At 38.9% G+C, this 144,179-nt stretch overlaps 1 protein-coding gene and 1 long non-coding RNA gene across 2 annotated transcripts; both read right to left on the bottom strand.

Annotated features, from left to right (window-relative positions):
• Positions 1-43,001: 43,001 nt before the first annotated feature.
• Positions 43,002-54,788, bottom strand: LOC116965000. Its single transcript, XR_006164867.1, has 3 exons — positions 54,778-54,788; positions 53,919-53,920; positions 43,002-43,146 (listed from the first exon to the last, which is right to left on the bottom strand). It is a non-coding gene; the product is annotated as an uncharacterized LOC116965000 (long non-coding RNA).
• Positions 54,789-84,080: 29,292 nt separating this feature from the next.
• On the bottom strand, positions 84,081-143,841 carry ST8SIA4 (ST8 alpha-N-acetyl-neuraminide alpha-2,8-sialyltransferase 4). The gene is made up of 5 exons (XM_042787927.1): positions 143,338-143,841; positions 138,570-138,701; positions 128,755-129,012; positions 117,896-118,189; positions 84,081-87,945 (listed from the first exon to the last, which is right to left on the bottom strand). Exons 1-5 carry the CDS (start codon positions 143,448-143,450, stop codon positions 87,663-87,665), a joined length of 1,080 nt encoding a protein of 359 aa, XP_042643861.1. The 5' UTR covers positions 143,451-143,841; the 3' UTR covers positions 84,081-87,662.
• Positions 143,842-144,179: the final 338 nt, after the last annotated feature.

The raw sequence follows: 144,179 nt of genomic DNA, 5'->3' as shown, positions 1-144,179 counted from the left end.
GCTGCAACATGCACTAGATCCTTCAGTACTCTGGGATGAATCTCAGCAGGCCCAATGAACTTATGAACATTGCAGCTGATCCCTTACAATTTTGATGTCCACAAATTTAAAGTCATTGTTACCACAGTTGCGGTCATCCAACTCAGAGGACCAGGCAGCCCAGGGTCTATAAGAATTGTTCAAAACAGAGGCAAGAAGAGCACTGAACGCCTCTACTTTATCTCAATCCCTATTTTTCATGTGTCTATTTTCAACAACTACTAGTCCAATATTTTTGATAGACCTCCTTTTTCCATGAAAGTACTTTAAAAAGCCCTTCTTTTCTGACAAAGCACTGTCCAGTTTCAATTCTACTTCAGTTTTGGCAATTCATGTCTTTTCCCTGCATATGTAAACCAGGTCTTTGTGATCTTCCTGCAAAACCTGACCTGCCTTCCAGAGACTGTACAATTTCTTTTTCCTTCTGAGTTCCAAAAGGAGTTCCCTGTTCAGCCAAGCCTCACTTGCTTGACTTCTGACACAATGAAATTGCCTGCTCCTTAAAAACTGACCATCACTTGTGGACTCCTACACCCTCAAAAGCAGATTCCTGGGGAACTCTACTAAGTAGCTCCCTGAATAGCTTTCTTTTTTATTTGTTTTATTTATTTTTTTTCCTGAGATGCCAAAGTAGGAGGTAGAACATCAAACACAGAGAAGGGATTATCTTACTAAGTGATAGAGCTGTGATGGTACTATAGGAAATGGAGATCACTGAAATAAAAGGAATCAAGTCTCAGAGTGGCTGCCTTCAAATCCCAAGTTCAACGCCTGTTGTTAATTGCAGGAACAGTGAGTTTTAGTCTGACTAGTATTAGGATGGTAACATGTCCACAAACACCCACTTACTAAATATACAGGTAGTAGCTAAACATATATTTTATTACTGAATGTAGAGATAGTAGGATCGTATATTCAGTGAACAGGAAGATAAATTCAATAGCCAAAACTGCCTGTCTGCACATACTCACTGACTACAGACCACACCCAGCACCTAATGTTTCTTTTATGGTTGGACTAGTTTTTCTTCCCTTTTCCTTTCCAGATCTGCTTTTTTCTTACGGTTCTCATTTTTTATGTAGATATCTCATTTTTTTTCTGAAGCAGTAAGTGATGGAGGTTCTGTCACTTTCCTGATACATTTTTTTCAGTGCCAGCTGGCACTTCTAGGAAACGGCAGCTGATGTCATCATTCATTTTGCCTAATGTCACTTTCTAACCAGTTCAACTTACTATGACTGCCTCTGAAAGATTGAAAACTCCACAAAATCATTAGACTTTTCCATGTCTGACATACTTATCGCATTACTTCTAAACCCTTTTTTAGAGAAACTGAGTAGTCTTAACTTTAATATCCTACATATTTTTTTCCCAATTCTTGTATTATTTTTGCAGTTCTTTTTTTAAACTCTTTTTAGTATTTATACTTCATCCATAAATGTAGATGCCAGAAGGAGAAACAATATCCTAACAGGAGTCTGTTAACACAGTCAAAAACACTTTTCTCCATTTTCTTATGTCCTGGTTCAGGCTGGAATAGAGTTCCTGTTCGTTTTAGTAGCTGGAGGAGTGCTGCAGCACCCTGAGACCCCAGGGGCTCCCCAGGTCCCAGTGCCCTCACCTGTGTGCGGGGGCGGGGGGAGCACAGCTGGAGGGCTGGGCCCGGATTGGCCGATAGCCCATGTCATGTGACATGATGCTCACTATATAAAGGCAGGAGTGTGGCCATGGGGCCTTTGTGTTTGGGATCACTGGTGGGGAGTGGGTGGGTGTTGGTCGGTGTGTGGTGAGCAGCTGTATTGTACATTACCCATTGATACTGCCGTCAGCGTATTGTTCTGTTACTATTATTAAACTGTTTTTATCCCAACCCGCGAGTCTCCCTTTGCCCCTCCGATTCCCTCCCCATTCCCAAGTGGAGGGAGGGTGGGTGAGCGACTATGTGGCGTTTAGCTGCTGAGTAGGCTCAAATGATGCCAGTCCTTTTTTGGCGCCCAACATGGGGCAGGAAGGGTTGAGATAACAGATTTGATCTGTGTGTCCTATTAAGTTTGTTATAATGCTGACTGCCCATCCTGTTATAATGTCATTTGCTTGGCTCCTAAAATCATGTTTTTTGTTGCTGCGGTTGTGTTATACATCATATTACTTACTGTATGTAGTCCCCATGCTGCTGCTTATTACCAATGGGAATTGGATTAAGATTTTTGCCTTGTTATGTAATACTAATCTATGGCATGAATAAAATCTGCATCTGAGAGCAAAACAGCCGGCACTGCAACCACTCTGACACCCCCACCAGACATTGCCACCACTCCAACTCGGGCAACAGACACTGCAGCCAATCCGACGCCTACGATAAGTAGTGAGGGTGAACTGGAGAATCAATCCATGACAATGTCTGTTGCTCCCATACAGAAGAAGAAATACACTAAAAAATCCCCTCGCATTGTAAAAGATGATGGTGAACCAGGGCCCTCACAAGAACAGGAGGAGGAGGCAGAGCCAGTGGTAATCACCCGATCCCTATCCCTGAGTGAACTATGAGACATGAGAAAGGATTTCAGCCGCCATCCAGGTGAACACCTCCTTACCTGGCTGCTCCGATGCTGGGATAGCGGGGCCAACAGTGTGGAATTAGAAGGTAGAGAGGCCAGGCAACTGGGATCCCTGTCCAGGGACACAGGAATTGACAAGATTATTGGAAGAACGACACAAATGCTCAGCCTTTGGAGACGACTACTGTCAGGCGTGAGGGACAGATATCCCTTCAAGGAAGATCTTATGTGTCATCTAAGTAAGTGGACTGCCATGGAGAAAGGTATCCAATACCTGAGGGAACTGGCTGTGAAGGAGAAGGTTTATTATGATCCAGATGATGCGCGGCAACCCACAGACCCAGATGAAGTCCAATGCACCCAGCCCATGTGGCAGAAGTTTATACAGAGTGCTCCATCATCACATTCGAATGCACTAGCAGTATTTGACTGGAGAGACGAAGAGGGACTAACTATGGATGACTTGGCTCGCCGACTCTGGCACTACGAAGAAAGTCTCTTTTCTTCCATCATCAGAGCTCTGGAGAAACTATCACAAGAAGTCCGACAACTCAAAGAGGACATGTCCTACTCTCCACCTGCACAGACTAAGGTCTCAGCTATCAGGATCAAATGACTCCCTACTCAAGCGAGATGGTATACACCACGGGGGAACCTATGGTATTACCTGCGCAACCATGGAGAATATATGAGGAAATGGGATGGGAAACCCACCTACATTCTAAGAGACCGGGTTTGAGAGTTGGAAGGAAGAACGGCTACAAATCAATGTTCTTCCAGGAGAAGTCCTGCTCCAGTCTCTGCTAATCAGTTACCCAAACCAAGTAGAAGAATTGACTTTGCCCCTGATCCTATGAGGAGAACTTCCGAGTTGTACTTACAAGAAGTGAGTAACCAGGATGAGACTGAGATTTACACAGACCACACTTCATCGATAATGGATAATATGACCAGCATTAGAGGGGTCCTGCCTCCAGCCAGGTGGAGGAGAGGGACAACCGTGTTTAGTGGACTGTGTGGATTCGATGGCCTGGCACATCTGACCCCCAGCAGTATAAGGCTCTGGTGGACACTGGTGCCCAATGCACCCTGATGCCATCGAATTTCCAAGGAACAGAGCCTATTTGTATTTCAGGAGTGACAGGGGGTTCGCAACAGCTGACTGTATTGGAGGCTAAAGTGAGCCTAACTGGGAATGTGTGACAAAAGTGCCCTGTAGTGACTGGCCTGGAAGCTCCCTGTATTCTTGGAACAGATTATCTCTGGAGAGGCTATTTTAAGGACCCAAAAGGGTACTGGTGGGCTTTCGGTATAGCTGCCTTGGAGACAGAAGAAATCAAAGAGCTGTCCACTCTGCCAGGGCTCTCAGAGGATCCTTCTGCTGTGGGACTACTGAGGGTTGAAGAACAATGGGTGCCAATTGCTACTACAACTGTGCACTGACGGCAATATTGCATCAACAGAGACTCTGTAGTTCCCATCCACCAACTGATTTGTCAACTCGAGAGCCAGAAGGTGATCAGCATGACTCTCTCACCCTTTAACAGCCCTATATGGCCAGTGTGGAAGTCTAATGGAGAGTGGAGACTGACAGTGGGCTATCGGGGCCTGAATGAAGTCACACCACCGCTAAGTGCTGCGGTGCCAGACATGCTACAGCTTCAAAATGAATTGGAGTCAAAGGCAGCCAAGTGGTACGCCACAACTGATATCGCCAATGCCTTTTTCTCCATCCCTCTGGCAGCAGAATGCAGGCCACAGTTTGCTTTCACCTGGAGGGGTGTCCAATACACCTGGAACAGACTGCCCCAGGGGTGGAAACACAGTCCCACTATTTGCCATGGACCGATCCACACTGCACTGGAACAGGGTGAAGCTCCAGAACACTTACAATACATTGATGACATCGTTGTATGGGGGAATACAGAGGAAGAAGTTTTTGAGAAGGGAGAGAAAATAGTTAAAATTCTTTTGAGAGCTGTCTTCGCCATAAAACGGGGTAAAGTCAGGGGCCCTGAACAGGAGATTCAGTTTTTAGGAATCAAATGGCAAGATGGACGTTGTCAGATTCCAGTGGATGTGATTAATAAAATAACGGTGATGTCTCCACCAACCAGCAGAAAGGAAGCACAAGCTTTCTTAGGTGTGGTAGGCTTCTGGAGAATGCATATTCCAAATTACAGTCAGATCATAAGCCCTCTTTATCAAGTGACCCGAAAGAAAAATGACTTTTTATGGGGCCCTGAGCAAAAGCAAGCTTTAGAACAAATTAAACAAGAAATTGTTCATGCTGTAGCCCTTGGGCCAGTTCAGGCAGGACATGATGTTAAAAATGTGCTCTACACTGCAGCTGGGGAGAATGGCCCTACCTGGAGTCTTTGGCAGAGGGCACCAGGGGAGACCTGGGGTTGATCCCTGGGATTCTGGAGTCGAGGATATAGAGGATCTGAAGCCCGTTATACTCCAACTGAAAAAGAGATACTGGCAGCATATGAAGGGGTTCGAGCTGCTTCAGAAGTGATTGGTACAGAAGTACAGCTCTTCTTGGCACCCCGACTGCCGGTACTGAGCTGGATGTTCAAAGGGAAGGTCCCCTCAACACATCATGCAACTGATGCTACGTGGAGTACGTGGGTCATGCCCATCACACAGCGGGCTCGAATAGGAAACTCTAACCGCCCAGGAATCACAAGTAATCACGAATTGGCCAGAAAACAAAGACTTTGGAATATCACCAGAGGAAGAGGTGACCCGAGCTAAAGAGGCACTGCCATATAATGAACTACCAGATAATGAGAAGCAATATGCCTTATTTACCGATGGGTCCTGTAGCATTGTAGGGAAACATCGGAAGTGGAAGGCTGCTGTGTGGAGCCCCACACAACAGGTTGCAGAAGCTGCTGAAGGAGAAGGTGAATCCAGTCAATTTGCAGAGGTGAAAGCCATCCAGCTGGCCTTAAGTATTGCTGAGCGAAAAAAATGGCCAGTCCTTTACCTCTACACTGACTCATGGATGGTGGCAAATGCCCTGTGGGGGTGGTTGTGGCAGTGGAAACAGAGTGGCTGGCAGCGTAGAGGCAAACCCATCTGGGCTGCTGATTTGTGGCAAGATATTGCTGTTTGAATAGAGAACTTGGTTGTGAAAGTATGCCATGTAGATGCTCATATACCCAAAAATCGAGCAACGGAAGAACATCAAAACAACCACTAGGTGGACCAAACTGCAAAGATTAAGGTGGCCCAAGTAGATTTGGACTGGCAGCATAAGGGCGAAAAATTTATGGCTTGCTGAGCCCATGACTTCTTGGGCCATCAAGGATGAGATGCAACGCGTAGATGGGCTCGTGATCGAGGGGTGGACTTAACTATGGACATTATATCACAGGTTATCCACTTGGCCTGCCTGATTGCAGCACATGTCTCACATTCATGGATAACCTCCCTCTCAACCCGCGAGTCTCCCTTTGCCCCTCCGATTCCCTCCCCATTCCCAAGTGGGGGGAGGGTGGGTGAGCGACTGCGTGGCATTTAGCTGCTGACCAGGCTCAAATGACGACATCTTATTACTCTGAGAGTTCATGTTGGGTCTGTTACCTCTGATGTGCCACTGGTTTCCAAAGGAAATTTCTCATCCTACTTATACAGTTGTTTATTTGTGCTCTAGGTATACTACCTTTAGGTGTATTGAATCCATTTAGTCTGCCTGGGACCATTTACCAATATTTTGACCATTCAAAAATTTTAACAATATTATTATTAACAGAACTAATACAGCATCTCTACTGAAGTTGGTTATGACTTTCTTAAAATGCTTTAGCATTTGCTGTCTCATATTTTACCCTCTGGCTTTATGCTTATGTGAAAAAAATCAGTGTTGAAGGAATTGGTAGTAGAAGAAATTCTAGTTAAATATATTTTTAATAGATTACTGGAAAAGATAATGATTTTCATCTTCATTTTCATGGGGACCAGCTTAACATAAGGCAGAAAAGAAAAGGAAAGAAAAAGTAGTCAGATCTAGCAACTCCATTAAAAGACAGAAAGGGAAAAAAAGCTCTGATAAAGATATTTTTTTTACTTAGCTTTACTTCCTTTCCAATTTTTCAGATACAAGGTGGTGTTTCAGGAGACAAATTTTCCTTTGCAAACATGGCTAATGAATATAACCTGGGCTGCTTTCTAGCACTCTAGCACTGCGCAGTCAGAGTCCTTACACCTAAACATATTTAACCTCATAAACAGGATAGCAAGCTGTTTACTGGAACTGGTTTTGAGTCTTTTATAACTCCTAAACTGAGTCTGAGAATTTTGTAAGAGAGATCTTTTAGTCCCCTAAAATTTCCTGTGATCATTTTAACATTCTAACAGAATAACCTGTTGGGTTTTAGCCTGGCACTGCTTAATTTACTGCTGTTTTGCCAACTGACGGGGTTAACACAAAGGACACAGACACCAAGCTAAAGAAATAGGCTTATTTTACTTTAGTTTAAAGCAGCAGAAAGAATAAGCAAGATAATGCACCTAGGCATTACTGTTTAAAGCAGCAGAAAGAATAAGCAAGGTAATGCACCTAGTCATTACTACATAAGGCTAGCTATAGTGATTAAGAAAGATACATCACCAATTGCCCTCCTACTTTACCATCATCCAGCTCCGTGCATCAGCTGGGGAGCCCCGTCACAGCGAAGGGTCGGAGAGCCTTTCCCGGCAATTGGGAAGTCCTACGCAGGGCGTCTGCTCGTAGGTGGGGTCTCCATCTGTGCTGTGAGAGGGTCTGGCTTTTATACAGTTTAACAAACAGATCTAAACAAAATGCACAGGAGATATCTGGTAGATTGACATGCCTCACTCAGGTGTGTCTGGATCTGGCTGGGATCTGGGCATGTCTGAGGATTTTCTGTTTTTCTTTACATTTGGGATTTATAGTTCCTTCCTGTTGTTTACTTATAGTTCCCAGGGATTGTTCCCAGGGTTGCATTTTCACGCTGATAAGATACTGGTTGCTTCGTGCTGCTGATAAGATGCTGATTGCTGGTCGGGGGATTCACTCAGAAGTCAACTTTGGTTTGAGGCCAATTGTTTGGGCCCCTTATTTGTTTCAACTGCATAGACTAAGTACCTTTCAAAGTCCTAATACTATCCCAGTAAGGCAATGGGTATAGTGGGGGAGCTAGCACCTGGTACTCTTTAGATATTTCCTCCAAACATTGGCTATCAAAATCTTGCTGCTGTGAGCTAGAATCTTCACAGAGCACCAGCTTGAGAGGAATTGTCCCTGCTTGGAGGAAGCAAGTATTTGTCATTACTCCTCTGGTCCAGCACTGCCCTCAGAGCTGGCCCTGCTGTAGTCAGAGGCTGAGCTAAAGATGTCGTGAGGCCTCTTCCAGCCTAAATTACCTGTCCTGTGATGCTATGGCCCTCTGGTCCTAATGCTCAGTGTAGTTCATTTTCCAGAGACTCACACCATAAGACACCATGGCTGCATATGTGGAAGTATGATAAAGCCTCCACAGCAGTGCCTATCTCTAGAAACACATCTCTTCTTAACTACCCAGTTTGTTTTACAGCTATTCAATATGTTGGTTGTGTTTCTGCTAAATTAGACTATAGTTACACTAATTTGTTCATTGTGTTTGTCTGCTTTACTTTACTGATGTGTTATTAAAAAACCAAAACCAAACCCAAAAACTTAGGGTGGACTTCTAGGACATACACTGTTTCTACTGCCATCTAATAAATATGAATAAACAGAAAGCAACATGAACATTGTCTTCTGTAAGATGGTCTTCAAATGTTTTCCTTTAATGATTTTCTGGATAACTGCTAGATTTATAGTTGCATAAATCTAATTAGTCATGGACTTTTACCAGCCAATGATTTCCATTTCACTTGCTTTCAATACATATCTACCCCAACTGTTATGTTGTCTAATACAATGTGATTTTTATTGTCAACAATATCTAAATTTTACTGAAAGAAGTATAAATAAATGGTAACTTTAAAATACATGATTCAACTAATTTCTCTTAAGAGCAAGATTTTTTGTTTTATAACCCAATATTTATCTATGGATTGATGATATAAATCGTTAAATATTAATTTCCCATATTCATCCTCTGTACTTGGCTCTTTGCCTTAGTTCTGAAACCAAACAGAATCACTTCACATCTTTCATCACTCATAATTTTAATGGGAAAATACAAATTTTTCATAAAGGGTTTAGCTCAATTTAAGTTGTCAAGCAAAACCTACATCAAAGTTGTCCAGCTCTGTATGACAGAAACTCACTTCAAAAGTCAGTTTGCATGGTTAAATTGACATCTCCTGAACTGGAGTTTAAATAGCAAATTAAATTACATTACATTAAGTTACAACACATCCACTGTACAAGTGACCGAAGAAAAGGAACCTAATTTGTCTAGGCAGATATATGTTCAAGTGAAAATATGGTCAAAGCTTGTACTTCACAAATGTTATGAAAAAATGTGTGGTATGTTGTATCTATATTTTCTGTAGGAATTTGGTGGAAAGAGGATTTGTTTTGTCTTTCCTAGAAACAATAAAAGGAAGTAGTTAAAATCTGCCCATTGTTGACAGTTGTTCAAGCTCCAAAACACAGCAGAAAAATCAGCAGTCACAGAAACAGAATGGCAGGAGTTGATCGGAATTCTTTTGCATAAACACAAGTTCGCTAGTAAATACCAAATTCAAAAGCAAAATCACTTTGATAAATGAAAATCATAACACAGGTTGAGTTTCCTGTCTGCATAATAGGCTGCTCCTCTGTGGAAACAAGAAATATGAAGTTGACCAAAAAGCCAATAGGAAGCCAGCACAGGGAATTTAAAAGGAGAGTAGCATAATTAGATGGGGCTTAAAACCCTTTTTTCATTAAATGTTTAATGATCTTTGATAACAGTGACATTTTAGTTTATGAATGATTAACACTATTTTCTTACTTAGATTTCTGATTATAAAGCAAAAATGTCTAATTTTAATGGATGTAATAAGGTAACAAAGGACATATGCTGTTTGCTCATGCACAGTGTAATCTCTATAAATTGTTGACATGATATAATTAAGTAGTAAAATGACAGAAAAAGATAGTTTCCTAAGAGAATTAGAGGACAATTTGAATTATCCAATTTGCTCCTGCTAAGAGCAAGATTACACAGAGAAATGGAAGTTTCTAAATAAACTGTTGGAGTCTGTTGCCAAGCTCCCCTAGACATTTGGTGTACTCAAAGGCAGCCCCAAAACCTGTCTAAATCATCAGCTACTCCATATCTACATGATATTACTGAGATGTCACATGCTCTTTCCCAGTCACTCTCGATTGATTCTGTGTGTTTTGTTTAGTTTTATTGTTTATACTACTATATCAAGGAGTTCAAAATATTAAGCTGGTCATTTCATTTTAGTTCAAGTACTACTGGTTATTTTATAAATGTCTTAGGAAGCATCATTTATTCACATAAAAGGAACTCAATGAAAATAGGAAAACACACCACTGTATCATGTATTAACTTGCTATGATAACATTTTGGAATACAAATTTCATGGTGTCTATGAATATCAGTAACATTATGAGTTGCTAGTTGTTTAAAATGCTTTATAAAATATATTTTCAGGTTGAAACTAATTTAATAAGTATGTGTAATTTTTTTATACTCTTCCATACATGTACTAAATGTTTCAGCATAGAATGAACACTCAACTTTTTATGTCACTTAAAGATATGGGGATACTGAGAATATAGAGTACTTTAAGATACCAACCTTAGACAAAGGTTGTATTGAGGAAATGTGGGAAATATATTAAATGTATTCTCGGCTTGATTACAAATAATAAAATATAAATTCTAGATGTACACAGAAGTGATTCCAGTATATTCATTAAATAGCACACAGTAAGAATAACAGTAGTATAAGCATATAATTTTCCAAATATGTGGCTATCTGGTTCTGAGGTTTATCAAGCATTATACAGTTTGTCAAATGGAGTCCTCCAGTTGTATGAGACTAAACATGTCTATTCTTCTCCAAAGCCATCTTTTTTTATAAGTGTTTGGGCTATTAAAAAAAAGCAATTATTCAGAGAAATAAAGCTACTAACAGCAAAATATTAATGCTAGTAGGAAGGAAGTTCTGCCAAGTTAATCAAGAGGATTATTCTAGGTATCTGTCCCTGAATATTACATTGAACAGATACATTGTAAAGCAATTAATATTATTTTTATAAAAAGAAAACCAAGTTTAGATCAGGTACTTATTAAAATCCTAAAGTGCTGACTTCTTGAAGTATTTGACTGTGATGGTTTCCTAAAAAATTTTGATTTGAATAAAAAAATCCCTGTTTACCCCATTTAAATATCTCACATATGAAACCACTAGACAGAAACCCTTTTTTCTTTTTTTTTTTTTTCTGACCTATGAAAATACTGATACATGAAGAAACATATTTATTCGGTTTGATTTAGCTTCATTCCTTATGGACAGAAAAAATATGGTAGGGACTGGACCACATCAGCTTTTCAAGGAAGGAATTAGTTAAAGAATTGCCTGTCAAAACTGATCACAAGGAACTCATTGAGATTGCAATAAAGCCCTTCTCACAAGCTGCAGGCATGAGAAGCATAGATCAAGAGTTGGATTTCTCATCTGACCACTAAGAAATACTGCATATTTGAAACAAACAGGATTTAACACAGATAAGCACTTTATTAATCTCTCAAATTCCTCTAGAAGACCATAATGATATTAGAACAAGACTACAGCTGATACACTACTTTCAACTAATGCTACACTGAAGTGTGTACCTGTTTCAAGAAAGCTTTTATGAGCTGTCAAACACTAGGAAATTTCTAGGTGCAATTCTAGTCTAACTTGATGCCTGCATAGCTTTTAATATGTTTTTTCTTTTAAACAGGTTACAATTTCCACATTGTAAAAAATCTCAAAACTCTCAAAGATACATATGTTTTAGATGTCCACAAAGGCTTTCATGTGAATAAGGAGCTGGAAGTGCTGAAGCTGTTTATTTGAGAAAGTGAGAGATAAGGGTCATGTCTAAGTGATATATATATATATATTTAGGATATTTTTGCAGTTGTTGGACTCTGCTTAAGATAGCTCTAAACCTAAATGGCAACTCAGCTATGGTTCTATTTTTGGTTACTTTTTTTTTTAGATATAAATATCATCATCTCTTGATGAATCTGTAATGCCAGATTTCATAGCTTTATGGAAGAAATGAACCCAGTTCCTGTAGGAACACACCTAAAGAGAATAAGAGAGGAGGTTTTCCAAGGTGGTTCAACCTGCCTTCCTCTGACACTTTTTAAGTTTTATGCTCTCAGTTCAGTTTTGTTCATTTTTTTTTCATACAGTCAGTTCTTTGCAAGATCAGATGCTCTTTAACTTAGCTGCATGGTATTGGAGCCCATCATGGCTTGAGATTTTTTCCCCATGTGCATCTCTATCATTGGTTTATCCCGCAGCAAAAGCAAGTTGTTTTGAACAGTCTTTTATCTACTTTGCATGCAGAATATCCAGGTGTATATTGGGTACTTAAGTTTGTATAGCTACTCTTATAGGAATTTAGATTAATCCATTTTAGAATTTAATAGTTTCTGTGGGATTTGTGAAGGAGCTCAAGCTGTGACTGCGTCATCAGATAGATGGCATATGGTGGCAAAATTGAAGATGCACATTTGTCTGAAGTGGGAACTTAAAAATTCTCAACTCTCTGCCACATAGCCAGAAGATTCCATCTTCAGAAGATTCAATACCAGGCACAAATACAGGCTGGGCAATTAGTGGATTGAAAGCAGCCCTGAAGAGAAGGACTTGGGGGTGATGGTGGGTAAAAACCTGAATATTAGCTGGCAATTTGTGCTTGCAGCTCAGAAAAACAACCATATCCTGGCATGCAACTAAGTTATCATGACCAGCAGATCAAGGAATGTGATTCTTCACCTCCACTCTCATGAGACCCCACCTGGACTACTGTGTTCAGCTCTGGGGCCTCAACATAAGGACATTGTCACATTCTGCTCAGACAAAGAAATAAAGTGACTTAGATTCATAAATCCCTGACAGAGTGGACAATAGTGAGACTAATCTCAAAGTCCATGCACAGACATTTATTAATTTCCCACAATGTACTAACTGGATACATGATAATTGACTAAGTATATAATGAAATATGGCAAGCGATACAGTATGCCCTATGTTACCTAATGATAATAAGGAAAAGGGGGAAAAAGAAAAAGAGATAAAGAGAGAGAATAAAGAAATAGAGATCACCAGTCCAGGGTCCTGCGTTGGTCCTGTCTGAGTTCATCAGGGACATATCCATCTCTTTCAATTCTTCTGGTCTTCTTTTTGATTTCTACATCTTGTTTGCTCTCTCAATCCTCAGCCTCCTCAATTTATATACAATTTTCTTGGGTCCAACCCCTATGTTGACTCACATACCTATGTATCAAATATATGGGAAGGTGGAAGGTGCTTAATTGGATGATGTAATTAGCATGATTTTGTTAATCTCCATTAACAGATTCAGAGGTGTCAGCGTTAATATGCATTTTATGGGTAATGAAGCAAAGGTCATTCACCAGACTGATGCCCCCTGAAACTTTACAAGATACACCAGAGCAGAACCATCCTGCCTTCACGGGACTCCCTCCCCCACTGCATCCCGTGCTATTTGGGCAGCCTTATCAGCTCCAGACTCTATATTATTCATCCTGTGATTACAGTTTTGTTGAAATTATTTGAGGCATTCCTCATCTTGAAGGGCCTCTGCTCCTCCCACCCCTTATCTCTGTCCTGTTTGAGTGAGTGGTGGGTATTTTTGGTAACAGGGAAGGAGGATATAGGGGTTGCCCCTTGCGAGAAGCTTCTCAAATCTTCCCCAGCTCCAAGTCAGCTTAATCTGTGCACCAAAACTGAGCCAGTCAGCTGTGCTTCTGTGATAATGTATTTAAGAAGGGACGTGGTGAGGAGGAGTTGGCTTTGTGAGGAGGAGTTGTGACAGCTGCGTGAACACCAAGGTCAGTGGAGGAATGGAGGAAGAATGGAGGGGGGAGGTGTGCCGGAGCAGAGACCCCCCTGTATCCTGTGGTGAGATGGCAGGGCAGCCCCCCCCGCCACCCATGAAGATCTATGGTGGAGCAGACATTGATTTATGGTCTGTGTTTCGCATGGATACTCAAGGTGACTGTGCCCGAAGAAGGCCAGAGTCCTGTGGGAAAAGCTAGCCCCGCTGTTATAGTTCAGTGCTGGGAGCGTTGCAGCAGCCAGGGGTGTCTCATGCCAGAGCAGCTTGGGAAGGACTGTGGCTTGTGGGAGGGACTCACATCAAAGAAAGTTTTTGGAGGACTGTCTCCTGTGAGAGGGGGACCATGATGGAGCAGAGGAAGAAGTGCCAGAAGCTCCCCCTACCAAAGACGGAAGAAGTGGCAGCAGTGACTGCACCCCCCATTCCCTGCCCCTGTGCTGCTGGGGGAGGAGGTAGAGATATCGAGAGCAGAGCTGAGCCCGGGAAGAAGGGAGGGGTGGGGGGAAGGTGTTCTCAAGATGTGGCAATGCTTCTCATTGTCCTATCCTATTACATGTTGTTAGTATCTGTAATAAATGTATATTCTTTTTATTCTTCCCCTAAAGAGTCTGCCTTTTGCCTGTGACCATAGTGGGTGATTTGCTCCTCCCTGTCCTGTCTTGAATCCCAAGCCTGGCTCATTTGTCCCTTCTCTTCACTGGAAGAGAAGGGAGAGAGAGTGGGTGGCTGCTTGGTGTTTGGCTGCTGACCAGGCTCAAACCACGACAATCTCTTTCTCAGGCTGTTTTTCTCAGTCCCTGTTTTTCTCAGGCTTTTTTTCTCAGCCTCTGTTTCAAGGTGTTACAGGTTGGCTCTCACAGACATGGACCTGCTCAGGCAAGTCCAGAGGAGGGATAGAGCACCTCTCCTATGAAGACAGGCTGTGGGAGTTGGGCTTGTTTCTCCTGTAGAACAGAAAGCCCTGGGGAGAACTTATAGCAGCCTTCCAGCACTTAAAGGTACTATCAGAATTATCTTACATATATACAAATTTTAAATATTTTAAAATTAAAACTTAAAAGCCTGATAGTATTTTTTTGATGCTTTTATGACAGGACCAAAATTATTTTCCTTTAAGGTGCAAATACCTCTTTGTTTCAATTTCATTGTCTTCTAACTTGGACTAGGCAAGAGACTATATATATGTGACATCTCTCAGTCATGTCATGTGAATAAAGAATAACAGAGGATTTAGACAAGTTTTTGGAGCTGCCTTTGAGTAAATCAAGTAACTAGGAGAGGACAACAGCAAACTCCTAATGGTTTACTTTGTAAGCTTCAATTTCTCTGTGTAATCTTGTTCTTAGCAGAAGTGAACTTCTGAAACAAAACTCCCAACTGTCCCCATTTAGCACACTTTAGTTGACATCACTGAATGGCAAGATGAAAACAAGACAGAACATATATTCTGGGAATGCAACTATAAGACTCCAACCACTGATGATCATTCAGTCCCTGGAACCACAGTGGAGCTAGTCTGAAGTAAACCCCTGAAATGCATGTAGTATGGACAGTGGGATCTCAGTGTCAGCATATTTTTCTCTACAAATACACTCCTGTTTGATAACATGAGCATAACCTTAGAGAAATAAATTTAAAATCTTGTGATGGTAACATGCATTGCAAGCTGTGATTATGTATGACATAGTCTTATGGAAATGTTAGAAATTTTATATGTATTAGGCTTTCCTGATGTATAGAAACATAGCATCATCCTAAACTCATGGATTAAGTAGGTCATCCCCTTGAGGGAGAAATATTACAACACTAATAAAATAGCTACACTATCTCAATTAGATGCTGAATACTTTCTGAAGCAGAAGACAATATACAGGAGGGCTCTTTACTACCTTATAGGGGTTGGGAACAAAACCTTGGACAGCTCCAGAGAGTACAGTGTTTGAAAGCTCTGTTAATTAGTTAATATGACAGAAATGTAAACCATATAACAAGTCAATTAAGTGGAATCAATGTGCATAATCTTTAGTTATGCCAACCTTTGTTTTTATACAGAGTTCACAAAGTGCATCAAATATATTTTCCTCAGCCTGGACAGAGAAAAAGTGCCTTTTTTTTTTTTTTTTTTTGGCTGCGCTTTAAAAAGTTATTTGGTTCTTGTGCTTCCCCTGAGACTTTTCACAACAATGCTCATTCTTAGAGAGTGCCTGCTTCTCTGAAAGAGAACAGGCTTTGGAAATTGAAAGGAAATATGTATGACAGACAGTCAGCTGCCTGAATATCAGAACACAATTAGAGTAAGTGATACATTGCACACATGGTTGCAGATACAAGTAAGATGGTTTAAAACATTATCTACTAATAGCTTTTCAGAAATGTTGTTCACTGGAGGTGACAGCCCCCCCCCCCCAAATAAGGCATCACAAGAACACTAATGGGAGTACGCAGTCCCCCCCCACTGCTCAGACTCCTCTCATCTGATTTGTTCAATCAGATCAGCTGGGATATAGGAAAATGCAAGTAGGAGGCCCACAAGAAACAGCTGAAGGAACAGGACAGAGGGAGGTTCAGATATACTATTTTAGCTGTTTCCACTGTCAGTGTGTAACACCTGGAGGGAGGATTCTTGACACTGAAAGAGGACCTAGAAATGTTTTATTCTTCCTCAATTTCAAGAGTAATAGCGGTTTGTTTTCTTGCCCATTTGATACTCGATGACTTATATCAGGCAGTGAGACTCAGATATCTCTTTACTCATTCAAAAAATGCCTAAAAAAAGATCCAGGAGTATCTTCCTCCCTGGCCTGCTTTATGCCCCATGAAAAATGGGAGGTTGGCATGACTCTAGACTTCAGTGCATGTCACCAAGGTAGTTTTTATACACATCACACAGTAAGAACCTCTATCATACTCAGGTCCAGAAAGCAAAGAGAGAGTGGGAGTAGGGGACAGAGAGGAAGTTGTGGGATCAAATTTCACTATGCAGAAGAAAAAAAGGCAAAGGTGAAATGGTTCAGCTGTCAAGTATTGGTTAAAAAATTGTGACTGCTGCTGCCAGAATTGTTTTTGGAGAAGGGCCAGGCTTAAACATCTTTCTCCAGAAGGGAGTTCAGAACTTTAAATGCTAAACGCCCTCTGAGGTAAAAGCGGCACTATCTGGAGATATACAGGACTGCAGTCAAATCTTGCTCCCCAGGGTTTTTGTTCAGCCAAATTAATTCATTTCCTGCTGTTGGCTGTTGTGGACCACCTTCTGAGACATTTCTGTTGCCTGGCTAATAAAGTGGCCTTCTACAATTAAGTGACTGCATCAGTGGTCAAGGGAAGACCTATAGATGTCATCTACCAAAATTTCTGTCAGGCCTTTGATATGCTCCCCCACAATACTCCTACCTCTAAATTGGAAAAATATAGGTTTGATGGATGGACTCTTAAATGGATAAGGAAAGGTGTCTGAAATGGACCACATAAGGGATTGATCTACTAAGTAAATACAGAAAAAGTCTATGCAACAAAAAAATTTTTCTTATTTCAGCTTTCATCTGGGTTAAGTACCATGTCATGAGTCACTAACCCAGTAATGCTTCCAGTTATCCAAAGTCCATGCATTTTCATGTTTTGATGTCCCCACAACTTTCCAGACAAATGATCTAGTCCAATAAAGTGTCCTTTCCAGGGAGTCATATTTCTATCAATACTATTCAACACTCTATGTGCATCAGCTTGATCTGCAGCATTAAGAGTCTAATAGGACATAAAGGAAAAGCTATAATGAAATGCAAGACATCATTTTAGGTAAGAGTCTTTTTTGTTAGCTAATTATCTGCTGAGAATTTAGACTGTACAACATTTTAATAACTTAGATGTTATTATGATCAGAATGTATTTCTAAGGCAAAAAAACAGAGATTATTTAATAGGTACCTGTCCATCATTATTTTCAACATGAAGGTCTAAGTGATCACTTCCCACTGCTACTAGTCACATTTATGATACAAATACTGTACATTATTAATTTATAGGCTGGTGTAATAATTTTAATCCTTTGGAGTAGCTATAATTTAAATATCTGTTTATAATTTTGATAATGCCTCCTCAATTATTGAGTAACAACAGAATTACTAATTAAATTGTGTGACTATTATCATTTATAACATCATCTGGAAGATATACTGCATTTAAAATGAAATTATATCTCATCAGTTTTGCATGATCTTGGATAACTGTTCTGTTAGAACTTCTGAATGGTGTTTTATTACACTAGCTAAAACTGTAATTTTTAAAAGCTTCATTTAATAAATTGTCACAGATCAGCTTTATCCTATCAAACACAAGAATAAAACTCAAAAATCCCAGTATGTGGAATATTTCATATGACCATGTAGTCCGATGGCATGGGTGGTTTCACAGAAACATGTCATGTAAGTCTAATGTATTTCAGCATTAAAATGTCCTTATCACCCAGTAAAACAAGTGAATGGCTCTCTGGTATAACATGCTCCTTGTCAAGAGGTTTTAATTTCTTTGACCTTTACAGATCTGGTAACTCTTGCTGAAGATTTGGAGGCTGTTGTACTCTCTCTTCCTTTTCCATCACCACCAGAAAACTACACCTTTACGGGTACTAAAAGTACAGTGTCTGTTCAGGTGGCCAAGTCATCAATGGCTCTTTTAGGTAGATAACAAGATGCTGTTAATAGTTCCGCAGCTGCCTGCTAAAAAGGTTTGTGATATCTTTGATGAGTGAACTGAGGAGAAATGTGAAATGGAAACAAAAACACCTGTCAGGTTTCATCATGTGCCTTTCTCTAAAGCCTTATTTCCCAACAATGTGAATCCTAGACTAACTATTGCAATTTCTAAGAGAAATCTTTTGTCTGTGTCTTACTGTGGGTATCAAGAAAACTAATTTATTTAAGCAAATCTTATGACTGAATTTTTTTTTCAAATTAAGGTTTCAAAACATTTTCCCTGTAATTTGTGAAATCCTATATTGAGAGTGTTATTATAACCATCGTACATATGTGATGTTTTTGTACTGTTAAACCTTCACAAATTTTGTGAAAATTACAGCTATCCAAAATACACCTGTAAGATCTGGTTTAGACAGAGATGCTAAAGCAGTCAGAGAAAACAATAAAAAGAAACCTAAATGTCTTATGTTGGAGGGCTAAAAATATTATTGCTGATATTGGGTATTACTCATGGGTATTGGAAAGGATTGAAAACTCTTCCAACATACTGTGCAAATCAGCCCTGCAAAGTTGTTGTAAATAACACCCAGAGCCCTGGAACAGGTTGAGAGACTGGACCATTGGTGAACAGCATACTTACTGGGTCATTTTGTTGTGCAGTTTTAATACTGTCAGGAATAGTAAGCAGAAATGCGTGTACTCATATTCAGAATTAGGATTAGACTGCAGTTCACTCATACCATAGAGGGCAAAAATAAATAGTCTGTTCAGCTCTTTATTTGTCTAATAAGGTTTCAGTGGGTGACAAACAGGGGTCTGACTGAATAAGAAGATCACCTGTTTGTAGAGGATCAGCACAGGACCTATGTAACACTTGAGTTAATTTCAAAGCTTTAAATATGATTAATGCAAATTGGGAAATGACACTGAGAAATTTTGTTTACTTTTGCCACTTTCCTCGTATCTTCTTATTTGTGCTGCTGAAAAGCTCTGGTACAGTGTCTGTTTTGATATGCATGCTATTTTGGGTAATTGCAAAAGCCACGATTACCGGAAAGGCAACAACATTTAGATTGTTTTGAATCTTGCAGCACATTTTAGGCTGCAATCCATCATGTTTGTAAAGTCTATCCATGTACAACACTGTTTCATTTTACTTTCAATTTTAATTTAGGAATGATTTATGGTTGGATTAAGTTTGATTTTGCCCAATACATAATTTAACTAGGAAAATGGTTAATAGATGTAGGAAAAATAATTTCTAATCATTCATTAAATTTTAAGTAATTACTTTAGACACCTTTGTTTACAAAATAAAAGAAAAATCTATACACAATGATCTATGACAGATTAGTGATGCAGGGTGGCATGATTTTTTTTAAGTTCATCATAACTGTGGAATAGGCTCAGTGGGAGAACAGCGTTGTCTAAATAATGAAAGGTTGGATCTGAAATCTTGTTTTGGAGCCCACCATAAATTATTACATGAGATGCTTGTCTGATAAACATTTGCAGACAAATAACACTGGGACTTGCCAAGAAAATGTTTGAAAGCAGTTTCGAAGAAAGCTCGCTGAAAAAATTCCTGCAAACACTTTGCTAGTATGTAAGTGATCACACCGAGGTGATTACCTGGCAAAAAAGTTTCCTTAGTTTTAAGTTCAATGGCACTGTTCATGCATTTAAAATCTGCCAAAACAGTTGCAGGAGGATTTGAATAAGACAAGCTTTGCATGTATTTTCACTGAAACCTTTCATTGTAATTCTCCCAAGCTCCCCAAAGCTGGATGGTCGAACACTCACTGTGGAAGAAAAACAAGTAATGCGTTTCCACTCCTCAGCATAACAGGGGTGAATTCAATACTTAAAAATCTTTCTCTGTATTGAAAGATCAGTCATCTTTGAAGCACACAGACATTTCTTGTTTGTCTACATGTGGACTAAAGTCAAAAGAATATGCCCAGGTACAGTTTGCACCTTAAATTTCTGTTTGTGTAAACTGGTAGAAGCCCAGTATTTTACACAAAAAGTCAAGGTCTTAATTTGTTCATTCTGTTTCAAAACATGAGAGCCTTTTTTCTGAAATGGTCATCTTTCCTGGAAATAGCTGAAATGTGAATTATAAGCAGCCAGTACCAGTTTGAAATTAGGATGGGAAGACTCGGTGCTATAGTTTTGCTCCAGTTTTTATAGACAATAAAATATTCAAATAGTATTTTACTTTTCCAATTCTTTAGCATGCTAAATGAGAATAGATGTTTTTATTATAATGCATTATACAGTGTCCTAACTAGATTTATTTTTTCTTTTCACCCGGCTGTACTTTGTATTGTTGAAGTGTTGTGAAATAACTTTGCTTCTGTACCATACTTACCTTGATACCGACTTTGATAATAGCTTGATGATTCACTGGTTGATAGCTAAGTTACAAAAGAAGGACATCAAAGAAAAAAGGTAGATGCCTTCATTAAAGATATTTAATCTAGGGTATAAATTTAATCTGTAAATATGTGATAACATATTTACAACTTAAATGTTATGATAACATATTTGTGACTTAGAATTATATTCATAAAATTATATTCATATTTATATTATATTCATAGGACTATTCTCCTGCCAACCACTTCATAATCTACAACTAGAAACATATGCAGAAACCAAGTACATTTTCTGCCTATATGCATAGAAACATGCTTTTTGTGTGTAAGTGTTGCTAAAGGGACTAATTTACATTGCGAACAATAGAGATGAAGATTGATAATACGTGGTTATATGTTCTGTTAAAAAAGAATGATCACAAAGGCAAATGCACCCAGTGCTTAAGGTTTTTCTCAGATTTCTTAGCAGGGATTAAAGTTTATTCAGACCAAAAGAATGGTGAGCTGCAGTTACAAAGAGACCATGGGTATCTAAATGCCCCTCCAAACCCTATACACTGATTTGTGGTCTGTACATTAGTGTTCACCATGTTCTCCTTGTTGCCTGGAATAAGCAGGTCCTCAGGCTTCAAGAAGAGCTAGGTGTGACAGTTAATGTTGGCTGAAAGCTACAGCAGAGCTGCACTGTCTGTGCTGATCTACTGCCTCTTTTCCTGCATTCATTTCAGGGACCCCTGACCTCTAGCTTACAGCTGTACGTGCAGCCAAGTGTCAGACCACCAACACAGTAAGAGCCCTGACTCTCATTCTCTGCTTTTAGCTCTGGTGGAAGCATGACAAGTACTTTGTTCACCTCGTATCATTCCATCCAAATGTTCAAGACTGAACAGTTGCTGACAACCCCTGCTCTGCTGACATGGAACTTAAAGAACTTAAAGACATATTTGAACCTTTTCAAGTTTTTGGTCAGCCATTCCTCTTTCCTGAATAGGCATCACTGTAATCAGGTTTTGCAATCTTATTGTTTCACAGAAAATTGCCACCACTAAGCTGTAATAACTGTGTTATCAAAAACCCTTTCATGAGTTTTGCCAGGAAAAAAGAATATCTTTTTTCCTTCAACATTTAGATGTGGAAAAACAAAGCCAAGTGTTTATATCATAGAAATTCTGATTCATGTGTACACACACTTACAAAACTCTGAATGCAACCTCTAGATCCATGTTAACTATACATAAAGATAGAAATAGTGTTTTCTGCTGGGAACTTACATGAGGTTTTTAAAATATTTTAAATTTTCTATAAAGGAATATAAAGAATTCAGGGAAGGAAACGATTTGTATTATCAAGTAAAATTCTTCATTATTGAAACTCACAAACCTCAGAATTGCATAGGATGAGGCATTTCTTCTCATATACCCCAACAATTAACTTTATTAAAAATAGATCTGTAAGTGCTTGGTAGTGAAGATACTTTTTTACTGTGTTGTTTTTCTTTTCTATCGAATGCAGAAATGAAGCTGAGACACCAATTTTGGATAACAGTTTTTTGTATTTATTTTTTAGGGGCAGCATCTGGCATCTTGGCAGACAACTCAGGCAGTTTTGTTGACAGCTCCAGACTTGTTCCTTGGTGCAACTACTGTTAATGGCCTGAGTTATCTCACCCTCTTAACTAACACTGTTCAATGATGAATACTTTTATTTCAGGGAACTCACCATGTTTCCCTTTGTGCATCAACTTTCACAGAATGGTCTGCAATATGGAAAATGCAAGGAATTGCTAGAACCTTATAACAAGTTGACCTCATATAAAATGGTTTAATCCCTACCACTTTATTAGCATATGTTTGTGAACTTCTCTTTCCTTCTCACTGATTTCAAATCTTACATGAAAACAAATGTTTTTTGCCCTTCAGAGGATTTTAATTCTTTAGCTCTAATTTTGTTTATCAGTTGAAACAGGTTGTGAAGCATCTGATATAGAATTTGCCTGAGAGAATTACTGTGAAATGTTTCCATGTATTATCAAAAGTCCAGGCTAAATTTTTGCCCATTCCACCTCAGTAAATGCATTTTGCATCAGAGTTCATGTTATTGAAATCACATTACACCTGCTTGTTAATACATGAGATACTACTTGCTGTGCCATATTAATCGGGTAAGAGTTCTTGGGCCTTATAACTTCTTTTGCTCTGAGTAGATTGATTTTACCATAATTAATGAATAATTCATCTTGGAAAGTAAGTAATCTTTGGCCTTACTAACATTTGGAAGTGAAACCAGATAGAAATCCACCACAGGCCTGGGATCATGATGAATAGTGATCACTAGACAAAGGAATCAGATGAGTTGAAATAATCTGTTAGTCTCCATTGCCACTACTTTGTTACTGGAAGGCAAAGAAGGGGGAACTGCAGGGTACTTTTAAGCTCCCAATGACCCTGCAGAGGAAAATATCAAATACAGTTCTAAAACCCTGGATTTAATGACAAGCATTTGTTTATTTGTAGAGAGGTTAAGAAGTGAATAGTGAATTAAATACAGATTGACTCTTTCCTGCTGAGCAGATAAAAAGTTTTTAAAATAAGAAGTTGTTAGCTTTCTCTTTCAAGTGCCATGAGTGAAGCTGTCATAGGCATTTGAGACAGCTGCCAGCAACAGTTGGTGCTCTGGTGATGCAGGAAGAGAAAAATGTATCTGTACATGTGTGTGTGAAAAATTAAGGAGATGACAAGCCACCTATATCTAATAAATTTCAGAAATATAAAACCTGACAAGTATTTGAATGGTTACATTCTCAGAATCCAAAAAAATACATTTTCCACAAGAAAAAAAAACCCACACCATTTTCAGTGGAATCATTTCAGCAATTTTTTAGAAGAATGTATCCAGCTAGTATGACTAATATTGATCAGGTAGTCACAAGTAAGTACTGAACTACTATACAAAAAGTGGGATTTTCCTCTTACATCTTTGCTGGCTTCATAAAAGAGAAGTGAGCCATCAGTGTGCGTTTCAAGACATGACTCAGGTGCTTCTGCTTCACTCTGGAGGGAACTTTTAACTGTGAATCCCCATACTAAACAGTCATCTCTCACAGTGTTTTAATTCAGGAGGAGAGAAGTGGGAAGATCTCACGCAAGTGTTTAAGTGTTGTGGAAATTATGATGGCTGATCCCACAAATAGATTGAATGATTGTTCCTTAAAATATATTAAGTGAACTGTCCCCTTCTATATGCACCTTTCACTGTCCTCAAGACTTTTGAGAAATTATTCTTTCTGAGCAGACATCTATTTCCACTAGGTTTCTGCAAGCTAAAGAAAATTCCATACACGTTTCTATGAAAAGATTGTATATTTTTTATTCTTCAACTACAGCAGTATCATCAGAACAATAATTTAGGAGCACAGAGAGACTGAAACACCCTTCCAAGACTGTATTGCTGCATCTAACCATATATCACAGCATGCCATAGAAAAATGGATTCTGCAAGCCTTTTTCCTTTCTTGGCCTCATCTACATGGAAATGAGGCCCCTAATTTGCACTCACTGCTGGAACCTAGCTATTATTAGCAATGACCAGGCAAGGTTACATAAGACCTTGGCAGAAAACCCCGGGCCCAGTCTGCTGTTTTGTTTCCACCTCTGTCAAAGAACACTACTAACAAAAGTGTTGCTTTATTTTTGGCGTGGACGAGGACTTTGACATTGGCTTCGTCTCAGCAATATTCCCCAGCTGTCACAGGGAAAGAGCATCACCTAGTTGCTCAAGATACCTGAACAGTCTTCCAAGCAGAGGGGCAGGATTCAGTTGCCTAAAGACAGGTTTCTTGTGTCATTGGAGAGTCCATGGGGAGTGAAAGGCAGCTGCATGGCCTGGCAGACATGGCATGGACCTTGTAGGTCTTTAATGACAGGTCAGGTCTGCAGTGATGGCTGAAAGCCAGGCAAAATATCTTATCTTGGGTACATGTTTAGGTAATTGAATGCTGCCCAACATGCCTAGAAATCACAGTGCTGTATCAATCAGAACCTGAAAACAATACAGGTGTTTTGCCATGGTATTGCATCTCTCAAGCATTGTAGAGAAAGGAGATACTTTTTCCTGTGGCGATGGGGCTTTTTTGCTTATGGTACTGAAACTGAATATACTGGAAAATGTATTTCCAACTTCTCCCATAGGCAGGTGTTCCCTGCCTTCCAAACCTAGCCCAAAAGAGACTAGGACTTGTACACCAGCAGTTTAAGAGATGTGCTCATGATTCTGCCATACAGTACATGGCTGCAGGTACTGGCAGCTGCCTCAGCAGTAGCAGCTTGTCTCCTCCTGCTCTGAAGCCTGTTCTGCTTTACACACTGCCCTGGAACCAGCTTCAGACTGTGACACTGACTGCCTTAGTACCACCAGTGGTCTGAGAGCCATACTAGTCACAGGTGTGATTCTGTGACATTTTTCTAACCTGGTATTTCAGACTAATCAATGAGTTTATAATGAGCTTAACATCACTGTATTTTTATATCTACATTTTATTTCTTTCCTTGCCTTTTCCCAATGAAAGTAGTAATCATACAACATACTACTACAAGACATTAATGTTTTGCTTAAAACACCCCTGTCTTAATCTCTGATTCTTTTTTAGCTATAAATTCTATATATGATATTTAAATATAATATACATATGAAAGAAAGTATCCAAAATAGAGGATATATGTACAGAATAATTCTACATTGTATGTCTTATTTTTTAATTTGAGGTCTGGAATTTTTAACAGATTTTTCTAGACTTTTTTTCCCTAGTACTTTTTCATTGCTCCTAATTATACTTTCTGAGGCACATTTCATAAGTCCTCTCTTGTCTTTTATATTTCAGTTGTAATGGTGTACTAGTGGCTTATTTTTGAGTGTAACATATCCAGAGTTATACTAATTGTCAGAGTTAGTATAATGAAAAGTTGTAACTGTACCTTGAAATATCTTGTGCATTCCCTGTCCTAAAGCAAATGCCAGCTCTGAGATCCTTCAGTGCAGGTATCTTGTGCCTGTGTTGTACAAAACAAGGTTGTGCTAGAATAGAAAATCTGCACGCATGGTGTTTAGTGTATCCAAGACTATATCTTAAATGCATAGCTATCTCATAAGCCTGTCTTACTCAGGCCTCTGTCTCATACCCCAAATGTACTACTCGTCTACCTCACATACATTTAACTGAATTTATCACCTCGAGACACTCCCTAAGTCTTGGTGGTCTATGGGACTTGGCCACTTCATCTAGTCCTATTCTTCATGGGTCTTATTGATCAAGAGTTAAGTTATTGATCCCTTTGTAGAAAGGGGTCAGATCCACCATCTGAATATACACCTGGAAATGGCTATCCTGGAGGAGCTGCCACTGCTGTTGCTTTAGACCAGATTTAGCAGCATCATGTATCAATCACAGGCATGGATGACTTGTTAGCACATGAAAACACAAGCATTCTTGCCAGGATCACACAGGGATTTTAGCTGTCTGATGAACTGCTGACAAACATGGTGAGAATTACTATTATCATGGAGATCACATCAGCCTGTTGCAGTCTGGATAAGGATGTTGCAGAGCTAAACTAAAAAACTCTGTAAAATGTGCCATGCCATGCTTTTTCAGTTTTCACACTCTGTAAGCACCCACTTTTCACCACTGTCATCCTGAAGGTATGCCTGGAGGACATTGGACACAATGGATCCTACCTAGCTGTCTTTGTAACTATATTTATTAACCTTCCCTAGGACATAACAATGCAGCTAAGGAAAGAATGGCTCAGGACTAATCAGGTCCCAGGGTGGGGTTGGTGTGAGTGGCCGTGACCATTTATTTAATGTTAGACCTATACGTGGCATATTGCCACCAAAATCCTCAACAGAGAGAAAAGAAAACAAGTAAAGACCACCAGTGTGCTTTCCAGTGGCTTCAGCCCTTATTGCCCCATGGGGAGAGTGAGATAAGGCATCCCTGAAATGCAATTAAGACTGGCAGAGCCTGTTTTATACTAGTATCATGAATTTCAATAAAACTACAGGAAATGGAAGACAAAAATACATTTATTTCATTTGGAGACAGATCATGGACTTCAATACTGGAGCAACACCTAAGTCCTTTTATGGAGAATACAGCTTGTGATTATCTATTGCCCTGACATAAGACAGGCAGACTCATTGGAACATGACTATATTTTTGAAGCATGAGAATTTTACTGAAATGTCTCAGGTAGACACTTAGGGAGGGAGAAAAACAGCAGGGAAAATCAGCACATGTCAAAGTTAATGGCATTTAATTTCCCTTTATGAAGAATGCAGCTTTCACTGACAGTGTGTCCTGATGCTGTCAGGAAAAAAAAAAAAAAAAAGTTTTTATTTAGTTGAGTTCAATAAGTGAAGGAATTGTGCTTCTTCATTTCTACAAAGGACATTTGTAAGTTAATTGTGGTAGTGATACAGGGCCTAGATAGGAACAGGGGATGTAAGGGTTAATATGGGAATAGCAAGAAGGGGATGACGAGAGAAATAGTCGAGATAAGGGTTTGCCTAGCTTGTACGAGGTGTTTGTGTTGCTCGACCACTATCTCCTGTTTAAGTAAAAAACCTCCTCCACCCCTGAGTAAGTGAAGATGTTTGTGTTGATCGACCACTATCTCCTGTTTAAGTAAAAAGCCTCCTCCACCCCTGAGTAAGTGAAGATTACCCCACAACCGGCACAAACCTGCTCTGCGGGTCCAGGGGGTGACAGAGACTGCGCAGGAATTCGGGGTGAAAAGTTCAGCACTGAGGAAGAGGAGATACTTCCTCCCACGACCACCGCCCAGCCCTTCACGACCCCTGCCCAGGACCAAAGGAACTCACTGCGCAGACTCAACTGGGAGGAGACCATGGAAATGCTAATTTTAATACGAAGCGGGGATAGGTGATGCATATGTATAGGCGTATTGCGAAATATTATGAATATGTAATCATTTGCTCTATAAATCTAAGGCAATGGTGCCACATGGTAGCACACATTAGGAGGAGTGATCCCCTGTGTGCCCAGCGCTGAAGAAACATACCTACTTTACAATCTATCAGATTGTGGAGTCTGTTTTCCACACGTCAGTAGAATGATATGTATTAACAGAGAAATAAAAGAAGTTAGGAAATATAAGTAGCTGATGCTAAAAAGAGATGTAATGTGTAAAATTGGCAGTGTTCGGGTACAGATTACTTAAGCACTACAGGGTAATTTGAAGAGAGAGAAAACCATGTACAGAAAAATATACAGCATCTCAAAGAATATGTTTTCTCAGATCCAATACCTATCTCCTACCTCTTGATTTCAGTTGCTTTTTTTTCTCTTATCTACTTTGTATGCCAAACTCTTTCTGACATGAGGAAGTGTGCAAAACTTTCAGCATGTTACTCCTGTAAATCAAAAAGAACATCGTCTTTTGCTTTTAATAAAATACATCTATATTTAAAACTGGTAAAACAAGAATCTGCATTGTTTTTAACATTCATAATTCATCAGACTTCATACATATCATCAGGTAACTAATATAGGTGCAGGCTACAGCCCTAGTAGAAAAGACAAATAGCACAGTTATCGGATGCAATTTAGTAAATTTAAGACCAGTCTACTGGTTAACAGTAGTACACGGCAGGAATGCTAGAGAAACAACGTGCCTCTGTGACTACAAGTAGAAGCGCTTGGACATGGCTGAACATGTAAGAAAATCACTGACAAATGAAGCAATGCTGGAATGCATATAAATCAGGATGCAGCAAACACTCTGAATCTGACCCATGAATTCAAAGAAGATTTTTTTTATGAGCTTATTATTATTTTATTTTTACAAAGATAAAAATATAGAATGAACAACAAATACCTTTGTAGAAATATAACTTTAATGTTGTGTTGTATCAAGCATTATATTGTAGTTACATTTTTCACTAAAATATAATCAACTTGACCTTTATACAGCTTTGTTTTAACTGAGAACTTTCTAGAGCAGATTCATTTAAGTCTTGTACAGAAATTGACTTCCTTTTTTTATTGCTAATTATTCTTTCAATTTTTTGCAGGATTTACTATTTACAATATTTTTCCTTAGCAGCGTGTCATTGCTTATTATAACTATTTTCTTGGACTATTTAGTCAAATACAATTGATACTCATGCAAAAAAAAACAAACAAAAAAAGAAAAAAACCCCTGCACTGTAAGATAAATCAGACAAATAACATTTTCAAGAGCATCTTAATCCAAATTTTCAAAAGGGTTTCAAAACCCATTACTTCCAAAGGGATTAGGTGCATAAACCCTTACTTGCAGTAGTAATTTTCAGGCATATGTAAGAATCTAAATAGAGAAATACATAGAAAGGCTTTAAGGGTAAATGGAGCGTATGTTGGTGAGAAATTAGAAGCAGACCATGTATTCAGAATTACATTAGGAAAGGTGCTCACTATCTGAACTGAAATTATGTGTCTGAGGTCTGGTTTGTAGATCCTAAGTATTAGTCCTGGTTCTGAAAAAAATCTGAGTCAGGGAGAAGCTGACCTATTTCTTTATTTCATATGATTTGATAACAGTGAGTTACAAAAACATTGTAAGGGACCATCTTACAATGCTTCTTTATATTTTATACATTTTATTGGAACAGTAAAAAATATTTGACTTCTGTTCATCTAAACCATATTAGTCATCTTTATCAGTCTTCCTGTTAGCGGTTGCAATCGTGAATAGAACTTACCTACACACAGCAGATAAGCAGGCACTTCTTTATTCCAGTGCTGGGGAACATGGGGGATAACTCCGCCAAAGACGTTCACCGACAGGTACAAAGCACAACATATTTATACACTTTTTCAGCAGAGTCATAGTTACATAAGATCAATAAATTCATAATGTTTAAGTTGACCTTTATAATGATTGGCTTTTAGTTACCTCACCTTACCTATATTCCTATTTTACAGAAATCATTGGTCATCTTTACTGATTGATTTAAATAGAATGGGGGGAGGGCAATGATTAGCATATTCATGTTATTTCCTGGAAATTATTACCATATTCAAATGTCTCTAATGCATGCGTGGTTATACTGGACGGGGGTCCTCTGGTGGTCGTCGATAGTCTTCATCACTGTGTCTGCTGATTGAACTCCATCCTTGCGCATGCTCACTCCATCTTTGGTTAATGCTCACCTCTCCCTTGGCCGATCTTCCCAACCCAACCAGTTTTCCTCTGGTACCTATTGTTTCAAGTCAAGATCCATAACTAGTACCTATTGTGTTAATTCAGAGTCCATAACAATTGTTATAGTGTTCAAGGCACACAGCATACTAGTTGCTTAATCCTAAGAGCCTCAGTGTACTTTATATTCTCAGAGCTACTGTAGCTTCATGTTAAGTCAAAATCATACTTTTAAACTAAAATCAAAATAATATTCTAGGATCCAAACTGTTTTATTAAGGTAACTGCAACATTCCTGGACCTTAAAGTACTTACAGATATGAAGATATTACATAAAAATATTTCATAAATTGCTGTTCTGTTCTCATTTGTTTTCAGGTAAACATTCCCTACAAGCTCTTTATTGTGTTCATCTTTAGAAGGAAGCTAGATTCTTCCATTTGAATTATGCTGTATTTAATGCTAAAAGTACTGGCACTGTGAAAGATTAATATAAGGTTGCCTGAGTACAGAATTCTCCAAAGAGATTTTCAAACATTATCTTAATATCAAACACTGCCTTTTTTCCTTGCAAACAGACACATTTTGAGGTGGTTGGCTTTTTTTTTTTTTTTTTTCTTTTAATAACATCAGCTACAAATATCAATGCAAATTACTTATACTACAAATTTAGACAACCACATTATCCCCTTACAGATTCTTCCCTAAAAGTGCAATGACCTATAAAAAATGTTTTCAGTAGTAGCAAGGCATGTATTAAAGCAAATGTCACTATAAAACCCTCTATTCATGTTCCCTCAGAGGAGTTTTATATGGTGTCTTTCAACATAGAAAGTTATCAAACTCTTGACGTGCGGAAAACAGACTCCACAATCTGGTAGATTGTAAAGTAGGTATGTTTATTCAGCGCTGGGCACACAGGGGATCACTCCTCCTAATGTGTGTGCTACCATATGGCACCGTTGCCTTAGATTTATAGAGCGAATGATTACATATTCATAATATTTCGCAATACGCCTATACATATGCATCACCTATCCCGCTTCGTATTAAAATTAGCATTTCCATAATCTCCTCCCAGTTGAGTCTGCGCAGTGAGTTCCTTTGGTCCTGGGCAGGGGTCGTGAAGGGCTGGGCGGTGGTCGTGGGAGGAAGTATCTCCTCTTCCTCAGTGCTGAACTTTTCACCCCGAATTCCTGCGCAGTCTCTGTCACCTCCTGGACCTGGGCTAAACCTGCAGAGCAGGTTTGTGCCGGTTGTGGGGTAATCTTCTGCTGACATCCACTTACTCAGGGGTGGAGGGGGCTTTGTACTTAAACAGGAGATAGTGGTCAAGCAACACAAACACAGCAATATCTATCTCGTACAAGCTAAGCAAACTCTTATCTCGACTATTTCTCTCGTCATCCCCTTCTTGCTATTCCCATATTAACCCTTACATCCCCCGTTCCTATCTAGGCACTGTATCACTCTTCTGCCCACATAGCTGTGTGAAAGCCTAGTATGCCTGATGTGACAAGTTAATAAGAGTGTCTGGCTTCTATGGCAGCATAAACATTAAACAACAAAAGCTAATTCTGTCTTTCAGTGCCAATCCTCGGTAAGAGGTAGAGGCCTCATCTTCAAACAGCACAGTCCTACAGAAAGGAAATGCATAGTACTTTCTAAGCAAAAGCACTTTCCAGACAGGTTTAAAAAGAAATATTGTTGCTAGCCATACAGTGGGTTATCTGTAACTCATCTTAGAGATTTTCACTTTAGAAAGAAGGATAGATGCTGAAAAATTTTTGGTATAAAGCTGCTGGGAAAAGAGCTTGTCTAAGGAGGAATTTCAGCTTACCAAAGGCATGTTTGACAGGTAATACATATCAAATCTTCATCATTATAGAGGAAAGAGCAGTTATCTGGCAAGACTAACTCCAATAAAATTTGGGAATCACTGAAGTTATCATTAAATTCACTTAAAAATAACCAGAGTGTGATGTATGGCAGCCATAAAATCATAAAATTTAAAGTTAGGATAAACATCACTCTTGTTGGTATTGCAACCGACTCAATTATACATAACCTCCCCCACTAATTAGCATGTATTTGGAGCATATCTTCCAGAAAATATGGCACATCTAGATCAGAAAACAGCAAAAGAGAGAGAAACTATCACATTCATTTTTCTTCTCAAATCTTTTTTTGCATCTCTCTTCCATATAGTGTCTAGTTTCCATTAACTTTTTAAAAAGTTGTATATCAGAACAGGTCAGTCTCATCAACTCATCCTCAAGATTAATTTCTTTCTTGTTTTTACTTTCATGCTATATTGATAGAGGACCACTCTTATAATTTATTGTATACTCTAGTGTGTTTGGTTTCTGTGGCACATTTTTTTGGCAGCAGGGGAGGGGTCTACAGCAGTGCCCCCTGTGAGAAGCTTCTCGAAAGCTCTCCTGGCTCTAAGTTAGACCCGCCTCTGGCCAGGGCTGAAACAATCAGCTGTGCCTCAGAGATAATGTATTTAAGAAGGGGAACCTGATACAGGGTAGGGACCTGTGAGGAGGAGTTACAAGAAGGACGAACACCCAGGTCAGTGGAAGGAAGGAGAGGGATGTGGGGGAGGTGCGCCATAGCAGACACCCCTGTATCCCAAGGTGAGATTGCAGGGCCACCCTCCCTGCCACCCATGAAGGTCCATGGTGGAGTAGAGGTCAACCTGAAACCTGAGGAGAAAGCCATTCCAGGACAGGCGGCTGTGCTTAAAGTAGGCCGGGACCCTGAGAGAAGTGGCCCCTGCAGTTGTGGTTCCGTGCAGGGAGGACTGCAAGACATGGGGGTGACCCATGCCAGAGCAGCGTGGGAACAGCTGCAGCCTGTGGGGAGGACTCACGCCAGAGAAGGTTCATGAAGGACTGTCTGCAGTGAGAGGGGAGCCATGTGGAACAGGAGAGGCATGTGTGGCATTCTCCCCACCTCCAGAGAAGGAAGGAGCGGTGAACTGATTGTACCACCCATCTCCTGTCCCCTGTGCCACTAGGGAAGGAGGTAGAGACATCAGGAGCGGAGCTGAGCCTGGAAAGAAGAGAGGGGTAGGGGAAGTGTTTTTTGGATGTAGTTGATGCTTCTCACTGTCCCCACCTTGTTTGTTAAGTGTCTTTGTTAGCATCTGAATTAAAGTGATGTTTTGTTTTTTTTCTTCCCCTAATCAGCCTGTCTTTTGCCTGTGACCATAATGGGTGAGCTATTCCTCCCAGTCTTTAGGTTGATTCTTTGAGCTATTCCTACTCCAAATTCTCCTTCCCATCTGATGGGGAAAGGAGTGAGTGAGTGGCTGCATGGTGTGCAGTTGCCCTCTGGGCCTAAACCATGACATGTAGTTATTAAGGTACAACTTAAAACCAATCCATCAAGTAGATTTTATTGAACTTTTTCAATATGTGTTTTATTATACTGGTTTTGTAGCTTTTATTCAGTTTGTTACACAGACAAATAATTTATGACATCCAAATATATTTATTTGCCTTTCTCAAATAAATTTGTTATTTCAGCAAAGAATAAAATTAGATTTGTTTGAGAAGATCCATTTTCCATATAAGGGTATCAGCCAAATTAAATTTGTATCCTTCAAACTGTTTATGAAATGATTCTTGCAAGAGCTTTTTCATTATTTGTGTGGATCTGTCTACCTCATCCTTATTTAGATAATCTTCTTTGAGTGTTTTCTGGTTTTTTTTTGTGTGTTTTTACTTTCTTTAAAGTCAGTAGCATGTTAGCATTCTTCCCATTTTTTAGAGGTTTTATATTTGTCTTTTAGAACTCTTAGGAGCCAATTACTCCAGCCCAATGATTTAAAAAATACTTTTATTCCTTTCACCTTCCCCAAGGATTACTGAACTTCATGTCACTCTGTGATACAATCAGATCATCCTCATTCATAAATACTTACTGGAGAAATATCTATTTTTTTTTTTTAATATTAACAACCTTCTCCTTTGTCTAATAAACATAAATTTTCTTCTTCTTGAAAATTGTAAAATTCTAAACTCCTTCTTCTCCCTGTCTAGATATGGAGGTTTAGCTGAAATCTTTACCTCAGCAACTTTATTTCAGAACTCATCTGTACTAGTTGCTGTTTGACAACTGATTTCCTAATCATTATATATGTACCATTAATTATATATTGTACTATGATAAATTATACAATATTGCTTTTAAATTTCTCATTCAATTCACAGCTGACCAGAGATGATTTATCACCAAAGTTTCTTGATTTTATATTGAGAGGTGCTGGACGTCACCACACCTTGTAGGTGTTTTCAGCAGACACTTTTCCTTTATTTTGCTCTCTTAAGAATTCAGGAAAGGGAATGAGGAATTCATAATTGAGTCTATTTTAGAAGAAGACAATATAATCTTATGAAATGATTAAACAGGTTAGGAAAAAGAGTCATTCAAACAGCTGGAGAAAGCTACCCCAAGAATGTATGTAGCTGATAGCCAGTTTTCCTTTTATGCACAGGCTGATCTCATGAATCTGCTCTAAGTAGCAGCTCTGGCTGAGAGAAAGACTGCAATTTGGCATGACACAGTATTTAAGTATTTAAAAGATGATTTAAAGGCAAGGGGAAAACTAAAATATCAAACAAATTGATGATCTCTATACCTCAGTTGATGGTGTTAATAGGAGATGAATGAAATGGTATTATAGGTCAGTGAAGATCTACATTCTCCAGAATATAGATTTTCCAGAATAAACTGGAGTTTTTCAATAGCAAAAGTCTAAATTAATGAAACAACAAAGATTGAAAGTAGATGAATTAGAAAATGAAAGCAGGAGAAATAATCTGTTGTCTTGACTTGCTTGAAAGAGAGGGGAAAATAAGAACAGAAGAATTAACATATAACCCTTTAAATAATTGTTTATAGAAAATTTTATGGCTGCATCATTTCTCATGCAAAGAACAGTGAGCAGAACACCTGGTGGCCTCCACAAAGCAATGACAATAAATTTCCTTAATTACAGTAATACAGATAAGCTGTTACAGCTGGCTAGACTGAATAAACATCTGATTTAGATAATTCAGATAAGTATTGCTATTCTTTGATTGCAGGATGAAAATACAAAGGAAGCAGAATCCATAGAAACTGAGAGGAAGCTTGGGGATTTTAAAATTGAGTGCTTGTTTTATCCTGCTAAACGTGAAATTGATGTGGGTGAAACCAAATTTTCTTTTACAGTACAGAAAGATTATCGGTCTTGATTTATACCAGAGAGGAATAAACAAGATCACTACAAAACAGGAGTGATATCCTGAACATCCCAACACATCTGTTTAACAGTTCTCACAAGAACTAAGAGTCCATAAGACCCCTTCTCAGGATTATTCTTGGATTTTATCCAGACAATTTAAACGTTGATTTAATAGATAATACCCATGCAGGACAGAACAGTCTCTTGCATTCTCTCACCTAATTGAATATATAATATTAAATATTTTTAATATTATTATTCTTCTTTCCCAAATGTCTCTCCCTTTTTGGAGTGGTGGGGAAGGGCATACATTTCAGTAGGCTCCTGGGCTCTTACAGCGTGTGTGCATACACACATCTGCACACACACATATGCCTACATATGTGCAATCACTACATGCACACACAGCACACATATATACATAGTCTTTTTCACACACATTATCTAGCACTAGTTCGGGACAAAATCTGCAGTGAGGTGCTGTGAGCTCAGATTCCCATAAACTCAGATACTCACCATCTAGTATACTCACTGGAGATCAGGACATGAAACTACAAGACCACCATGTAAAAAGGGGATTTTATCCAGTCAGTTTTTGGCTCATTTTTAAAAACCAAATAATGATGTAGTTACCCACACTCACCTAACTGCATGAAATTAACACCTTATAATGGAACCAGTTTCTGCCACTGAGCCTCAATCTTACACAGGAACTTTCCTTAGAGATTTTATTCTGCATCTAGGATGGAGAGAGAATTTCAGCACATCCATCTCTTTAACATTCCCTCTTGGGCATATTAAGGATTTTGGTGCTCAGTATGCAGGTTTCTGTGAATGCATTTTTGAGTGTCTAAATCTGCCCAAATTGCTGCGGTGAATTTAGTCACTTGAACTCAGCATTGTGAATTTTACTTCTACAAAAGAAATCTAACTCATAGGCATGACAGTAGAAAGCATCACAACATCTAATCCCTTCTTGGTATTTGATCCCAGAGCTTCACAATATCACAGAGTTGGAATTATTATTAAGACATCTTAAGAGTCTCTCAGCCCAGCCTCCTGTGTGTTCACAACCTGTCTATTATTGTTAGTGTTACCTGTTTCTGTTCTAGGTATTACCATTTGCATCTATATTTATCTAAGATTTCTATCTAAGAATGCTGAATAAAATATTTTTTCCTTAAAAATAATTATGGAGTAAATATTTTATAAATATTTTGTATTGATGTCTCTCCTGAGGAATGTCCTGGTAGGGGGGGTTGATGGAAAGATCATCTTTCACCGTGGTAACTGTGGCAGTTCCTGTGTGGATAAAACAGCTGGAAATGTGATCAGATTCTCCCAGTCTAGTTCTTCAGACAGATGTCTCTAAGCAACTTATTGTAAGGTCTGTCCTGGCATGGTACAGGTACTGCAACTGCATTTCCAAGCTTTTCACATTATCATATGCTAAGACTGTCCAGGTGGGAGGTAATATAATAGTTACTAATAATCCCTTTTTCTGCTATGTTCAAAATAAATTGCTGAAAGTCTTCCCAATAACATTAGAAGAATAGAAAAGATCCATTATATATAAAGTATTTTTAAATGACCATGCTGTGGTGGCAGAGGAATGGAATTGTTGCACCTCAAAGACTCGTGTAGATTTTTCAAGTGCTATGACTAATTGCTGATAGGGATAACATTTTTTTTTAAAGAAGAATAAGAGAACAAGTGGACAGTCAGGCAGGTAAAACCAAGTGAAAATATCTGCCAATAACAATCTCCCTTGCATTCCTGTCACACACTGGATTTTGCTAGAATCTCCCCTCTCCAAACAGATAAGCAAATTGAAAGGATGAAAGAGCTGGACAGCCTTTGGAAAGGCATGTAGCAGCTTGTTATCACTTGATGGGCCAGGAGAAGATCATGAAGAAAAAAGGATCATCTTATTTAAAAATAATTTCCACTTCTAGATGTACAAACAAGACTAAAATGATTGTATAGACATGATCACTGCAATAAGAATAGAACAATCTGAAAGACCAACACAGCTGGGTTCTTCCATTGTGTGGGAAAACAGCTCAAAAGCCTACAGAAATCCTCAGAAAACACACTTCTCCAGAATACATATTCCAGATTGCCAAATGCCATACACTGAAGACAGACTGTCAAAATGCAAAGCATATTAGCATTCAGTTTGAGAAAGACGGTGAAGTCTTTACGTTAGAGTACAGGTTTAATGCAAAATAAATTTTAGAATTTTTGAAGTATATTACTATGTATACACTATAACAAATATCACTCTGCCTTGTTTGTCCAAATCACATGTAATTTCTAGGGTATAATTCCTATGAATTGTGTTTTCAGTCAGCTACACCAAATGTTCTTGAGCAATGTTGGAGTTTAGCACCATAAAGATAAGGCTCAACAGACCTGCAACCTTTGGTAGATTCCCATCATATAAATCACAAAATCTGGAAGCACAGAATTGTGATAGTCATCATTCACTGGCAAGCACAAAAGGTCTGACAGATCACTGAATCATCTCTGCTTCCTCTATAAGCTATTTTTTATGCTGATCTTAAAACATACATGGTGTGTTACAGAGAGAGTATTTGTTCATGTCAGTTTGTGATTTATGCACTGCCTTTTAACTAGGCAGAACACTAAATCTGATGGCTAAGTTATTGTATAATCACACACTGAATTTTCAGTATACAACATACTGCTGCTTCTATGCTCCAAGTACAGATATCATATAAGGATACTGACAGACTATCGGGATAGAAATTTTAGTAGTAATAATTTCAGTAAAATGGAAGAAAAAATTAAACATGATCTGGTCCTAGAAGACACTGAGGAAATGCATTAGACATAAGATATTTTAATTACCGTTTTTAAATCTTCACTAGTTCTTTTAGCCTTTGTGCTTAATAAGTTTTATAACAGTTTTGTATTATCTCCAAATTAATTTTTTCTTCTCTATTTTGTTGTAGAAATTATGAAGCCACTCTAATATTTAGTTTCCGATATACAACTATTTTTTAAAAAAATTCTTAGTGTCTCCTTAACATGTTATTTTTTGTATATCTAATAAACAAGAATAACCTGTTCCATAGGACCAGTATTTCTAATTTATCTTCAGCTCCTGAATACAGTTAAAAATGGGTTGATACTCTAAATTCCTGATGAATTCAGAGAGCTTATGAGCCAATGACTTAAGAAGAGGTCAGGATCCTGCAATATTCAAATATTCCTAATATTAATCTGAGATTAAATGAATCCTTCCATGCTTGGTAAAATTCTTCACAGTGCTTGTATTTCATGTGCTTTTTCCAATACCCACTCAACAACAAAGGTGGAGCCCTGCAGTAGATATTTTCTCTCAGGTATGCTTCTCTTTAAATGGGAAGGCATGCTTCAAAGAATTTTAAAACTTTAAAAAGTTAAGTGAGAATGCTAACACATAATATATATTTTGAAACAGATCTCTGTTTCAGGATTAGATAATAAGAAATTTCTAGTTTCTAATGGTACTAGTGTTACACTGCATGATAAGTCACAAGTAAATTTTTAAGCCCACAGTAACATCATTTCTTTCAAAGACATTGTTTTAGATTTATCCAGTGTCACTGAGATCAACAGTAAGATTTTAGTGCATTCCCAAAGGACTGCAAGTGCTCTGAATGTCTTCAAGTATAGGCCAGAAAGAAATACTACCCATAATTAAATAGTTTAGAGAACAGCTTCAGTGAGGTATAAGGTCATGGGTCTTCTGTCAGCATAACAAGGGAGAAATACTTAGTAGACCACAAATATTATAGTCATGAAAGTAGAAGTCAGTTTAACAGAGTGAGATTTGTTGTTTTCATCTTATAATTGTTAGTGGTACTTTAAGATATAATCTCCCTTTCCAAAGTTATTTTCTGATAATTTTCTTACTATTATATTTTTTTAAAAGAATCTGGCAAAATCTAAAACTATCCTGCTTACGTATCATAAATACAGCCACAACACATACCATATATGGACCTTAAACTAGAAGAGTGTTAAGATAAAATAATGTAAATATCTGCCAGATTCTTAGGCTTACAAGAAGGCATCCAAATGTCTTTACTGCTTACCTACCCATTAAATTTTTTATGCCAAAAGTGACTTAGATGCTGACAACTCTATTTTGAGCATTCCCAAACATGGTGTCTAGGACCTTTGTACCATCTAAAACTGCTTGAGTTTCACAGGCAATATGTCCTTCCCATCCAGATAAGCAATGAAGATCCCTCTCCATTGGATGTACTGTCCGATTCTTAATATGTTTTGGTTTCACTGAATAGCAAAAGAAACATTGGTACTGTGATTTAAAACACATATACATGAGAAGGACTTGTCTGTTTTCTGCCCATTAATGCAGAATTAAGAGACTCACACAAGAAATAAGAGACTTTAATAATTGGTCTGATAGGAGTCAGATTTCCCTATTTCCCAATAGACTATATTACAGGCCTGTCAAAAAACTTGCAAGAGCAAATGCTGTAAATCCTATGGTAAAGATAGCCAGGTATCTCCTGTTCTTCCTTCCATGTATCTTATGTTCTACATTAGGAATTTTTTGCATACATCTCAGAAATAATCAGAAATAAAGCAGGCCTGAAAAAATACATTAGGTTTTCTTTAGGATAGCTTCACAACAGTGGTAGAAATGCAAGTGTCTGCTTCAATTTTCTTTGTCATTTTTTGCTTTCATCTTCATTCATCTCCTACATGAAGTCTTTTAGCTGGACAGGAAGGTTTCAGTAGCACCCACACACATCATTACAATAAACACACAGAACATAAATAATAAAGGCCATTTCATGCTATTTTAGTTCCCCAAATAATTTATTACTGTATAATCAGTAGTTTTATGGATAACATGATAAACAATGCTGTCATGATGAATAACAAAATACTCTGAGAACTTAGAGGAGAAAAGAACAGGATTAGAGCTGGACTGATATGTGGGTTCAAAGAACACTGATCGGGCTCTCCACAAAGTCCCACAGAGTTCATTGTCTTCTTCTCTACTTTTATAATGTGTATGATTTTTGATTTTTCTAATTCAAAGAATGTCTCAACAAAACCCCTATCCCTGAATTTGATGTTCAGAACTATTTCATGGTCTGCTTCAAAACCAAAGTCATGCTTCAGAAATATAAAGTACAACATTTCACCAAATATACTAGAGTCCATGCCCAGATAGTTTTTGTGTCAGCAAATTCTAGGTCCTTGGTTACTATGGCAACAATGGAAAACAGTCATATTTAAACTGTTACTTCTCCAACATGGTCAGAATAAAATACGGAACAGTCCATCTAAGGAGTATTTCTCATCTTTATTATATTTTTTTCCTAGATACAAATAGAATAAATGTGGCCTAAGACTATTTCAGTCTCTTGATTATCACCAGCTGGTATTACTGCAGTCAGAAACACATCTGGCTTTAAACTCATAAACCAGAGGAGCAACAGCAAATGGAAGTTTGCTTTAAAAGGCCCTTAAAAAGAACTGCAATTGTTTGGCGTCATTAAATCTTTTTTACTACCTTCCTCTTAGATGAAAACTTCTAGTTCTCTGGAAAATGCATGTTCATATAATTGAAATAACAGTCAGAAACACCAAGAATGAATCCTGTGTGTTATCTTTCTTTTTGATTTCTTAAATTCAAAATATAATAGATTGTCAAGGAACATGTGTGCTAACTTCTTCATTTAATAGGATTTTTCTTGAGACAGATAGAGCTATCTGCAAGGCCTTTTTTTTGTGCACTGGGAAATGCAAACAGACAGCAACAATAATGACGACTTTTCAGTAAAAACACTAACTAAAATAACAAGAAACATTTTGCTAGTGTGGAAACTGCCATTGTTTCCAAAGTGGTACTTATTCTCTTTTGAATCTTTTTCTCACTGTCAGTTTGTAGATATTATCCTCTAAATAATAATACATAGAATGCAGAAGACAAAAAAAATTATTGCACAATCATAACATGATCTAGAATTGCTTCTGAAAAATGTCATTTAGTTTCTTCCAGAGTTTCATTGTGTAAGAAACATTTTGTATTTTGGAACCAGAAGTACCAACTATATTCTCAGTCCTTCAGAATTCATGGTTTTTCTTTCATCTGAAAAATTCACTTCCCATATATACATACATAACTGTAGATAGATAGGTATAGATATATATTAAAATGTGGACTTCCCAAGCTCGTTCTTTCCTCATGTTTGAGATACTGCTTGCTGGGTCATCAGGTAGAGGAAGGAACGAGGGAGGCAGGCTTAGCGACAAGCGGAGAGACTGCAGACTTTATGCTAGGGGAATATGGCTTTCAGCAAATTTCCTTTAAACCTAGTGTACTGTTACCCTTGGCTGACAAACAGTGCCATGAAATCTTTCCAATGTTATGATTTTGTTGTCAAGATGCAGCTGGTCATCAACCCTTGCTGTGGGAAGCCTGGAATGGTAAGGTGGGAATGTGTCCCAAAGGAGCCTATAGTATACACAAATGGCACACTTTTTTCCAGCTGAGTGCAGTTACCTTGAAATCTGCAGCTACTTTGATGCTGCAGTTCCCTTCCTGTGTAGTAGGACTGTAAGACTCAGCACACTGGAGCTACATAGACATGTAAGATCCTTAGAAGGTACCTGGTAGCAGCACTAAGTCTTCTACTGCAGGAGCAGGACTCTCCCAGGACATGAAATGATGTCTTCAAGTGCTATCCAAGAAGAAAGGATGGTGTGGTCCCCTCTAGCTGCACCTTTAAGTGTGGGAATGTGAGGTTATGTGATAAAAGCTAATCTGCACACTCACAGAGGAGCACAGAGAAACAACAGCTGGTGTAAAAGACCAAGAACACCTTGTCTTGCCTATTTCAGCACTCATCAGCCCGTCATATGCTCATCTTCACAAGCCCAGAAGAGCCCAAAGACACAAACACAAATGGGAACCCAAGGTAAGGACTTGGAAGGGACACCCTGTTTTGGTCCCTCCCTGAGATGTCCCAGGAGAGTCCCAGATGTATTGTCCAGGCATGAAACCCTTCAAGATGAGTCAACTCCAGAGCACCTTTCATACTGAATAGTCAGTGCCTAAGGAAAATGGGACACATTATATCATGCAGAGGAAGAGCATCTGGGGATAAGTTTACTTATGGGAAATCTAGGGCAGGAACGACAGGCAGGGAAAGGGGTGGATTTAAGTGGTTTAGGTGGAACAAGAGTGGGAAAATAGAGGAATAAGTTGATAAAAAGGGTCAGTTTTGTGTAAATAATTTGCTGGTCAGTACACTTGTCTAGACTTGCCATACACCTAAATAATGCTGTCAGCTCTATCTTCTCTGTGTGTAAAATTAAAACACAGAGCTGCAGCAACTGCAACTCTTCTGGGCTGACAGATCTGGCATGACATATTTTGCTCCTGACAGTAGAAACTACAGTGATATACATGAGATTGAAGACTGATCACTTTGCTGGAGATGGAACAGAGTATCTTGTGGACAGATTACATGTGGACCTGCGGAGGAATGACACACCGAGACAGACTCAATGTGGTTGTTAGAGCATCATATATCATATCCCTTTATTGGTCCAGGGTACATATATTTATACAGACAATGATAATTATTATGCCTACTAGTCACTAGCTGATTGGCTTAAGCTCTAAAGGTCGTATTCGCACGGTCCACCTACTTGCAGTTAGCTAACAGCACAAGCTTCTTATAACACTAAGTTTCTCAGGCCACTATTTCTGATTCCTCTTAACCTGTTTTCGACACACCACGGTACACAAGGCCGAAGCGTCCTTGACATTCCTCCTGTATCAGCAGCTGTGAGCAGCTGCAGGCAAACCCTAGTGACTCCCAGCATCAGCGAGGCAGCATCAGCCCCTAGAACAGGCTCTGATCGTACAACTGCTTGGTGGGCTCATGGCCCTTGTCTCTGAGCCGTTCTCCAACAACTACACAAGAGCTGAGATTTGAGACTGTGAGCACAGGAATAGTTTCTTTCACCCCTGCTGAGGAACAAGAGGAAGCATATCGTCTCCTCAAAAAAAAAAAAAAAAAAAAAAAAAAAGGAGAACTGCATTAAGGAACCTGTTCTTTCACAAACAGTTACATGCTGAAATGTCAAAGCTTAAAAAAAAAGGTTCAAAACAACATAAAATAATTTACAATATTTGACAAACCCAGGAAATTACAGAGTAAAACCTGGATATATATATTGCTTTAAAATGAGGGAGGGAGGAATATACTGCTCTGTATCTTAGGCAGCAAATGCTGTTTCTGTAATTCATCTTTTCCATTCACCATCTCATGAAAACACGTTTCTCTCCTCTGCAGTGTTAACAAAGTTTGTTAATTGATTGCCCCTCTCAGCCACATACTACATATTTTGCAAAGAAAATGCAAGACCAAACCAACAACTCCTAGTGCCTTCCCTACACTTCCATTGTGTTTCCAGGAGAGACAGTTGCTCTTCCGCAGTCCACCAGCAAGATATCAGAACAACTTACTCTCTGCAGCATAAAGAAACAAGAAATATACCTCAGCAGATTACATATATCAAGAGGAAATTACAATACATGAGCTCACCTAACAGATAGCTGTTGCTGGAAAGAGTATTAGAATGGTTTAAGCTATTTAGTGTAATTTTATCCCCAATGGAACACATGTGCAGCAGCAATAAAGCTCACTAAATGTCCTCAGTTAAATCACTGTATCCAAATTTGTAACAGAAATGTGAGTCAGAGTAAATGGCATTTCTTATAGTCCATAACCTGGATTTGTTTAGCCTTGCTTTAATACTTACGAGACGGCTTCTGTCAGTTTCACCAGTTTTCAGACACAGGAAAGGCTGATAATTTTTTTCACCCCCATGTTAAGATTTTATCCAGTTTCCTTTCATAAAGAAAAATAGTTTACTGACTAGATCCTAATCTTAATGCAGTACCTTTATGAGTTGCAGACCAAGCTCTGAAGTACATTTCAGGAGTTTTCATCATTTTGCTCATTTTGTTCATTACTAAACACATAAGGATACATGCAAAAGCAACAACAAAATGCTCAGAGCACTTAGCATTACTGCCTACTAATATTTAATTTTATGCAGCACAAAGCTCTTCTTATTAGGTATGCTCATTGTGGATTTTGCAAGCTCAGTAAGCTACAATGTTGTTTCAGAACTGAGCTTTATGGTAGTATAAATGTTAACTAATAAGGTAATGGTTATATTCTTGGGAATATTCTACTTCTTGTTCTTCTTCCCTGGTTACCCCTATTTCATTGAGCTCAACACGATGACACAAAAACAGACTACTTTCATACTTCCAAGGACCCATGGTGTACCCATCATACAGATTTGGAGGATACCACAAATAGTATCACCTAATAGACCAATCACTTTCCTCATCACCTGTCCTTTTGTAATTCTTTACATTCATGACAAGAATGGCCTAGGTGCAGATGACCAAAATTCTCTGTTTTAACGTTTCACGTTGGTAGAAGCCCCTGAAGGCCCCAGGACACAAAATAGGAAACACTAGGCTGGAGGACTTAGAAGGAATTTAGACTACATAAGTCTGAGAGAAATTTATTTGGTGTTGTGCCTGTTGTAATTTAAATCTTTTGGTTAGCTTTTTTGGGGACTTCAAGGGTTTGTTTTATTTCAGATTTTTGATAATGTGTTTCCTTCTTTTTACTTTTTCCCTCTTGCAAATCAATTACAGTAGCTCTTCAGCCTCTAGGGATATCTTTATACTTCTGCTATCTACCTGACATGCCCTGGTTGACCAGGTACTTCTCATTGCCTTTCTCCTGCCTTCCCAGTTCCTGCTGTAGATACTCTCTTCAAACAGTGCCAGTTTTCCTTGCCTGGAAACTTGTTCCACTAACATTACAATAGAATACATCAATCTATGTATGTACTACATCCTTCCACAGCCAACAACCCAGTGTCTCGTTGAAATATCATCTTAAGCTTTGAGATCCTAAAGATTTCAACTGAGAAACCTTTAATTTAAATAATAGAGGCACTACAAATAAACAGTATATTTTTATTTATCTAAATTTATCATTCTGGACCTTACACTTGTTTTATTCATAACAGTATACATTAAAACCACATTTACTAGAAGTTTGGGGTTTTTCATGAGATCCATTAACTTCTTGTCTTAAGAGGCTATAAACCTTCATGTTTCTAACAATTACAAATTATTCTGTTTAAGGTCAAACCAAAGAATTGTTTAGTTTTGGAACCCAAGACTGAGCTTAATTCCACTCATATGATGTGTCAACAGCACATATGACACAGGTTAGATAACTTTCAAATCTTTATCTTCTTATAAACCTTTTAGATGACAAATAAATGAATCTGGAAGTTATTTAAAATCTAAAATTTTAAATTTTAAAATTTAAAGCACACTTTAAAAATAACTAGTTCAGTGAAGGTGCAAAGTAGTGGAGAAAGGAACCTAAAAACATTAGAGTATGTGTTAAAAATAATAGTAAATTGAGAAAGACAACAATGTTCATTTGGAAGCCAGATCAAGAGTCTTACAAATGGAACAAATCACCTAATAGTTATAAATCTTTCTTGTGGCCTGTAAATAAATATAACTATGTATTTTTGGTTTGTTCTACTGAAAATTGCCTAAATATATTTCTGTGCACACAGTTTGAAATCCTAGTGAATTAATCAATATGACTAAACTAGAAAGATACAACAGTCTCTTAGTCTTGAAATTAAATCAATATATTAATAACAACCTGGAATGAATCAGCTAATTCAATTCCTAGAAATTCACAGGTATGATGTTAACTAACTTAGTATGATCCCACTGAAACAGTAACCCCAGGTATCAGAAGGGCATGGTTTGACATACATAAAGCTGCAACTACATAATTTCAGGGGTACTATTTTTCAAGCAAGGGGTACAGCTAACTCTTACCCTGCCTGAATGTCCTCTGGGGATATGGCACATCTTGCAACTAGCACTCTTCCTTTTTATGATGAACTAGTTTTATATATATGCTCAAAACTTATGGTGAACAGTGACTAAGTTAGTCATTTCTAGAAATGTATCAATGGACACACTAATATTTAAGAGAATTTCAATCATACTATAAAATTATGAACAGTAGTAATAAGTAAACAAAGAGATATAAAGAATAAAGAAAGAATCATTCTTTAGTTTGCATGGTATCTTGACATATATTTAGAAACAAGCATAGATTATGGATGTAGTTCAATCAATATAGAATGTAGTTTCAATCAATATTTCACAGTGTAGACATGCATATTCTAGCTCTGCCAAGATTAAGTTATAAACTGTAGGAATTTTTCTTCTTTCTTATTATTCTTTATTCAGCACAAAATATACATTTGTATTTCATGAGGAGAGACGGAGTTTTTGTTGGTGGACCTACAGCTACTGACCTGATTAAGTTTTTACCCTGAAAGATATACTGTTTTAAAATAGCATTTTATCTTCTTTTCAAAGTAAGGCTACCTCTCCTTTATTTTTACCTTCTAAATTTAAGAAGCAATGACAAGCTCTATGGGAAGACATCAAAAAACTATGGAATTATTTTTTTATGATATGTTGAAATAGTCTTGATTAGTCAAAATTTTTTAACCAATTTTACAGTTAGTCCTAAGATAACTCCCACTAAAAAGCCAAATTTACAGGACCTTTGGGCATCTTTACACATGCTGATATGAACTCTGCAGAAGTTCTACTGTTGCTACAGCACAGCACATCTTGAAAGTTTTCTCAAGCCCCATAGGCTTAAATCAGAACAATTTTTGTAAAATCAAGGCGTAAAAAGCCAATGATCTCATTCTAAGATAAGATGTGTTTTCAATATCAGATGAAGTTTCCAAATGCAAACTCTTGCATCGCATGAAACCACTCTTCCCTCACACTGGTATTTCCACATCTTTCAGATAAGCGCTGGTCCAGGAAGTGAAAGAAGGAGACAGACTTTCATTTCTCCTATATATCAGTGTGGAAAGTCTTTTGCAGTCTGATCTGAAACTGCTGATTTCCCCCTTTCATTATGTCTTTTTCTTCTGTTGGAGGAGAATCAAACAGGACAGAAATTAAGTGAGGTGAAGTGTGTCAGTGGGAGAATACACATGGAGGCATTACTCAGCTGGAGTAAATCATCTTTTCTTTCAGCAAAGCTTGAAGAGCTATAGGAACATAAACAGGCTGAAGGTCTGCTCTGTGTTGCGTAAAAATTCTAGAGAGAAGTGACCACTTAACTAACAAGGGACATGCTTGCTAAAATTAGAATAATTGCCCCAGTGATGATTAACAGTGCTGTAGACAATGTACAGCTAATGAATTATCTGCTTTATAACAATTAATGTCATAAAATCCTTCTTTTTCACCTGAGTCTACACATCAGGGGCTTCTACACCCTTGAGGAAGAAAGGGTGATAAAACTTACAGGGAAAGTAATAGGATTAATGAACTGAGAACACATAACACAAAGTTATAAATTGGCATTCCCTTGTAAGTAACTAAAAATCCTGCAGGAAAGATCATACACAGTTCAGTTACGTTATATATATATGTTTATTTAATATATACACATTTTGCTTCAAAAGTTTAGTGTTATTTATACATGTATCTATTATATATACGTATGTGTTGTAAACCTATGAAGCAAAGTAGGTGCAAGTGTACATTCACAATTAGTAAATCAAGAAAATAATTCCATGTCAGTTGGGAATTAGCAAAATTAAGAACTTCTGGGTTCAAAATAGAAAACTATTTAAAGACTGTTCTGTGTTGTAGAGAACATGATCTGAAACAGACTAACATCAGCAGGAATCCAACAGTTTCCTAGTATGTTGTGGAGACATTTTACATCAATGAAGGCCATGATTCTCTTGAAGGCTTTTGAATAACAGAAAAATAAGGGCCTTGAATAACAGAAAAATAAGGTAACAACAGACCTTGAAGGTTTTGGAATAACAGAAAAATAGGGTTTTGGAATAACAGAAAAATAAGAAAGTTATCAGTGAACAACAGAGGACTTTGGAAGAACGCCCGGAGCAAAAAAGTTTCCAGGGAAAAAAAAAGACACGTGTAGTTAAGCTAGCCAATCAAATGTTAGAACAGGTGTGTGAGTAATGTATGTTAACCAATAAGCACTTATTTTGGGGGGATTGACAATTTTGTAAGGGCGATAAAAACGCACCTTTCTGAATAATAAAGGGTCTTCGATCTTAATATCGGAGTCCATGTTGTCAATCTCTCCAGTATGTCAGTTTCCTGAAGATAAAGAACATTAAATATCTTAGTTATCTTGTGTGTACTGCCAGGGAGTGCTGTGACTAGCAGATGGGTAGGGGAAAAAGCAGAAAATCAGACCTCAGAAACCCAATCAAGGAGTCATGGATAAAAAGAATTAAGAAACAGTAGGCCATCAAGGCACACAGACTCCACTTGCCATCATCATTTGTCATTGTAGGGGTAGAGAAATAAAACTCTGCACTTACAAGGAGTGGACACCTTCCAGTTCCCCAGAATTTACTCTTTTTCTTTGAGATACCAATGCTTTAGAGGCCTGTTAAGTAAGATTTCAACCTATTCCACCTTAACTCTGTTTTGGGAGGCATCTATACCCTCCATAGCCAATGCTAATCTCTGAATCCACTATTCCAGGGGATTGTAGAGTAACATACTTCCTGTCTAGAAAGTAATTTTTCCTTATTACAATCAGTATTTCAAATGATGTTATTTCTAGGTTTTGAGGGTCTGTAAATGTGCAGAAATGAAACAGTCTCACTTTAAAAGTTAACATCTTTGCTCACAGGTCCTTGTACAAGTCTTTATAACACTACTAAATTCGTGCATATAAAATGAAAAGCTGAGCTGACAATGTATAAAAAGGAAATCTTGTCACTGAAAACAGAAGGTTCATTGAAATGAAAAGTAAACACTACTGGTTTTAAGTTTTTGTTTGTACTGTCTGCTTTTGAACATAAATGCTGTCTATTCATATGTGAATAAAATGCAACAGTTTATGAACAAACAAGGATTACATGCAACATATTAAAGGTTTCTGAAGCTTTATTTCTTTGTGTTTTGATACAAGGTGAGGTCAAGGTGATGATGACCTCTTTCTGTTTTTCTGCAGATGTGAAGGCTTTGGAGACTTCAGAGAGTGACTGTAGAAAGGTTTGTAGCACTGTGAGGGTGAACATATTTCCTTTCTCACATATTCAGTTTGCAATCCTGCCTTTCATCCGAAGAAAGGTCCTTTCTTTCCCCTTCCATCTGTTACGGCTTATGTACAAAATCCACAGTAAGTGTGAAGGAAAGGGAAGAGTTTCCATTATATATTGCTACTTCATTCTGTTGTTGTGTGATATAGACCCTACTGTATTTTTTTACCTTCCTTTGGCCTCCATTTCTTCTGTTGTTATAGTCAACCATGCTCAGTCTTAGTCAAGAAATACATATTTTCCACAGGCAAAGATTTTTAAAGTATCTGGAACCTCATATTACCAATCTCCAGACAAGCCATGGTACCATATGTGATTAGCCTTTGTGATTAGACAGGGATTATTTAAAGCATTTTCTTAGATATTTGACATAGTTGCCATGTTCCTGGTTACATATATAAAGTGCCCAACAGCATTCCAGTTACCCATTCTAGATTATAGCAGTGCAATATGGATTAATATACACTCGTTATTGAGATGACCAGTCCGATGCACCTAGTCATGCTTGCTACCTGCTCTATTTTTCACAGTTGTGAGTTGGATAACGTAAATAATTTGTGCTGAAAGAAGGTTGTTTCTCAAGCCAGCTTCTTAAGGTCCCCTTTCAACTTGTGCTATCAGTGTCCTGATAGCCGCTTGGCTAATGCTTTGACTGATGGGCACTTTCGCTTTAGATTGCCTAACGATGAGATACAAGATCCCTCTTCCTCCTTTTAATCATGCTTCAGCTTGTTCCTTAGATCCCATTGCTCAGCAGCAGCAGTTAAATGATTCCAAGACACATCTGTGCAAACCAGTTGAAATCAGATCATCAGTAGGAACAAACTTCAAGATGAGTTGGTAATTTCCACAGAGCAACCTCAGCTGAATACTCAGCTGGGAAAGCAGTATACTTGGTTGTAAAGCTAAACTAGTCATAAACAAGTAAAGGAAAATAATGGTATCTTTACATTTCAGATACAACTGGAGGCTTAATGTATCATCATCTGTCAGAAATAACTGTTCAAGACTTACATGTTTATGTTACTACTACTACTACTTCTCTATTGTTGTAGCTGGTGAGTAAAACTGGGCTGAAGAATGAGTTATACCTTCTTATATACTCTTTAGTAAAGAAAGAAAAAGAGAGAACATGAAAGTATTGTAAGTAAATGTTAGGATTTTATTCTTAATTCTCATGTATATAAATTTAAAAGTGTCTTATCAAATAAGATTTAACAAATGTCATGAGCTCAGGGACACAGCAAGGAGATCCAAGAGAGGGTTTTCTACATTCTTAATTGACTAAACTTCAAGAAGTAGAAATCAAATCATCAGATATCAAGGACTGAACATTCAATTAGCTGCTATTCATATAGCCCAGTTTAAACTGAGACACTCAGCTGCAAAGCAGCATACTTGTCTGCAAATACGAACTTGTAGGCAAGTAATAGAATAGCAAATAGTGGAATAGAAAATCAGAGACTGGAGTCTCATATTTTTAAAAATTGCAATATATTCCTTTTCAATATCCAAGGATTTTTGTTTTGCTTGTTTCACCACAGCTAAGTTTGTATGTTTACTATGGTTATGATTTCCCTAGCAAAATCCATACATCAAGATTTTGAGGGGCTAGGAGACGGGAAGGATTTTTAAAAAATAGGCTTTCTTATTGTAAGTTTGGGGGGTAGAAGGAAAGGAAAGATACTGATTCATATGTTCAAGAATTTGAAACTGGGGGGGAAAAGTTGTCCAAAGAAAACTATTACCAAGGCAGGGAGGGAGAGAGAGAAGGAAGTGAGGCCAGGGGTGGGGAGAGAGGCAGACCATAAGAGAGACAGGGTCAGGGGCACAGGGTCTGTGAGAGAGAAACAGGGTGAGAAATAGAGTGAGAGAGGCAGCATGAAAGGCAGGAAAGGGGGAAAGAAAGTGGAAGAGAGGGAAAGAGAAAAGGAAGAAAGGGGATGGGTAGGGAGAAAGTTTGTGTAAGGAAGAGGGAAGGACAAGAGACAACTCATTTTCACTTTATTTATCTTGTTATGACTGAGAATGATTTCTGACATCTAATTAAAAATAAACATAACTTATGAAGAAAAACAAACTTTGTTCTCCTGCCATAACTTTTCCTATTTTTCTAAATTTATCTTAATTTTTAAAAACTCTCTCAAAACCAAAACTTTTCCCCTTTTTACCATCAGTGCCAACCAGACGTAATAACAACCCTTATACCAACTGCAAGGTTCTGTCAAGGAACTGATCTACCCTGTCAGAGGCAAATTCAAACTAGAGTACTGCAAAGTTGTGATATCAGTTTACTTCCAAAAACATATTTCCACCAGTAAGTAGGTCAATGAGTCCAAGTGCGACAGACATGGATCTTAATTTCTCTGACACACCTGCTACTGTGAAATGAGTGGCTATTTGGGTTCTGCTCCTTCAAGTGCTGTGATTTATTAAGCACAAAAGCAGTGTTTCTGTAAAATAAATGTATTTGAGAGTCATTAAGTATTAAGCTGGGATGAGAAGAATCAGCAGTTCTACTATAATTTGAACTGGAATACAGAAGCAATGAACAAGAAAGCAAGCAAAAAAAATAATCCCCACAGCCAAATTCCCAGTCCATCCCCCATTTGTCACCTCCTAAGGATTCAGTTTGCAAGAGGCAATTCATTATATGCATTGTGTGTACTAAATAAAATAATCTTTTCTAGCCACTTATTAAAAGGAAGATAGTGTTTTAATAGGGTGACATCATCTGCAGCACTTCAGCTGGGCTATGGCTGCTGTCTTTGAAAGAGTTTGATTTGGCTAATGACAGCAGTTTTTCTGAGATGCTAATTCTAAGCAGAACAAAGTAATTCCTCATGATGCCTTGCAGCACACAGTGTGGAATATGAATGGAGGCCCCAAAAATGTGATCAACATGGAATTAAGAGCCTCCACCAGAAAAAAACAAACAATCTGCAGGTGATCAACAGAGAGGTGAAGGGTTATTGAGTGCTTCCTTGTTGAGTTCTCACTAGCTCTGAGCAAGTGACTCTAACTTAAATGTCCATTAAATACTTTTTCATGAATATGATTGTTGCAGAAACTCTCAAATAAACAAATAACAATAAAAATAAAATTTATTTTTCAACATAATTAACCAACACTCCACAAACATACAGACAGCAGATTTAAAAGTCCATGAAAGGAGAACAAAAATATCACCCCAATTACTCCCAGGGTTTAAACAACACAAAATGCTCAATCACCCACCTAATAAAAGGTAAGGACTCTCAACCTTGAGGAACTTTTTAGCGTATCATCCCAATCCATAGGAACCTCAAGGAGTTTGCCTGGGTGGTGTCCCAGCCCAAGGGGAGAGTCCTTACTCCCCCAGGGGACTCCCTTTATACCCAAGCCGGATCTGATCTGTGGTCAAAACCAGCCCCAGTGGCTGAGGACCCCAACTACTGTAAAACCCTGAGAACAAGGGCACAGAAAAGGTTCAATAGTCAGGGAGTTAAATTTTCATCAGGTGGGTGCATCTACCACAATGATTTGTATATTCTTTTCTAAAGGGTTTCTCTGATCTGATTTTACAATATTTACTAGGCTGCAAAGAAAAATACATGCAAAACACCCTGAAAATGATAAAAGAATCATATCTTATTTTGATCTATTCTCATGTCAGAACATGGTTAATAAAGAATGAAAATGGGACAGTTTCTCTACCAATACTTTTTATCACCTTCCTTCATCTTTGTAAGCTGGTGCACAGGCTATTCTCAGAAGTTGTCCCAAATACAACGGTGCTACTGCTCTCCATGTCAATCCATCACAATAGCCTCTGAAGTGACCAGTGTGCAAGAGACACATGATGCTCTGGCAATAAAGCTCAGATTCCTGGCTATAGTTTATCAGCTCAATGTTGCTTTAACTTCCTCTTCTCTATGTTACTGGTAGGGGAAATGAAAAGGGTGTGGTGGTATAACAGGGTCTGTGACAGCATCCTACCACTCAGATCTTGCATCATGTTAACCAGAACAACTTAAAGCACAAAATAAACCCCACATAGGATCAACGTTTCATCTTTTCTTTTCTTTTTTTTTTTTTTTTTTGTATATATTATTTCAGCCAAATCTCCAGCCAGGAGGAATGTAAATTTTTGAAAGACATTGCTAGGAATCAAATATTTTCATTCCAGCAATAAGAAACACCAAGTCACAATGCATTCCAGTGAGTCTTACTAGAAAATATGGTTATTTTAAAAAACACATGAATGTCTGTGGTGTACAAACCTATTACACACTCATTGCCAAGCACCATGTTAGCCTGAGAGTATTTAGTGCCATCAGTGTTTAGTCCTGCAGTCCTCATCCAGGCACTTTTCAGAAGATATTAGCTGTCTCAGATTATCAGTACCAAGCCCTGTTCCTATAAGTGCATCCATGTCTAAAGTAATTCACACTGTGTGTAGACAGATCAAGGAATTTTCTAGGATTTGCCAAGGTCTCTGCATGTGGCTACTTCTACATAAGGTTTAGTTATAGCTTGTTTGTGTTTGGCTGATATCAGAAAAAAAATTCATTTGTTGCATTTTCCACAGTGGTTCCCAGGTGGTTTCCTGCAGAGTGACCACAGATCACAGGATTTCTTTTCTTGTAACAATTCAGTAACTGACAGGTCTCTCAAGGCCACTTCAGCTCAGCTCAACTAAGCTGAAAGACTACAATAATATTGCTAAGGGACAGCTCCACAGACCCAACACAGAGATGGACAAACCCAACTTCGCAGTTTGTCTCATTTCAAGCAAACTAAGATGCCAGAGCTGCAGCTGTCCCATTAAATTATATATATTTGAAAGTTATTGCCTTCTGAAAATTTGCATAAACATTCCATGCATATTTTGTAGAAAAACTGACAAAGCACATTTATGGAAATGTGGTATGAAATAACTGAATAATTTTTTGGGAAAAATGTATATGTAGGCCAATTATGATCACATTCACTTAGTTATACAAGAAAATGAATTAGAAAAATTATTATATGCATGTTATCTGCTCTTCAAGGACAAAACTTGTGGAACTACAAACACAAAACAGCATTTTAGATGAGAGACCCATTAAATCTGTTTTTCTAAGATCTTCAAAATAAAAGCAGAAGTTACAATTTCCTCAGTGATAAATGTTAAATATATATGTAACATATAAGGATTATCTTTTTGCCTTGTGCTTGTGGGTTTACATTGCTTCTTGAAAAAAATCAAACGTACATCTTTCTCCCTCACCCCATATTCTCTTATTTATGTTTAAAGTGAAGTTTTACAATAATAATTTTAATTACACACACAAACACACCCTAACCACACACCCCCCACACCCCCTACCCCCCTTTTTGGCATTTAGATAAGTACTGGTTTAAGTACTGGTTTATTAATTGTTCTTTAAATACTCAGACAAATGAGAAGCATGCCAAAGAAGTTGATATTTTTACAGTTCTTTAAAACCAAGGTTATTTTAAGTAGCACTTCAGTAAGAAGCTCTCTTTTCATTGAATTTGAAACATTTAAATAGATTAGTCATTTTTTTTTCTAATAGGTTGTGCTAAAAGTCAGTTCTGTCATAAAATCTGAAAAAAAAAAAAAAAAGCACATACTTTAAAAAGGACATAGATTTTACCTAAAATATGCATAAATGGACAGAATGTGTGCTTTCAATCCTGAGGTAGGGTAGCTGTACTGCTTCAGAAATGAACTACTACAACAGGAGGAAGAGTGTTCAACTGCCTGAAGATATTTTACTCTAAATATTGCGAACATGAGCACTCCTCTATCAGCAAGTTGACACATATCCCTGTTAACAAGGTTTCTGTTACATCCCTCCCAGGTGGACAGAAATGCAGGACTTGAATTTAATTGTCTAAAGCTGAAAATCAAAACACTGTCCAGCCAAAAAACAACTAATTGCATCTTACCTTCCTACTGGGTACAGATCCATATTGCTGTAACAAAGTAGAATACACACTGCTTAAAGAGATCTAGAGATGTTTTGTTCTGCAGCTGAGCAGAACTGGGAAAATATAATGATAGCTTTTTATTTAAATCTACTCTGACACTTTTGTCTGCAGTGAGTAGGACTTAGGTCAGAGAAAGATATCCAAACATTGGAAAAGAAGAGGGGTAAAGGACTAGGGCAAATGAGGTTGTAAAGAGAGACCCATCTTGCCTAGTATCTGGGAAAGTCAAAAGTATTGATGAAGAGTTTATTGACTTCTGAACATGAAATATTACCTTTGAAGAGGTGTTCTGTCATTTCTCAGGCAATTTGATAAATTTCATAATGGTACTTTGCTAAATAAAGCTAATAGCTCAGAAAACTAGTAGAACTTCTACTACCCCAGGTTGCTAAGGCTCTTCTTTCAGGGATACAGTCACCTACACTTTCTCTGGTTTACCTCTATGGATGAAAAATTGTTGGCAACATACATCTGGAACTGCATCACAGGCCAGGTCAGACATCCATCCTGTTAAGCAATATGAATTACTGCAAAGCTCCGATGCAGTAACCAAATGCTTTAAAACATTAGTCCCTAACTTCCAGTTACTTCTGCACAGTAATAAAGCTCAAGCAATAACCTGTGCTTTTCAGTAAATCTAGCTTACATCCATGTAAACTCACAAGGACAGACCATTGTTTGAGGACTCTGGGCAATTGCTTTAAAAGAAAGGGCAAGAACTTGGCCACTGAAAAATAACAGAATTGCTTACCCATTTCTTCTGCCTATGTCAGACATGGTTGGAAAAAAACACACAACAAAACCACTTTGTACTCTTATGTATACATATGCAAATTAAGAACAAATTGAATAAGCATCCTTCCTGAACACTTTATAATGATGCTAAAGCCTTATTTGTGTGTGGGAACAGTTTTAAACGCTAGTATGTGGTCCTAGCAGCTGTGATATCTCTAATTAATAAACGCTACATCTAGTCATTTGTGGTTCCATTTTCTTTCTTTCACCCCTTTATCTTCAGCCTGTCTTTTAGCTTAACAGTCATGTTAAAGTGGTTGTTCAATCAAAAATGACATGTTTCATGATTACAAGTGTTTTACAAAGTCAAGAACATTTATTCTGTGCTCTCCTAACCAAAGATTAATGCAACATGAGAAATATTCTATTATATGTAAAAAATAATCAACAATATTCTATTATATGTAAAAAATAATCAACATCATAATATCTTTGGTCCAGAAATTTTTCCTAACACAGATTTATTGGAAATTTGACACTAAATTAAAATGCTATACTTTATTTCCCTGCGCAGCCCATACTGATATCAACAAATACAGCTTTGAAATGCATTCAGATGACTTCTTTTTCCAGTTATAAGATGAAATTTCAGGGAAAAAAGCAAAAAAAAGAAACCACTCCACAAATATTAGGTCAGCAGTACTTTAAAGATGGGATACCACAGGCTGCTGTTAAGTTCATGGCCATGCTCACTCCCAGTTTTGTGTGCAATCACGTAGCCCTGTAAAAGTCTATTGATGTTGCTAGTAACAGGCCATATGCTTTGTACTGATTCTGCAAGGCCTCAGGACTGAGGCTGGTCACAGACTTCTTCTGTCTCAGTTTTCTTGACCTGCCTGCAGCTTTGTTTTTCCTGATTTAGCTGTGACAGCAATTCCTCTAACTGCCAAGCTGTCTATGGCTAATTTGTTCTAACTATTATTGTTCCTTGTATGGCATGGCAACATTTTTGACATTGGTAGTAACAAGCAGAGATCCTATGTAGCATTAGATATTATTCTGACATATCATATAGAGAAGCACAAGTCTGGTACAACAGCAGAAGCTTTGCAAAATGGAGACACAGGATGTGGCATAGTGGGTTGAGAGATGAGACATAGGCTTGCTACTGGAGGGCCCACAGAAATAAACAAGTAGTCAGTTAAAAAATGAAGACTTGTAGCTGGAAATAAAATCTGATTTTAGATAACCAAAAATGGTGTGCAACATGCACAAAGGCATCTAAAGTATCTATATATTAAATTTGGGTGTAACCTGGAGCTGCAGACAAATGAAGAAAAAGCAAGATATAAGCATATGTTAGCAAACATAAAAATGACCACAAGTGGATCCTAGAGTGAGAAAGAAACAACAAACATGAACTAGCAGGACACATTCTTCCTGGCAAAGGACACTGGATGCTGACAACTCCCCACAACTCACAATGAACCATGAGAATTGATATTAACACCAAAAGTAGCTGAGGAAGGATGAGCATAGTATCAGAAAAAAACCCCAGAAACTAAGTGTGTGTATTACAATTTATGTTGTATTACTAAAACTTTTTTTTACTGTATTCTAATTGTATTATTATTCTTTTTCTGTAGCAGTTAGATCTAGATTAATAATGTTTCTTGAATTACATTATCCAGATTTCATGGATACTAATAATAGTTTCTTGGATTTATATGTAAAGCATGTTTCTTCTTTACCTATAAAGAAGATTTTGTCAGTATTGGCCTGATGTTGTGTCATCACATTTCTCAGCTGGATGAAAATTCAGGAAATTCAGACTGCAGTAAAAGTGTGCTCAGGAAACTAGAACAGTAAGAACAATGAAATGGAAACTACACAGGCAAATAAAGGGGGAAAAAAAATTGTGGGAAGCCCCAACCATTGCCAAGACTTAATTTTTTTCACAAAATTTCCTGTTTCCATATATACTGTGTTATTCTTTTTTTATACTACCAACAACATTTGAGTTAATGTTAAAAGGGACCTTCTCAGAACTGATAAATCAAAACTATGTCTATCATTTATTCTAGTTAGGAGCACTAACATAAGTTTTCTTTCTCCTCACACTCATGATCTGATCATAATATTACTTTGAGCACTGAAATAGGCATTATTTTTTTCTGTGGGAGTAAAAGACAAACAGAAGAGAGAATTGGTCAAACAGTCACTACAATGTAATTCAGTGCTTTTCGTACAACATTGACAAGTGACCTTGTTGATAAATGGGAGGTTTAATATGTCGGCAATCTAAAGCAGGTTGATGTGGATTGAAAAAAGCTGATCATTGCTTGGAAATGCTTTTTCCTTTTAAAATATGTTCAAATCTCTAGCTGACTGATTCAGTCCTTTTTTTTTTTCTTCCTTTTTTTTTTTTTTTTTTTTCCAGTGCTCACAGACAAAAATGTCATTGCCATCAACCAAAGATTTTTGTCACTGAACCTACCAGTATCAATATTTCATAATATCCAGGATATGCTAAAAAAGTACCTAGAGAAGGAAGACTGATTTTTCATCACATTTATTTCCTGTCAGACTGCTAGACACACCCAATTTGTCCCCAAGAAAAATCCGTTTCACTCCTTTTCACCTCAAAGCTTTTGGCAGTACTGTAAAACAGCTTCAGCATCATCTCTTGTACTTGAAGTCTGTGTATGAAACTTTGTGCTGTAGGCGGTGAACTGTTTCACAGACTATACAAGACTAGAAGTGCAATTTCCTGAATTATTTCTATAGTGAGGTCAATAATGTTTCATTATTTAAAAACTATCTTGCTGAAAAGACCATAAGAAAGTGAGAAGCCACCACTGTCTTACCTAAGCCTTTTGCTAGAACTCTACGGAGGCAAAGATGATGGTGCTTAAATTTAAAGCAATTTAAAGACATTTTTTCTTTCTTAAATCTCAATTTTGCTTACAACCTTGTCCAGAATAATGGGAAAATGAATTAAATTTACTGGTGGTGAACAAGCTATTTTTTCCCTCTCAATAAACATACTTCCATTGGCTTAACACAAGACAAAAAACAACTCAGTGTAGACAAAGGGAGTTACAGGCATTCTCAGAAAATACACAGTTCCATGATCCTAAAGAAAACTTGTATTTCCTTTTCCTCGCTGATGTGGTCGCTAGCTGTCGCAGTTGCACACTTCTACCCTCCTGCACTAACACCTTCTCATTACCGGAGAACCGTTAGGCGTTAGGCAACGTTGACTGAACTGCTGTTACTCTTGGGCACAGTCTGCAGGTGCTTCCACACAGGTCCTGACTGCACCAGTAAGGGTGGGCACAGTGCTGAAGGCTTGCCTGGTTCTTTTGCAAACAGGAAACTCCCAAAGGTCATTCCAACTTCATAGATCCTTCTTTCCCAGACTAAAGCTACCTAAGGTATCCCTTAATCTACCACATGTTCATACAGTGCTCCAACCAGAAAATTTTTATCTCTGTAAAGTAAGGAAGTTTTGTAAACTCATTTCTGTAAAATTAAAAGTAGAAAAAAGTAAAACCAAAGGCCTTGTTTGAGGCCTTTAGGCCCTGTGTTATTTCTTTTTTTCTCTCTACTAGATTCAGCAAGGTACTTCCTCCAGAGAGGTCTTGCTCTTCCCAGCTACCATATTTATCCATCCCTAGCATATGTCAGACTACTTAACCACCCTCCCTACTATAATGGTATTACTTCCTTCCTGCTGGAATTTGTCTGTCTTCAGTTCTGGGCACTGGTTTCTTCCCAAAACTTTTTTCTATATTTAGCTCCTGGTACTTTTCCAGTGTATCTGTATATACAAGATGTTAGCTCCTCTTGATTACTTCTGCATCCTGCTGGGTTTACACAAGTACTCCTTTGCTTTTTTGCTGTTTAGCACACACAGCATCATAAAACAATCTAGCCATCAGCTGCCTCTAACTCCTAATTCCTGGCTTGCTGCAGGAAATCTTTTGAGGTAAGGGGAGAGCCTGATGGCAATCAGCAGTGACACAGAGATGTCTGCTCTGTAACTCTGTCATTAGTTTTAGTCCTAGCTGCTGATTAAGCCTAAAAGGTAAGTTTTGTTGGGGAAAAAAAAAAAAAAAAAAAAAAAAAAAAAAAAAAAAAAAAAAGAAAAGAAAGGAATGACTGACAACTTGTGATAATATATGTAATATATGAGTAGGATTACCATTGTGCTTTCTCAATGCTATCTAATGAACAGAAAAAAAGTGTTTTTCTTGTTTTCATTTTAATAGATCTGTGTAACATTATGAGATGTAATTAGTTTAAGTGTTCAAGGACCAGTATACTGATGGTAAAACCAGAAATGTTTATAAAGCTTCTACACTGATGGACCTCATTTAAACAGTTTCAGATTCAAACAGCCAGAGTATCTTAAATATTGTGAATGGCTTTATGTGCTGCTACCCTGAAACACACTCACCCAGATGGTATTTTCTAGAAGCAATTTAAAAAAGCTACTCCTCTGTCACTCTGTTCCACCCCAAAAATCCCTTCAGACCAAAACTGACCACCAGCAGCTGCAACACTGTCCCTTGCCTCACAGCTGTGAGGAGGCTCATGCAGCAGGACTGTCCCAGCCACTAGAAGGGGACATCTGCACAGATGACTGCACTCCTGTTTACATGACATCAGCAAGAACATCACGCCATTAATATCAGCTTTCTAAACACACACTGCCTCTCCCTCTTGTTATGTTTACAGTCCTCATAATTTTTCCCCTACCTTATTATTACTGATCTCTCTTTTGTACTAAATTTCCTTTCATGTACTTATTTCTGCCAGTGGTTTCAGTCTTTATTTAAGAATGATTTTCTTAGGGCAACAAAATATCTAATCTTCAATAAAAAAAATTATGCAAATATTAGCAACTCAAAACACGTGTCAAATGTCACTGTCCAGTCACCTTGCTCTTGCTGCACCTCCTTCCAATCCACACACTAGACTGGCTACAACAATGTGGCCAACCAGTGAATACCCTCTAATTTCATTGTCTCTGGATGATAAATTTCTGCTGGAAGGACATACTTCAATTTATCTTATATAACACCAGAGAGAAGCTTTAAATGAACTGTTGGTCCAAATCAAATTTGAAAACAAAGTACGTTTTTCAAATATCCACACTAAATGTTTGGGGGTTTGTGTGTGAAAACTGCTTTCATTAAGTGCTGAGGAAAACCTTGTTTCACCAAACACAATACATTTTCTAATAGCTAAAATCTAGACCACTTCTCTGCACACATTTTGTATGTCTTAATGTATGTGAGAAACTGAACTATCAACAGTTTGTCTCAAGCTGTTTGTCTCAAAGATTGCCTGTTTTCCAGGACAGCTACGAGGCCACAGAGATATCCAGCCTGTAAAAAGCATCTGCTGCAAGGCCACAGCGATATTGCTGGTGAGAAACATCTCACCAACGGCTGCAAAATACTTGTGAAGAACATCCTTGTGTAAGTGCCAGAATGTGGAGGAACCGCAAATTTGTGTGGTTGTTATGGAAACCGCAGCCCCAAATGGGGATAAAATGGGCTGTTGAGACAAGCTGCGTGTGATTGTCTGATCGTCCACTGTAGAAGTACCAAAAGACTTGGAACGTACAGGGAATGACCCCTGGGTTGACCCCTGGGATGTGAGAGACTCAGACATCTGAGACGTGAGAGACTTGGACCCCTGGGATGCAATGGATCCATGGTAGTGACTATCCTTGCAACCCTATCCCGACTGCTTGTTTAATTTCTGCCTTTTCCTTCCATTCTATCCTATTGCTACTTCTTTTTCTTTTACTTTTGATAATAAGAGCTGTTTCTAGTGTACAACATTTGACCTCCTATTTGTCTTAATCTCATTCTTGGCATCATATTGAAACCTCCCCCGACACTGGATCAGGATATTTTAAGAGGCGTCATGGACAGGATCCCTTGAAACAAGAGTGCCATACTATTCCTGTATATGTGAAACCTCTCAGGAACATGAAGGGGATGGGCTTGTGTTGTGTTTAAAAATCTTATGTGCTGCCTTCCTGACATGACCGCTTCCCTGCTTTATATACAAGATGAGTCATAGTGAGACTGCCCCTTTGGGGAAAGAAGTTTTGTTCGACTTTTAGAAAAACTAAGGCGAGACACTCTGTGCCTGGGGTGGACTGGGCTCAGAGAAATTGGTATAATTTTCAGAGCGTAGATGATAGAATGAGTGCCTTGCAAAAGGACATGAGAGAGATCAGGAAGAGGAAAAGCAATTGTACTGTTCTTGGTGTGAGTTTGGTTGCTGCTGTAGAAGCTAGAGAGAGTGGCTGAGTTGCAGAATACCTGCTAATTGAATCCCTACAAAACCTTATTCAGTCCCTTTAAGGACAAGTGAGGGACTTAAAAGAACAACTCGAAGAAGAAAGAAATCAGGTGAAGCATCTGCAGACTGCTCTTAAAGAGCAACTCCTTGTGAGCACTGCCCACAAGGAAATATCTCCAAAATCAGGAAGTCATTGTGGGGGAGGTGGTTATCCTTTTGATGATTTTCAGGTGGCAAAAGAGTGAGTAGAAAAATTAGAACTACTCTCATTACGACCCTTGGTCAAAACTTGAGTATGTTCATGATGATGAGCAGTATCTGTTTCCCCAGGTTACAACCAAGAAGGTCCCCTATACAGCCACTGCATTGGCAAAGTTGAAAAAGGTTTTTGGTCAAACCACTAGGGAATCAGAGACATAAAATGTGTGGAGGGTGTTGTTATCTGAGGGTGATCAGGTTTTATTGAGTGAAAAGGAGGTGGAGGGATATTGGGGACCAGGAGTATTTTTAACTACTGGGAACTATCGTGCCCCTTGGTCTTTAACCCAATGGGTAGCTTATTGAGCAGGGGGTTTAAACCCCTTGGAGTGGGGGGATCCCCTTGCAATTACAGGGACTGTTGATGAATTAGTAGAAAGTGTGCAGAGGGCAGTTTGCTTGCAGATAACTTATAATCGAAAGTTGGAGCCTAGACAGGAGTCCCCGATGATGATGTTGGTAGATCCCGAACGAATGACTCCTCTTACAAGGGGACTCCCTGATTCTTTAAAGCCGTTTGGTATACATTTACAAGGAGAAAATCAGACAATGCCCCAGGGTGAAAGAGTCGATAGGGAAATGTGGACTTGGGGGGAAGTGGCCCAGGAATTGATCAATTATGGGTGCAAGTATAGTCCTGCTAACCCTCCAGCCACTAAAAGAGACTCCAGGCATTTGAGGTGAGTGGAAATAAAAATGATTCCACGCCCTGGGGGTGATAAAAGAACACCCCTTGCTAAATCACCTGGAGGGAGGGACATTCTGAACAAGCGCAATAGCTTGTGGACGAAGGGATGGCAAAAGAGGATCCCGAGTGACTTAATGGATGAGCTTCCAGTGGACAAATTAGAAAAATTAGTGTTAGGATGGCACGATACACTGTCAAATCAAGAGGTGGATTTTAAAGACACCACACCCCCTGCACCTCTTTTAATTGAATTATAGGAGGAAGATATTTCCCAAGATCCAGAGGGAAACTAGATCCTTTGCCCTCCAACAGTGAGCAGGGGGGTGAAGGCTGGATGTATATTAGACAGCTCGCTGGAAATGGCCAGGGTGATTTACTAATTACAAGTGTAGTAGGGCCAAAGCAAGTCCTGGTCACATTTCTGGTAGATACTGGGTCCCAGATCTTGGCTATTAAAACAAGAGGTGCTGCTAACTGTGGAGTTATATCTTCTGAACAGAGGCTGTTTATAGCAGATGCATTCAGCAGTGTTCAGCCACAAGCGTTAGCCGTAGGTAGTTTATGCTTGCCTGGGGAAGATACTGACATTAGAGTGGCAATGGTTGTGAGAATTTCCACTTAACCTCCTGGGACTTGATGTTCTGAAAGGGAGAACCTGGACTGATAATAAAGGGAGGCAGTGGTCCTTCGGTTTCCCCTACAATAAGCATCTAGCTGTTACAAGCTGCACTGCTACTCCCCGCTTCTGAGCTTACAAACGTTAATCCTTACCCAATATCTCTGGGGACCAGAGAAGGAATAAGGCCCGTACTGGAGGATTTAAAGGGACAGGGCATCGTGGTTCCGACTCACTCCCCTTTTAACTTCCCCATGTGGCCACTGCGAAAACCTAATGGCAAGTGGAGATTGACTATAGATTATTACATATTTAACGCAAATACTGGTCTGTTGACAGCCACAGTACCTAATATTTCCAAGTTTATAGCTATAATTCAGGAACAAGCCCACCAGATTACGGCAACAGTGGATGTTAAAGGTATGTTTTTTATGGTCCCCCTGCAACCGGAGGACCAAGACATTTCATTCATTTGGAAAGGTCAGCAAGTCACTTTTGCCTGACTTCCATAGAGGTACAAACACTCCCCTACATTAGCCCATCATGTACTGGAGCAGGAGTTGGAAGTAGCTCAGATAGAGGAGGGGGTTAGTATTTATCAATATATTGATGACATCCTTGTGGGAGGGGAAGAGGTAGAAAGCATTCAGGCGACTCAGAATAATACAATCTCTCATCTGGAAAGTTTGGGGCTGAAAATTCCACCTGAGAAAATACAAACACTCTTGAATGAGGTAAAGGTTTTGGGGATTCAGTGCAAGGGAGGAATGACACGTATCCCACTGGACACCATTTCCTCGTTAGCTCAGATTAAGAAGCCAGAGTTGAAAAAGGATTTACAGCATGTACTGGGGTTACTTGTTGTTTTGTCAATGGATGGGGTTAACACAAAGGACACAGACACCAAGCTAAAGAAATAGGCTTATTTTACTTTAGTTTAAAGCAGCAGAAAGAATAAGCAAGGTAATGCACCCAGTCATTACTACATAAGGCTAGCTACAGTGATTAAGAAAGATACATCACCAATTGCCCTCCTACTTACCATCATCCAGCTCTGTGCATCAGCTGGGGAGCCCCGTCACAGCGAAGGGTTGGAGAGCCTTTCCCGGCAATTGGGAAGTCCTACGCAGGGCGTCCGCTCGTAGGTGGGGTCTCTGTCTGTGCTGTGAGAGGGCCCGGCATTTATACAGTTTAACAAACAGACCTATACAAAATGCACAGGAGATATCTGGTAGATTGACATGCCTCACCCAGGCGTGTCCGGATCTGGCCAGGATCCAGGCATGTCTGAGGATTTTCTGTTTTTCTTTACATTTGGGATTTATAGTTACTTCCTGTTGTGTACTTATAGTTCCCAGGGATTGTTCCCAGAGTTGCATTTTCACGCTGATAAGATGCTGGTTGCTTCATGCTGCTGATAAGATACTGGTTGCTGGTTGGGGAATTCACTCAGAAGTCAACTTTGGTTTGAGGCTGATTGTTTGGGCCTTTTTTGTTTCAATCGGTCCTTTGACTTATGAGTGAAGATCACAACCCTTTTGGAAGAGCCCAATATGTTCGCTCTATCCGTTTGATACGATACCATATATAACAATTATATAAAGTAATAATAATAATGATAACTAACAATACTACAAGAGGATGTATTAAGAAATTCAATACTTGGGTTGCAGAGGGTGAATATCCAGTAAAGATGTCCCACCAGTGGTGTGCAGTCTCCTCCATCTGGCTAGCTAGCGACATTAGTTGTTTCTTTGTGATTACAGTCTGTATCACAGAGTCTGACAGAGTTTTATTTCGTCATTCTAGGTGTCGTCACAAATGTTCTGATTGTTCCATGATGGTTTTCAGTGGAGTCAGGGATAAGCTGATTCCATTAAGTCCTAAGCTTTGGGGATGCCAGTACATGTTTAGTTGTTCTTAATGCGTTGAATAAAAAGTATACATCTGTCCGTGCCAGATGAGATAGAATACATTTCTGAGGCATCCCAAAAATGGAGTCGTTAGATTATACATTTCTATAATATTTTTATCATTTGTTACTATATAAACATGCTTAGCACTAACTTCTACAAACATATCAAAGCTTTTGGGCAAGATTGTCCATTTACACAGATTCACTGAATGTTCCAATAAACTGAGTACTGAAAGGAAGATTGGCTATGATACAGGCAGAATTGGCTTTGCCTCAGATGATTTCTGTTGTCTTGTCTTTGTTGCATTTTTCCATTGCCACCTAAGCGGTGTCTCTCGTGGACCTTCCAATGGCCATCCTGGGGTAAAAGCCTTTCCCAAACGGACCATGACGATACACAGGCAAATCCATCTTAGCAGGATCTAAAAGATAGAATCTTAAGACATCTGGTTATTCTCACAGATAACATTTAGTTGCAGGAACATATTCCCATTTGTCCTGTCCAGGTTTCATGAATAAAACAGTATTGTCTTTTCCTGTGCCTATTACTTCAGCTGGTTCAGGAGGTCTGCTTGAACTCTGGAACCATACTTTAGCTCCGTTATTGAAATTAGTTGATCCAAACCCTTTATCTCCACAAACAGTGGTGACTTGAGGTGGATCCTCTTTTTTAACAATTGCTTTCAAAACTGGCAATATCAATCATTGTGCGAGCTTTGGGTAATATTTCCCGATGCCCACAATGCCATTGAATTCCTAAAAAAAATTTACAGTTTGGGATAGTTCTTGAATCTTGTTAGGATTAATTTCCCAACCTTTCTGTCTCATATGATCTACCACCTGTTCAAGTATTTGTTGCACTTCCTTCTCATTGTTTCCCTGAATTAGGATATCATCAATATAATGTACCATTTGCATATGAGGAGGCAATTTTATCTTATCCAGATGCTTAGCCACTGTCCCATGGCAAATGGTTGGACTATGCAGCCATCCCTGAGGCAATCTGGTAAAGGTACACTGTCATCCCTGCCAGGTGAAGGCAAATTGGTCCCAATGCTCCTCTGCAATTGGAATAGTGAAAAAGGCGTTAGCTAAATCTATTACAGCATACCAAGTCCCTGAGTGCTTTTGAACCTTTTCTATTAAAGTAATAGTATCTGGTACCGCTGCTGTAAGCGGTGGGGTGTGTTTATTTAATTCCCTAAAATCTACTGACATTCTCCATGACCCATCACTTTTCTTGACAGGCCATACCAGATTGTTCCAAGCTGTGGTAACTGGTTTCAATACTCCTGCATCTAATAAATCTTTAATTGTCTGTGATATCTCCTCATGCCCTCCTGGAATTCTATATTGTTTCATAGTCACTAATTTAGTAGCAGCAGGAATCTGTACAGGAGGCATTTTCACTTTTCCTACTAAAATTGTTCTAATACTGATATGATTTTTCACCCCAAACTGGTACTGACTGTCTGGGAGATTCAAAGTTAGTCCCTTCAAAATGCCTATTCCTATTATGTGTTCAGGAATGGGGACAATCATGACTGAATACAGTCGTTTTGGGAGGTTTCCTATTTTCATTTCAATTTGAGTTTGTACTGCTTCAATTTGTTTCCCTCCCAGACCTGTAATAATTACAGGTTGTCCTTTAAATTTCTTTGGATTCCCATATGTCAAGGAGGCCTCCGCTCCTCTGTCAATTAAGGCTTTTACTGTTTGTGAGGACCGGTTTTTCCAAAATATTTGGACCTCCGCATGGGGCCGTCGGTTCTTCTGCGCCCATTGCACTGGAGCTTGGCCATAATTTCATGCCTGTTTACTACGCTGGACAATTTCCCTAGTCTCCTTCCATGGGTATAAATCAGAATACAGCTCCCAATCCCCCCTTTCCCCCGGAACAACTGATCTGCCCACGGAGGGCCCACCGTGTGCAGATGGGAAGTCCCATTGGGGCTCAGGAGGAGGTGCTGTAGGCTGAGTTACCCTTGGATTCTTAGTTTCAGAACTCTGCACTCTCCTGCTAGGCTTATTCAGCCCTCTTTGTTTGTATATTCGCCACAGCTCGTTAGTTGGAACACCAATCTTTTCATGAGATATGCCATCCTTCAATAAAGCTGTAAACATTTCCTTGCAAGAAATTCTGTTCTTATTTCCTTTAGGGCTTTCTGGAGTATCTCGGTTTCCTGCACTTCCTCAGGGACCCCATTCTCCAAGATCACCTAGCTGCTGTATTTTGTCAATTATTTCATCAATGGGATTTCCGGTCTCATTAATTATGAGAGTCATTATTACATTTTTATATGCTGGTGGGGCAGTTTTAATCAATCGATTCCTATGAGTGACAGACAAGGCAGCTTGCATCATTCTGTCAGGGTCTCCTATAAAGACTGCCAATTTCATCCCTTCCTCCTTCATCCGCTGTATGCAATCTCACAAAGTATATCAGGGACGTTCCCCACCTGGCCAATCATTCTTCGTGGGGTATTTATTATTACATCCCTGGGCGGCCAAGGTTAACAAATTTGTATCCTGAGGATTATTTTGGAATGCATCTTGCACAAAGGAGTCAGAACTCAAAACTAAAAACTTCCTAGATTCCCCTGGATCTAGGGTTACCCCTGCTGCTCCCTGATCGTGCAAACGCACCATCCAAGAGAGCAGGGGTTCCCCTGGTCTCTGCTTAAATCTTTCAATGATATCATTTATTTCATGCTGAGTATAATTCTCAATCACATCCTTCCTTACTTGTTGCCCGTTAGTATCCAATTCTATTTTCCGTCTCCACACTGGTTTTACACCCACACGTTCATCTGAGGAACCAGCCTCATCAGAACCCATAGAATCCCAAATATCTCCATCCCATCTGTCAGGATCCCACTGTACCCCTGCTTCTGCAATTACAGCATGCACTTTCCTATGGTTTAGTCGTCCCCTTCTTTTTTTATACTTATACTGTACAACTCTTACTGCAGCTCTTTCAGCTACAGTCTGATAAGTATCCAACTTATTGGCAAGCAACTTGTTTTGACGCTGTAACATTACAATTTGATTCTGCCAATCACACATCTGTTGCTCCATGTGGGAGCGCTCTAACAACAGTTTTTCTTTCTGTTGGTGCTGTTTCTGATATGCTGTTAACAAAACCCATCCCCGTCTTCCCAAATACACAATCTCTTTTCCTTTTTCAATAGATGATTTTTGGATACATTTTAATACATCCAGTGGTTCAGCTTCTTTTAGCCGACTTTCCCGCTGTTCACATGGTCCTCTGACCTTAGCCCACTCAAGAGCCAGTGAACTATAGGGAAGGTCCTCCCATCCAGGAATTTCAGATGGAGCTGATTCATTATGTTTAGATTTAAAAAATGACATTTTGTTCTGATCCTGTCCGTGACGTCAAATTTGTTTTGCCAATTGACGGGGTTAACATAGACGACACAGACACCAAGCTAAAGAAATAGGCTTATTTTACTTTAGTTTAAAGCAGCAGAAAGAATAAGCAAGGTAATGCACCCAGTCATTACTACATAAGGCTAGCTACAGTGATTAAGAAAGATACATCACCAATTGCCCTCCTACTTTACCATCATCCAGCTCCGTGCATCAGCTGGGGAGCCCCGTCACAGTGAAGGGTCGGAGAGCCTTTCCCGGCAATTGGGAAGTCCTACGCAGGGCGTCCGCTCGTAGGTGGGGTCTCTGTCTGTGCTGTGAGAGGGCCCGGCTTTTATACAGTTTAACAAACAGATCTAAACAAAATGCACAGGAGATATCTGGTAGATTGACATGCCTCACCCAGGCGTGTGTGGATCTGGCCAGGTTCCGGGCACGTCTGAGGATTTTCTGTTTTTCTTTACATTTGGGATTTATAGTTACTTCCTGTTGTGTACTTATAGTTCCCAGGGATTGTTCCCAGGGTTGCATTTTCACGCTGATAAGATGCTGGTTGCTTCATGCTGCTGATAAGATGCTGGTTGCTGGTCGGGGGATTCACTCAGAAGTCAACCTTGGTTTGAGACCTATTGTTTGGGCCTTTTTTGTCTCACTAGTGCTCTGGAGAAAACATATTCCTGATTTTGCAATTATTGCAAGACCTCTGTATGATTAGTTTTGAAAAGAGGCCCAGTGGGAATGGACTAAGCCCCATGAGGAGGCACTGCAGTTCCTGGTGTTTGAAGCAATGGCCCATCAAGCCCTTGGTCCCATCCATCCTATACACCCTGTCTATATTGAATGGGGACTTGCCAACAGTGGATTATCAGTACATCTATGGCAAAACAGCTCTGAAGGACCCACCCAACCTACTGGGTTCTACTCTTGCAGTTTCAAAGATGCTGAAAAAAGATACACCGCTTGGGAGAAGGGTTTGTTTGTGCTCACCTAGCCTTGAGAGAAGCTGAACAGACTATTTGACAGCAATCAGTAGTGCTCTGAGGCCCATTTAAAGTAACAAAAGCAGTGTTGGTGGGAACCTCACCCCCATACAGGATGGCACAGAGAGCCTCTGTGTGGAAATGATATGCCCAGATAGGAGATTATTGTGGCACTTTCACAGTACCTGAGGGGGCTTCAAAGATATTAACCATTCAAGAGGAGATGGGTTCAGATAGCAAAACAATTGAAGTCTCTCCCGTAATACAAGTGGCTTCTCCATTTTCTGAGCAGTTGCAGAATGTTTGGTCTACTGACGCTTCTTCTAAGCAGGAAGGGAAAACCTGGAAATACCGAGCTGTGGCTCTCCATGTAGATATTGACGAACAACTAATTACTAAAAGGGAAGGCAGTGCCCAAGTAGGGAACTAATTGCAGTATGAAGTCTTTTCCAACATGAAGCTCAATATGTTTCTCCTGTCTATATCTATACTGATTCCTATGCTGTATTTAAGGGCTGCACTGAATGGCTTCCATTTTGGGAATAGAATGGGTGGGAGATCAATAGGATACCCGTACAGCAGAAGGAGAAATGGCAGGACATTCTGACCAATTCTAGGCAAGGAAAACTTGCAGTGGGTTGGGTAGCTTCCCACCAACAGGATGGTACCCGCCATGAGCCAATGGAACAACAAAGTTGATGAGTTGGCTCAGCTGGTTCCTCTGCAAAATGCTCAGATAGAAGAAGATTGAGAATGATTCCTGGAACAGTTGCACATAAAGAGAAACACTCCGGGACAAAGGATCTTTATTGTGAGGCCCGAGCCTGAGGTTGGCCAGTTACCCGGGAAGGATGTAAGACTTGTGCGTCCACTTGTGAACAACGTCGCACTCGTTTAGAGAGACAGCCTCTGGAGGATGATCCCTTACACTTGAGAGAAGGAAAAGGGTTGTGTGAGGCCTGACAAGTGGATTATATTGGGCCTTTCCAAAAATTGGAAGTTGTCAGTTGGGGTAGAGTTAGTGTCAGGGCTGGTCCAAGCTGAAGCATGTGTTAGAGCAATGGGAGAAAACACAGTAAAAGCTCTGAAAACTGGTTTGGTACCTTCCCAAAACCACAGTCAATTCAGTTGGAAAATGGTTCCCACTTTATTGCCAAAATAGTCTTGGACTGGGCAACTTGAGAAGGAATATCGTAGGTGTACCATACCCCATATTATCTGCAGGCAAATGGGATTGTGGAAAGAACAAAAGGCTTGTTGAAGTGCTTCCTCAAACCACATAAATCAGGATAGGCTGAGCAGTTATGGGATGCAGTGACTAGTGTCAACAGCCATTGGGGAATAAACGGATGCCTGAAAATTACAGCATTTTGTCTGAGGCCCTAACCCTTATGCCAGCCCTGTATAGCTCTCATCATCCTAAGGATTCATTGCACTTTCCGGGCCAGTCAGTTTTGGTTGAACTCCCTACTGTAAGGACCGTACCTCTGGTACTGGAAACCTCAATGAATAAGTATGCCTGGAAGGTAAAAGATGCTCATGGGAAAGAACATAAGATTAACATGAGGTGGTTTGTTCCATCTTTCTGAAGATAACTTGCCTCTGGCTCCTTAAAATAAATGAAGTCTGACTTCTTTTCTCTTTCAGGTGAGAACCCCAAAGCCTGCCCAGAAGAACATATGAAGCTGTTGGTTGGTCTGTGTGGTTTTGATGGTGATTTCTTTGTTTATAGGATGTATAATATACCACCACAGATGATGTTCTGGCTGACCCTTGTCGCTGCCTTTAGTGTCTGGGGTAATTTCGGTGCCCACCTTCCCGACTTGTCATGGCAGAACAAATTTGTTGTTCTAGGCCAACAAGTAGCCAACTGACTAATTGTTGAGTGTGCAGTGGACCCTTTGATTTGGAAAGCTGTCCATGGACTGCTGTTCCTGTTTCCCCTGCATGGCTACTGAGTAGTTATAGCAAAGTCAAACCCAACATTTACTGGGAAACTGAACAAAATGAATCACCTTGGCTGACACAATTTCTGACCCAGGGTGAATATTGTTTGAAATGCACCTGGACTGATGGAATCCATGTTGGAAGAGTAAGTTCAAGAACCTTTTTATAATCTAAATCATATTATCCAATTCCAAGGTGTCCTAGAGATCATTACTATTGAGACAGCCTGTGCCTTTGATCTATTGGCAGATTAAGCCACTCAAATACAAGCAGCAATATTCGTATGGTTCTTGACTACCTGCTTGCTGAAGAGGGGGGTGTTTGTGGTAAATTGAATGATTCTAACTGTTTTTAAATTTTATAACAGTGGTAGAATTGTTAAACAAATTACTGCAGGAATCTGGCCCATGTCCTTGTCCAGACATGGAAAGGCTGGAACATTGACATGTTTTCCTGGGTCTGCAGAGATCCATGGGTTAAGTGACTTCTGTTCTATTTGTTATCTGGTTTTGTCATGTTAATGTTTTTACCTTGTATTATCCCTTGTTTTATACAATTGATTCAACGTGTTGTATCTAACATGCAATTTGTACCTATTTTCACCTGATGGTGTTAAATAAATTTGCTTTGTACGCCAGTCTACACTGTGAGTTGTACAAATTGTATAAAATGCTCTTTTCTGGACCTTTCTAAACAGGTATTTTTTCTTAAAAGCCACCATGGGTCCTGAAGCAATCTGAGCCATGAGGTGGTATGAGAGACCGAACTACAAAAAGTTTGTCTCGAGCTGTTTGTCTCAAAGATTGCCTGTTTTCCAGGACGGCTACGAGGCCACAGAGATGTCTAGCCTGTAAAAAGCATCTGCTGCAAGGCCACAGCGATATTGCTGGTGAGAAATATCTCGCCAACGGCTGCAAAATACTTGTGAAGAACATCCTGGTGTAAGTGCCAGAATGTGGAGGAACTGCAAATTTGTGTGGTTGTTATGGAAACCGCAGCCCCAAATGGGGATAAAATGGGCTGTTGAGACAAGCTGCGTGTGATTGTCTGATCGTCCACTGTAGAAGTACCAAAAGACTTGGAACGTACAGGGAATGACCCCCGGGTCGACCCCTGGGATGTGAGAGACTCGGACATCTGAGACGTGAAAGACTTGGACCCCTGGGATGCAATGGATCCATGGTAGTGACTATCCTTGCAACCCTATCCCGACTGCTTGTTTAATTTCTGCCTTTTCCTTCCATTCTATCCTATTGCTACTTCTTTTTCTTTTACTTTTGATAATAAGAGCTGTTTCTAGTGTACAACATTTGACCTCCTATTTGTCTTAATCTCATTATTGGCATCATATCGAAACCTCCCACAATATTAGATCGGGTCAATGTAATGTAAGTCAATATCATTACTCAGGTGACCCTGAGGACTTAATCTAAGACAAGCTACAGAAATGGGTCTTCCATATTACTTGAATGTAAGAAATTGTGGGACAACAATCCTGCTTACAGCATTATCAGAAAGTAAGCTGGCCTCATATATAGGCTGATAGTCTAATGTAATCACACTTAGACAATGAGTGTTTGCTCTGATGTCTGTATAATACAGTACACATCTATTTTCTTCCTGCCCTCCTTTTCACTTTATATTGTGCCTCCACTATAAGAGAAGGAAAAGAAAAATATTCAGGAGAGTTCTTTGCCAGCTGCATCATCAGCCACTTCAACATTAAGATCAACCATAAGCAAGGGAAAAATCCATAGTTCTGATATATACCTTATTAATGAGCTTAGACTGGAGTCACATATATTATGGCTCTTTCCTGATTTACAATACATTCTGTGTTCAGAAGTAATAGGTTTTCAGTTTACAAATTAGAATTTTGCGTAAAAATTTTTTTGATCATCTTTATTGCTTCAAAAGCATTTAACTAATTTAGATGGTAAGCAATATTTCTATACTTCATAAATTAAGTAAATATATATCTGCATGTTTTATCTATCCTACTCTATAAATTATTTGCTGTTTTGTCAAGGCAACTCAAGAATTGTCTTAAAGTAGAACCTATATGCTTCCCTTCAACAGCTAAGCAGAACAGAGTTAGTGCAAACCAGAGATTTTTTCAGAGCCACAGACCTGCCATACCGTGCTCTGCCAGAAGTTGCTGTCATGTCCTGTGAAGTCAGAGACTGTTATAAATAACAACTGAGACATTTTTCATGGATATTCTACTATTTCTTTCACACTGCCTGCGTGTCTAACCTTTGTTTCCAGGATTTTGACCTGTAAGTAAGAAACTGTGTCTGCATGGTAACTAATGGTACATCACTCAGAGTTACTGACTTCTTGCCTCCAAGTTACACAATTTTCATGTTGCTATGCTCTCCTGCCTCGCAAGGTGGAGCTAAGGACCTGGACAGGTGACCTGGTGGGGATGGAGCGATTGCCCTGTGACAAAATATTGGCTGCACACAGGTACTTTCCCAGTTTACAAGGTTTCTGCTGATTTTCCTCTTAATGTTAGTGAATATATATGAGATATAGACCATGTTCTGTAACAATTATCAAATCAGCAAGCAAATGAGAACACTCTGAAGAGGGAAACACATTCATTAAAATAGTAGTGTTATCTTAGCAAAATAAAACCCACAAAGAAGTCAGAGCACCATCTTCAAATTTTCTATTATAAATTTTAATTAACTAGGACTATTGCTATAGCAGATTAGATCCTCTGCTTAGTGACCAAGACACCATTTAGATGTGTACTATATAAAAAGAGAAGAGTGTTCTGCTTAACTCAGCTACTTCTTTCTGTGGCCTTTCATTATGGCAGCAACCGAACTGAAACTGAAATTTATCAACAATTTGCTATATACTAGTTAAAACAAAGTCAATCGTTAAGAAATAAACTTTATACAAACTATTTCTATGCCAAATAATTGCAAACATATTCTAGTGCTATGTGCTATTCAAATAAGCCCACAACTAAACAGGATAGAGAGATGAAAAATCTTTCCTACTTTTAGAGAACTATTAGTTTTTAAGCCACAGAGTTCTCTTTTTTCTTATAACTGGTTTCAGCAGCAAATTGGAGAAAATACAAATCATCATCTTTTTACAGCATGAGTGTTTTCCTGCAAGCCAGCTTCCAGACATATTGGTCTATTTAGCTCTAAAAACAAAGACTGAAACAAAGCCATATGTTCTTAATAGATTTTCCATTAACTATAACCCTTTCCAAAATATGAAAGTAACCAATACACAAGTGTCTCTAGAGTCATTTGTTTCATCACAGTCACCTAAAGGTCTGCTCAAGCCAGAAGCCACATTAAGGCTATACAAGTATAATCTGTTTTAGTAAATCATAAGAATCTAGGAATAAAATTCTCCTGGGCTGGATAGTAATTCTCATACAGGTCTTGAAAAGCAAGTTACTTTCCCTGTCAGGAATTCCACATCATCTTTCCAAAACTTGTCATAAGCTCCAGATAAGAAACTACTAATTATTTCAAATAATTGGAACAGTGAGGGGATTTCAAATACTAATATTAGTAGTAACGACTGGGGACTAGGGTTTACTTTTATTGAGAAAATAATTTTCACTCTCTTCAGGTATTTTTCTGTCCTATCTACAGTCACATAACTCTGTCTTTACCTGCAGCTCACTTCAGCTGAGTTGCTAAGGCAGTAAGGCTTACATGATTCCATTGTTTCTCTGTCAGTTCGTCCTAATAACTTAGCCAATGAATCCAACACAGGCCCACAAATAAGATTAAGGGACAGGTGCATCTTTCATATGAGAAAAGGCTGAAAGAGCAGGGACTGTTCAGAGAAGTCTCATCAATGTGTATAAATACCTGATGGCTGGGAATGAAGAAGAGGGAGCCAGACTCTTAGAGGCATACACTGTCAGGACAAAAGTCAATGAGCACAAATTAAAACCTGGAAATTCCATATGAATACAATAAAATGCTTTTTTTACTGTGAGGGTGGTCAAATACAGTGTTGTGGTTTGAGCCTGGTCAGCAACCAAACACCACGCAGCTACTCTCTCCCACTTCTCTTCTGGCAATGAGAAAGGGATGATGAGCCAGGCTTGGGGCTCGATATAGGACTGGGAGGGGTAGATCACCCTTTATGGTCACGAGCAAAAGGCAGACTCATTAGGGGAAGAAAAAAAGAACATAGATTTATTACAGACACTAACAACAACACTTTACAGAGTAGGACAGTGAGAAGCATTGCCACATCTTGAGAACACCTTCCTCCCACCCCTCCCTTCTTCCTAGGCTCAGTTCCACTCCTGATATCTCCACCTCCTCCCCCCAGCGGCTTAGGGGCAGGGAATGGGGGGTGCAGTCACTGCTGCTGCTTCTTCCATTTTCAGTGGGGGGAGCTTGTGCAACGTCTTTCCCCTGCTCCAGTGTGGTCCCCCTCTCACAGGAGACAGTCCATCACAAACATCCTCCGACATGAGTCCCTCCCATGAGCTGCAGCGTTCCCCACACTGCTCTGTCATGGGTCAAATTTCTCCAACTGGATTCTCTCCCATGGCTGCAGCCCTTCCTGAGCTGCTCCAGCATGGGACTCCCCCGCATGCTGCAATCCTCCCAGCACTGAATTACAGCAGCGGGGCTACCTTTTCCCACGAGACCCTGGCCTTCTTCAGGCACAGCACCTTGATCAACCAAGAAGAAGCCACAGGCCATAAATCAATGTCTGCTCCACTGTAGATCTTCATGGGTGGCAGGGGGGGCCGCCCTGCCATCTCACCACAGGATACAGGGGGGTCTCTGCTCTGGCACACCTCCCCCCTCCTTTCTTCCTCCGTTCCTCCACTGACCTTGGTGTTCATGCAGCTGCAGCAACTCCTCCTCACAAGTCCGACTGCTCGTCACCACGTCCCTTCTTAAATATGTTATCGCAGAGGCACAGCTGATTGGCTCAGTTTTTGAGCAGAGGTGGAGCTGACTTGGAGCTGGGGGAGCTTCGAGAAACATCTCACAGGGGGCCGCCCCTATAGCCCCCTCCCCTGCTATCCAAAAACCCCACCACTCACTCAAACCTAGGACATAGAGAACCAGGCTGCCAGAGAGGTTGTGGAGTTTCCATCACTGGAGTCTTTCAAAACCCAACACAGTCCTGGGCAAACTGCTCTAGCTGATCCAACTTGAACACCAGGATTTGGACTGGATAATCTCAAGAAACCCCTTCCAAGTGAAGTGATTCTGTGATTCTATACTAATCCTTAGATCAAATTCAGACACATTTGCTAGAAGCATAGTTGTCTCAGATATTTTAAATTCCTATAACTATTTGGAAATCAGTTATAAGGAGAGGGAGAGTGCACAACACTTTTACTGCTGCAAGAAAAACAAGTAGCACTCTGCACTCCCTCAGCAGCAACAGCCCACTCCACAAATGGGATACAGGTTTATTAGCAAGGGCATATTAGCCTTTGCATAGCTGCAAACTGGCACCATAGGCACCTTTACTTGCTTGGCTTGTGAGCTTCTCCTGCTTTTGCAAAAGAGGTCCTCTGTCTCATGCTGTGATAGTGGATACTAGAGGGATGTGAGATTGTTGGAAAAGGAATCAGTTTACTGAGAGGACTCTGGAAGACACTGGAAGTGGAAAGGTAGAAGGTGGAAAAGCAATAATGCAGCTGATATGGGAGAAGCTGAGGTTACTTCAGGACATAATTTTGCGTAAAATTAGGCTTTAGGCATTGTACACATAGAATGACTTGTTTGATGCATGGAGTTAGAGGTATTATAGCACTGAATGCTGCTTGTGTATCACACAGCACTCTTCTATGGGCTGTAGAAGCAGATCAGAAAGCATTACTCTGATGTACTGCCCAGACTACTCCATTCTTCTTCTAAAAGAAGCAATTCACCCACATGGAGTACAATACTACAGTAGCTATTCTTCTTCGAAGATGGTGCATTGTCACATAACACTGCCTTGGGTTTTATATAGTCTCTCTTCAAACACAGATTTAGGAATCAGATTGCATTTGCCAATGATTCAGGAGGAGTAAGAACAGAGCTTAGACAACCCTGGGGAGGAAAGGGTAAATGTCATGCAGTTGGGGGTTCAGGAGAGGGGCAGTTGAAAGCATCTTCTTTCATTTTGTTGTTGTGTTTTTTTTTTTCTTGTCATCTTCATATTATCATGATGTCATTAACCTTTATTTTGATTCTTGCTTTCCTGCAGTCAGAGAATTATATAGGTCAACAATGTGGGAACAAGCAGCTCAGACGCTGTTCTTTATTTTACTGGACCTGAAGCTGTTTTCTGTTAGTGCAGCAAAGCAATAGATGGAGACAATGATTTGAATTCTCCAGAATGGCTGCTGAGTTATGAAGGTGGGTCTGAGAAACCTGATAGCAAAAGCAGGCAGATTTAATAGCAGCTGTCAATCTCTGATAGGAACAGAAGTTACTGGGAATAATATTTGTGAGGTAATAAGGAAGCAAAATAAGTCTTGGAAACACTACCTGGACAGCACAGCTAGATCACCAAGAAGCCTTTTTTCTTAAGGTACTCTGAGAAAAGGTGTGCACCAGTAAGCACCGAGCTTGCACCTGCCAATCTGTTACCATTCAGGGAAATAGTCCACTCCAGCCCTTCTGCATTAGTGAAACACTTTGCAAGTATGGTTTCTATTTCTCAGGATTTCAGAAATTGAATGGCTACTTAATAACTTGAGGCAAGCAGACCAACTACAAAAAGCATACATCTCCTTAAAGCTTTTGTTAGAGATTAAGGATAATGGTGACTATTTAGAAGGATTCCTGCTATGTACAGAGTATATTTTCAGACAGTCAAGGCCTTGGCTGACTCTCCATGCCTGTTCTGATGCTGCAACTAACTGCTTTGCCAGCTTTACATTGGTCTGAGGCTTAACTCCTAGATAGCATCCCAGTATGTTAATAGGTTTTCTTTTGGCAGGGGGTTTTCCAAGAATGCTTTTGAGCATCCCTTAGAAAGGGAGTATGTTTAAAGGCAGGAGTTGAACTTTACTTCAGTAGTCTCTTAATCGTTCTTTGTATGTTATCTGCACATTGACATAATAGTAACTCTTGAAGTTGTTCAACCACAATAAACAGAAGAAAAAACTCCATTAATAATAATCACCTACAAAATGGTCTAATTCTGAGGAGGAATACTATTTAAACTATTCTGGAAAAACTGGGAGGATTGTTTCATGAAACACAAAAATTTGAGTTCTTCCACAGATACACTGTCAAAAATGCTACTGCTTAGGCAAAATAAACTATTTGGTATTTATTTTCTCTGGAGCAAATAAAGAGCTGAGAGACTGAAAATTTTTTACATTGTATTTGGAAATGTCCGTACATGTAGTTTTGGCATTTGGAGTTCTAGCACAGCAGTTTGCCATTCTTGATTGGAAATGTTTTTGTTTGTAACATTCCCCTGGGCTTTATAGGAGCTATATTTTGGGCAGGTGTTTGTACTTTCCACTCTAGGATAGAAATTCAGTCTTTACACTGCCTCTCAGAATGGAGAGTAGTTATGAGATGCCCCCTGGCTCTTCAGCAAAGGATGCTCCTTGGTGTACCACAACAGATTCTAGTCTGTAGAGAAGAAAGGGAGCAAAAATTCCCATCTAACTCTAGACAGTAGCTTTAAAAGCAACAGAGTGAAGACTGTATTTCTTCTTTGAGTCTTTGATATACAGGTGTCCTGGGTTTGAGTGAGTAGCAGGGTTTTTGGATAGCAGGGGAGGGGGCTGTAAGGGCAGCCCCCTATGAGAAGCTTCTCGAAGCTCCCCCAGCTCCAAGTCAGCTCCACCTCTGCTCGAAAATTGAGCCAATCAGCTGCGCCACTGCAATAACGCATTTAAGAAGGGACGTGGTGACGAGCAGTCGGACTTGTGAGGAGGAGTTGCTGCAGCTGCATGAACACCAAGGTCAGTGGAGGAATGGAGGAAGAAAGGAGGGGGGAGGTGTGCCGGAGCAGAGACCTCCCTGTATCCTGTGGTGAGATGGCAGGGCGCCCCCCCCTGCCACCCATGAAGACCTACGGTGGAGCAGACACTGATTTATGGCCTGTGTTTTTCACCTGGTTGATCAAGGTGCTGTGCCTGAAGAAGGCCAGGGTCTCGTGGGAAAAAGTAGCCCCGCTGCTGTAATTCAACGCTGGGAGGATTGTAGCATGCGGGGGAGTCCCACGCTGGAACAACTCGGGAAGGGCTGCAGCCGTGGGAGAGAATCCAGTTGGAAAAAGTTGGTGACCCATGACAGAGCAGTGTGGAGAACGCTGTAGCCCATGGGAGGGACTCATGTCGGAGGATGTTTGTGGAGGACTGTCTCCTGTGAGAGGGGGGACCACACTGGAGCAGGGGGAGGAAGTTCCAGAAGCTCCCCCCACTGAAAATGGAAGAAGCAGCAGCAGTGACTGCACCCCCATTCCCTGCCCCTCTGCTGCTGCAGGGAGGAGGTAGAGATATCGGGAGTGGAGCTGAGCCTAGGGAGAAGGGAGGGGTGGGGGGGAAGGTGTTCTCAAGATGTGGCAATGCTTCTCACTGTCCTACTCTGTTACATGTTGTGTCTAATAAATCAATGTTCTTTTTTTCTTTCCCTAATGAGTCTGCCTTTTGCTTGTGACCATAAAGTGTGATTTTTTTCCCCATCCCAGTCCTATCTCGAACCCCAAGCCTGGCTCATCTGCCCCTTCTCATTGCCAGAAGAGAAGGGGGAGAGAGTAGCTGCATGGTGGTTGGCTGCTGACTTGGCTCAAACCATGACATCTGGGAACTAATTTCCATGAGAGACGAGGTAGTCTTGTTCCCTCCTACTGCCTTTACTTCTTCCTCAGTTTTTTCCTTCTTGGGTAAGTGTCCAGCCTTTAGCTTATCAGTAGACTTATCTAAGGGATTTAGCACATCAGCAAGGAAGTGGGGCCATGCATCCTTCAATACACTCTGCCCTTCCCTGGGCAGCATTCCTTAGACTAATCACAGAGGCCACAACTTGACCTTGATGCTTCTGTATTGAGGAATGCTTGAGACTGATTCTGTCAGTTCCTTACACACCTTTACTGATTATCAATTATATGCTTGTGGTTTTTCTGTAATAGAGAGCACTTTACCAGTAAAAATGGACAGTAATTTAAAATAATGTAATTAATATTACAGAGCTATAAACAGAATTTGGCAAAATACGGCCTCTTGTACCTATGCCATGAAAAAGGACACAGCTCAGCAACATATTGAGTGTCACAGACTATTGAAATACACATAATCTCCAACAGTGTATGAAGGCTGAATCTTCAATTATAGAACAAAAAACTTCAAATTCATTATGGAAAAGGTTGAGGTTTTTTTCTACTTTCTGTAGCTGGGGTGGAGTTGTGTATTTGCTTTTGCATCGTGGCTGGTAAATGTTTAGAAATCTGTTACTGATTGAAACATTATACTGATTGATTTAATAGGCTTTAAAGCATTGTGTATGGCTTTTGTAGTTTTGTATATGATTTATACAAGCTATTTTTTCATTTTCTTTTAAATTCTGAAGTGTATACAGAGATTAATTCTGGCTCTCACTGGGTAGGTTTTGCTCTCATGAGAACCATTTCAAACATTTTGTAATAGACTATATTAATGGGGCCAGGTACAACCAGGGTCTCTGCCCAGGCTGATGGATGAGGGCGATGTTTTCCTATTTGCTGGATCCTCCAGAAGTGAAGCTGAGCACGTGTCCCTGTAACACACACAGACACAAGGACAGCTTCCGAGGACACTGACACAGTCACTGGCACTGCCACAGAAGAGGACACTGACACAGTCACTGGCACTGCCACAGAAGAGGCACTGCCTACAACAGCAATCCCACAGAGGACTTGAACAACCACAAAGGTAGACAGCCCAGCTCCCCTCTTCTTCCTCGGCTGGCAGAGACACTAGTCACTAGTGCAGCACACACGGGATGCTCTCCGGGTTCACGAGGACACACACACTCACAGATCCCCTGAGTACTGGCACAGCCCCTCTGCCTGCTTAGCACCTCTGCCATGATCCTGGGCCCCCTTGTCTGCCCCACAGGTATCCAACTTGCTGGCTGGTCCAGCTCAGTGCTCACTGTACACAGCACTCACACACTTGCCTCGCAGAACCTCACACTTGTGGGTCCTCCTGGGCACACCAGCACAGACCCTCTGCCTGCCTGAGACCGCTTCCCTGACCCACAGTCTCCTACTTGCCAGCTGGTCTTTAACCTAATACTGCCAAGTCCACCACTAAGTCCCTAAGTGTCACATCTAACACATCCTTTAACTATCTCCAAGGATGGTGATTCAACGACTTTCATGGACGGCCCATTCCAGTGCTTGATAACCCTTTCAGTGAAGAAATCTTTCCCAATCTAAACCTTCTGGCACAACTTGAACCCATGGGCCTCTCATCCTGTCACTTGTTACTTGGGAGAAGAGATTGACACTCACCTCACTAGAACTTCCTTTCAGATAGCTGTAGAGAGAGACCGAGACCCCCCCACTCACTCCAGCAGTCAACACCACAGGCCAGGGGTGCCCACACCCCGGGTCTGACTCAAGCAGCTGGAACCCACTCCCTCTCACAATGCTCCCTCAGCAGCTGGCACCGAGTCCTTGCAGCACTCACATCCACAGGATAGAGAGTGACATTACACAAGGCAGGCAGTTAAGATTTAATGGGGAGTTCAGACAGACAGTGACAATCAGGTGCAGGAATCAGCCAGACAAGCATACTGACCAGCCACACTTTACACACGACTGGCCCCTTTTCTATCTATTCCTCTTTTCTTCCCTGCACATAGCCTCATGAGTTTGCAGTCCCACCAACCCCCACTCCAACATCCCGGACTCTCAGGTCAGCATCCTTATCAGTTGCAAAGTCCCATTTGACTGCAGTTTCTTGACAGGAATTAAACTAGTGTGATTGACAAGGCTGGCTTCTTGTCTTTGTCTGCATTATGATTTGCCTGTCAGGTTTGTGTCTCCATATACTTTATTGCTTCCCCCTTTTCCTTAGTATCCTATTTGACAAGGTCCTTGATCAGATAATCTTACCAGAATAAATATTCCTACACTTCACATATCGTTACGAGTTAGAGCGACTGATCAGTTTGGTTCCCACTGCTGCTTCCCTTGTAATTTTTTGTTGGTCAGGTCTGTGTCTCTCTTTGTTCTTGTTTATGGCTTCCTCCTTTTCTTAGTATCCCCTTTTCAAGACATATTAAAGGAGCAGACACTCTCCTTCCATGTATACTGACAATTAGCATATAACTGAAAAATACTATCACAACTGTGTTAGAAAGGAATACAGAACAGAATATAGCAGGAAAAAAAAAAAGAAAAAAGGTCTTTATTTTATAGTTATACAAATAATAAAACCAATCCCCATAGCTGTACTTGAAATAATATTAACATTGTCAAATCTGACAATCCTGACAGAATACACATCAATACTTTAAACCACAGAAAGTGTATTACATCAGCTCAGTAGCAACAGTACTATGAAGGAATGAAGCTCTCTGTAAACGCTCTTCCTTTATTTTATCTATATCTAGAACAATTGTGCTTTTCCTTACACAAAGTAACAGTGCTCTTAAAAATAAATAATGTGCAATTTCAGAGTTATATCCTGAAATATGCTAATCTATATCCCCATCTAAATCCTGGACATGTGTCTCCCAGGAAAGTCACTGTAAAGAGTGCTCAGCACTTTGTTAGATTAAACACTAAAAAAAGGTATTGAACCCACACCTGGTTTTCTTCAAATTGCAGTCAATTAGAGAAAAAGTGCTGACCTCAAGAATATGTTGCTTATATTGTTATCAAAAGAATGGTACAGTCCTTATTACAAGTCAAATTGTGTAAACCATCCGAAGTTTGAAAGGTTCAGTAGATGTTACATCTGGAGAGTGGCTCAGAGCTGTGGGAGAGAGAACGGTCCCAATGCTGAACACTTAACAATCAAATATATTTATCTATTATTTTTATGAACTATGAAAGACTCTCTGGCACAGAAACATTAACAGATACGTTAATAAACAATTTACATTATGTTTATCTCAATGAAATAAAACTGTTCAATGTAAAGCTGCCATAAGTTTTGGAAAATTATACACTCACTGCTGTCTTGATGTAGTTCCCAGTTCTTATTTTTAACACACATTTAGGAACCATAGTTGGCAACTGGTATGACAGATGTGAGAATAAATTTGAGGAACACTTGCAGATATCATATCATAACAATATTAGAGATCCTTCTTTTTATCCTATCTACTTGGTATTAGTTGTTAATAGCGTTGAATGTGTTGTAGTTATAATAAAGCCTGTTTATCTGATCTGTGCTGTAGGCAGCACTGGAGGTGTGAATGTATATAAACAACCAAAATCATCCAAGGCAGCTATGGAGGTTTGAGGTGTTGACTGCTGTCCTGTGAAGGACCACAAAGAGAAATTTATTCCACTAGAAAGTCCCTATGCAGAAGCAAAGCCTTTGTTACTGTGCCCTGGATCACCATTAGGGAAAAAGAGTCACACAGTGGAAGTAAGCTGTTTTTTTCATTCAGGACCTAGGGTGCCTCAACAGAAATGCACAAAGAGCCCCAGAGCAACAGAGAGCCAGGAAGTATAAGGGAGAGGTAGGTAAGGGTATCTGCAAGGAGTCCACTGCTACAGTTTCCCAGCAGTGAGACAACAACCAAGGCCACGTAATCTGACAAGAAAAGCTCTGGGCACATCCCACCTCAGGTCACCCTAGACTAACCAATGGCTGGTGGTCACGAGCCACCTCAAACCAGACAATTTCCATCACAACAAACTGAACACCAGGGAGCCCCAGACGTTTTGGGTTCCACATGGACAGAGATCTTATACAAAACCGACAGAGTAAAACCACTCCTTGTGCTTGTGAAAACCTGCACAGTCAAAGGCTACAACTGCTACTTGCCTCAGAGAAGGGTTTGAAAACTGCTACTCACTACGTTACACTTCAGCTCAGGATAAAGATGAGGCAGGTGAGACAGGAGACAGGTTAGTGAAGAGTCCTGTGCTTTTGGTAGGGAGGTACACCTGGGTGCCAGTTTGAGGGGAGGGTGCTCTGAGCGGGATGAGTGTGGATGATGGTAGAGAGCTGTGTGACCATGGCTCATGGTGCCAGAAGTGTGCAGTATTGAGAGTGGAAAGCCTGCAGGAGATCAGGTTAAGACCCAGTTTTGAGAAGGCATGGGCAAACTCCGTTGTCTTGGAAGTAGGTGCTACTGCCATGCCTTGTGCCAAACCAAGTCAGAGAAACACTGCCCTGTATCACCCTGTTCAATCAAATTTAGTGATAGGGTGAAAATTTGGATTCCATGGCTTGTGTACTAAAGTTAACTCCACTCACAGAGAATCAAATGTGAACCTTCCAAAACAGGCTCAGACCAAATTTTTCTTCATCTGCTGACTTCTGACGGCAAAATTGCTGATCTGTCTTCCTATTTATGTTTCACTGTTTTCACTTATAAAATTATACTAGTAATATTTTTTTTTTTTTTTTACTACTAGGAATTAGAGTGTCTCCATCTATTTCCTACCAACTTTTTGCAAAACTGTCTGAAAGGCAGTGATTTAGCCACTAAATTTGCATAATCACAGTCATGCATGATGAAATACATGTGAACTTAGGAAAAATGGGTAATAAATGGCACTTTCAGCTAGTAAATGTTTGTGAGTGTTATGCTATATATGAAACTGATCAAGCTAGTTGAAAATTCAGTAGATACACCAAATATTGTATTTGGAAATGAAGACCTAATGTAGAGCTGAAAGGGTAACAAGAAAATACCCATACATGCCCCCTCCTTAGCCTAGTCTGACATGAAAATGGTGGAATCATGGTGTTCTTCATTTACCTTCTCCATTATCATTAAAACATAGCATAAGCAGACACATTTTGTATCTCAGGATGTGCTGTACTGACACTCCACCCTCTTTCACCCTCCTGTAATTTCTTGCTCTATTTTTTGAAAGGAGTGAAAGAATTCTTGTTTTTGTGTATTATCAAGAATGATGCTCAGAAAAATCACTGTAAGATAATGCAGCTCTGTTACTTCAGCCAATTACACATCAGAACATCAAGCTGATACAAAGAGGTAGACATATCATCCAACACCACTAGAAATTTAAGTTTTAAAAAGAACTGTTTGATCTACAGTTCTTTTATTTTCCATTTAATTGGTTAAGTCTTTTTTTTCTTTAGATGTGTTCCAATGTCACTTGAGTTCCTTTAGAATTTGTGTTTTCCTTTCAATCAGAAATAAAAATTGTGTGTATATATATATTTATATATGAATACATAAAATAATTTCTGTACTCCTGCAGATTTTTCTGAAGAATGAAATTCTGTATGTGAAGTCAGTAAAGAGGCTTTGCTTTCAGACGCTTAATTCAAAAATTTAAATAACATAAAGAATATGTTCCCTTCAGCAGCAAGGAAACATCATATTAAATCTATACCATTTCTTCAGAGAAAGGAAAAAATGTGTATGAGTAATCTTTGGTACCAAAAATAATGACACCTTCTCATATGTCTTCAAAACTGAACACAACAGAAAAACTTCTTTTTAAAAATGGATCAAAATGACCTCTGAGTGGTTCCACGTAGTCAGTATTGACAGCAGTAACTAGAAAAACAACTGGGATGTTAAGTGTTGTGTGACAGCAGGATACAACACAGTAACAATTGATAAAATATTTGATGTTTCCCTCACCCTCATGAATTTTTTACCTAAGACAGTTCCATAAGATATATACTTTTAATTACTCATAAAAACATCAAAATCCATTATGGGCTCCAATGCTTAAAAGCAACAAAACCCAACCAATAGCAGTAAGAAAAAGAGCAACAAAAGCTGAGATTATAACACAAGACCAGAAACACTCCTCTGACTGAAGGCATTTATGGATTTGTTTGACCTTATGGACTTCACTTTTTCTACTCAATTCCATCTTTATCTTTTTTTGCCAAAAAGCCTGTTTTATTTGCTCAAGAAAATATTCTGTCCACCGAGGATTTCTTCTGTCGCTGTCTGACCACAGTGGCAAGTCAGCAGGATATATTTTTCTTCTTTAATTAATGATGAATGTGTCACTGGATCCTGTAAACACTATTGAGTATACATTCAAGCTTTGTTCGTAGTCAAATTGGCACTTACTTGAACCTTGCAGTCAAGATAGCTTAGTTATATAGCACTTTACAGGTATAATAGCTGGCTATGTACTTCTGATAAAATTCTTTTTTCTGATGGCTCAGTGGGTATTGAAACATCCTCACTGGGATCCCACTGCCATTGCACAACATCTTTATGATGAAGTGTATACTCTGTACTTCTTATTGTACTTTACATGTGCTTTATTGCTGTACACATTTCCCTGTTGTTAATTTAAGTGCTCCTCTGTTATGTAATGCATACAATGTTTTAAACTCTAAGGGCATCCTATGAGGACTGGCATTAGAAAAGTATCGATACTTCAGATCATCATAATAGTGATACTTGACTGGTTTTCCATGTAAATCCTTTGGGAATGGCCAAAATCCATACAGGTGAATCTCATCACAAAATCTGGTGGCAAGCGTATACATGAGGAGACCAGTGCTGGGTCGTTTAATGTGGACCTTGTTTGTCAGCCAGTAGCTGCAAAAATAGAAAAAGTGTATTAAGAAACTCTCATGCAACTACATGTGAATAAATTCTGTAAACTTATTTTATCTATTATGCATTTCATTTTACACTATAAAGAAGCAAAAGTTTCCTTCTTCTCTTTAAACTGAGATCATAAATGATGACACTGTTTCGGCACAGCTTTATTCCAGCTAGAAGAGAAGTGAGATCTTACTTAACACAGCACTGAAGAAAAGCTGGCCAACTAAGGTTCTTAGTTCAAGCTTTAACCTTAACAAGAAGTCATAATGTCTACAAATGCTAGAAACCTCCTAACCCAGATAAGGGAACAGTCTCTTGCTGTAAACTTTGACCTCTTGCAGTACCCAACTCACCTCATCAAGTCACTCCTACACAGAATATTTGATTGGCCTACTGATTACTTCACAGATTGTTTGTCTAAATAGAAAGTAAATGGAAATAATAAACATAGCACATTAAGAATGTAACTTTCAGAAGTAAACAGAAGTGAAGCTTTAATTACTTTGCTTGTGATTAAGTATGTAAATCTTCCTGGTTGCTAATGGCAGTCTCCAGAAAAGCAAAATCTTACATTAATAATTTAGAAAAGGTTTTGTTTTGTGCTCAACACTTCACAGATCTGCCTGAATCTATGGGACAGTTTTCCTGAGCCAATAGCAATATGTCTGGCTGTAGGTTTAGAAGCTGCAGAGAGTTTTCATGAGTCAGATGGTGGGTAGGTACAGAAGGAACATAGGTACTGGATTCCAGCATGTAGCTCACATTGGTACCTTTAAAATCTGCCATCAACTTGTTTCACATTCCCAATCTTTAAGAAAACTTCATTAAAATGGTGCCAGCCTATTACTGGTAAAATGCTTCTCCCAAGCCTGATTCCATGTAAAGTTTGTGAGCACTTTACAGAAATAAAAAAGGGCATTTAGAAACCTAAACTCAGTCATTCTGCTGGTTAAGATAAACAGCAGCCACACACACAGTTGTACTGGTCAAACTGTGGCAATGAGTGGCTGCAAGTAAGGGAGGTAAGCAAGTTATTACATAGTGTTACCACACAAACCTGAATCATTGCACTGTATTGCTATATTATTTGTTGCAGGCTGTGAATTGTTTCTACCACAGCCTAGACAGGGGGTCAAGGGAGATAAGCCTCATCAGACCACAGTTAGGCTTGTGTTAAACAGGGTTACAATATGGTTGGAACTCTGAGTATGTGACCAGATTGATTTAAATGCATTTAGCAGTGTAGCAGGAGGAATATCCCACCCACCACTATGAGACCGGATAGCAAAAATATGTCTTTAATCATAGCTTAAAGTGTCTTAAAAGCATCAGATATCATGCAACATTAAAAATAACCATCCCATTGAAACTGGTCTTTTCAGTTTCACTCTTTGCCAAAACCATAGAGCCTAAAGTCTGGTGTCTTTGAATCACAGACACATATGCATGTGAAATATAATTTTTTTTGCATAGTACTCAGTTTCTTTATTGAAAGCTGAAGGACTCTACAAGCAGAACCATTTCTAGGGTTAGCAATTGCTTCTCCAAAGCCAACAGAAGGAACGGCTCAGAATTTTGTTTGGCTGTAAAAAACAGGATGGTAAAAAGCATATTTAAGAAGCAAATGCAATGGGGAATGGTTAAATGTACAAATGACAAATATATTGCACGTAAGTTTTTTTGTTGTTTTCACATAGAGATTTCTGAGATAAGATGCTAAGTAGTTTGGTTTCTACTCTGATAAACTGCAACATTTTAAAACAAGCAAGCCAAAGGAGAGACTCCAATTCTAGAAAATTTTTTTAAAAATATTTTTTCATAGAAAAGTTATTGAAAAATCAAAGCTGACCACTTTTGGCACTTCATATCACAGATACAGTGAAACAGATTAAGAGTGAAAGATAATTGTTTAACTCTTATCTCTTCAAAAGTCGGTAGTCACTCGAATCACATGCAGTCAGCTATCTATGTGAATGTCTCTACCCAAACAGCAATCAAACCTGATGCATCTGGTATGACAGGGTTGTGGTTTGGGCTCAGAGGGCAAATGAGCACCATGCAGCTGCTCACTCACCCTTTCCCCCTCAGGAATGGGAAGAAGAAAATACAGCAAAAGGCTCAGGAATCCAGGTAAGGACAGGGTGGGATGACTCACCCATTACAGTCACAGGCAAAAGACTCATTAGGGCATGCAAAAAAGAACATACATTTATTTCAGACACTAAGAACAACAACACTTAACAGACAGAGTGGGACAATGAGATGCATTTTCACATCTTAAAAACACCTTTCCCCCACCCCTCCCTTCTTCCAGGGCTCAGCTTTGCTCCCAGTTTCTCTACTTCCTCCCCTCTGGCAGCTCAGGGGCAGAGAATGGGTGTGTGTGTGTGTGTGTTCAGTCCTATTGATTCTTCCTCCTCAGGGGGAGGACTCCTCACAATCTGTTGTCGTTTGACCTTGGTCACCCCGCAGTCGCTCACCCACCCTCCCTCCACTTGGGAATGGGGAGGGAATCGGAGGGGCAAAGGGAGACTCACAGGTTGAGATAAAAACAGTTTAATAACAGTGACAGAACAATACACTGACAGCAGTATCAGCAGGTAATGTACAATACAGCTGCTCACCCCCCGCCGACCAACACCCACCTGCTCCCAGCTGGTGATCCCAAACACAAAGGCCCCACAGCCACACTCCCAGAAGTGAGAGCCCCTCCCAGCCCGCTCCTGCCTTTATATAGTGAGCGTAATGTCACATGACATGGACTATCGGCCGATCGGGGCCCAGCCCTCCAGCTGTGCTCCCCCCGCCCCCGCACACAGGTGAGGGCACTGGGACCTGGGGAGCCCCTGGGGTCTCAGGGTGCTGCAGCACTCCTCCCGCTGCCAGACCAACGGGAACTCTAGTCCAGCCCCAACCAGGACACATTCTCCCCTGCTCCAATGTGGTTTGCCTCTCGCGGAGGACAGTCCTCCATGAACTTTCTCCTATGTGAGTCCTTCCCACAGGTCACAGCCCTCCCCGAACTGCTCCAGCATGGAACTCCTCTGCGTATTGCAATCCTTCCAGAGCTGAACTACAACAATGGAGGCTTCTTCCCACAAAGTCATGGCCTTCTTTGTGCACAGACACCTGCTTTGACATGGGGTCCTCCATGGGCTGTAGGTGGGCATCTCCTCCACTGTGGACCTCCATGGGCAGCAGAGGGGGTGGCTTGCCCTCTCACCATGGGCCACACGGGAGTCTCTCCTCTGGTGCATCTCCCCCCACTCTCCTCCTTTCTTTCACTGACCACCGTGTTTGCACAGGTGTCTCCCTCAGAACTCATCTACACAACTCCCGCTCCTTCTCCCAGGTTCCCCTTTTTAAACATGTTATTGCAGAGGCACATATTGGCTTGGCCTTGGCACAGAGACGTTGGTTAAAACTTGGAGCCAGGGAAGCTTCAAGAAGCTTCTCACATGGGGCCACTGCTACAGTCCCCTTCACTGCTACCAGAAACCCCTGCCATACACACAAACCCAGCACAAGGGCACAACTGCACTTATCCCAGCTGAATTTCACCCTTCCAGGAATAGGATGATCACAGCAGAGAATGAAACTAATAGTAAACAGGTGGATCTAAATAACTGAAAAGGACACTACATCTTCTTATTTTAAAGTTTCTGTACAAGAATAAGTATGTAATAAAGGAATAAGACATAATAAAGAATCTCTCACAATTTTCTAATATAAATGCAAATATTTTCTTCGGCTTGTCATATTCAATAATATTCATAATACAAAAGGAAGTTTAACTGTTTGGTTTCTCTTAAAATTTAAAATATGAAAAATACGGCACTTGCTGTACTTACTATCAAAATTTTGCAACTAGGGATCAATTCTATTTCAGATGAAAAAAACCACAAGTAATTCAATGAATGAAACAGAGGCATTCAGTGCTCCACACTGAAGCTTCCTGTACATCATCTGATGTCTACAAATCCCTGGCTCCCAGTCTCTGCTTGAATTGATAAAATCGCTTGTGTGTTGTAAGCACTCTTTGTGATTTTAGTCCTGAAATACATGTGTCATCTTAGTCACTCAAGTAGCTACTCTAATACGAAACTTAGTTAAGGCTGATTTTTAGAGATTGATTGAGATCATAAAAACGCTTTGACCAATGAGCACTTTTGTACCTGCTTTCAGCTTCTGGAACTTTTTTATAACTTTAGTTTTAAGCCTAAAGATACCCTTCCTACCTATTTATCTGCAATGCACTCGTTTTCTGTATAACTAAGGTTACAGTGTGGGGGAAGCAACTTATCACTGAGCCAAAAGAGAATCTCTTCTTTCTCATAATTACTCTCTAGATCTTCATCCATGACCAACTCCTGATTTTCAGGGTGGATACAGAAATAAGTTTAACTGAAAAATGAATGGGTGCATTTTGCCATGTTAGAAAATGGAGTCTGATATTTAAGCATCACTATTAAGCCCGTAAGTGGAAGGATGCAGTCACAGAGTACACCACTATGTGGCTTCACTCACTTGTTCTCTTGATAACTATTCTAAAATAACTCCTTTGTGGGGCCATGCTGTAAAGCAGACTACTGAATTTATCAAAATGTACCAACATGTAAACACACTTAATTTCTATAACACTGATGACTTGAAGTTGAGTAGCTTGAACTTGAACAGATCTCACTTCAAATTACTTCTAATTACATGGCTGATGGTAACTTAGTAAAGACACTGGCAATATATCATGACTTTCAGCTTAATACTCAGAAGTTAAAAATAAACCACCAGTGGTAAGGGAAAAACACAGTACTGCTAAACATGAAAAAAAAAAATATGCAAAAAGATAGTATGTTGAGCTATCTGAAATAAGGAAGGCCAGTTCAGTACTTGATTTAGATAAGTTCATATATTTGATTTTTATAAAATTACACTTAACTATCAGGATTGTAACAGATAACTAAAAATAGCACAATACGCCATATAATTAAAAGGATACCTTCCTCAGAGCAGGGGACAGCAAAATTCTCTCATGAAAAGAAGGTATGCTCAAGCAGGTAATGGTTCTGCTAACTATGCCCTTCTGCTCCCATTCTTTCTTCTGGTATCATCTTATTTTCACCTCAGCTCCTCATCCCAAATCCAAGCACCTTTGCCTCCAAAACCTTTTTAACTGATTCAGACATATTATGTAGTAAGTCACAGCCACACACTTTAGACCTTCTCTTTCATCCAGTCCAGTACTTTTCAACAATCCTTTTTTTTATTGGGCATACTCACTTCCAAGAGATTTAATATGATTTCAAATCTGAACAGTGATCTCCTGCATGTTTCACTGTTTGTTACATATAAAAGTGAAAATAATCAAAGACATCTTTCAGTGTTTCTGTTAAGACTGGAAATAAGTATTCTCAATAATGGATTTGTGCCAGCAATTTTTTAATACTTTCCGACGCTCTAGTCATAAAGAAAATGTGTTTTCCTTCCTTTTAAATGCGATTATCTTACTGAAATATAGTTCTTACATGCAGATCCACACCGTGAATAAAATACTTGCATGTTTTAATATTCTGTATGTAAAAATGTAATTTTTGGCAAAAAGTCTTCTTTACCTCTGCTAAGATAATAAGAACTAGGCTAAAGGAGAAAGACTTATTTGTTAGATACAATAATTTGATTTTAAATTGAGATATAAGGATGAAAGTTAAACATCTCAGTAATGACTTTTACCAGAATCATAGATCATTCAGGTTGAAATGGACATCAGCAGATCTCTAAAGTCCAACCTCTTTCTCAAAGTGGTGTCCCTCTGCTGCTGCTGCTGCTGGGGCCTGTGCTCTAGCCCAACCACCTCTGTAGCCCCAGCTCAACTTGCTGCAGTTGGCCACTATCCTTCCTATGTTAGGACAACCCAAAATGCAGCACAGTACTCCAGATACAGTCTAACAAGTGCTGAGTAGAGAGGGACAATCACTTTCCTCAAGTAACCAGCTGTGCTCCTATCAATACAGACCCAGATGTTTTTGGCCTTTTGCTGACAAGAAGCACTGATGGCTTGTGCTCTTGCTGCCTGCCAAAATGCCCAGGTTCCTTCCAGCAGAGCTGATGCCAGCCACTCAAGTCAATCCCCAGCCTGTACTGCTGCAAGGGTTACCTATTCCTAAGTGTGGGACTTCATTTGTCTTTGCTGAATTTCACAAGGCTCCTGTGTGCCTACTCACCCAGCCCAATCATCCAGCTAGACTTTGAGCCATCTAGTTGTCCAGTCATCTGGATCACAATATTATAATCTGAATGCAAGAATATTGCATGAGACAGTGCCAGAAGCCTTGCTACCACTGAGGTATATGACATGCAGTGCTCTACCCTCATGCACAAAGTACAGGATATTCATAAAATGCTCAATTATTTCACCAGCTAAACTTACTGAAAGTGTACAACTGTCTCTTCATGAAGCAAGTCTCTTCTAAAGGGGTCTTATCTTTCTCAGGTAAAATCACATTCTGTTCTTATTCACACTGACAACAAACAATGCATTCTAAATCCTACTGTTAGGAATTTAAAAAGTTTTGTCATTTTCTTGTGAAAGCTTATTTTCATACTACTATAAGCAAGCTAAAAAACATGACTTCCTAGTAAAATATTACAGTTTCCTACTATCTAGGAGAAAAACTGGGTTGAAAGCTATAATCAGTAGCCATCAGTAGCTCTCCATCGGTAGGAAGTTGTACATACCATGGGTGGAAAGTAGAGGATAAGACTGAAAATACAAAATATGCCTGACAGATTTAAGGAAAAAAACAAAAAACAAAAAACAAAAAAACAAAAACAAAACCACCAAATAGTTTAACAAACAGGAAATGTAAGTTATGCAGAGAATTGCCTGCAAAGGCTAGCAAAGGACTCCTAAGATGCTAGTTCTTCAGAGATGCATGTGGAGGCTAGAACTGGTGTTGACTGCATGCAAGTCAACCAGGCAAAATACAGATATGTTTACTGTAACTTGTTTGTAATTTTAGGTATTTGAATGTCAATTCTTGCCATCCCAGAAGGCTTTAATTTCCAAGTAAAGAAGCAGAAAGCTTCTCTTTGCCAGGAACCTCCAGTCCCACACTGAATATATGTATGTTGCTACCAGATGACTTCTTGCAGCTATTGACAAAATTAAATTAAAATGAACACATAAAAATATAGACATCTGTTTTAAAAATAGTTAATGTTAAAATGATCTCTGACAAGATTGTCATACAATGACTAATATATGCAACAATTGATGCCGATCATCATTACATTAAGTGGATATTGGGGAATTCAAATGACAGTTTACTCTGCTACTGTTGAATAGATGAGTTGTGACTAGATTAAAACATGAGATGTGCTTTCCCAGGGGGGTACTCAAAATTCTATTTGCCATCTAAGGCAAGGAAAAGCAGATATGATGGACTACATTCAAATATCAGATAATTTAGCATATTTAACATCTTTATTTGCGCTATCTAAATATTGCATAGGATTTCTAAGTATACATGAAATCAGAACCTGGTTGTGTATACTTCAGTGGAACTCCCTTCTCTGAACAAGACTGAATCCAAGAAAACATATGTTAAAACCCCGAAAAGCTCGAAAGACTTTATACCAAGATCTGTTCATTGAGCGGCAAGCTGATCTCCAAGTAAACCCACTCATACACGCTTGCCCATTACTGAAATTCTGTTCCTTCTACAGCCATTACATGGAGAGAATATTTTTTAAAAGAGCTTTCTGAGGAATCTTATATGGTATCTGAAAAGTTGAAATATTAGCTTTAAAAACAATATAGGGAAAAAATATCATAAGAAAGAAGACAAAACATTTCAGTGTTACTCTAAAGTAGGAGAAGCTAGAGGAAGTAAATGGCCTCAATTATATTCTCTCAAAAAATATTGTAGAACAGGAAAAGACACAGAGAAAATACATCGGAAGTATAAAGCAATTTCTGTATGATAGAGTAAACAGAGTCGCTTGAAAGAGACAACTTAAGCAGGGATATAGCAGAAAGCTCCAAAATTATGTAGTGTGTAAAGAAGGCAAATGGAGATTTAATTACTACTTTAACACAAGCACTGTAACATAAAAACTATAGACCCAGTGGAGTTACTCAGTGGCAGATCTACAATGAACAGATAAAAGTACTTTTTTTTTTATACAAGACACCATTGAACAGTGGAATTCATTGCAACAGGATGTTTTGGAAGACAACATCCAACTGACTAAAAAGATGTAAATTGTTAAAATTCCCAACACAGTGGTACAGATGAAGCTCCTTCTCAAGCGCTTGTTAAGCTGTTGGCCATGGGAGTGCATATCATAGGGTAAACGCTTGACATTTCCTCTCCAACTTTTCTTCTAGGCCTCTGTGTTGGCACCAGGCACTGATAAGATCACAGGCTAGAGAGGGATCAGCTTAAATAGACACCTTTATGTTCTCAGACTCAGCATCTGCCTTCTCTAGAAGGTGTTAGCCAAAATAACTTCCTCAAACTCGCAATGAATAGCCTTTGTTTGTGCTTTCATGTCTTCACTGGGGTTAATCACATCAACAATATGAACAATCCTTCAGCTGTCTCTCTCAATTTATGTGAATGCATTAACTAAAAATGCACTATTTGTCATTTTCTTCCTGAGATATACCTTGGGCAAGAGGCCGCACAAGGAACCTAGAGTGTGAAAGAATTAGTGTGAACAATAACACTAAAACTGTGACAGCCAGCAAGGGAAACACTGCTGAGTGTCTAAAATGTGCTTTATAGTTTTCCATATACAATATTCTGAAATAGCATACACAAAAAGCATTTAATTAAAAGGAAAAATGCACTTTATGAAGAGCTGAAACACTCCCCAAAATTGTCACTTGCTTTTCAGCAAACATAATTCACTAATGTTACGTGTTGGATGTTTGTTTGTTTGTCTGTTTTCCTTTACCCCCTACTCTTATGGTATCAAGTAAATTCAAATTCTTGCTTATAAAGCAGATTTCAAGGACACTCTAGAGACTGGATTCTGTCTGCCAATCTTTCTTAGAAAGAGAAAGAAAATACTAGTGCTATCAGTGGTGAATGCAGTCATGTTACATACCTCGCATTGCCACAGCTAAATAAGCACATGGCCATTCAGTGTCACTTGCCATTGCAGAGAATTTTAACCACTGTGAGCATAGTCTTTACTGGCTATAGCAAAATAATACATTAAAGCTCAATGTATCTGTCTTAAAATAAAATGGTTCGTATTCCCTTGTGTAGGAGCCAATTCTTTCTGCTTTGCACCACTGTTCTAGCATGATTTGCTCCCAAAACTGCTTTAATGAACTTTTCAAAAATCACCTCAATAGGAAAAAGATCTGCTAAGGACAAAGAAATATCAAAATATAGCAAAACATTGTCATTCTCGTACCAGGGCATTAACTTGCTGAGCTTAAGACCCGTTAAGCCTATAAACACTTTTCTCATACGTAAAAGGATTTTGGTGTAACACAGCCATAAACTGGGGCAGGAAGGCCTATATATGAAGGAGAAAGCCTACAGGACTAATTAACAGGATACATTTAAGACTGGGAACATGTCTCAACCCTGTGCCACTTAACTGCAACACTTCCAAGCTATCATTATACTTTTATTTATTTGAATCCACACTAGCTCCTTCAGTTTTCACATCTAAAAAAATAAATTATTCACCTAGGTTTAGAAAGAAATCCCAGAATGAATAAGCCTCTTTAATGATTTCATCAAAGTATGTACACAAAGGAAAAGACACATACTTTAATCTTTGATGAACCAATTACAAGTTTTTTTATGTGAAACCATCATTAATTTCAAAATATAAAATGCCCATGCGGCAGAGTCCTTGATTCTTCCTTCATTAAAAAGGACTTTCAAAATTGCTCAACTATTTTTGGATTTTAAAGTAGAAGTGTTCCAGTAGGACAGAGAAACAACAACCCTTCCACGAGAAAAGCCCCCAACAGATATGAGGCAGAGCATGACTGCAAAAAACATAGGCCTCCACCTGGTTACATGGAAGAGGTTGCAAGTTTAAGCTTTTGCATGTGCAGTGTACCTTGTGCTGCAGTACAAAAGGAGAATAAGAGCCATAGTCTCCCATCTCCTTAAGTAACTTCTGGAAGAAAACAGAGTGCATCTGTGTGAAAAACTGATTTTTGACAGGCACAGGGCCTCCTCAGAGCAAACCTACAAGACGAAGCTCTTCTTACAAGTCTGTGAGAAGGCAACACCTCTGCAAAGTTTAGCAATGAGCTACCTAGCACCCTGCTGTCATGACTAAGGCATTCCAGAATATGAACAGAAGTTAAACTGACCAAAATTCTAAATTTTAGAAAAAAACAGGCTGCTTCCCTGTCATGTTTTTTTTTTTTTTTTTTTGTTGTTGGTTTTTTTTTTTTTTTTGGTAGTAGGGGAGGGGGCTACAGGGGTGGCCCTCTGTGAGAAGCTTCTTGAAGCTCCCCCAGCTCCAAGTCAGCCTCACCTCTGCACCTAGGCCGAGTCAATCAGCTGCGCCGCTGCAATAACGTGTTTAAGAAGGGACGTGGTAAATACAAGTTGGACTTGTGACGAGGACTTGCGGCAGCTGTGTGAACACAAAGGTTGGTGGAGGAATGGAGGAAGGAGAGGGGACGTGTGCCAGAGCAGAGATAGCCCTGCAGCCTGTGGTGAGAGGGCAGGGGGTCCCCCGCTGCCACCACCCATGAAGATCTACAGTGGAGCAGACACTGATTTATGGCCTGTAAGGAGCTTCACCTGACTGACTAAGGTGACTGTGCCTGAAGAAGGCTGAGATCTTGCGGGGAAAAGTAGCCCCCACTATTGTAGTTTGGTGCTGGGAGGATTGCAGCATGTGGGGGTGTCCCACGCTGGAGCAGCTCGGGAAGGGCTGCAGCCTGTGGGGGGGATTCTAGTTGGAGAAATTTGGTGTCCCATGCTGGAGAAGCAAGGGAAACGCTGTGGCCCGTGGGAGGGACTCATGTCAGAGGAAGTTTGTGGAAGACTGTCTCCTGTAAGAGGGGGACCACACCGGAGCAGGTGGAGGAAGTTCCAGAAGCTCCCCCCACGGAAGATGGAAGATGCAGCAGCAGTGACTGCACCCCCATTCCCTGCCCCCGTGCTGCTGCGGGGAAGACATAGAGATATTGGGAGCAGAACTGAGCCTTGGAAGAAGGGAAGGGTGGGAGGAAGATGTTCTCAAGATGCGATAATGCTTCTCACTGTCCTACTCTGTAAAGTGTTGTTGTTAGTGTCTGTAATAAATCTATGTTCTTTTTTTCTTCCCCTAGCATGTGTGCCTTTTGCTCATGACCATAATGGGTGATTTACCCCTCCCTGTCCTACCTTGATTCCCAAGCCTGGCTTATTTTTTCCCTTCTCATTGCTGGGAGGCAAGGGAGGAGTGAGAGGCTGTGTGATGCTCAGTTGCTCTCTGAGCTCAAAGCACGACATTCCCTAAACAGTTATGCTTGTATACAAAACTGCTTGTACATAATTTATTTCAACTGATGCCAAATTGTGGGAAACTGGGTGAAGAAAAATTTTTTAGGGTAGAATAAGAACTTAAGCAATCAGTTGAACACCCGCAACATGTTGTCTGTTGCACAGAGGTCCTTGAGCCAGGCAAGCATGATCAACACCTCCTGGGAAATGTATAAAGGGAAAGGCTTAATGCATAAATTGGGAGACTCCTAATCAGAAGCCCTTGTCCTTGAAGATTAAGGCCCTCTGAAAAATAAGGAACTAGCTGAAGCTAAGCAGGAGATAAGAAAGTGCAGACATAAAACAAAGAACGGCCAATTCCAAAGTGCAGACAAAGTTCAAAAAGGGCTCCTCTCCAAAGACCACCAGAGACTGATAGAGACCACCAACGATCCCCATGGAAGCCCCTAGACTTAAACTGCATGTGTAATAATTACTTTAATAATGAGCTTTAGGAAATTTGATTAATATGTATGTAAGAGTGATATAAGCTTTGGCTATTGTAACGTACAATGGACATGTTAGGTGGAATGATTCCCTCATGTCCCTGTCCGAATAAAGTAATGCCGGCTTGTTAATGCTAAACCCAGCATTAAGGATTTTTCATTCCCGATTTCAGGGACACTTACACTTCCAATAGTTAAGACAATTATTTTTTTAGATATTTTACTCTTACCCAATGGAACTGTTTAAACACATGGAAATATTAAAGGCTAAGATAAAATCTTAAAAAATGATGGAGAACGCTTGAACAGGATGACCCTTAAGTATAAAAATGGTAATCAAAAAGCATTTTTGTGAATTTATGAGGATTTCAAATGCAAGGTGGAGATATGTTTAGATGGTTCATAAACGGTCAAATCTAAGCTAATACAAAACACGTCTGTAGCAAGGTACAGTAGCAATGATGAGAAAACAGCACAAAAGTAAAGCATTAACTATGAAAAAACACAGAACAGACAAGTTGAATACCAGGCCCAAGCAACTATTTGCCATAATTTGATAGTCTTTTTCCATTGTTTCATTTCTTCCTCACTCACAGAAAATAAACTATTTTCCTATATCTGTAGCTACAAAGCACAACTACAAACTGACAAATGGATGTTGCCATTCAAAACTTTTCTGTGGCTTGTCAATGTAGTACAAGCTTTTTCTTCTTCAATTTTCTTTCTTCTCCAAATGCTAACCCTACAAAGGACAGGTTAGAGCAAAAGGTGCAGTTTCAGTTCTGTGGAAGTTCATAAGTATATTATGATTTCTTTCAGCAGGGGTTGGATTTCATGAACATAATCTAACAGGCATCTTTCCTCATGACACCTTTTCATGAATGCTATACCCTCTGTTATACAAGTATCTCCCAATTTCCTACAACCCAAGTGGAAAGAAATACCTGGTTTGAACTTCATAAACAATTAGTCTGTATATAATCTAGAAGACAGTTCAGCTCAATCCTTTCTATGCTCTGCAGGTTTCTGTGGGAGTCCAAGCTTTCACTATCAGCCTGTCTTTTATAACCAAGTGGGAAGGTGCAAAATACCCAGCAAAGCTTTTCTGAGTGAGACAGAGTCCTCTTGTCACTCATGACTGGAGACAGTAGTATATTCAGAGAACCTGAGTTAACGGTAGTGCTCATGATCAGTGAATATGATAAGCATAATGTAAGAAAGGTGTGGTGCTGCTTTGTTTATGCAGTTGTGGTACTGTGCTTCAATTAGAGTGTGTCTCTGCCATACCAGATGAACACACTTCTTCAGATTAATGGCTTTAAGTAGTTCTGAGCTGTGCAGTTTTCCTTTGTGATTAAGCATACATTAGGGAACATGTAAAAACCTCTAAACTCGTTGTAATGGGTTAACCAAACCAGACTTCTATACAAATCTTTAAAGACTAAAGATTGGAGCACCTCTACATCTCCATTCCCCAACTGACCATTCAACTCAAGCAAATAACACTTATAAAAGTTAGGCATACCGATAGTGCAAACAAAAAACTTCGGCAGGAAAAGTAGTGTTTGATTTCCATTCTGGAAAGCGCACTGGGTCCAATTCTAACAAAACAGTTATAAACACAAGCAAAAGAAAGTAATTGCATTTTAAGTAAATGGGGCCAGAAATTAAGTATAATTTAGAAGGAGTCAACTGCTATTTTTCTTCTCATATTTTGTAAATATTAATTCCTTCTCTAAAAAAAGTATTGGCTTTAGTCTGGATTAAACAGAAGTGATGAAGCAGAGGGATGGAAGGAAAGAAGAGAAAAATCATAATCAGATTGGAGATATCACATTAATATTTTACTGATTTTACAGAAGGAACTACCTTTGCCTTCATATATAATTTTCTATTAAAAAAAAATAAGAATACCTCCCAAACTCTTTCACACATAAACATATATAGAATTGGGGGAAATAGGGCAAAACAGAGAATGGAAGCATTGCAAAGTGATGGACAAAATAAAATGTTTAGTGTATAGAAAAAAACAGCACTTCTTAACAGCAAAATGAGATGGCAGTCATAGGAGACAGGTATTTTACCTGACTGAGATTTTCAAGCTTTTAGGACACTTACAGCTTAAGCTTATATAGCCTATAAACTTAGAGATAGTGGTTAAGCCACTATCCACCATAGTTGAGAAGTTGTGGCAGTCCAGTGAAGTTCCCACTGACTGGAAAAGGGCTAACATAACCCCTGTTTTTAAAAAGGGAAATAAAGAAGATCCATAGAACTGTAAGCCAGTTATCTCACTTCTGAGCCCAGCCAGATCATGGAGTAGATCCCCCTGGAAAATATGCTAGGGCACATGGAAAAGGTGACTGGTGGGAGCCAACATGTCTTTACTAAGGGAAAATTGTGCCTGACAAATTTTTTGGCCTTCTACAATGGGGTTACAGCATTAGTGGATAAGGCAAGAGCAACTCATATCATCTACCTGGACTTCTGCAAACCTTTTGACACTGTCTTGCATGATGGACCACTTGGTAGATAAGAATTGGCTTGATGGTTGCACTCAAAGAGTTGCAGTCAATAGCTCAATGTCCAAGTGGAGAGCAGTGATGAGTAATGTTCCTCAGGGGTCAGTATTGGGACCAGTGCTGTAACGTATTTGTTGGTGACATGGACAGTGGGATTGAGTCAGCAAGTTTCCCAATGACACCAAGCTGTGCAGTACAGTTGATACACTGGAGGGAAGGGATGCCATCTAGACTGACCTCGAAAGGCTTCAGAAGTGGGCCTGTGCAAACCTCATGAAATTCAGTAAGGTCAAGTGCAAGGTCCTGCACATGGGTAGAGACAAATCCAATCACAAATAGAGTCTGGGCAAAGAGTGTATTGAGATCAGTCCTGTGGAGAAGGACTTGGGAGTTGTAGTGGATGTAAAACCAAGTATGAGCCAGCAATGTGCACTCACAGCCCGGAAAGCCAACTGTACCCTGGGCTGCATCAAAAGAATTGTGGTCAGCGGGTCAAGGGAGGTGACTCTCCACCTCTACACCACTCTTGTGAGACCCCACCTGCATTACAGTGTCCAGATCTGGAGCCCCAAACATAAGAAGGACATGGACCTGCTTGAGCAGGTCCAGAGGAGGGTCACAAATATGATCAAGGGGCTGGAGCACCTCCTTTATGAGGACAGGCTAAGAGAGTTGGGGCTGTTCAGCCTAGAGAAGAGAAGGGTCCAGGGAGACCTTATAAAGGCTTTCCAGTACTTAAATGGCCTACAGGGAAGATGTGGAGGGACTCCTTCTCAGAGAGTGTAGTGATAGAATGAGGGATAACAGTTTTAAACTGAAAGAAGGTTGATTTAGATTAGATATAACAAAGAATTTCTTTACTGTGAGGTTGATGAGACACTGGAACAGGTTGCCCAGAGGAGCTGTGGATGCCTCTTCTCTGGAAGTGCTCAATGACAGGCTGGATGGGGCTTTGAGCAACCTCATCTAGTGGAAAGTGTCCCTGCCCAGGGCAGCAGGGTTGGACATAAATGATCTTTAAGACGCCTTTCAACCCAAACCATTTGATGATTCTATGATTCTGTATCTGTTTTTGAAGCAGAACTCTCTCCTCTGCAAAAGGAAAAGCTCAGCCCTGAGTGGTAACCACTGCTGGAAAACCCTCCTTTCCTCTCCATTCATCTTCTGGGGCTCCCTTCCCATTCAGGGTTGGCACAAGAGACAGCACCACTGCTCCCTGCTGCTGGTACACTTCAAGGACCTAAATGTTGATCCAGACCAACTGTCATGGCAGGCTGGCTTCCTATGCAGAAGTTTGGTCTGTGGCATCAGCAGGGCTGATAACAGGGATCAGCCTCCAGCTGAAGGGTGGAGACACAAGCCCACACTAGGACCCCTCCTATTGCTGGAGCTAAAAATGAGAAATCAGAACCCAAGAGTGAGTCCGATTTCACTTTGGCCACAGGGGCAATTTTCACAGGCAGATATAGGGCAGTGATAAATAAGCAGCCTGCTTTCCACCAGCCCTATTCCCTTCCGAAAGAGCCTTTATTTATATGTCTCAGAGTAGCTATTCACGCCTAAAAAAGGTTATTGAAGCAGGTCCTTGTTAGGAAACCTTGATAATGGCTTGGGCCAGCAAAGATCATGCAACCAAGAAATTAATTTGACCCACATCCTGCACAGTAATGATGAATCCTCTAACAAATGCAAAATGAAAATTTTCCTATTGTATGACTATTAAATATCTATTATCTACTATATATACATAGTATCTCTATATTATTATATTTGTATCTATACATGGAAAATGAAAAACATGTTGACTGCAGAGGAATTGGTGGCATAAGACTTTGCAGTACAAAACAAGAGCAGAAAAACAAAGGGCAACTACTGGTTAAGGCAAACAGCAGATTAGCACCTGTGAAAGGGAACGAACGGATTGAGCAAATCCTGGGAACAAAAATCACCTCATTCAGAACATAACGACTTGGCTCAGACTTTCAGAATGCCAGCTGCAAAGGATTCTTAACTTCATTCTATTTTTACCTGGGAGAGGGCACTATTGGGGAAAAGAAGGGGCCTCCCCTTCTTTGGAAATCATATAGTCACAATGTTTGTTTCAATAAACGATTTCGGTACTCTCAAGTGCTGGTGTCCCTTCAGTATACCACATCTATATATCTATTATGGCATAATATCTATTATGCCATCTACACAATGGCAATTGTACAGATTATACTTCAGATAAGAGAGAAGTTAAGTAATTTTGAATTTTAGTTTCAATTTCAGTTGAATTAATACATAAATATGTCATTGAAATAATATATAATCAAACACAACCACATGTTCATGTTTATCTTGAACTTATGTGCTTTGTCAGACTGTGCCCTGTGGTCCTGACTTTTTCTGGGGATTTGTGAGGGCATGACAAAATGTTCATTAAAAATTACCACATGCAAAGATATTTCCCATGTCAAACATGGGCAAATGAAGTGGAAAAGGAATTTGGTTTGTAACACTACAAGAGTGGGACTAATTAGATAAGACTCTTCAACCACAGTCAATGCTTCTCTGGGAAAGCTATGTCAAATTAACAACACGGAAAAATCTTTTGTTTGAACAAAGATAACAATTCAGCTAAAGGCTAGTAAGGGAAAAAGAACAATGTAGTCTTACGGCAAAGTTATAATAACAGCAATGTGTAGCAGACTGACTGGTGGAGATTGCTAAATGCTTTGAAACACACAGGTAACTTTGGTTTAAATTTATAAAATACACATTTCAAAAACCTATGAAATTCTTGATATTTTATGAAAGCATTACTACAACTTACAACTGATTAGCTTTTTTCTATGAAAACTGTAACAGAATGTTACTAGAGTGGTGTAATTAAAGTGAATAAATTGCACTAATTCTAGCTTTCACCATTAGATCAAGTCTTTCCTACTGATGTGAGTATCTGTTCTTAAACTAATGCCAAGTAAACATATTTCTGTAACAGAAAAAAATCCTAACTAACTAATTTTCTCTCTTTGTCATTTCAAAAATCCCTGGAATAATTTATTTGTTCCCCAGAACATCTATTCCACAGTCCTGTATTCTTGAGAGACCATTTTTAACACCTTATATCAAATGTTACATCTAGCCTAAAAACCACAGAAAGATACAACTGAGACATTCTGCTCCCTGATGTGGAGTATTATATTTTGTGTCCCTGCAATAAGGGGAAATTTAAAAAGATGATCCCAGGATGAGGCCTACGCCTTGTACCATAGAGCATTTCATTAGTGGCACTGATACTGAAACTAATTTTACAAAGTCCATTAAATATGAAAAGCACATTTAAATAATACACAGTAGTCCACACCTGCCATGCTAAATGTCCAGCACCTTTGAAGATCAACTGTTGATCACTTTTCACATCCTATTAAGGTCTATCTTCACTGCAAACAATGCCAACCAAAATGTCAATTAGCAGCAATAAGATGTGACTGGAGTTCTGTCAAACCCACCAACTGGTTTCACAATGACATGCAATAGATCATGAAAAAACTGTTTTAAGTCACTGCTACACATGGTCAGGATCAAATATATGATAACTATGTGAAAGGCTGCAAATCCCACTCCTGATTTTACAAGCAATCACTTCCCAACAGAAATACATATGGTTTTCAAGTAAGATGATTAATGGATGCTCTTTCTCCAGAAAGATTTCCTCATATTTAGCTTGCATTCCTTCAAGATTTGCTGATGTGACAGCCTTCTGCATTAATTTCTATTTTCTACTACATATATCAGAAAGGAGCACAGAGAAATATGGCAAAAGATTCTGTCATCATTGGCTAGTATTTGACCAAAAAATTGAACATGTGTCCTCTCCATTGTATAACTTGTTTTACTTTCTTTCTGCGGGTTTCATGCACTTTAAAATGTATCAATAGAGGCATCCAGCAGGTAGGTGTCTACTATTATTACTACTGTTACAAATCAAATAAAGACAAAAAGGAATTATGACAATCCCAAAACAAATCAGCTACCCAGTTCACTAAACAGTAAGATTATAATTTAAAAAACAAAAGAAACAACGAAAAAAGGAAGGCTGTGTAAATGCATTAAAAAAAAAAATCTTTTAAGAGGAAAGGAAATACTTGTCACTTCCTTGATTAAAGTCTTTAAGCAAAAACTGAACTGTCTTATTGTTACTTACTATTATGCTAAAAGTCATGGTATATTGCCAGTGGCTCTACTAAATTACCATCAGCCGTGCAATTAACAGTAATTTGAAATGAGATCTTCAGTCTGAGTTCAAGCTACTCAACTTCAAGTAATCAATGTTATAGAAATGAAGTGTGTTTACACATTGGCACATTTCCCAGATATTTTGTGCCATGAACTTGTTTTGCACAGTACAAACAAGTATATAGAAATTGAAAACAAAAACAGAAAGACAGATTTCCTCTTCTCTTTCACATCTGTTTCAGAGGATGATCATCATACCAAAATGGCGATGGCTTAGCAATCTTGTCAGTTAAAACCAGGAGATCTCAGGAAAATTTTGTGTTCTGTAACAGCCTTTCTGCACTATCCTTGCTGGTGAGGAGCCTACTGTTCTCTAAATGCATTCAGTAAGAAAAGGACAGATGTTCACTACTAACATCAGACAGTTGAGATTTCCAAATGCATGAGCCAAATCTTTGTCTATCTATATCCTCTCAAATCTGTCCTTCTCCCTCCACAGAATTCATTCAGTTCACCTTCTAACTGACTCCACAGCCAGCCAGCATCATGTCTATGCATCTGCTCCCACTGTGAAATGTCCCTGGGGACTCAGAGAAACCCACAGACTACAGTGAATCAATTCCTCTATGAAAACACACAACAAACCCTTTGCAGGCAACAGAAATTCCGATTGCCTTCAGTAGTCTGCAGGTCAAGTCCTGCATTTTGTTTCCAGCGCTAGCTTACAGCAATCCCCTACAGCCGGCTATACTGCACCATCTTGTTGACACAGTCTCCACAGCATGGTTCACAGATATGCTTGTGAGGTTTCATGCAGCCATGCAGCTTCCCAGCTGGTTGAGGCATGTGTTCCTCACTGTTTAGAGAGGAGAATACACTGCAGCATTGAGGGAGGGGTTCCCTCCTCAAACCTCTCTATCAGCCCTCAGAGTTTTGCTGTAGTGATTTTTAAAATGACTGATAGCTTCACAAAGGAAGATAAATAGAAACACTGAGAATATTTTCTGAAAGCTTCTGGTTATTGACAGGTATATTCTGTAGTCTACCTTCTCTCTGCTGCATCATCTTCCATATTTTGTCCCTTACAGACTAAGGGTGAGAAAGGCCTCATCTGTAAACTTCATGCCAAACATGAATCTTTCAAGCAGCTTGCAAAGCCAACAGATGGATTTCATATTGTAGGAGCGGTCTGGAACAAACAGCAGAATACTGTCCTCTTAGCTCTTCTGTATATTACATTTCATCTGATGCTAAAGATTTTGATATAAGCATAAGCTGTGCCACCTGTTGGTTTCAGTATGACTCTGATACACCCGCTACTTCCTCTCTGCCAACACTTCTGGTGAGTGTGCCCACACTTATACTGAAATGAAAAAAAACAAAAAACAAAAAACCCAAAAAAACCTAAAAACCCTCATGAGCCTCCAAAATGTTCTGAAACCAGCAGTTGTACTTGTTCTCAGTAGGGTCCTATCTCATATCCTTTTACAGGTCATCTTTGCTTGCAAGTTGTAAGAGAAAAGGATTACTCATTCTGGTTGGAAATTCTCTTCCATCCCACTGCTTGACAATAAAGCACAACCAAGTTTAAAATGAAAAAGCAAGTTCTAGGAATAACTTTCTCTAAGTCAATTTTGACTACTTCATTAAATATATGCTTCTAAAAATGCAAATCATGACTCTTGCTCCCACTAAATACAGAATGGTAAATGTAAATAAGCTGTCTCCACAGTGCTCATGAGGTATATCAACTATTATTTAAACACAGAAATATTGTTTTTAAAAAAGGTAGAAACAAAAGTAATGGGTTTTTTACATTTTAGAAGTAGCAGTTATTTTCTTATTTTTTCCTGTAGCCCATTAATTTACTCGTTGAAGAGTGAAGGACGAATCTCAAAAAAGTACTTCAATACAGCAACCTTACCATATTAAATTCATAATGTGAACCCATATACAATGTTAATCTCCCATACAGGTATAGACATGTCCTGCTGTCTACACATGAGTATTAAGGACAGCAGGACACCTAAGAACAGGATTCACAGGAACAACCCCTGCTGAACGAGATGCATAAGTCAATGCACAGAGGGGCAGAGGCTTCAGTCTAACCTAAGAAGGACATGAAGACTGGTGAGAGATTTAGATCTTATTCCATCCAAAACATAGGCATCTAGCATCTAACTCAACTACTGTGTTTTTTAACACCAAAGTAGCAGAATCCAGACTCATCACCTGATGAATCAGTTATTTTATTTCAAAACATATTCTGTGCTTAAAACATTACCTGGCATCACAGTGCCTGACCTAACCACCCAGCCTCTTTATCTCCCAAATGTATGAAATACATCAGTGTTGACACTTTTTCTCACTTTTTAGACAGCTTACTTGGTGAATGAAAGCGGGGGAAAAGAAGGCAATTGCTCACCACCATCCACAAGCAGACCAAGGACCACCTCATCTCTCAGCAATGACCACCTTGGAAGACAGCCTCCCCACCCCTTCTTCTTCTACGACCACAGTTTTACTGCTTGCTGAGCATGATGCTACATGGCATGGCATTTCACTTTTGTCAGTTCAGGTCAGCTCTCCTGGCTGTGTCCCTTCCCAGCTTTTTGCTCACTACCACCTTACTCACTGGTAGTGGGAGAGACATGGAGAAAGCTTTGAGGCTGTCCAACTACTGTTCATCAATAAGCAAAACACTGGCATGTTACCAACACTGTTTTACCCACAAATCCAAAACACAGCACCTGTATTTTGGCACAGGGCTGCCATGAAGAAAGTTAACTCCATCCCAGCCAGACCCAGTACACCTCAGAAAGAAACAGGAACAGTTGTTTCTCTCCTGTGCAGTGGAAAAATACTCTAAACCCTGGGATCCTTGTGTAAAAGGAGGAGATGGACTGCTTCCCAACAAGCTGTGTTTAGGAGGAAGGTAGCCATTAGCCTTGGCATTTGGTAACTTCAGACATAAAATGCCCAAATGCTACTCAGTGCTTCTGACTTGAAGCCCTTAATCCTTTCTCCATATATGAACAAGAACCCAGGGACTTCAAACAAATCCATTAAAGGATTCTTGAAGAAACTAGTGTGAACTAAAAAGGGAGGCTACAGAAGATAATAAGCCAAACTGCTCCTTCCTATACTGACACCACTGTGAGGACTCTCCCAGTGTACTATGTGAGAAACTATGAGCTAAGTATATTGTTTATTAAGACTTAAAGATAACAAGAGAAGGGGAGATCGTTCATGGAATCATGTGTTGCTTGTGCACACATGGCCGACGCTGCAGATCACAAGATATTCCAAGAAAACAAACAGAAGAAAAACAACTCCATATATCATCGACCACCAGAAGGCAGAAAAGGACCCCCTAGCAACAGTTGGCACATGCGCAGAGTATCTCCACCACTCTAGACCCCAGCAACAGTTGAAACATAGTATCTTCACCACTCCATGAACGCGGGAGACAAAATGTATAAAAAGGGACAGCCTGTTCTACTCAGTACAGCAGTTGGTGGAGCACAGACTCCCCTGTTGTCCAGCGCTGTTTTTGCTCATATTCTACTTGCTATAATTAATAAAATTTCAATTGGATTATGACCCATTGTAGTCTCAATTTATAACATACTATTTCACTGAAGGACTGGAGTGTTTATTCATTTTCACAAACAATGAAATGACTTGGAGTATAAGGTAACTGACAGCATCTGGTAGCATCATCTCTCATTTATCATGGTCATTCGTGAAGAGAGAAATGCCGAGAATGGCATTTGTTACAGCTCTGTTAATGCAATGTGTCAGCTAGAAGTGTAATACACAAGAATTACAAAAGGAACAATCACAGGCATGTGTATCCATTTCTATCTTCTCTCTTTTGATTTGGTTTGGGATTTTTGTTTTGTTCCTGTGGTGCCCTCCCTCTCCTGCCATGTAACAAGGATCAAAAGAGGGGAAAAAAAACTTAGTCTTTTAAATTTTAATTACCCCCCACACACACATTTTTATTGTTTTTTTTTTTTTTTTTTTTTTTCCACATGAAGGGATCAGTTTGGAAAAAATATTAATACATTTATTTAAAACTAGTAGTATGCATCATATGATAACATGGTATCATAACACCTCACTACTTTTACTGAAAAGTTCCGATGCAAAGGCATTTTAAGCCAGATGGTAGTGGGCAAAAAGCTGGGAAGAGACACAACCAGGACAGCTGACCTGAAGTGACTGAAGGGAAATGCCATACCATATAGAATATCAAGCTATAGCTTTGTTTGCTTATTACCACATTACCTCAGTAACTAACTAAGCATTTGAAGAAATATGTTACTGGTTGGATGCTCAATAAAATTGCTCCTCATCACAGAAGTTCAGTAACATCAAAGCCAAATGCATATGTCTTTGAAAACTCCCTGCAGGTTTTACAATCAAAACAAAAAATAGCAGAATTGTTATAATAATAGGTTTTACGTTAGAAACATCGCTTTAAAAAAGGAAGAAAACCTGACCGAACTTCCTCATACACACATGTATCATACAGAATCAACAGATAGCTTACTTCATGTGTCAAGAAAAAAAGAGAAGCTACTCCATCTGTTCAATGGGACTTTATGGACTCCAGTCCTCTCTGTACTTTGGTCCTCAAAGACAGACTAAAACTGTTTCTAGTTTGCTTCTCACCTTCTTTGTTACAGGAGTACTATGTGGTCAAATGAGAGTTAATTGATTTTGTGCATCTTAATAGTTTTCAGAAACACAGAAACTAACAGATTTTATGCAAAGGGAGATAAAATAAAAAACTAAAATTGAAAAACACTAGTAATACAGTAGTAAAATAGTTTTCAATATAAATATAAATCTGCAAATATAATTAATAAACCATGTGTTATTTATTCCCCGGCTAGCTGCTAACAGTCATTAGCATTACAGTACAGTGCTGTTACTCATTGTAGAAAAACTAAGCAGTAAAACTTGAAAACCAGCAACTTCATTACTGTTTTTCCTATGTCCGATGCTGTTGGTGTCCTGTACCTGAAACCTGAAATTGAACCTTGGAAGAGTAAGTTTTACAAGTCTTATGCATCCATATTGCTGATAAATAGGAACAAAGCAGTTGCTTGACGTCAGAACGACTTCAGACAACAGACTAAGCTCTGAAAATCCAAACTAACTGACACTCCTTTTGTTCGCATAATTTAACAAACCAAGCCAGCTCTACTGATATGTTATGCAAGGGCACAAAGGTACTGTAATACAGAACTCCTATTTTAACCTCCACTTATATGAAAAATAGGATTGTACTCCACTGAAAAGTAGGGAAACATTTGATTTTTTTTTTTTCCTAATATTTGGAATATTGGTATGACATGATGCAAAAGATATCATTATTTTATATCAAGTAGTTTCTCAAAGTATTTTTCTGCAATTCCCACAGCAAAGGACTCTGGAGCTGTGGTGAAGTTGTGTAAAAGGTCACTACACTCAAACAACAGCTGTTTGCTTTCATTTATAAAGGAATAAAGACTATGCACTGAGAAGTGACCATAAATAGGCACAGCATAATCTTTATACACACAAACTAGGTATTTCAGTGGGAATTCTCCCATGTTTAATGTAGGATCAACTCAATACTGCTCTTTCACAGGCAGTATCAAGAAGGAAATAAGTTGAGCACAGGCAAATCCCACAGGATGTTGACGCGATTATTTTCTTGGCTTTTTTTCCTATTGGAGCCATCCCATAAACTATTAGTCACTCAGCAACAATATCGCTGAAATTGCTTCACATAGGATTCTTTCCCATCTTTCGGGTACGGAACATTCTTACACATGAAGATGAGTGTGAGAACTTCGTAGAGTTGGAAGAGGAAACATGAGAAAAAACTCAGAAAACTACTCTATTGTAAAAGACTGTAGTGCTTGGCAGGGTGGGGGTGTGGTGGTTCTGGGCCTCTTCAGCAGGCATCTTCAGGTATTTGCCAGCAGAAGCAGAAGAGCTGTGCAACGCACTGAGAATTAACGCTGGTCTCCACCCAATGTACCAACAACATATTTAGTCTCAGGAGTCCTCTCTAGTCCCTCTAGGGAACAGCAAGGCAGGATCCACAGAAAAAAGCATCTGCTGATCCTACTTTCAGGTTTGGTTGTCTGCCACCATTGGAAGTAAACAATGGACCACTGGAACTAAAAAAGCTGGACTCTAATCCCAGCAGGCTGAGTTCCTGTTTGCCTACTATTTAATGCACAGAGCTCTGCGGCTGAGATCAAGCTCTATATAGACACTGTCCACATCTCAAAGAGTATCATCTCACTTGGAAAAAAATAAGATTCTATTTAATAACAAAGGAGTTCAGCATTAAACCTCAGGCCTACTAATAAATCAAAGTTTCTGATATTTGTTGTTACATTAAATTTCAATTAAAAAAAGTTTGGTGGTTTGTTTACTATAAATACTTCCCTGGCAGTGGCATTAAATAACAAATAAATCCTTTTAATCAGCTAAACTTATAGATTCTAGTTCTACCTTGAACTGTGTTAAGTATTGATTACCTCAATTATTTTGTCAATAGTATGTGCATAATTACACTAAATGGTCCATTAAAGAGCTTTTAGAAACATTTTGTGAAAAAATCATGCAACTGCCCCCAAATCACTTTCCAAACTCAATTTTATAGCTTGAAGTACAAACTTGTTGATCAAGAAGTATAAAAGCAAAATGGAGAAAATAAATTGTCACATGAAACTACTTGATCTAAATATACTGAAGTAAAAAATGTGAATCCAACTGCCATTTAATATATGTTGCTGGTCAAAAAAAGTAGTTATATGTTGGACTTAGTATTTACATAACCTGTTTTTAAAACTTTGAATGCCTCTGAGATTTCAGAGGAATGGCCATCACTCACAGAAGTTTAATAAGGCATGAAATATGCAAAAAAGTAATTTCTTTTTCATACATCATGTTACCTTTTTTATGACCCAAAAAGTGCAAAACCAGACAGGAAAATAAAGTTTTTCACAATGATCTCAGAATATAGTCATTATTCTATGTTCTGATCAAGAGCAACTCTCAGATATTATGTGCTGCTCAGAAAGTTTCTTTTATTAAAAGAGAAAGAAAAATAAGAGAGAGAATTTCAGTGCCGTATGTGATTGCAGCAAAACTGCCCTGTTCTTATGTAAAACAATGCATAGGAATAGAGAATTTGGCCTCACTAGATCAGAAGTTTAAGAAAGTTAATGTTCTGTCTTTAGAAACTGCCTATGCCTTATGCCTTAAAGTCTGACAAAGAAAAAACCTAATTTGCCTGAAACAATTTGTCAGTGTGATACACACAGAACAGGAATAGACACAATACCTTCCAAACCTTGTGGCCCTCAGCCTGCACCCTTCAGCATTAAACATCTCTATCAGTGATGTCAGGTTGGAATTATGAATTTTACTTCATTGATGATTAGTTACCAAATGATTTAGACCATAATACACTACATTTCCATATATTATATAACATTTTAGGTGTATTAAATCAAAGAACTCTTGATATCAATTTAAATTTACCCTGGGAATTTGTTTGTTCTTCCCCCAAAAAAGATTTTAGAATTCTAACTTTTTAGGATAGACATCTTCTCTTTCTAGGCAGTTTGCAGGCCTGTAGCAGATTGTTTTGTATTTTTAAATCATGAAGACATGTAGTTGCAATATAATGCATAAAAGTTTCAAATAAAAGGGTCATTTCAACCAGCTGAATGATATGGATATGTTATAGCCCTGTGATATACCACATCTACAGGTGTATCTGTGGTGTAGGAAAAACAGCATGGATGCCTAAGTCTTCTGAAACAGCTTAATGCAATCTTAAACATAAAATTGCACCTTTTATTCATCTCTATAAGAATATGCTTTCAAGTTCAGGAAAGTCCTTCAATAGATCCTCCTGGTATTATGTCTTTGGCACGGTCTAACAAAAATCTCACTGAGTTTACGTTGTTACAAATTTCAGAGGGTTTCAAGATAGAAAAAACAACGGAAGACCCACAAAGGAGAATTCTTAACCGATTCTCTTATCATTAACATTGAACTTAAAACAGCTCTAACTACCTTCATATAAGTTATTATTTAATGCAAAATATGCATACTCAAGTAAAAAGTAAAAACAGAACACTTTGGAATTACCAGGACAAGAAACCAGAAACAAAAGAAGTGAATACTTACTTACTTGTAGGAACATTTAGAGCAGATTGGGGATTTACAGATATTAATATGGGACAGTGATTGCAAATGCTACATTCCCATGTATCTGCTCTGAACTTTCATAGCCTTTAGTGAAAACCACTGAGCTATATTTGAGCACAAAGATACAACTATCTGAGAATACCCACAATCTACAAAAACTTTGCAGATGTAAGTAGTTTCCTTATGTAAAAGTAAGGCAGTCTACAAAACCCACTTCTTGCAGTTCAGCTTTCCTTATCATGCTTTCATCAATAAATCAAACTCCATCAGCCTCTTATGGCTTAAGAGGCTGAAAGATGTAGCATGCCTTGCATTCTCACAGTCTTGCACATATGCTTAGGCACCCTATGAAGGGGATTAGAGGCTCTGCACAGGTCTTACTATGTGCTTTAACATGTAGGTTTTGTGGGTAGATTTCCTGTTTTTGCTTCTTATTTATCTAACATCAATTTTCACATTCTGTTTATTTTATTCTTTCTGTTTTGCAGCACCACAGGCCTCCACTAGGTCATCACTTTTAACACGGTCACAAAGACTTAAACTTGCAAGCAGAGAGCTGTCAAAAGCATCAAATATATCAAAACAAATACACAAAAATAGTTCTGAGTCATAAAACAAGGAGTGTTTTATAGGACATCCTTTTAGGTAGTGTCTCTTCACAGGGTCATAAATCATCAGTTTACATTGAATTTGAAACATGAGCACAATAGATAGAATACAGTATTATGAAGATTTTCCTTAAAACTAAGTATGCAATTTGTATACACTGTTTTAAATGTCAGTAGTTTAAATGTTAGCTGTCCATTAGTTTCAAACTGAAGCTAGCAGTTGTAACTTAAACTCTCACAAGTCTTACTGCTCAAAATGGACTGATTTGATAATCAGGTTATGGAGCTTTACGTTTTACTTTATTTTTCAAGTTACTTATTTGTAAAAAATATTAATTTTTAGCTCAGACATATTTTAATTTAAGAACAGGTTTTGCTTATTAATTTCTCATACTACTATGGCATTCCATTTGACATATAAACCTAACAGATCTTAGAGAGATCTAATTCAACCTGTAAAAAGATGATAATCTTTCCCTAGATTCAACTTTGCTATAATACAAACTTCATTATTAAGGGCTGGTGTTTTAAGACCGCCATCTGAGAAACCTAAAGAATATCTGTTCCAAATGTATTACTGCTGACTGTATCACTTCCAAACTTGACTCACTAAGACATACTAACCTCATGCACCTTACTTTATAAAGTCAAGACTTAGACCAAAGACAAATTTGACTTTGTGTTTTGTTCTTACTCAAATTACAAAAAAGAACAGTAAAGAATACATGATGATAATTGGTTATGTCCCTCAAGTACAAAAAAGGGAAAGCGAGGTGATTAAACAAGATTTAAAATGGAGGACCTAAGGTTTAGAGCACATAATCAACAACCTGGCAAATATGTGCACTCATAACAGATGATACTGCCAGGTATAATCTGAAATACAGTATAGTCTAAATTTTCAACACCAGTTCTGATGGCAGAGCTTTCGTTGCCTCTCTTTCAGAGACAATGTAGGTGCTAATTCTTTTTTTAGGACACAGACCCCTAAAGGACCTCCAACTTGGCCAACTGAAAGACTGCACACTCTGCACAACTATTAAAATTCAGTAATTTTGCCCTGATTTAGCAGATGGAAGTGAGAACAGCTGTTTGTGAACTAGAGTAAAATTATTTATTTAGATTTACATATACACACAAAACTCACTACACCTATCCATGTATTACAGGCATTCTGAATACTTGGAAATTCAACAAAATCAAGACCCATAACTAGCTGAAGTGTTACTGTATAGCGAAACAACTACAGAAACTAAGCAACTCTAAAAAATTAAAGGATTTCCAAAGGATTTTCAAATTCCAAAGGGAATGGATTATTTTTTTTCCAATGCCAGAAGTGTACCACATGAAGAATACAGCAGTTAATCTATTTGAGACATAACAGAAGGAGAAGAGCATATTCAGAAGTCCTTTATATCCTGAAGAACAACACATTTCTAACTTTATTCTCACCCTAGATTGGGATAACAGTTCAAACATCCCCTCTGATCATATCTCTGCTGCTGTAATAGTAGCAACTTTTTAGGCAGTTACATAATCAGTAACTGGTATACAAGCCAATACCAATATTTCAAGGCACCTCCCAAAATCCCACAAACAGACAGCATAGTTCAAGGAACTCAAGCTGAACATTATCATACTGTCATAATTCAGTGCACAAATAGATCTTGAACTACTATCATCTTCTGTGTGTTTTTTATGCATAACCCTATATATACTTGTAGTGACAAAGACATTGGAGCCTTCATCTGGCAATCTTGTTTAATTACTGGGTTAAAAACAAGGCTCTGCACAAAGCATGGATGCATTTTTTTTTTTTTTTTAACAACTGGTTATATTAATGCCTTCATTGATTCTGATCAGTGTTTTAGAATTACCCAAGCATCTGGCCAAGTTCAAAAGGAGAAAGATTGCTACGAAGTCCTAGATGTTCCACGAAAAAGCTCACTATTTTCAGATCTGCCACACTTCATTATTTACATGGTCGTTACCTTACCCCATATGCTATTTAAATTATGTTTTTTATCTACATAGTCTTGCCCAAAAGAAGACAGGTAGTGCTTTCATTGTCTTCTTTGATGACTCACAGATCTCATTTGCATTCAGACTATTTTTTCATTAATTTATCACTATAATGATCATAAAAAGTTTTTGTACATAAAAGTAAAAATGAAAAGTGATTGTGCTAATGCATTTCAGTTGTTTCTATTAGAGCAAGCTATATGACTGGATGACATTTATTACCAAACAAACTTATTTTATCATAAATGGAACCCATTACAACAATAATGGAAATATACTCCTTTTAACGTTTCACTTGAGTTTTTTTTCTGCCTGCTAGGAATTCTAGTTATGAACTTAATTGTGCCAAGGATAGACCAGTCTTTTCCAACACTTACCCTCTGACAGCATGAATAAGTCTCAGTGATGGATAGGCGGTTCTCACTTTCAATTTATTCTTAAGGATTAATGCATTAACCCACTCCACGTGCTTCTCTCCACCTTTGACCATGAAAGCAGGGATCCAAAGGACACTGTCATTCAGCATGGATAGTCTATGCACAAATTTTTCTCTGTCACTCTCATTCCGAAAGCCTCCAAATGCTCTTTGTACAACTGATGGGTTCATGGTAATAAAATCAGATTTAGTTCCCACATCAGCAGCAAACTTCACCACAGGGGCCAGATTGCATCTGAAGAGGAAGAAATTAATGGAAAAATTAAAATAAATATGAAACATTAACTCAGAAAAATGTGTGCATGAAGGGAAATCTGAAAAAGAACATTCAAGACCATTTCAATTTAATCTGAGGAAAAAAATACCAGTGATAATACATAGCATTTTACCCAACTTGGACACCCAGACAATTTTTTAAAAAACATTAAATGTAATAATGCTGGAAGACAAAAAAAATTCTTTGTACATTTGAAAACCATGTCATCATGCTTTAAAATGCATCAACACCTAGAATAGCACTTATGAATAAGAGTATGCTTCCTACACCTATTACTTTTCATTAATGTTCATTTGTCATCGTGTTTTCAACAGCTCACATTCTTAAAGGAAGCCATGCCAGCCAATTAAGGTATAATTTATACATTGCAGGTTTTTTTACAATACAGTATTTAAATATGATTTATGAATTAACCTTACTACATATGAAATGATTTTTCGCTATTTTGTTTTTTGGTATTATCACTGCAGCTGATTGGATGTCTTGAAATTTAGAATTTTCATTTCATTTAGAAGTGACATTTTTGGAAAAAAGTATTAATCTTTCCATTCTTCCTTGATGTCTCATTTTCAAACCTTGTTTAATTTTTCAGTAGCTTTGTGCTTTTTTCTAGGCTTGAGAAAAAGCTCTCATCAAGGCTTTGTTCAGCAGTTTTTTACCTCAGTTATATAAATACATATATATGTAACCACACAGAGGCAGCATTCTCTATGGACAGCATTTGATGCAGGTGACAAAACGCAATTCAGAAATTAATTGTGATTTCAGTGATCAGTATGATCTGATCGAAACAAATCACCTCCACAACTTCCACAGTGAATTAGCCCGTAGTTGGTATGCCCCAAGTAAGTATCCTGACACAATTATTTTCAAAATTTAACAAGCTGCTCTGTTGAAGTGAAGAATACTAGGAAGCAATGTCAAAACTAGGTCCTTCAAAACATTTGCATGTTATTATTTTCCTAATATAAATAGTATTCTGTTAGTTCTGCAATTCTTTTCTGGTAAGCTTTTTACTTAAGCTTATCCCCCAGCATCTTCTAATGTCAGATCTCCAATGTTATGTAAGAATAACTAAAGTCAGCAGGGCAATATTGATTAACACCAACTGATGACCTAGTCCTGACTGATAATACTAATTTATCAGAACATAATTTTAATTCTGTAATTATCAGCTAAAGAAGTGGTCTTATCTTCTTTAGAAATAAATGTTCTGAAGACCATAAAGTCTATATATTGTCAGGAGATAAAGCTGTCCAACTTTCTGATGACATGTGGGCAGATGTAAGCCTTCTTAGGAAAGGGATTTACATTCTTCACTATATTTATACATCTGTTCCACAAATCATCTGCATGTATTACAGGCTGGTAAGAGTAATAACTTTTGGAAAATGGTAGTTAGGGCACAACAAAAACTCCTACTTATTTCAATACTGTATCTGAAAATTGTTTCTAAAAATCTTAATGCATGAACTTATAGTCTAGAATCGCCAAAGTTTAGTATTGCATAAAAATGAAATATAATAATAAATAAAAAATCAAATGAAGGACTTAAAATTAACCAATCAAATTCACTGAATTATTGTTCCTCTTGGAAATTCCTATTTTAAGGGCAGACTGCACAACATCATGGTCAATTCTTACACAGTAGGGTTTTCTTCAGTAGTCACATATGTATGCACATGATGACATCTATTACAAACATAAAACAGAGCTTGACATTGCAAATCCTGCTTTCTCTCTGTCCAACTTTGAGGAAAACCAATGTACCAAAACTGCCTTGTTTAAAAAGCTGTATGCCATATCCAAAGTGTACACACATAATATAGGCTTTATGGTTCTAATGTGATTCCATGTCTTTTGTCAGCTCCTTTCTGATCTGGCAACAGCATCAGTGCCTAAATCATAAAGGAGTATGTAGTTAAGTGTAACTTCACCTAAATCCTGAAAAAAAAAATCATAGCTATACTAAACATAAGGTCTACCTACCTTGCATGTCATTACTGCTTCATCAGCAGTATACTTAATACCAAATACTGCATTTTAACAAAGGTATACAGCATACGCAGTATAAACGCTTAACATACTGCATATTTAGATTTTTCGAGTATAACTTCAGAAAGTAATATGCAATCCAAATACACTCAGCAACAATGGAATTATCTATGAACAGTTATTTGGAATATGAGTCACATTTTTCAAGCTTTAGTGTCTCGTATTAGACACCTGATTATCATATTAGAGGAATGTAAGGTATTTTGCTTTCCAAATGCTGAGCATGTCTTAACCTTTGATTTTTTAAAAATTCAGCTATTTAAATATGGATTAGAAGCAGTGTTAAAGTTTGAAATAATGTGATAAGTACATCTGCACTTTGAAAGGCTCTGTTTTCAAAGAAGTAATTACATGCTGTTAGCAGTACACTGATAAGATTGTTATTTTAGTAGAACATGAATGTAAGACAAGCTACACAAATTTCTAGCTCTGATAAGGAAATAAACATTACTAAATCAGTTGTAGCTGACCAAGTTATAAGAATATTACCCTCATTAAGTACACCTGAGTATACGTAAATAGCTTTTGTTACCTGTTTCAGGGCTTTTATCTTAACCTCTAATGCATCTTTATGCTATGCCACAGCTTCATATAGTTGTTGAAATTTTCAAGTTTATTAATTGGTGTCAATGATCTCCCATAAATTCTCAGGACTCTTTCAAGAAAACTTCATATTTAGAGACACACATAAACACATACTTATTTTCTTTTAAGTCAAATTAAGAAACCTATTAACTGAACAACTTTGAAATAGGTAATGCAAAACCCTTCTCTTGTTAAATTCTTAAATTCTAGCTCATTTAGCATAAGGTACAGAATGCTGGATATATCCACAACAATGATGATAAGGTGAGGGAGACTCTGCATCATAAACTTTACCACTAGGTGCCTAGGAGTTTGTACACAACAAATGAAACTTTTTTTTTTTTCCTTAAGTTGTCATTGCTATATCAAATCCAGCAGGAATAATAAATAGAAGACTGCAATTTACTAAGTGTCCTCTTTCTTACATCCTGCAATTATTGATACCTTGAAACTGTATGTTTGCTTAAAATTTTACTCCAAAGTTTTCTTCAGCATATCACCATCTTCCATTTATCCTAAAAAAACTTCAGTATTACCTTCATGTTTGTCAACTTGAAAGTAAGTGGGCTGCAAGTCAAGGAATAGAATAACTGAGATCCTAAGATACACAGACCAAAAAGTCTTAGTGATTGAATGCCTGCTTCTTCCACAACTGTCTGTTGCATATATTAGTTACAGTGGGATAGATTAAGAAAAAGTATGGGGAAAAAAGAGCCAAATTGCCAATGTTTGGAGTCACATGCCATGAGAAAAGACTGAAGAATGGAGTAAGTGCTGCTATACCACACTTACATCAAAGCAATTAATCCTGGGTTTGCTGTGACACCTTTATGTCCCAAAGAGATCCATAACACACTTAAGTCTTTTAGAGAGCAGACCTTAACAAAGAAAACAACGAAAACATATTCAGAAAAATACACTCAAATGAGAAGTCAGTTATTCCATGGAGATTCAGTTGAACTTGCTTGGTCACTAATAAATGTACAGCTCATGTATATGTACACAAATGTCCAACACATAATATTCATAGCCCATATAATATTATTTTCAAGGTAATTTTAAATTAAAATTATAAAAATTTGCTTGAGTAAAAATCATTACTATTTCCATTTTATTTGAAATTGAGAACTAAAAGAATATTCTTCATACAGTAATAATGCAAGAATTGGTCATGAATCTGTACACCTGTTAATCCTTCAGCAATCTGTGCACTTGAGGTTTACAGATTGACATAAATATTTAGAAACCACTCTAAAGCTCAAGCTGCACTAAAGGGCTATAAAAACATTGTTTCATTAATATATTCTCCTCATAGAGCAAAGACAAAAATATTCATCACACAATATTGACCACATACACTCTGAGAAGTCAAAAAATGAGAATTAGATTGTTGCTGGAAGACATAATATTAAGCCTCTCTGAAATATAAGACATTACCTAAACTAGTATCTATAACACAGACTCTTTCCTGAATAGACTGCAAGCTTTTATATTCAGGTTCATATCCACAGTCTTATAAGAATGAAAATTGTAATCCTGAATTCAAAGATTCTTGACATTTTAAGAAACACTTGGAAGGCTTAAGCACACAGGAAGAAAAAAAAGTTACTTTCAAGGCAGCAGACAACCTAACAGTTGGAGTACTTTCTACCCAGTTTACTTGCAGGAATAATACCTGTGTATATGCCACACATCATTTCACCTGGTTCTTCAAACAAAGGTGTGCAGCAGCACAGTGATAACTTTCACATATACATACACCCCAAAAAAGGAGATTTACCAAAAAAAAAAAAAAACAACCCCCCAAAAAACATACATAAACAAACCTCCTATGTCTCCCTGACAAATCTAATGATTAGTAAGGTATATGGATTCTCACATGTTGCGTGCACTTTTTTGGCTCCTGAGAAAACTAAAATTGCTTCAAATTAACTACAGGGATATGGATTAGCAGGGAATCCCCTAAATACCCACTTCATCCAGTCCTTACCCTCTGCATGGCACAATAGAGAACGTCTCATGAGAGCTGCAGGCTGTGTAGAGGCTCAGGTACAGCATAATTATAGATTCTGTTCACACAGAGGAATCATAGTTGTCTTTTAAAGTGTGCCATGTAAAATATACCATACCCCTTTTATAACTCAAGTCCACAAGAATCCTGAATTTATGACTGATTTCACTTTAGTTAGAAGATGCATTTTTGTAATATCACCTGCTAATAAACTTCATTACTTCTTGTTGCCCAAACTAGAAACTATACTGATAATCATTAAATTCTTTCTTCCTAGCACCTACCCTAACACGGGTGACTGTAATGAAAGTTATCCTCAACTGACACAGCACAGAATGGTCTAAGTGCTACTTCAGAAACAGTGGAAAAACATATTATTTATTTCTTCATTGTGAATCCTTGCTGCAACATTACCCATTGATTTTTACTGTTCTTTTCAATATTGTTACTTTGACACCAAAATAAAGAAAGGAATTTCTATCACAAAGTTTGTTGTTTATGGAAAAAAACCCAACAACCTACAACAATGAAATACTGAGAATGACATTTTAGTGCAAGAAAACCTGAGAAATAGAACTTGGTAGTTTTCTAAATACCTGTATCTTTTGCCTTTTTATGTGAAAATAACTTTACACATTTCTGTCTATAAAGAGCATATTCTGTACCTCAATTATCAGAATGCTGCAGAAATGTTATTATTCTGATACAGAAAACTTTAGAACAGTTCTTTAACACCCTTGGGACAGAAGGGGATAAAATTGTATTCTTGAAATAAATTTGGGCAAAATGATAATTTTCATTGTTTTGGAGAAGCACTTTGGAGTTGTGAGTCTGGAACATAGGAAAAAGAAATAGTTTGAACACTCAAAAATAGAGAGCAGCAAAAAAGGCAATGTTTAGACTAAGACTATTCTGAGGGTTGCTGCACCTCTTAATTGAAACACTCTGTCAATGAATAAATGGATTAGTGAAGCTTCCTTGCATTTGGAAATGTTCAGAATACTACTCAATTAAAAGCTCTGTATTACCAACAACAGGAGTAACCAAATATAAAGGAATTGTATTCTTTTATCTCAGGATAATTATAGAAAGAATCAGGCTAACTCTATATGTTCTCCATTTAGATGCTCATAGGACCTATTTAAGAAACCACTATTGAATCTTTCATCATTTGTATATGGTTTACAAAAGCCATTTCTAACTGATGCTTCCTTAGCCTTCTAAACTTATGTCCTTAAATCTCCTCCCATATCATCTACTTAAGAATTAACTTCCTTTCTTTTTTTTTTTAAAAAAAACAAAACAAAAAAAAACAAAAAAAAAAAAAACAAACCAAACCCAAAGTTGCACAAAAGTTGGAATTATAAATGCCTGTAGAGGGTATCCAGTTCTGTGGCCTCAAGTGTAGGTAGCACCAGGTGCTATGTACTGGTTGACTAAGAGATTCAGCTTTAAAAGAAGACATCTGTATCAGCTCTTGCCCCATGATGGGCTGCCTGGAATAGCAGTCATGCAAGGATCCTTCCAGCAGCTGCAGAAGTTATGAGATGAAGCCAAAAAGAGAAAATGTGGCCACAAGAAGTCAGGCCTTCTGCAAGGTTCTCCTGAGGTAGAGGCCACCCACGTCTAACTTGACTGGAAACACTGAACAGCTACACTGGTGCTCCCCATTTCTCAGGCACACAAGTCACTGAGGAAGATCATCTGAAGATGATGGCTTCTGGCTTTCTTCTGCTTTCATTTAATGTTTCAATGTATGTAATGATTTATAGGAAGATAGGGCAAAAATAGAGCTACCACATTTGAAAGCCGAAAAAGGTCTAATGAGCTAGTCATGATGTATTCAAATGTTATTTTTAAGGGAAGAATCACACTTTTAAAATAAGTCTGTTAAATTGGCAACTTCATTTTCAACAAATCTGCTGGCTCTGAGCATCCAGCTCTACTGGCACAATGGTTATGCTCCAATCAAGGTGTATTAAATAAGCATCTGGACAAAAAGGCTGATATAATTTACAAAAAAAAAGTCCCAGAAAATAACTACATAAATCTTTTTACTCTGACAAGTTTATGATTTTTTTTCCTATCAGCTGAAGAAACAACTCAGAAGAAAGAAGCTACTACCAGTTTCTGCTGACATATTAGCAGAGAAAATTAAGTTGTTCTCATGAAATGAGCAACCACACATCCATAGAATGTTTAGAAGGTCTGTCCTTTTCTTCTTCCTGAACAGATACACTGTCTTCTGCTCATATCACAATTGCTTGACCACAAAACCAAGACATCAGGGAGGAAGTCAAAGAGATTATCCTCTTTGCATAGGATAAACCAACAAATTTATTAAAAGACCACAATTTTTTTCCACGCCAACTTGGCTAACCACAAGAATTGCCAAGTTAAAACATGGAAGTCAAAGGACAGTGGAAAAATAAGAGCTGCATTTTCCCAGCAAAATTTTATCACCAGTGATGGCAAAAATGTTCAGCTTGATTCTTAGATGCTGACAGAGTTAACAGGAAAACACTCAGAGAGAAAGAAGAGTTTTAACATATAAACTAGGTACTTCAATCAAAAGTAGGCAGCAATTAATATCCTCTCATGGCAGTTCCTTGTCAGTCCAACCCTAAGCTAGTCAAACAACTTTGCTCAACAGGCCTGTTCTCCATATAGTCCAACCAAAATTAAAGGTACTTTTCCCAGAAGTGTCACCACGAGAAAAAACTCAAGATTATTTATCAGGTTTGGAGGTTTTTGTTTGTCTGTTTGCTTGTTAACCAAATAACTCCAAAACTCTACTTAGCCTCTGCTTTTCAATATTTCCCATTATGAATGCTGAATTCTATTACTTAAAAAATGTTCACCATTTATAAGTTTTAAACGCAATCTGCTAGGTTATCTCATATTTTCATTCTAATTTATTTTATGGAATCAGATTTTGGAACAGTTCAGACCCTTTCTGGGTACAGTATCAAAACACAGCATGCTTTAGCTTACCACTACAAAAGTAGCAAAGGTAAGTATCAATACTCACTTAACAGGGTGTAAAAACATAAGAGGTAAAAAGGAAAGGAAAAGGGGAAATGGGAAATAGTTAATAGTCAGCACATCGGGTTTTTTAATAGCAAAGAATCTCCTTGCCTCCCATTGTAACTAGATGGGTCACATTTTCTACTGTCAAAAGAGGCATGACTTCACTAAACTTGTGGAACTAATCCATTTTATCATAGCAGAAGATAATGTTCTCAGACTCCTGATTTCTGATGCTGTGAGAACAAAATAAGGTTTTATATGACCAAGTAATTAAAACCAAGCCACTTTAAAATATTCAGAAAATACAGTTAATCTACTTATGCCAACAAGATATTACCTTGCTTGCAAAAATGACCCTTATTTATGCACTTTCAGAGATGTCTGAAGAAGAATTATATTGTTTTACTTGTAAAATTTGCTGACAGAATTATATGTTGGCTTGCAAGCATGCTTATTATTTGACTCTAGTTTAGGTGCCTGTTTTAAAACATTTTTCATCACAGAAGTATTCTAATTACCGGTGTCTCCATTGGATCAATGTTCTCTGAGAGGCACTGTTATATAGAAGGCACTGAATATGTTGGAATGTCTCAAAGGTAGATGTACAGTTATTAGCAACTTTGGATGACTTTCAAAGACATTGGCAGATACTATCAAACTTAAATAATCTGAAGTGCTAGGTACTGACATTCTTCTTTATGCTTAATACCAACATCTTCATACCACTCTTATAAGAATTAAAATTCAGGATATTGAGTTTACTGCACTGTAATGCAAATACTGCTGGGTATCTGTTGTGTCCTCTTCACCTTCACAGATCTCTACCAGTTTTATCTTTAAATTCATGGTATTGTTGGTGTTAGAGCTAACATTACAACTGCTGCTCTAAGAAACAACTCTCTCAAAACCACGTTTTTGTTTCAAATCTCAAAAAGAATATACAGTACTATCAAAATCAACTAGATAATATATTTAACCAAAATAGTATGACATACTTGTCTTGGCACATAGGCATACTGCACTCAGCATTCGGAGTTTCTATAAAAATGTTCATCAGGCTATACACCTAGCTGCATACAGTACATACAGTAACTCCTTTTCAGAACACCATAGGGTAGCAAGTAGAATGAGTGCATTTTACTTCCAGAGAAATCAGCTGAAAGCAAAGAGAGTAACAGTGTGATGGTATGTTTTAATATCAGAATCCTAACAGCAATAGAGGTGAGCGGTTACCAAGTATGCCGGTACCATTCGATCACGTGATTACATATCATGTTATTTACAACTTTTTTTAAATGGAAGAAGAGGAATATAGGAAACTATCTCTGAAGAACGCTTTGTCTTTTTCTTTAACTCAAAATACAAATGAATTCATTATTTACTTTAAACAGATGCTATGTACCTATGCACCCATCCAGACACACATAAATAAATATCGTATAGTTTAACCTATGAGATAATCTGTGAAATTCTAGAACGTTTTAACCTTAATTTGTAAATCCAAAAATTTCACTGTATTAAAATTCTCTGTAGGCTGCAGGGTCAAGTATTCTAATCCCAGAACCTTATACAGTTTGTTATCCACAATATTATCAGATCAACTAGTTATTATATGGGTCACTTTACTAGTAATACAGCGTAAGAGAGATGTTTCTTCCATCTAATAACTGATTAGCAACAGCAAATTCCTGATGCTTCAACCATTCTTCTTTCATCCATACACAAATCTTTAAGAATATTAACTTTACTCCACATGGCTTGAATTAGTTAAAATCTCCAATCAGGTATCATCAGCTTCATGGCAAGTTAAAATATGGGGAAGAGCATGCTGAATTTCTTTAAAGTCCTCTCCAGTCTTCTACAAGCAAAACAAGGAAAATGAAAGAGTGGTATGTCATTGTTTCAGTTGCCAATTGGTAGTATACCTTTCAAATAAAATACAACTTTCACGTGTATACCCTGTTTTTATTTATGCACTGAAAAGCAAATTTTTCTCTTCCATATCCTTTTGATATTTTTTGGCCACCATCTTTCTTCAGGGTAAGAAAAGAAAAAGCAAGTAACTCGTACTGACAACTATTTCTCCACTGTTTTCTGTCACGGCCCTTCTGCTTTCTGCTCTTTCACCCTTCTCAGACCAAACCAACTGAAACTTCTGCCTCAAAAGCAAAAGGCAAAATCTCTTGCCCATCCTTCTCTATATCCATATAATGCCAGGATGTCAAATGAGGCCAGCTCTTCCTCTTTATTTCCCACTGACATGTGAAGTCCAAAGTTATTCTACTGTGCATGTTTAAAGAATACAAAGTGAAGCGTATTGACATTTTTGCCCAAACTGCAGGGATACATTTTTTGAGCAATGTGAAGGGATTTAGATATGTGACTTCTGTTTACCTTAATGGCAGCCATCTGGTTCAACATGAATACATCATACTGAAATTTTACCTCATGCTGTACATCAGTAATGTAGTAATTTGCAGCAGGCCATCTTTATTGGCCAAGAGGTAAGAAAGAATAATTTTGGAAGAGAAAACATTTTGTATTTATTCTACCCAGGTCTCCATAAGAATATTTATTTTGTCTGGAATAAAAAAAAGAAACAGTAAAAATAAATAGCACAAAACTCTCTCTTCTGATCCTTGTTTTATTTTCACTATAAAAATAATCTTCTTGTCAACACTATGAGCATATATTTAAACTGGGAGAATCACACAGTGAAGTATACTGTTTCAAATTAATTTCAGATAATCCTTGAAATCTGTATCTCAGATTAAAACACTCCTTCCAGTTTTTCTCCAAGAAACACAGCAGAATGTGTCTTCAACAGCAGATGAAAACTCACCTTATTACAAAGTCATGGCCATCAATCTCTTTTCCACATCCACTGTCCAAAAGGATGCCAGAATTCCCAACAACTGCACAGGTTTTAAATCGGCGATTCTTCATTGGGGAAACTTCAGGTAGAAGGCTGTGCAAATCCTGAGAAATGTTTAGGGTGCGACGTCTGTCCAGTACATAATGAATTACATCTCCTGGCTTGAAGCTGCTTTTGACCACTGAGACATCTCTTTCAGCATCCAAGAATCGAAGAATGTTCTTTCTAGGTTGACACAAAAACGCACAGATAAATCCCAGCACTCATTGCTCACATGGAGTTTATCTAATAGTAATATAGACTGTACAGAGCATACAACATAAAGCAGAGGGTAGTGTCAGGCAGACTAAGATCATTTCCCATGCTCTATGGTGGAGTTAGAACAAAGCTGTTAGGACAGAGTTCAAATTTTGGTTACAATATAACATGAAAATACTACAGCAATAGAAGTTAATGACTTCCTACAAGGGTACTGAGAGATCAAGGGAAGATAACTTTTGTAAAGTACTTAAAAATAGTATGTCTTCTAATTTCCAAACTTTTTAATAAACACATACTTGAAAAAGGACCAGAGCAGTTGGTTTTCAGAGAAGCATAGTAAAATATATGAGGTATTTATGAATTAGGAAATAAATGCTTCACTACAATCTCATCTCCCACAAATTAGCTTGGCTCAGGAATGACCATGATTTCTTACAGATTCTTATTTCACCATAAATAAGAACAACATATTTGCTTTAGCATCAACTTGCTCCTAATTAACTGAAGTTCAGCCAAAGTTATCCTAATGAACTTGAAATAAGAACATCCACAGTCTTTTATACTAATTTAAACAAAATCATCTTAAAAACATACCGCAAATTAAATTACCGCAGCTCAAGGTCTAGTCAAGCTGTCAGATGAACTTAAAAAAATACTTATGAAATCTATCATCACGTTAAATCAGGTAAGTCTAATCCTTTACCTTGCTTCTCTGCAGTTAATTGTTTAAACTATTAGCTGGGTTCACACACATGTAACTAAGATATAAGGGTTTATCAAGTTACCACAGGTCAAGTGAACTACAGTAATTAAACAGTTGTATACACCCAGTCTACAGCAAGTAACAGGTGAAGAATATCTGCTTAGATGTCAGCTGAAGAAGTTAAGTGATGGTAATTGTACCTGCTTATGAGGTTGGGGGGCAAGGGTCTATAAACTGACACACTGTTAATACGTACGTTCAAAAAAGACACTTTTAATGACTGCAGCTATGTAATGACTTATATATCCACTGGCAGCATCAAGCAGTTTTCAATACACACTTATCCTTGGTATAAAAAGCTGGAAAGGACTTCAGGCCAGAGCTACAAGAGCCACTGGTAGCTCAGGACTGCAGATAAGCAAAGCCTTACAAACTTGTGTCCATCCCTGCTCTGCAAAGCATGTATGTTTGTGAAAAGGCATAAAGACTACATCTGAACTTAAGCACATACTTAAGTACAATACATTTGTGGAACAGACAGAGAGTGCTGAAGTGGAGCAGGGTGTCCACTGGTGTTAATTTGGATAGAAACTTTTGCCTCTGCAGCTCTAGCAAGGTAAGAAGAAAAACAGTAACTTTGTATTTTCCACTGCTGTCAGCAGGTAAGGTGGAATTTAAAACACAATAGACATTTTGTTGAGTAAGAATATGTAATTTTTATGAAATAACTTTTTAGAGCAGAAGTTCCTCAGAGCAGATCAAAACAGGAAAAGATAACTAGAGATGCCACTCTAGCAGTTGCAACACCCACTCGGACATATAAGGAGGAAATAATCCCCCACAAGTGAAAAGGGATGAACTGTAGGAACACCATGCTCACCAGTCAGCTTTTCTGTCATTGCCTCAAGAGGGAAGAATATGCCTGAACCTTGCAACCAGTGACACAAAATACTCACCCTGAAACTGACCTGAAAAGCCACAGGGGAACTGAAACATGATAATTTTTTTTTCAAGTGTTTTCTCTTATTTCTTAAACTATGATAAAAAAAAAAAAAAAAAAAAAAAGAATGTCTTGGACTGTCTGTTACAGTTGTCATGTATAAATGAAGCAGCATCAGAGAAAAACTGGCTTCTGCTGAGGCATATGAGGGACTCTGAATAACAGAGCAGGATGTTAAAATCCTGTGTCTAAAGCTTTTGTTAAGGCCAGGCAAGATATTTCTGTAAAACGAAGACTCCACTTCATCCTGTAAACTGAATGAACTTAACATCTCCATGGATTTGATAAACTTAATTTTGTGGGTAATATGCAGAAATATAAATTGATACAAAATGAAAAAAGAGCAAGAAATAAGTAATTGCACAATTCAGCAGTATTAAAAAATCTAGCGGTATTCAAAATGACTGAAATTCTTTATTACCTAAGAACAGAGCTACCAGAGCTGAGGCTGTAAAGGGAAAGATGACTGTATCAAAAGCTATCAGTAGCATCAGCCAAGCTGTACAGAGACTAACTTCACATACACATAAATGAATCACAAAAAGCAAAAGAAATTATGTGAAATGTACAAAAACTGATGGCTTTGACTAAAAAAGTCACACATCATTACCAGAAAATTCACTTTAGTAATTTGAAGCACCCATCCTTGATACCTAGAATGAATGGGCTTAATACTGTTTCTGTTAGCAATCAAGTAGCAACATCTGTATATGACCAGAGTAACTTGGGTATTATTTTAAAACATAAGAGAAAGGCAGTGTATTTATACAAACAGTGCCAAAAAAAATAAAAGCATCTTGGCTTCCATTATTACTTTAGTTACTTACAGTCAAAGATTATTTATCTATCCATGTGCTTACATATGCTTGTAGAAGCCCTCGAAGGGCTTCAAGTGGACCTGAATTAGATTCAGATAGTAAACCACTTATTTAACATAGCTGAAATTTCCAAAATGTCCAAGAAGTTTATTTTTCAATGAAATTTTTAGATGGGCAAAAGTCACTGAATCTTACTATCTTCTCACATGTTTAAAAATGTTTTCTTATCTGAAGTTGCCAGTAGCACATTCAATTAAATGCATGCACAGGTATTACAGTACACATAAAAATCCCTGTGTAAGAGATGTGTAATAATGTTAACATTAAAATATTTGAATTGATTCATCTGACTGTATCTTAATATATTTAAATACTGAAAAAAATATGATTAAGAATGCAGAGTTCGTGCTAATGTTTCAAGTTCCTCTGTGCTACTGACTCATCTGTACCATGGGGATAGTAATACTTCTCATTTTCATGTAAGTGCTAAGAGAAAAAAAAAATTACTAAGGGGTGCTACAAAAACTGAAAGTACATACATGAGTGTCTCAGTCAGGCTTGATGATGGTTAATAATAGGAACTTGTTTAAACCACTGTTCTGGTCCACAAAGAGCACTGAAAATAGCACAAGCTTATTCTGATTAAACAGACACCGCAAAAAAATTTAAAATGAATGATAATCCACATCCAGCTGCATATAAAATTTAAAAGTATGCTCAGTTAAATGAAGGAAAAAAAACCCATGATTTTTAGTAAGCCTTGAAGCAAAGATATTCTCAAACCTTAAGCTAAAAATAAACTGTTTTATTTGAGGCGGCCTTCAAGTTGTTTTTTTTTTTTTTTTTTGATGAATAAAACTATCTGGTGTATGGCCCAAGCCCTTTTTGGGTAGGTGAGGCAGATGTGGCTCACTCTTATCTGAAGCCAAGCAGCTGTCTGCAACATGTTTACATGACTCACAGAAACATGGTATCACAATCTGTGGTTGACCCAGGGTTTTCCTTTGATAACCAGAAACAGATGTTCATAGTATTTAAATATTAACTACAACTCCTGGTTATCTGATAAAGTATATGTAACAGGCAGAATTGTCTCTGAACAGCTTCGCAAATAATATGTGTATTGCTCTGGGACAACATGGTGACATTTTTCTGGTTTTATTTTGTACTGCAGTCTTCGTACTGCACAACTTATATAATGGCAAACTCTCCTTCATCTGCTTCAAAATTGTTTGGATTAAGGAAAGCAAATAAATCACTTAAACATTTGACTTTAAAGACTATAAATAAATTAATATTTTTAAACATTGTCAAGAACACTGAAACATGACCTCCAACACTTTTGCTGGGAAAAGGCAGTGCCACAAATCCTCACTGCTGGGGCATCTGCGCTTGTCTTGACCCCAACTATGACAGGAAGCCCGTGGAGTGTATCCTTAGTACCCAGGAAGCTGGGCTAGCTCACCAAGAACAGTATTATGGAAACAGAGATGGACTACGCGGTTACCTAGTTCATACTCTGCCCTCACTGAAGATGTGCCTTTATCTACATCACACATGGTCCATGTTTATCTCACGTATTGCTAACGACCTCCCATGGTAGAGACTCACTGAACTCTGCACGCAGCCTATGTCAGTGCTTCCCTAGCTTTACCAGCAGCACAATATTCCTCATGCTAGCTCGGACCTTTCCTACAGCAACTGAAGCCTGTTCTTGTTTCTTATACCTTGTCTGTGGAGGACAGACTACAATAGCCTTCATTTACCTTAGGTTAAGAAACCATACAACTTTTACTTTTCAACTGGACAGATCATGTGTTGTAGATCTCTGACCCCTCTTGTTCTCCAGCAGACTTTGACGGATTCACACAGGTCTTTAAAATTTTCTAACCCTAGCCAGTCCTGACACTGCTTTGCACTCCCCAGTTGGAAGGCAGAAAGCAGCTCTCAGCCTTGGAAATCACCAAGGACTATGACCTAGGTAAAACATACTTCCTGTCCGCTGAATTAGTTTAATTAAAAAACAAAACAAGAATGAACTGTGTGGTAACACAAAGTCACAGCCTGCCCTTGTAAATAGCTACAGCTCCTGTTGGCCTCCTGAGGAGGCAGTGGGGACTGCAAATGTTTGCACCTGTGTTGGGTTTGGCTTTAGTCTGACTGAAAGGGAGTTTTTAAGAAAACCTCTTAAAGGAAAGTAGCATTTTGAATCATAGAATAGTTTGGGTTGGAAGATGACTTTAAAGTTCATCTAGTCCAACTCACGATTTGGATTTGTTAAAAACATGCCTAACTGCAACTAACCATAGAAAGGTGCCTGGCACTGCCCAGCCCATGGAGGACCACACAAACAGAAGTGGTGTATCATAGAGTTGCTGACTGGCTCTGTCCCCACTCTAGCCCCGGTTGTGCTCTTCAGGGGTCCCTACCCTCCCTTGACCAGAAAGCTGAAGTACCTGTGAATCAGACACAAATATTCAGTGGGCATGCAGAAGGAAAAGAGGGCTTTTAAATAGAGTATGACTCAACTACGAGTTACCATATGAAGGACAGCCATATGTCAGCTTTTTATTAAGAAAGTTAAGAGTCAAAAGAAATAAGTCAAAGGAGTTAATAGCTCCAACTGACAGTGGATAAGACTCTTCAGCTGAGGCAAGGGTCTAAGGAGGCAAAAGACCCTTAAGGTTTATTATGATTAAATCAGACTAGAGTGCCCCAGTTTGCATGTCTTAAGAGACACTGAAGGAAAGAGTGCAACTGGCCACAGAATGTTGCTCCAAAAGCTTCAGAACAATTGTACCGCTCCACTGCCAGGTCAGAATTCACTGCTTGCACTTGAGGGACTTATCATAGCTGTTTCGTATTAACTTGAAAGATAAACAATGATAATAACCTGAACCTTTCTAAGGAGGAAGTTACACTTTTTTTTTTTTTTTTTTTTTTATATGATGCTGTTAACATTTTACAAGTTCTCACACTTTTCTGCCAGGAAATTTCCACTCAGAGTTCTGTGTCACATTGCAAAGAGATAAATACATTCCTGACACACTTTTTTTTTTTTTTACCTTTTTGCCCTCCTGAAATTCAAAACCTTCATCTGCTCCTTCCAAAATAAACACCCACACTTAAACAAAAATAAGTGAAAGAAGAAAGTCACACACCAATATGTCAGACTGTAGTTCATTTTACATGGGTCACAGATGTGCAGGCATCAGTCTTGTGTGAAAGGCTATACCCAGATAGGGCCACATTTCTCATTTCTGCAAGTATGGCCTTCAATATAACTGAAATTTTCTAATTTCTGTAATTGGAAAACCTTCACATTGCTACAGAGTAGAAAGCACCTAAGACACAATAGCTTGCAGATGGTAGATTTTCTCTCTTCTTCATGACTGAAATCATTCAGGCAGAAGGGGAGCCAGACAAGCAAGTCTTCTTCCCTTAGGCACAGGAATGACTAATTATTCTTCAAAGAAGTTGTCACAAAACAGAAGGTAACATCAGTTGGAAAAATCCAGTAGACTAGCCATGATGGGCAAGTCAGCAGATTTGCTACAGTCTCAAGTAATTAATAATACCCATTATTTCCATCTCAATCACGGAAAGGCTAGCTCTTTCTTCTAATGTCTGCTTAACATTTGCAACGGGCTGCTACACCTCCTAGATTGCCTCTTCTGGCAGTAAAGTCCCACAGCATCTTGTGACACCAGAAATCTGGTTGAAGCTTTTCATCCTCCCATGTAGTCCTGATAAAGCAGCTTTTTCACTTATTGACTCCTCTATGAGCCTGGCCTTGACAAGAATCCATAGGACTTTTGAGGCTGACAGACTGGTCACTAACCTGAGTGAAAATAAAATGGCCAGACATGATACCCATGGTCAACAAGGTGAATAACAAAGTGTAATATTCAAGCTGCCAGCCAACTAAGTCCAGACATACCATTGATTAACAGTCCTCACACAAAGCAAAATTCACTACTGAATATTTTCTGCATTTTAAAATTGCTAATGTGGGTGTCAAGCTGACACAAGACACAAAAGGAGCTGCCATTTATGGGTGATTACAGATTTTATGAAATGTCTTTTATGCTGTACATTAGTGGTTTAACAAATTATTTCTCCACTGATAAGAACTGATAATTTTTTACACATTATTCAATAGGGGCTAACTTTTTTTTGTTTCTCTCTTACTGTTACTTGCTATGGTCAACCTCACACCACAAGACCATCACTGTTCACATTAACAGTTCCAATACTAGAATATGAATCATCTTCATGGTCTACACAGTGCATGTAATGTACTCTGGAAGGCTGAACAGTTAGTTTAACCTGGAGATTACTCTAGGAGATTGGGAGACACATTTGAAGTCAGTCTTGGATAGGTATGTAGGTGTAAAAATATTTCTGCCTAAGATGCCTCCTACTGCTGTGACAGGAAAGAAAGGTTTATAGCAACCCACCTGTAAAAGCGAAAGAACAACGCACATTGTTTAGTCAGCATCAGAGTGGAACACACATCACAAGGCTTCCCTAGGGAAAAGCATGCCAAACTTCCCTCCCTCACTGCCGAATGCCATAACTGAATATGCTACACACGTTAACAAAGAGGATTTCTGGAAAGAATATGACTGGCTGGTAGCTCTGATTCCTTTCATACAGTTTATGTCAAGTTTTGGCTAAGTCACATTAACCTAAAATCTTTTACTGGTTCAATGAAAACACCTGCTCTCTGCCCCAGTGTTCATGATGGTAGCTATTTCATCTCAAAACAAGACTAGCAACGTAGACATCTATATAACCTCAGCTTAATGTTCTCCACTGCACAGAAAAATCTTTATGCTGATAAAGTAGAACCTTTACTGCTTAAACCAGTGTACAAGATACATGTTTTTCTTCACTATATGGCTGAAACAAAAAAATACCCTTCACTGTACAATTTTTAAACATTACCACATAATCACAACATGATACTTCTTAAAAGTATATCAGTAATTTATAAAATGAGAGAATTTTCCCCCGCTGGCCAAAAGTAAGGAAAAAACTGATTTTGAAACTCATGATTTTAATAGATTGAGATGACACGCATGTAGTAACAGGCTTAAAAAAATCTAAAACATTCTCTACTGTTTTACCTCTTTGTCTGAATGATGTATTTTGCTTTTGAAACGGGTGAAAAATTAACATAACCCATGCTTCATTTTCTCTCAATTTTGATCAAGAAGTTATTATACTAATTTTACTTGTTTGTTGTTTGGCTTGAGCAGCAACATGTATTGGTTTTAAATGGTTCAGAAAGATGACATTGAATTTTTCAACAAAGTGACTGTACAGAGTTATCTGTCCCTACTTATAATGACTCAATGGCTTCCAAATCAGTTTGCTCTACACGTAAAACAGCATATTTTCTCCTAACTGCCAAAACCATAACCCATGATTTGAAATTTCAACAGTATTCTTCTGAAGTTACTCAGTATCTCCGCAACTTAAATTGTCAGTTATATGTACATAAATTTTAAATACTGATATGGAATATCTGCTATCTTTCCTAGACTACCTTGAAGCCTTTACAGGCTACATCTGAACAGATAGTCCTGGAAGAAACTCAGCTGTACTTCTGGGCAACCACCAGGTCTTCACCAGTAGGAAACCCAGCTGCCTGGGATCAGTAAAGTGCCCGAGGGTCCTTTAGTCTAGGCAGCTAGGGAGTGGGGACTCCACAGAGCCCTTACCAAGTAGCTGAGACACAGTTACAGGCTCCAGAATATTAATTTGCTGCCTACCTAAATCCTGCCACTCCTTCCATCCCCGACACTGTTCCTCAGCTTTCATAGCAGGGCTGTGCTATGTCAGTTGTAGCTCAAGACTTCCAGAAAACCAGTGCTTTACTACAGCTTCATACATTTCAGAGCTACTCGTATCTTCTGCACGTTTTAAAATTAGGGACATAAAATAGCAGTCATTAAAAAAATCCCTAAATTCATGGCTTTGCTGAATGAGGTTTTTGTACATGGGAACATTGCCTGTTTAAGTGTTTTGTAAGGTGTCCTTTAATTAAAAAAAAAAAAAAGCACCAAAAACAAACAGTAGAAAGGGAAATTTCTATTCAAAATCTTAATATCCAGAAAATCAAGTCCACTCTGCTATGTGATTGCCACTAAAATAGTTATTTTCTATCATCTTTCAAAGAATGTGACACTCCTAGTCCTCCACAGTCCCAAACCATGCTCCACACACTTCTCTCACCAGCCACTTTCCTCATTACGACAGGGAAGATGCGACAACAACACTATACACTAAGAGGCTTCTGCTTTCTCTTCTCTCATTCTCCAAGGTGAGTAGATACACTTTAACTACTAAGACACATCAGAACTACTGATCACTAACTCTGCTACCCTGTTTTCCCCTCAGCATCAGTCTAATGCTCTTTTTGGCATGTCTGAAGTAAGGAAAGAAACCTGTATATACTGGTATTGTTAACATATGACCTTGTGACTTGGAGCAGCCACAGACAGGGTTGGATTCACAGTACCTGATGTCCTAGCTCTTGACTCCTACACCTAAGTTGTCTGCCTAAGCTCCCTTATAGTTAAACGAGAAAATTTGGTACCTTCAGGGTACTTCCATCTGCTCTATTTCAGACCTTCAGGATAAGAGAAAACCAAGACCTAAAAGTGCCAGTTTCTCACCAGTGATTGCAAGATAGTTCTAGATAACCAGCTCAAATGTGGACATGCATAACGTAGATACTGGCTGCACAGGTCTGACTGACACAGCCAGATGGAAACATTTTATTTATTCTTATGAAGGATGACTTGACCTTGGAGTCTAACTTAATTTAGTTGCATTTAACATTAAACCCTACACACATATAGTTATAAAACATCCACCTGCAACTGTAAATCAAATGACCGTTTTCAAGACCAGGGGAATTATAGGCAATACAAAATTAAAAGAATTATAGATAATATGAAATTAACTGCTTTTTATTGAAGACACTCACCTTATTTCCAGTACCAAAGAAGAATTGATTTTCCAAACTTCTGCAGCATGATGAAAGATTGAGGAGCCAACCTTCTGAATCATCTTATCAGAACTATTGATCATTGACCTACTCAAACTCAGTTCACCGTCTCTGCAATGCAATATAGAAAAGACACAATCACATCAAGGCTAACTCTAGTTTTAAATAATTTACATCACAAGCACCAGTGATATTTCCTTTTGTTAGCAACAAAAAGAAGCAAATATCTCTCTGCTTGCCAATGCAAATAAACTGTACTTGTGAGAAATTTATGGGGCACCTACATCTAATATCTGAATATGCAATTTAAGAGCTTAAATATGTTTATATGTGTAATGAAAGAGACATAACTAAAGTTACAGGAAACTCTGAACTGTGAGCCTGTACCAAAATTCAGTATGTTTGTGAGGCAGATTCTGCATTTCTGTGTTCCAAATTTACAGTACTAAACCAAGAATTGAGTGTTAACTTTCAAGCATTCACCCAAGAATTGCTCATGTTCTACAACTATGGCCTAATAAACTACTGGTACCAACAGACTTTAATGCATGGAATTCTGGAGCTTAATGTCATACAAAACACAAAATTTCCTCAAGACTTCCTGAAACTTGTATGCACACATCCAAACAACCCCAGTGGTCTTATTCTCTTCATCAATTTTTTCATATTCATAAATTCTGGCAAGGTAACCTTAAAAAAATAAAAAAAATACAGAAAGCTGTGGGTGATGACCTCTGAACATCTGATGAGGTATCATAATCATGGAATATCAGGTTGGAAGGTACCTGGTCTGGACACAGTCTAGACGAGATGGCCCAGCACCCTGTTCAGCTGAATCTTAAAAGTGTCCAATAATGTTGCAATTTTATTAGCCAATAGGGTCACACATATATGACAGACAAGCTTAAATACTGCAAACACAACTTAAGGTTTTAGGTCTAAAATCTGTTTTTATCTCTGTATGTTTCCATTATCTTGCATATTGTTTCCATTTAAGTGCCAAAGCAACATAGCTGTTAATCATAAATATATCAAAGTTTTTAGATATAACATTCTACCATGTAGAATGTCATGTATCTCAGAAGTACAGTATTACACAGTAACTATACAGTAATACACTGAAATCTATTTATCTGTTAAATAAGCATGCTCTGAAGTACTGCCAATAACAGTAACTTCACTTAGCTTGCAAACTTCTGATCACAAGCCATTCAACCAATAAAACAGAAAAGATGTGAGACTGTAAGCTTCCTACGGAATAAATGACTCTTGTTTTCATGTGGCTGTAAGTTCTTAAAACAACTGGATTCTGGCCCTTAGTAAAAGTTACAGCAACATTATTGTTGTATATAAAGTATTAATATTTGGTAAATTATATAGCAGACTAACCTGCAATGGGACATTAATTAAGCTAAATTAACACATCTGGTCATGTGTAGTCATTTGCAAAAAGTGCTATGATTGCAAATGGCCCTTTAACTAATAAACCAGTATTATACACTTCATCAAAAACAACCCAGCATTACTAGCAACGCTCTTCCTCCCTCATTCCCCTGCCAATGCTATGCAGCACTGACGTTACACTGATTTACTGGTAAGACTGCCACCTACCGAAAAACTTACAACTTTAAGCAATATTGTAGGTACAAGATCTGTATGCAGATTATTCAAATCATGCTAACTTGAGGGCATGGGAGGATGCTGCAGGAGCCCCTAAATTCAATAACTAGAATGTAACTACTACTTTTTGCTATTTTAAAATGTTTTATTCCCCCAAATTTTTCCATAATGGTAGTAAATGCATTTATTATATATATTTTCCAGATGCATAGAGCATATGCATCTAAAGGAAAATTACCAAAATACATCCAGGTAAATTACTCAGTCTAAAAGTACTTCAGAGATGTCTTCAGTTTATGCTGGATTAAACGTTATCCAGTAGATACTTTAACACTGATACAGTTGTCAAAACTTAGCAACAAAATATGTTGCCAACACCTAAAGCACTGTGGCACTTGTAAACTGTGAATACGGAAGGCAACCACATTTTGTCTCCTGTGACCTATAAGGATTGTACAGTAATATAATGTTAAATTACGTTCCACTGAGCTAAAAGAAGGTCCTAGGCACTCTGTTCAAGTTCTACTATGGATACAAAGGTGTTCACTTACAAGTTCCTCTCCCTTTTATGGGTACTGCTTTGTTTAATTTTCACTTAAAGTAATATTAAATAAACTAACACATAAAAAGCTAAATTTACTCAGAGAATTCTTCATCATGTAAACAACTGTGAAATACATTTGGGCTACTTTCTATCTTCTGGGATCACTATAAATCCCCTCTGATGTAAATGAAACAGCTGCCATAGTATGACAGCAACTTGTGGCTGACAGTGTCAACATTAGCTCTGAATTACCTTGTCTTGCTGACGATTCAAACCAATACAATATGACTATCTCTTCTCCTGAAGACAGTTCATTAAATATAAATAACTGCCTTCAAGCATCTTCTATCTCAGTAGAAGACAACCCTGTTTTAGAAACACTGCATTCCACATAATATGCTGTTTCATTACTTGCTTAACCTTTAAAGGGACATGCCTTCTTTAGAAGGGCATGCTTTTGCAATTGTCCTAACAAACCTTGCTATAAGAACACAGTGGAATTCAGGTTTATCACATACTTTAAAATCGCACATAGTCCATTTAGAACATCCAGGATTACCTTCAGTGTCACTATAACCATAAAATGGGTCACTTGGCACATTCATTGTTCTGCACTCCTGCTACTTCTGAAAGTAAAACATCCCATGGAAAACTGACTTTGCTTGCCCATGTGGCCAGTTAAAAATAAACAAATGTCATGAGCCCTTCCTTCAGGAGAAAGGCAACTGTAACAACAATAGTGGCAGCAGGCACTAGTAGTACACTTAGGGTTGTTTTTTTTTTTTTTTTTTTTCCCTACTTTATGCAGTAATGGATGGGATGACAGCCTGGGAAAAATAAACTATATTCCAATATCCTTAGCCAAAGTGAGTAACACTGCACAAGAAGTCTTACTGATACCAAAGAAGTAGAGATATCATTAAATGACCTGGCAGAAACACATTACAGCTGTATTTTAAAGTGTTGTTAAGGACATACGTATTTCTGACTAAATAGACATTTTAATTCATTTAATATTAAATCATCAGTTCATTTTAGTACCTTTTAAATTGTGTCAAAGAATATATTGTAAGCTGGAGGGGGCCTTTTTAGAAAATATATATGGATTCTAGTTAGTGACTGATTTCTGAATCATTTTAGCAGCTTCCTCTAGTCTGACAGAAGGAGTGTAAAAGAAACATGGATATCTTTAATCCTGATTCTCCCTCACACATTCGTTTTTTGCGTGTATTTTTGCACACCTACAACCCAAAAATTTTGAACTTCTGTAACATCTCATAGGTACGCATATACCACCGTATCATGGCAGAAACTCGGTTTACACCCAGGCTGAACAAGTGGGAAAGTTACCAGAAAGCAGTGAAAATCTGTAATACCGAGGGAAGCAAATACCGCATCATTAACCACGCACACACACACAGGCGAGGCCACCTCTCTGCTCCCAAGAGGTGCCGGAGTGACTGCCGTTCTGCTGTGCCCAGCTGCCCTGTGACCCGCTCCTGCGCCGGCCTGGCCTGGGCAAGAGCTGGGCAAGAGGCATGCACTTTCTGCCTTAAACTCTGGGGACAGCGGGGACGACGGGGTGACTGAGTAGACTGTAATTGCTTCAGTCTCCTCCAGGCCCGTATGGGCACTTAAAACTTCCTTACACCTCCTTCTTAAATTAAGGCCAGGGTCTATATCAAAGAATGAAAAATTGATACGAATGCATCTCTCCCCCAGTCGACTTGCACAAGCAAATACAAAGTGTGAGCCCCTTCCCCAGCTTTTCTGATTTCACTAAGCCACCACGGAATTTATACATCCCTCCCGTGAAAACAAAAAATTATACCCCTCCAAAAAGAAACAGGTTTGGCTGAAAGCCCAACATCTTCACAGGACAGCTACGAGTTGGGAGAAAAATTAGAAATACAGGCATATGCGTACACAAGCACGATGCGTGACAAAGAGAAAGCTGAGGCGCAAACATAAAATGTCAAGGACCGTTTCGCCAGCCAGGCAGGAGAGATAAAATACGCAATAGAGGGTCTCAGGGAGGGACCGGAGTTTCCACCGGAGGAGCCTCGGGAGCTAAGGGGGATGTCCCGCAGACTCTCAGAGCAAGATTCCCCAAGGAGCACCGAAGTGAAGCACAGCTCCCAGGTCAACTTCAAGGACGGAAGGCCAACTGGAGCTGCCAGGGGCCGCGCACACCGGCACGTTCGCTTCCGAAGGGCTCCCAAAGCAGCAAACAAGGCACAACGCGCTCCGGCGGCCGCCACAACCCGCGCCCAGCCGCTCCGGCCCTCGGGAAGCAGCAGCAGCGGCCAGGCGAACTTCCCCAGCGCGCTCTATCCCGGGGGCTGCGGGTGGAGCAGCACCGCCCGGCGACCTCCCGCCCGTCGCCCTCAGCCGCTGAGCTCCACTCGTAACTCGTCCCACCCGCCCTGCGAGAGCGCCCGGTTGTGATGGGGGGAGCGGGTCACGGCCCGCGAGCTCCGGGGGACCCGAAAACTTGGGTGGACCCGCGCAGACGACCTCAGGCAGAGAAATCGACCCGCCACCCTCTCGGGGAGCCCTCCCGGCGCGGCGCCCCGCAATTACCCGGCGAGAGGTGCCTCCTGGCGCTCTTCGGTCCGCGATATTTCTTTCGTCTTATAAAAAATGAGAAGCAGACTTATCGTGCACACAGTCCACCTCTTCCTGACTGAACGCATGTCTTCTGCGAAAGGCGCTCCCCCTCCCCCTTTTCCTTTGTTTGTCAGGGGTGTGCGGAAAACAACTCCACTCGCGGCACAAATTGTCAAAAGCAGAGTTTTTTTTTTTCTTCGAAATAATTAAAGAAAAGAAATAAAAATCAGACGGGCGCGGGCGCTGGGGGGTTGTTTGGCGTTTAATTTGTCTTTCTTCCAGCCCGTCCTCCCCGTGCCCAGGAGCCAGGCTCGCAGGCAAGCGGCTCGCTCTCCTCGGCCGGGGGCCACAAGTCCGTGGCGTCGCCGCTGCGCTCCCGCCGAGCCGAGCCGAGCCGAGCCGAGCCGCTCCCCCGCTGTCCCTCCGTCTCCTCGGAAGCCCCGTGAGGGTCTCAGCGACGGCGGGCCGGCGGCGGCGCGGGCTCCACCCTCCTCGCGGAGGGGCGGCGGCGGGCGGAGCGCGACCAGCGGGCGCGGGGGCGGGGCAGGGGGCGGCGCGCGGCGGCGGAGGAGCGGGCAGGTTGTGAAGTGGGGGCCGCGGGAGCCGCGCGCGCCGTGCGGTCACGTGCGGCAGCCGCAGCGCCGAGGCGGAAGGGGGGAGGGGGGGGTGCAAACCGGGACCTGCCTTTTTGAGCTCCGCTGAGCTTGGGGACCGGGTGCCTTTCCTCCTCCCACGTCGTACCCCCGTCGCCTGTTGGGTGTCAGAAAGTTCAGTTGAAGGGCCTCCGGGGTAGTGCCACTAAAAAGAAACGGCGC

The sequence above is a fragment of the Tyto alba genome, unplaced genomic scaffold (assembly GCF_018691265.1).
Source record: "Tyto alba isolate M040663 unplaced genomic scaffold, T.alba_DEE_v4.0 Super-Scaffold_13, whole genome shotgun sequence".
NCBI classification, from domain to species: Eukaryota; Metazoa; Chordata; class Aves; order Strigiformes; family Tytonidae; genus Tyto; species Tyto alba.
The sequence above is the reverse complement of the archived record's forward strand: the minus strand, read 5'-3'. Positions and strand labels throughout refer to the sequence as shown.

What these genes read in the sequence shown, in the direction of transcription:
- ST8SIA4 (XM_042787927.1), bottom strand. Translation starts at nt 143,450, where the DNA reads ATGCGTTCAGTCAGGAAGAGGTGGACTGTGTGCACGATAAGTCTGCTT. An exon ending in CAGGAGGCACCTCTCGCCGG is followed by an intron (nt 138,702 to 143,337) that starts GTAATTGCGGGG and finishes ATTGCATTGCAG; the next exon opens with AGACGGTGAACTGAGTTTGA. An exon ending in CTTATTCATGCTGTCAGAGG is followed by an intron (nt 87,946 to 117,895) that starts GTAAGTGTTGGA and finishes CTATTTTTGCAG; the next exon opens with CTACTGGCTGACAAACAAGG.